This window comes from Oncorhynchus mykiss, chromosome 17, assembly GCF_057628025.1.
Source record: "Oncorhynchus mykiss isolate SJ-2025 chromosome 17, ASM5762802v1, whole genome shotgun sequence".
Lineage (NCBI taxonomy): Eukaryota > Metazoa > Chordata > Actinopteri > Salmoniformes > Salmonidae > Oncorhynchus > Oncorhynchus mykiss.
This window is the reverse complement of record NC_143038.1, coordinates 47,102,716-47,246,894: the sequence shown is the minus strand read 5'-3', so window position 1 is coordinate 47,246,894 and position 144,179 is coordinate 47,102,716. Positions and strand designations below refer to the sequence as shown.

General features: G+C 43.3%; 5 protein-coding genes across 13 annotated transcripts; 3 read left to right on the top strand and 2 right to left on the bottom strand.

The window, feature by feature from the left end:
- Window positions 1–16,812: 16,812 nt before the first annotated feature.
- cdkn1a (cyclin dependent kinase inhibitor 1A) lies at window positions 16,813–21,813 on the bottom strand. 4 transcript variants are annotated; one of them, XM_090205741.1, is made up of 4 exons: window positions 21,730–21,813; window positions 21,195–21,196; window positions 17,748–18,196; window positions 16,813–17,584 (listed from the first exon to the last, which is right to left on the bottom strand). In XM_090205741.1, exons 1-4 carry the CDS (start codon window positions 21,796–21,798, stop codon window positions 17,529–17,531), a joined length of 576 nt encoding a protein of 191 aa, XP_090061867.1. In that variant the 5' UTR covers window positions 21,799–21,813; the 3' UTR covers window positions 16,813–17,528. The 4 variants fall into 4 exon arrangements, with proteins under 4 accessions (XP_090061867.1, XP_021425006.2, XP_021425004.2 ...); XM_021569331.3 differs by lacking the exon at window positions 21,730–21,813 and having other exon boundaries at window positions 20,524–21,688; XM_021569329.3 differs by lacking the exons at window positions 21,195–21,196; window positions 21,730–21,813 and adding an exon at window positions 18,673–18,816.
- Window positions 21,814–24,419: 2,606 nt separating this feature from the next.
- On the bottom strand, window positions 24,420–29,418 carry srsf3b (serine and arginine rich splicing factor 3b). Of its 2 annotated transcripts, XR_016487990.1 has the most exons (8): window positions 29,140–29,354; window positions 28,323–28,387; window positions 27,877–28,087; window positions 27,320–27,460; window positions 26,312–26,754; window positions 25,563–25,601; window positions 25,205–25,291; window positions 24,420–25,020 (listed from the first exon to the last, which is right to left on the bottom strand). XR_016487990.1 is itself a non-coding variant. In XM_021569327.3 (7 exons), exons 2-7 carry the CDS (start codon window positions 28,327–28,329, stop codon window positions 24,993–24,995), a joined length of 513 nt encoding a protein of 170 aa, XP_021425002.1. In that variant the 5' UTR covers window positions 28,330–28,387; window positions 29,140–29,418; the 3' UTR covers window positions 24,420–24,992. The 2 variants fall into 2 exon arrangements, 1 of the variants encoding a protein (XP_021425002.1); XM_021569327.3 differs by lacking the exon at window positions 26,312–26,754 and having other exon boundaries at window positions 29,140–29,418.
- An 11,297-nt stretch (window positions 29,419–40,715) lies between these two features.
- Window positions 40,716–102,800, top strand: LOC110494352 (S-adenosylhomocysteine hydrolase-like protein 1). Of its 4 annotated transcripts, XM_021569325.3 has the most exons (17): window positions 40,716–41,676; window positions 76,444–76,555; window positions 76,641–76,784; window positions 78,731–78,831; window positions 81,469–81,571; window positions 86,144–86,238; window positions 86,380–86,486; window positions 86,590–86,706; window positions 89,423–89,486; window positions 90,280–90,368; window positions 90,728–90,798; window positions 91,026–91,120; window positions 91,300–91,398; window positions 91,486–91,554; window positions 99,160–99,238; window positions 99,621–99,741; window positions 99,962–102,800. In XM_021569325.3, the coding sequence occupies exons 1-17, from the start codon at window positions 41,488–41,490 to the stop codon at window positions 99,966–99,968; spliced, it is 1,662 nt and encodes a 553-aa protein (XP_021425000.3). In that variant the 5' UTR covers window positions 40,716–41,487; the 3' UTR covers window positions 99,969–102,800. The 4 variants fall into 4 exon arrangements, with proteins under 4 accessions (XP_021425000.3, XP_090061864.1, XP_090061866.1 ...); XM_090205738.1 differs by lacking the exon at window positions 99,962–102,800 and having other exon boundaries at window positions 99,621–99,859; XM_090205740.1 differs by lacking the exon at window positions 78,731–78,831 and having other exon boundaries at window positions 41,170–41,676.
- Window positions 102,801–115,457: 12,657 nt separating this feature from the next.
- LOC110494350 (striatin-interacting protein 1 homolog) lies at window positions 115,458–129,056 on the top strand. The gene is made up of 21 exons (XM_021569323.3): window positions 115,458–115,616; window positions 119,622–119,691; window positions 119,792–119,866; window positions 119,961–120,095; window positions 120,238–120,358; window positions 120,489–120,557; window positions 120,655–120,761; window positions 120,849–120,976; window positions 121,078–121,260; window positions 121,377–121,597; window positions 121,736–121,801; window positions 121,933–121,996; window positions 123,960–124,031; window positions 124,145–124,219; window positions 124,322–124,419; window positions 124,507–124,633; window positions 124,804–124,904; window positions 124,988–125,054; window positions 125,237–125,341; window positions 125,455–125,659; window positions 125,860–129,056. The coding sequence occupies exons 1-21, from the start codon at window positions 115,509–115,511 to the stop codon at window positions 126,105–126,107; spliced, it is 2,445 nt and encodes an 814-aa protein (XP_021424998.3). The 5' UTR covers window positions 115,458–115,508; the 3' UTR covers window positions 126,108–129,056.
- On the top strand, window positions 128,686–134,408 carry LOC110494351 (tripartite motif-containing protein 16-like protein). Of its 2 annotated transcripts, none has more exons than XM_021569324.3 (7): window positions 128,686–129,756; window positions 129,955–130,050; window positions 130,601–130,834; window positions 132,461–132,620; window positions 132,723–132,782; window positions 132,915–132,968; window positions 133,394–134,408. In XM_021569324.3, the coding sequence occupies exons 1-7, from the start codon at window positions 129,220–129,222 to the stop codon at window positions 133,942–133,944; spliced, it is 1,692 nt and encodes a 563-aa protein (XP_021424999.2). In that variant the 5' UTR covers window positions 128,686–129,219; the 3' UTR covers window positions 133,945–134,408. The 2 variants fall into 2 exon arrangements, 1 of the variants encoding a protein (XP_021424999.2); XR_016487989.1 differs by having other exon boundaries at window positions 129,157–129,756; window positions 132,489–132,620.
- The last annotated feature ends 9,771 nt before the right edge of the window (window positions 134,409–144,179 follow it).

The following is a 144,179-nucleotide window of genomic DNA, read 5'->3' as shown; positions in this document are numbered from 1 at the left end:
GCCTTGTTATTGTTATGTTTTTGTGTTACTTTTTATAATGTTTTACTTTAGCTTATTTGGTAAATATTTTCTTAACCAGCAGTGCAGTTCAAGAAGAGTTAAGGGCTTGGAAGTAAGTCTTTCACAGTTGTATTCGGCGCATATGACAAATAAGGCATTCAGTTGTAAAACTGACTAGGTTACCCCCTTTCCTTTCCCGTTCCCTGTTATTCATTCATCAGAAGTGAGGAGCAGAGCAGAGGCATAAGAGCACCTCACACAACAAGAAGAGACAGCATCAGAAACATGATCAACACAAAGTAGGTCATTGCTCTTGCTCTCTTTCTTCCCCTCTTCCTCCCCCTTAGTCAAGTCCTTGCAGCTCCAATGGATGAAATGAACAGCTGCCCCACCAACATCTGGACTGAACTCCTGGCTGTCAGAGACATGGTAGTGGAGCAATACATAGTGCTGAGAGACACAGATGTCAAGTTGAGCGCCATAGAGGGTGTGGTGGACAAACTCAGCATATACTGTATAATGAAGGTACAGTCAGATACAGTGCCTTGCGAAAGTATTCGGCCCCCTTGAACTTTGCGACCTTTTGCCACATTTCAGGCTTCAAACATAAAGATATAAAACTGTATTTTTTTGTGAAGAATCAACAACAAGTGGGACACAATCATGAAGTGGAACGACATTTATTGGATATTTCAAACTTTTTTAACAAATCAAAAACTGAAAAATTGGGCGTGCAAAATTATTCAGCCCCCTTAAGTTAATACTTTGTAGCGCCACCTTTTGCTGTGATTACAGCTGTAAGTCGCTTGGGGTATGTCTCTATCAGTTTTGCACATCGAGAGACTGAAATTTTTTCCCATTCCTCCTTGCAAAACAGCTCGAGCTCAGTGAGGTTGGATGGAGAGCATTTGTGAACAGCAGTTTTCAGTTCTTTCCACAGATTCTCGATTGGATTCAGGTCTGGACTTTGACTTCATTCTAACACCTGGATATGTTTATTTTGAACCATTCCATTGTAGATTTTGCTTTATGTTTTGGATCATTGTCTTGTTGGAAGACAAATCTCCGTCCCAGTCTCAGGTCTTTTGCAGACTCCATCAGGTTTTCTTCCAGAATGGTCCTGTATTTGGCTCCATCCATCTTCCCATCAATTTTAACCATCTTCCCTGTCCCTGCTGAAGAAAAGCAGGCCCAAACCATGATGCTGCCACCACCATGTTTGACAGTGGGGATGGTGTGTTCAGGGTGATGAGCTGTGTTGCTTTTACGCCAAACATAACGTTTTGCATTGTTGCCAAAAAGTTCAATTTTGGTTTCATCTGACCAGAGCACCTTCTTCCACATGTTTGGTGTGTCTCCCAGGTGGCTTGTGGCAAACTTTAAACAACACTTTTTATGGATATATTTAATAAATGGCTTTCTTCTTGCCACTCTTCCATAAAGGCCAGATTTGTGCAATATACGACTGATTGTTGTCCTATGGACAGAGTCTCCCACCTCAGCTGTAGATCTCTGCAGTTCATCCAGAGTGATCATGGGCCTCTTGGCTGCATCTCTGATCAGTCTTCTCCTTGTATGAGCTGAAAGTTTAGAGGGACGGCCAGGTCTTGGTAGATTTGCAGTGGTCTGATACTCCTTCCATTTCAATATTATCGCTTGCACAGTGCTCCTTGGGATGTTTAAAGCTTGGGAAATCTTTTTGTATCCAAATCCGGCTTTAAACTTCTTCACAACAGTATCTCGGACCTGCCTGGTGTGTTCCTTGTTCTTCATGATGCTCTCTGCGCTTTTGACGGACCTCTGAGACTATCACAGTGTAGGTGCATTTATACGGAGACTTGATTACACACAGGTGGATTGTATTTATCATCATTAGTCATTTAGGTCAACATTGGATCATTCAGAGATCCTCACTGAACTTCTGGAGAGAGTTTGCTGCACTGAAAGTAAAGGGGCTGAATAATTTTGCACGCCCAATTTTTCAGTTTTTGATTTGTTAAAAAAGTTTGAAATATCCAATAAATGTCGTTCCACTTCATGATTGTGTCCCACTTGTTGTTGATTCTTCACAAAAAAATACAGTTTTATATCTTTATGTTTGAAGCCTGAAATGTGGCAAAAGGTCGCAAAGTTCAAGGGGGCCGAATACTTTCGCAAGGCACTGTATATATAGACGAGTCAACTACTGTTGTTTTATTTGATAAATATCCTTCAATTATTTATGTCATTATAGCCATGGAGGCCAGGCTGAAAGTGAGTGGGGGCTTGGTAGCTGAACTGGAGAAAGAAATACCAGGTACTGTAATGCACAAATCTAGATTTGGATAACTATTCACTGTTTTTTGTCTGCTAGATGGAAGTAACTAACATTTCTTGCTATTGTCACGTTCTGACCATCGTTCGTGTGTGTTTTCCTTGTTTTAGTGTTGGTCAGGACGTGAACTGGGTGGGCATTCTATGTTGGATGTCTTGTTTGTCTATTTCTATGTCCGGCCTGATATGGTTCTCAATCAGAGGCAGGTGTTAGTCATTGTCTCTGATTGGGAACCATATTTAGGTAGCCTGGGTTTCACTGTGTGTTTGTGGGTGATTGTCCTTAGTGTTAGTTTGCACCAGTTTAGGCTGTTTCGGTTTTCATTACGTTTATTATTTTGCACTGTTTGTATTTAGATTCATGTTGCTATAGTCACAATAAACATGGATCGCAATCTACACGCCGCATTTTGGTCCGACTCTCCTTCACACCTAGAAAACCGTTACAGAATCACCCACCACAAAAGGACCAAGCAGCGTGTCAACAGGCAGGAGCAGCGCGAGGAGACGCGCAATAAGGATTTCTGGACATGGGAGGAAATCCTCGACGGGAGAGGACCCTGGGCTAAACCAGGGGAGTGTAGCCGCCCAAAGGAGCAGCCCAAAGAGGAGGTATGGACATGGGAGGACGAATTAGAAGGAAGAGGACCCTGGGCTCAGCCAGGAGAATATCGCCGCCCCAAAGAAGAACTGGAGGCGGCGAAAGCGGAGAGGCGCAGATATGAGGAGGCAGCACGACGTAGCGGATGGAAGCCTGAGAAGCAGCCCCAAAAATTTCTTGGGGGGGGGCTAACAGGGAGTATGGCTACGCCAGGTAGGAGACCTGGGCAGACTCCCTGTGCTTACCGGGGGGCTAGAGAGACCGGACAGGCACCGTGTTATGCAGTGGTGCGCACGGTGTCTCCAGTGCGGGTGCATAGCCCGGTGCGGTATATTCCAGCTCCGCGTGTTGGCCGGGCTAGATTGAGCGTCGAGCCTAATGCCATGAAGCCGGCTCTACGCAGCTGGTCCCCAGTGCGTCTCCTTGGGCCGGCTTACATGGCACCAGCCTTGCGCTCGGTGTCTCCGGTTCGCCTGCATAGCCCAGTGCGGGCTATTCCACCTCGCCGCACTGGCAGGGCGACCGTGAGCATTCAACCAGGTAAGGTTGGGCAGGCTCGGTGCTCAAGAGCTCCAGTGCGCCTGCACGGTCCGGTTTTTCCAGTACCACCTCCACACCCCAGCCCTCCGGTAGCAGCTCCCCGCACCAGGCTTCCTGTGCGTGTCCTCGGCCCAGTACCACCAGTGCCAGCACCACGCATCAGGCCTACAGTGCGCCTCGCCTGTCCAGCGCTGTCGGAGCCCTCCTCCTCTCCAGCGCTGCCGGAGTCTCCCGCCTGTTCAGAACTGCCAGTCTGCAAGGAGCTGCCAGTCTGCAAGGAGCTGCCAGTCTGCAAGGAGCTGCCAGTCTGCAAGGAGCTGCCAGTCTGCAAGGAGCTGCCAGTCTGCAAGGAGCTGCCAGTCTGCATAGAGCTGCCAGTCTGCAAGGAGCTGCCAGTCTGCAAGGAGCCGCCAGAGCTGCCTGTCTGCAGGATGCCGCCAAAGCTGCCAGTCTGCAAGGAGCCGCCAGAGCTGCTAGTCTGCAAGGAGCCGCCAGAGCTGCCAGTTAGCATGGAGCAGCCAGGGCCGCCAGTCAGCATGGAGCAGCCAGGGCCGCCAGTCAGCATGGAGCAGCCAGGGCCGCCAGTCAGCATGGAGCAGCCAGGGCCGCCAGTCAGCATGGAGCAGCCAGGGCCGCCAGTCAGCATGGAGCAGCCAGTCAGCATGGAGCAGCCAGAGCTGCCAGTCAGCATGGAGCAGCCAGTCAGCATGGAGCAGCCAGAGCTGCCAGTCAGCATGGAGCAGCCAGTCAGCATGGAGCAGCCAGAGCTGCCAGTCATCATGGAGCAGCCAGTCAGCATGGAGCAGCCAGATCTGCCAGTCGACCAGACTCTTCCAGCTCTGCCAGTCGACCAGACTCTTCCAGATCTGCCAGTCGACCAGACTCTTCCAGATCTGCCAGTCGACCAGACTCTTCCAGATCTGCCAGTCGACCAGACTCTTCCAGATCTGCCAGTCGACCAGACTCTTCCAGATCTGCCAGTCGACCAGACTCTTCCAGATCTGCCAGTCGACCAGACTCTTCCAGATCTGCCAGTCGACCAGACTCTTCCAGATCTGCCAGTCGACCAGACTCTTCCAGATCTGCCAGTCGACCAGACTCTTCCAGATCTGCCAGTCGACCAGACTCTTCCAGATCTGCCAGTCGGCCAGACTCTTCCAGATCTGCCAGTCGGCCAGGATCTGCCAGAACCGCCAGCCAGCCAGGATCTGCCGGATCTAACTACCTGCCTGAGCTTCCTCTCAGTGCTGTGCTACCCATCAGTCCCGAGCTACTTCTGTCCCGAGCTGCCCCTCTGTCTCGAGCTGACCCTCTGTCCCGAGCTGTCATTAAGAAGGGTCACCTATCTAGGGACGCTAAGGAGGTGGACTAAAACTGTTATGGAGTGGGGTCCACGTCCAGCGCCAGAGCCGCCACCGCGGACAGATGCCCACCCACACCCTCCCCCATAGGTTTAAGTTGTGCGTCCGGAGTCCGCACCTTGGAGGGGGGGTACTGTCACGTTCTGACCATCGTTCGTGTGTGTTTTCCTTGTTTTAGTGTTGGTCAGGACGTGAACTGGGTGGGCATTCTATGTTGGATGTCTTGTTTGTCTATTTCTATGTCCGGCCTGATATGGTTCTCAATCAGAGGCAGGTGTTAGTCATTGTCTCTGATTGGGAACCATATTTAGGTAGCCTGGGTTTCACTGTGTGTTTGTGGGTGATTGTCCTTAGTGTTAGTTTGCACCAGTTTAGGCTGTTTCGGTTTTCATTACGTTTATTATTTTGCACTGTTTGTATTTAGATTCATGTTGCTATAGTCACAATAAACATGGATCGCAATCTACACGCCGCATTTTGGTCCGACTCTCCTTCACACCTAGAAAACCGTTACAGCTATTTTGTAAAAAATAAGTGTTGCCATCAGTACAGCACTTTTTGGTAAGGGTCCTTGCCCTGAGTCCACAGAGAGGTCAGCAGTTGTGTTCTCTGCTGCACTGGGTAGCACCATAGGGCCTTCTGACCAAGATGGACCTTGAACAGAGAGATGACCAAGAACCCAATGACCACTCTGACAGAACAGAGTTCCTTGGTTGAGATGGGAGAACAGTTTCTACAGCACTTCACCAATCTGGGCTTTATGGGAGAGTGGCCAAATGGAAGCCACTCGCAAGAAAAAGGCACATGACAGCACACCTGGAGTTTGCAAGAAGGCATGTGAAAGACTGAGGTCATAAGGCAAAAGATTTTGTGGTCTGATGTGACAAAAAAATTGAACTCTTTGGCCTGAATACAAATCACTATGTCTGGAGAAAACAAGGCACAGCTCATCACCCATCTAACACCATCCCTACCATGAAGCATGGTGGTGGCAGCATCATGTTATGGGGATACTTTTCAGAGGCAGGGACTGGGAGACTGGTAAGGATAGAGGGGAAATATTAATGGAGCCAAATACAGGCAAATCCTTGATGGGAACCTGCTTCAGAGTGCAATTTACTGTAGACTGGGGCGAAAAATGATGCTCCAACAGGAAAATGACCTCAAGCATACAGCCAAAGCAATGCTGAAATGGCTTAAGAACAAGAATGTGAAAGTTCTTGAGTGGCCCAGCCAAAGCCCAGGTTGAATCTGTGGAAAGACTTAAAGATTGCTCTTCACCGCCACTCCCCATCCCGAACTTAACAGAGCTTGAGAAAAGGAATGGGAGAAAATCCCCAAATCCAGATGTGCGAAGACACAAGATGACTCAGTTGTAATCGCAGCCAAAGGTGCTTCCACAAAGTATTTACTCAGGGGTGTGAATAAATATGTAAATAGGATATTTCTGTATATATTCAATACATTTGCAAAGATTTCTACAAAAAAAAATGCACTTTGTCATTATGGGGTACAGTGTGTTATGTCAAGTTGAGGAATAAGTCAAGGTGTATGAATACTTTCTGATTTACAATCGCCATTTTACAGGTTTTACTTTATCATGTCTTATACAGTATATAGTCAAATTTCCTCATCTGTTTGTATGCCCTTGTATACCCTTTTTACGTGCACATACAATACCACAGGTATAGTCAACTGTCTGTCCTGCGCTCTATCTATAATGACAATAATGGTAGTTGGATCACTTGTCCAGATCTACAATAGGTTAAATAGCAGTCATACCACACATACAATCATTCATATCTGCACCAATGTTCAACAGTATATCCACAAGATAGAGAGGTATTATCTGATAGGCAGGTGAGAGGCCAGGTGTGTCATTGCTCTTGAAAGAACAGTGAAGAAATGCAGGTCAAAAAGCTCCCCCATTGATCTTGTTAAGGAACAATAAAAGTATCTTACCTAGAATATCTACAACACCACAATCCCAATGAATAATTGTATTGTTTTCAAGTGAGTGCAAATGAGAACAATTCTACTCTAAGCTGTAAACTGCCATGGAAATTTCATTTGAATAATGGCGCTAAAGCCCTGTTATTTGAACGTTTCGTTCCATTCATTCCATTTAGATCAGTGGTGGGTCTACTCTCAACAGATTATACAAAGGCACAGTAGCAGGCCAGTTGGCTGTATTTTTACTTCTGATACTGTTGTAGATCATCATTCCCCGAAGTCTGCCTATAGTGTGGCAAAATATTAACCAAAATATTAACCCAAGATAAACCACAGCCTGTCGTTTCTATTCGGGACAAATTAGTCATGTTGGACAGAACAAGCAAGGAGGTGGGCAGAGCCAAGCACAAGCTAGCGAGATCCTATTGGCGTGTTCGAGCAAATATTTGTGTATTTCCATTAGGGAACGCCTACTCTGTGAAGTACGCGTGTACAGTAACTCGATTTGCCTTTGCACCCCTTTGAAACAACAACATTTTTGAACACTTTGACAAAGTTCTACAAAACTTTGTCCACTCTGTTCATAACATATTCGTTTTAGGAACAGAAAACTGTATTGAGAGAAATGTTTGATCAATGAGAAAAGTTGCAGGATGTTGGCAAAAATCAATTCTCCCACTGCCAACCACAGGGCTTCCTCTCACTACCATAATTGGTAGTGAGTGTAAACGGCAAGCGTTTGCTTCACTTTTATACATCCGGTAAAATATCTGTCTCATTGTTCTATGTGTGGTGTGGCCACACAGGCCAATGCCAGTGGAAGGGGAGGACCCTCCTCCTCAGTGAATTTCATCATCAACAAAAAAAAATTTAAACACTTTAAAAGTTATCCTTTTTAGATAAAACTTTACTTAATATATTCACGTCACCAAATAATTTATTAAAACACACTGTTTTGAAATGAAGGTCTACAGTAGCCTCAAAAGCACTGTGGGATAGCACCATGGTGTAGCCGGAGGACAGCTAGCTTCCGTCCTCCTCTGGGAACATTGACTTCAATACAAAATCTAGGAAGCTCATGGTTCTCACCACTTTCTATAGACTTACACAGTAATTATGACAACTTCCAGAGGATGTCCTCCAACTTATCAGAGCTCTTGCAGCATGAACTGACATGATGTCCACCCAATCAAAGGATCAGAGAATGAATCTAGATCTGAAAGCATAAGCTACAGCTAGCTAGCAAGAGAGAGACATTTAGTCATTTTTTTCCACTTTCAGTTTCACTTACTTAGCTAGCAAATGCAGCTAGCTAGTTTAGCCTACTCAAACACCCTGTTCAAACAGAGTGATGCTATGTTAGCTAGCTGGCTATGACTATCCAACACAACACTGGATTCTTCCAAGTCAAGGTAAGCTGTTGGTTTTACAAATTTATTGCCACCGGGACCTGCCGGTGTAAGTGCTAAACTGCTTACTGACTGTACACTGTAATGTTACTGCATGATTGTATCAGGTTTACTAACTTAGTAGTTGTATTAGTTATGTTGACTATGATGTTACTTTAGCTAATACGGTGACAACAATGTAGGCTGTGTGTAGCGGTTATCATATGGTTTGGCTTAGAAACGTTTTTTCACCTGGACACATACAGGCGATGTGTTGTGCATTGAAGTCCACAAGCGATTTTTATTTTATTTAACCTTTATTTAAAATAGGAAAGTCAGTTAGGAACAAATTCTTATTCACAATGACGGCCTAGGAATAGTGGGTTAACTGCCTTGTTCAAGGGCAGAATGACAGATCTTTACCTTGTCCGTGCTGGGATTTGACCTAGCAACCTTTCGGTTACTGATCCAATGCTCTAACCACTAGGCTACCTGCCGCCACAAAATGGGAAAAAGTGAGAGGAGGAGAGCGCATAGATGCAAGAAGGAACACAACGTGGCTGCTATGAAAGGGAACTGTTTATGTGTGCATTCATTACGCCGATTCTGTTGAAAAAAATTCTTAAACTGAAGCAAACGGAACGAAGCGGGGATAAACAGACCTGAATTTGTCCAATAGAAACTCTCGTTTGCAACTGTTGGACTAATGATTACGCCCTAGATCAGCTAGATGCAGGCAAGAGTGTGCAAGGAGGTATGGAATGTGTCACTGTCTGTCCATGTGGCACTGTCTGTCACATTGTAAACTATCATTCATAGGCTAGGTTGTAGCAACCTCATGATGGGTATAGGGAAAATGTTAATATGATGTAGTAGCAGTGCTGTAAAGTACTTAAGTAAAAATATACTTTAAAGCACTACTTAAGTAGTTTTTTGGGGTATCTGTACTTTGCTATTCATATTTTTGACGTTTACTTTTACTTCACTACATTCGTAAAGACAATTATGTATTTTTTACTACATACATTTTCCCTGACACCCAAAAGTACTCGTTACATTTTGAATGCTTAGTAGGACAGTAAAATGGTCTAATTCACAAAAATGCAGCCCTGGTCATCCTGTCACGTTCTGACCATAGTTCTTTTGTGTTTTCCTTGTTTTAGTGTTGGTCAGGACATGAGCTGGGTGGGTATTCTATGTTGTGTGTCTGGTTTGTCTATTTCTATGTTTGGCCTGATATGGTTCTCAATCAGAGGCAGGTGTTAGTCATTGTCTCTAATTGGGAACCATATTTAGGTAGCCTGTTTTGTGTTGGGTTTTGTGGGTGATTGTTTCTTGTCGTTGTGTCTATGCACCAGATAAGACTGTGTTCGGTTTTCACATTTACTGTTTTGTAGTTAGTTCATGTTAAGTGTCTCTTATTAAAGAACATGAACTCTAACCATGCTGCGTTTTGGTCCGCCTCTCCTTCCCAGGAAGAAAGCTGTTACAGAATCTCTCCAGCGCCGTCAGAGCCGCCAGTCAGCATGGAGCCGCCAGAGCCGCCAGTCAGCAAGGATCCGCCAGTCAGCCAGGATCCGCCAGTCAGCCAGGATCCGCCAGATCCGCCAGTCAGCCAGGATCCGCCAGTCAGCCAGGATCCGCCAGAGCCGCCCGTCTGCCCAGCGCCGCCTGAGCCTCCCGTCTGTCAGGAGCCGCCAGTCAGCCAGGAGCCGCCAGAGCCGTCTGTCAGCCAAGAGCCGCCAGAGCCGTCTGTCAGCCAGGAGCCGCCAGAGCCGTCTGTCAGCCAGGAGCCGCCAGTGCCGTCTGTCAGCCAGGAGCCGCCAGAGCCGTCTGTCAGCCAGGAGCCGCCAGAGCCATATGTCAGCCAGGAGCCGCCAGAGCCGTCTGTCATCCAGGAGCCGTCAGTCAGCCAGGAGCTGCCAGAGCCGTCAACCAGCCTGAGCTACCTCTCAGGCCTGAGCTACCTCTCAGTCCTGAGCTACCCCTCAGTCCTGAGCTACCTCAGTCCTTAGCTACCTCAGTCCCGAGCCGCCCCTCAGTCCGGAGCTGCCCTCGGCGGCGAGGGTCGCCACTCAAAGGACGCTAATGAGGTGGACTAAGACAATGATGGAGTGGGGTCCACGTCCAGCGCCGCCACCGCCACCGCGGACAGATGCCCACCCAGACCCTCCCCTCCGCCTCTCCTTCCCAGGAAGAAAGCCGTTACACATCCCTACTGCATCTGATCTGGCAGACTTCATTTGTAAATTATATTTGAGTGTTGGAGTGTGCCCCTGGCTATCTGTAAATTAAAAAAAACTAGAATATGTGGCCATCTGCTTAATATAAGGAATTTGAAATTATTTATACTTGTACTTTTACTTTTGATATTTAAGTATATTTTATTGATCCCCATTAGCTGCTGCCAAGGCATCAGCTATTCTTCCTGGGGTCAGGCAAAATTAAGGCAGTTTTACAATACATTCTTAACCAATTTCAAAACACACTTGAGTGTGTGCCCTCAGGCCCCTACTCCACTACCACATATCTACAGCACAAAATCCATGTTTACGTGTGTATGGTGCATATGTTATCATGCGTGTGTTATCATTGGAATTTAACGCTTCAATATAGCCTGAATACTTGTCATTTCACATTTTCTATGTATTACCTTTAATGTGTGGCATAAACACAACTAGTCACAATGTATATTTTTGTTCAGTATAATTCCAGCATCCAAACTGCGCAACAGCCATTCGATTAATGGTATCTGTTACAAAATACCGAAAAATGTAATGACATTCGGAGATTGTCAAACCAGGCCTTCGATATGGAGTATGGAGGGATGTATTTTCTGTTCGTCAAGATTGACATACTCAACTTGATTGTGGTGTTGACAACTCAAACCATGAAGATATACGCTCGAAGTTGTGAATCGGTAAGCAGTTATGCATTGCTTATTGGTTGTGTGTGGTGCATTGGCACAGAAACCTGTTGGTGGAAAATTCGTTGAATATATTTTTATTTAATTATAAATATAGCATACAAATGTTGAATATCTGCTTTTCCACAACTGATCATTGTCTGCAGCCAGCTATGATAGTAGTGTAATGTGGCAGGCAGGGAAAGTAAACTCGTCCATTGTGGTCGGCGCACCCTCAAGCTTCTGGCCCGGTAGCCCTGTGTGGCGTCGAATGTGCTACAAAACCATGCTGAAGTGTTGACTTCGATATCCACGTTTATAAACAGGGTTGCTACAGCTTTCATTTATGGTGGTAATAATTATTTGTGTAGTTAATTTTACGAGGCGGGAGTGTGTGCAAATTATTTTACAGCACAATAGGACGGTCATGTGAGGGGGGTGCTTTTTTTTAATGACACCTGGAGTTCAACCAGCTATCAATGCTATCAATACAAAAATACCATTAATTTATTTTAATGATCTCTCTAGAGGTAAATAAATAGTCTACAATTGATTAGTATGTTGTTGTTTTTTTTCAAACTAGTGGAGGTGCATAAGCTGCACCCATGCACTTACCACAAGTTCCTTATTTCGGTAAGTTCGCCATATTGTATGTACATTGCTCTCCATTACTCCTTTTTTGTATGGTCATTTGCAAAGTGCATTCGGAAACTATTCAGACCCCTTGACTTTTTCCACATTTTGTTACATTACAGCCTTATTATAAAAATATTTTAATTGTTTTTTCCCCCCCTCATTAATCTACACACACACACAAGTGTGTGCCTCTCCAAATCATGTCCAGTCAATTTAATATTCCACAGGTTGGAGTCTACCTGATAGTTTTCAGTCTGGTGTTTTCTGTAACGACCTTAGTGATCACAGTTTTACAGCCTGTGTTCGTAATGGCTGCTCAGTCAAACGACCTGTCCTGATTTATAGTCGCTTGCTAAAAAACTTTAATGAGCAATCCTTCCTTCATGTCCTGGCCTCATGGCAATATTTTCAATGATATTGTTAACAAACACGCCACCATAAAGGAAATGAGAATTAAAAACAGATTTATCCCCTGCTTTGACCGTGATCTTGCAGAGTTACTCAACCTCAAGAATTGCATTTGGCGAAAGGCTCGGCACACATACTTAGGCTGACTGGCTCGCATTCAGGCAAATGAGAAATAAGTGCACTCAGGCTTTCCGGAAGGCCAAAGTTAGTTACTTTAAGGAGCAGTTATCTCTCTTTGTGGGGCTAACCCCAAGAAGTTCTGGAAAACGGTTAAAGACCTAGAGAGTAACCATCCTCCTCACAGCTGCCCATGTCCCTTAAAGTTGATGATGTGGTTTTTACTGACAAGAAAGCTTTTTAATCACCACTTCATTAAATTCCTATTTGACTCAGCTATGCCTCCTTGCCCGTCCAACATTTCCTCATCTCCCACCCCCTTCTTATTCTAATAATCGCGAAGCCTATCTCTGACCTTTTTAACATGTCTCTCCTCTTTGGGGAGGTTCCCATTGCTTGGAAGGCAGTAACGGTTTGTCCTTTATTTAAAGGGGAGATCAAGCTGATCCTAACTGTTATAGGCCTATTTCTATTTTTCCCTGTTTATCAAAAGTGTTGGAAAAACTGACTGGCTTTCTTGATGTCTATAGTATTCTCTCTGGTATACAATCTGGTTTACATGCAGGTTATGGATGTGTCACTGCAACCTTAAAGGTCCTCACTGATGTCACCATTGCCCTTGATTCATACAATGTTGTGCTGCTGTTTTTATTGACTTGGCCAAAGCTTTTGATACGGTAGACCATTCCATTCTTGTGGGCCGGCTAAGGAGTATTGGTGTCTCTAAGGGGTCTTTGGCCTGGTTTGCTAACTACCTCTCAAAGAGTGCAGTGTATAAAGTCAGAACATCTGCTGTCTCAGCCACTGCCTGTTACCAAGGGTATACCACAATGGCTTGATCCTAGGCCCCACTCTCTTCACAATTTACATCAACAACATAGCTCAGGCAGTAGGAAGCTCTCTCATCCATTTATATGCAGATTATACAGTCGTATACTCAGTTGGCCCCTCCCCAGATTTTGTGTTAAACGCTCTACAACAAAGCTTTCTTAGTGTCCAACAAGCTTTCTCTACCATTAACCTTGTTCTGAACACCTCCAAAACAAAGGTCATGTGGTTTGGTAAGAAGAGCTTGAATAGTCACCTCATATAAGTACTTGAGAGTATGGCTAGACGGTACACTGCCCTTCTCTCCCTCCTCTTTCACCCCAGCTGCCAAACTAACCCTGATTCAGATGACCATCCTACACATGCTAGATTATGGAGACATAATTTATAGATCGGCAGGTAAGGGTGCTCTCGAGCAGCTAGATGTCCTTTACCATTCGGCCATCAGATTTGCCACCAATGCTTCTTATAGGACACATCTCTGCACTCTATACACTTGTGCAAAACTGGTAATCTCTGTATACCCGTCGCAAGACCCACTGGTTGATGCTTATTTATAAAACCCTCCTAGGTCTCACTCCCCCCTATCTGAGATACCTACTGCAGCCCTCATCCTCCACATACAACACCCGTTCTGCCAGTCACATTCTGTTAAAGGTCCCCAAAGCACAAACATCCGTGGGTAGCTCATCTTTTCATTTTGCTGCAGCTAGTGACTGGAACAAGCTGCAACAAACACTCAAACTGGACAGTTTCATCTCAATCTCTTCATTCAAAGACTCAATCATGGACACTCTTACTGACAGTTGTGGCTGCTTTGCGTGATGTATTGTTGTCTCTACCTTCTTGCCCTTTGTGCTGTTATCTCTGCCCAATACTGTTTGTACCCTGTTTTGTGCTGCTACCATGTTGTTTTCACGTTGTGTTGCTGCCATGCTATCGTCTTAGGTCTTTATGTAGTGTTGTGTTGTCTCTCGTCTTGATGTGTGTTTTGTTCTATATTTTAAAATCCCAGCCTGTCCCTGCAGAAGGCCTTTTGGTAGGCAGTCACTGTAAATAATAATTTGTTCTTAACTGACTTGCCTAGTTATTAAAAATTAAATAAAAGGTTGTAGAAACATCAAGGATGATCAATGGAAACCTGTTTTCGCCTAAAAACCTGTTTTCGCTTTGTCATTGATGAGGGAAAACACTTAAAAAATCAAAATAAATTTTTAGAATAAGGCTGTAACGTAACAAAATGTGGAAAAAGTCAAGGGGTCTGAATACTTTCCAATTGCACTGTATGTATTTATTGTCAATTAACCAATTACACATATCTACTTTGTTTTACAATAAATAAGAATGTCTTAGTTGTAGCTATGAAAACACTATGTAAGCCTGTGCACCAACATCTATAAAAATAGGTGCACTTTTGGGGTAATGTATGCTGATATTTGCATAGCAGTGCATAAGGTGCTGTGAACATTAAGCAAAGCTATTAGGTAAGTTCAGAATGTTGCCATACAGTGATGTTGTCTAACCACCATTCAAATTACCCATAGCAGCAGGATCAGCCATCATAACAATAAATAACCGTTATGCACCAATAGCTTACAGTTTGAGGCAGATAAAAACTTCAAATAGAATAGAGGCTGTAGCTCAGTCAAAAATAGCTATGTTTTTGAGGACACAATTTCTCTCTGTTTAGATTCAAATACCATACAGGCACTTGTATCTGCTGTTGGCTACATGAAAAAAAAATTGTGCAATACTGCAAGAAAACTTGAAATGTTTCACTGCTTAACAGTGATATTAACATCAAGATAAAGCTGATACTTACAGTGAGGGGAAAAAGTATTTAATCCCCTGCTGATTTTGTACATTTGCCCACTGACAAAGAAATGATCAGTCTATAATTTTAATGGTAGGTTTATTTGAACAGTGAGAGACAGAATAACAACAAAAATCAAGAAAAACACATGTCAAAAATGTTATAAATGTATTTGCATTTTAATGAGGGAAATAAGTATTTGATACCCTCCGCAAAACATGACTTAGTACTTGGTGGCAAAACCCTTGTTTGCAATCACAGAGGTTAGACGTTTCTTGTAGTTGGCCACCAGATTTGCACACATCTCAGGAGGGATTTTGTCCCACTCCTCTTTGCAGATCTTCTCCAAGTCATTAAGATTTCGAGGCTGATGTTTGGCAACTCGAACCTTCAGCTCCCTCCACAGATTTTCTATGGGATTAAGGTCTGGAGACTGGCTAGGCCACTCCAGGACCTTAATGTGCTTCTTCTTGAGGAACTCCTTTGTTGCCTTGGCCGTGTGTTTTGGGTCATTGTCATGCTGGAATACCCATCCACGACCCATTTTCAATGCCCTGGCTGAGGGAAGGATGTTCTCCCCCAAGATTTGACGGTACATGGCCCATCCATCGTCCCTTTGATGCGGTGAAGTTGTCCTGTCCCCTTAGCAGAAAAACACCCCCAAAGCATAATGTTTTCACCTCCATGTTTGATGGTGGCGATGGTGTTCTTGGGGTCATAGGCAGCATTCCTCCTCCTCCAAACACAGCAAGTTGAGTTGATGCCAAATAGCTCCATTTTGGTCTCATCTGACTACAACACCTTCACCCAGTTGTCCTCTGAATCATTCAGATGTTCATTGGCAAACTTCAGACGTGCATGTATATGTGCTTTCTTGAGCAGGGGGACCTTGCAGAAACTCCTTCACGGTGTAGTGTGTTACCAATTGTTTTCTTGGTGACTATGGTCCCAGCTGCCTTGAGATCATTGACAAGATCCTCCCGTGTAGTTCTGGGCTGATTCCTCACCGTTCTCATGATCATTGCAAATCCACGAGGTGAGATCTTGAACGGAGCCCCAGGCCGAGGGAGATTGACAGTTCTTTTGTGTTTCTTCCATTTGCGAAAACTCGCACCAACTGTTGTCACCTTCTCACCAAGCTGCTTGGCGATGGTATTGTAGCCCATTCCAGCCTTATGTAGGTCTACAATCTTGTCCCTGACATCCTTGGAGAGCCCTTTGGTCTTGGCCATGGTGGAGAGTTTGTAATCTGATTGATTGATTGCATCTGTGGACAGGTGTATTTTATACAGGTAACAAACTGAGATTAGGAGCACTCCCTTTAAGAGTGTGCTCCTAATCTCAGCTCGTTACCTGTATAAAAGACACCTGGGAGCCAGAAATCTTTCTGATTGAGAGGGTGTCAAATACTTATTTCCCTCATTAAAATGCAAATCAATTCATAACATTTTTGACATGCGTTTTTCTGGATTTTGTTGTTGTTATTCTGTCTCTCACTGTTCAAATAAACCTACCATTAAAATTATAGACTGATCATTTCTTTGTCAGTGGGCAAACGAACAAAATCAGTAGGGGATCAAATACTTTTTCCCCCTCACTGTATCTAAGGAAACGTGAATGTCTGGCTTTGTGTTCAGATGCTAAATAGACTTTGTAAAAATACTTGAAAAGCTTGAAAGAACATAGCAGAGGTCCCTATCAACAAATTCCCAAGAGTATTATAGCAAGAAGCCCTAGTTAGGTAGAAAGGGGGACATTGGGTGGCAGGTAGCCTAGTGTTTAGAGCATTGGACTAGTAACCGGAAGTTTGCAAGATCAAAACCCCGAGCTGACAAGGTAAAAATCTGTAATTCTGCCCCTGAACAAGGCAGTTTTAACCCAATGTTCCTAACCGTCATTGAAAATAAGAATTTGTTCTTAAATAAAAGGTGAGAAAAAAAAGAGTGCCATTTCTATACAGGAGTTTGCATAATTTTATGCAGAGCAGTACCCTTCAAGTAGATTCCTATGAGTACATGTTGAGACACATATTTAAATTGTGAAATCTCATGTACAACAATACATACATTGGAAAGGAAGTGCTTGCAAATGACAGACAATAACATGATTCCTGGCCCTCTTCATGAGAGACACAGCATAATGAAAAAAACACCGTAAACAGTATGGTTTCATAATTTCAACATGTCATCAAAACAAGACGATTTATGCGTAGACCCAGAGGCATGGTTTCGATTGGTCTATATCAGTGCTGTGGAATGCAGGACCTTAACTGTCCAGACTTAGATGTTCAAGTCTTCCTTACACTAAACGGTCATAAAGGTGCAGAGGATGTTCTTTCATGACTCACAAATGGTCATGGATGCACCATTAGAATGTCCCTCCCTTACCACAGGGAGAACACAAGCCCCCTTACATTGAAATCAATTGTACATCGGTTAACCTACATGGATAAAAAAATAAAACAGTATGCATCGGTAATGGATGCAATAAAATAGGTTGTTTCATTTTTCACTGCGTTTGTTTAGAGGATTGGTTATGTATTCCTCCTGGTAAGTGTACTGTATGTACTCAGTCTATTCAGCGTGTGGGTTCCTGAGAGAAGTAGTGCTTGCTGTGATTTTGTCCGACTGTTGGCTCCCTGGCAGCTGTGACTGTGTCTCTGAAATCACCGGCCTGACTTAAGCGACGTACCCACCACTCTCTTCTTGGCTTGGTAGAAATCTGCAGACACCAATAGTTGTTTTATTAGCATTGGACTCGGTGTTCAAAACTTAATTGAAGTAAACCAGCAGTTCAACCCTAACAACTTATAAACCCTCCCCAAAAAATATCCCCTACCCAAAAAACATCAACCTACATCCACCCACCACACCAATCCTTCTACCTGTGAGGTTGGTCTGTTTCCTCTTCAGTTTGTTCTCGTTCTTGTCTTGCGGTTTCTCCAGGTTCTGGAGGTTGGCTCTGTACTTCTCAGGGGTGCAAGGGATGTTTTCCTTGCCACGGTGCCATGGCCCCGCCCTGACCCTCCCTGTGGATGCTGCCGGCCCTCTGATCTTCTGTGCCTCCCCCTGACTCAACAGGTAGGGCAGGTAGAGGAGAGGCACCTTGGTGCCCGGTACCTCTTCCCACTGGAAGTCTCCCCCAGCCAGAGGCTTATCTGACAGGAAGTCGAAGCCCCAGCGGCGACAGGCGTCCTCCAGGTCTCTGCGCAGGGTGTCCTGGTACTCCTGCTGCAGCTGCTCACGGTCAACTGGGCCAAACAGGTTCTGCCTGGCAGGACTTTTCCCCAGAGAGCTCAGGATGTGCTTACGACTGGCCATGGTTGTTCTGGTTCTAGATTGCAGGGGACACAGGGAGAGGATAGCATGGTTAGTTGACTGGGCACATAGAGCACAGCAAGAGGATAGTAGTCTGAGCCGCTGTCCAGGAAACAGTGACGTCATCAGTAAGATCATGTGAAAAGAAGTCATATCAAATGTATACACCGGATGTACTTTGAGTATGTCACACTATTGAGTCCCCTTCTTGAGTCTTCTACAGAATAGCAAAACTATCTAAAAGCACTAAAGTGGTAAAAAAAATAATATATATGATCTTAATCACCCTATCACCAAAAAACATCAAACCGAAACAAATTAGTAAATGGCATCCTATAATTTGATATTCCAATATAATTTAAAAACCAACTATCAAACCATAATCACTTAAACAATACTAAATGTAACAAGTTGTATAGCCTACCACAACCAATAAAGTACTTACCATTTATGCACAAGTAAACCTCTCTCAAAATCTTAATTGTAACTTACTTCATATGTGTAACGGAGGAACTGGACTGTGTATTGAGAACGCTGCAGTTGTATTTAACAGCCATCAGACAGTGATTCACAAAGCCTTCCTACTTTCCTGATCTAGTACATGTCTGGACAAAGCTCTATGGACATGTAGAGACAAGTCCTGAACATCAACCCTTATGACTGTAGTACAGTAACTACTAGGCACCAGTGTTCATCCATAATTTAAGAAAAACATATTTCATGTAATTACATAAGTAGTCTGAATGTACCACTACTATCAACTGACACTATTGTCATGTTTCACAATTTTTTTTATCTATTTCCCTGTCAGACAATGGTTAAATAGGGGTTCAGGTGTGTTGAGTGTCAAATCCCAGGCCTCATATTCTTGCTCTATGACCACAGAGCACTCTCATGGTAAATAACCTTCCCTTGCAATAACAAAGTTTACCCTAAGGGAAGCAGAGGCTTCTATTACTCCCTTAGGAGATAATTACGCAAGCTATATTTATGTAACTGTAAGCTAAATGTATACATTTTTGACAAGGAACCACATTCTTTACCATTCATTGCCATGCAAGAAAAATCAGTTATATTATAATTTTTACACATATAGAGTTGCAAATGTATTATTTCCTTGAAGTGCATAAGTAGGAGGTGGGGGAAGATGGGATTCCGTTTACTAAATTGTAGGAGATATCCAGGATGGGGCCCTTTGAGACATGCAGGGGGAACTTTGCCAGATCAAACTGGAAGTTATTTACACAAAATTCCACTCAAAGCAAACTCAACCACATCCCACAACATCCTCATGAGTTGGACTTTCTCATTCTCATGTTCTCATTTTGTTTTTAAAAAACCTGGGAGAGAAAATCATATCCCAAGGAGCTCCAAACGGCTGTGAATTTATCTACTCTAGCCTACTTCTCCGTGTCTCTCTTTCCCTGTCTGTCTGCTGAGAGAAATCACCTGACAGGGTGGGCAGTCACACATGGGCAAGGCTGCAGAACAGACTGGCCTGAAGTCATTACATGAGACATGTCTGAGAATTTGAAGGCATGCCCCATGACTAAGACATCAGTATAGTTAGAAGTTACATTACAAATCATATTTAAGGCCTCAACCTGTTTTTACATAACTAGACTCTGAGGGAGACATTAAAATCCCTGTATTAGCCATTATCACATTACTGGGTATTTCTGTTATAAGTACTCAAAAATAACCTTTTCAAAATGTTAACTTATGTGAAGTGAACATATCAAACTGAGAGTTGAGTATGGGGTCGATGTGGGTCTAATCTTACAGTATCTTCATGATACCATGGCTGATGTCATTCAAAACAATACAACCCGAGTTAACTAGCTACAGTAAACGAATAGTCTACAAAAAATATATATATTGGAGAAACCCTTATTTCCTCTTTCCACTCAAAGAGCTCTCCATTGCCATCACTGAAAGGGGCGGATTCGAGTAAGTGGCGGGAGAAATACAGCAGACGCACATGACTTCAGAACCTGCCCACTTACTACTACACCCCACGTGAATCTGAAAATCGTTTGAACCGGTAACTGAGGAAATCAATACACACGGTTTCCAGTGGACAGATGTTGTTGACCCAGTGAAAAATGACAAAAATGTATGACTAATAAGCAAATACATTGTATCATTGACAAAAACGTATCTTATCAAACCATAGCCACCAACAGCAAGGTTAACTGTGAGGATGATTACAACTTGCCTTCGTTCAGTTGTATGAAATAATACATTTCCATCGGTCTATAGCCTACACATCGACAGGCCTTTACATTTTACATACATTTACATAAAACATAGCATGCATAGATATTTTAAGATTTTACTTACATTTAAACTAGCCTAATGTAAACGTCAGGCAAAGGTCCCGTTTTAGGTTTATGCGGGTTACTCTTTGAAGATCAAATTAAACAAACGACGTTAGCCAACGTTAAGTAAACTTTTTCTTAGCATACCAATTTTCTCAAAACGAAATCCTTGTGACACAACTAAATAAACTCAAACCCTCACTGAGGGCTGCTTCTCTTTGCTCGATACCTTTCTCAGTGTTCTAGTGATGCAGAAGTGGGGTTTTATAGTAGAGAATGATAGAGGCCTCTAGTGGCCAAATGGCAATTTTAACATCGGCAGCACCTTCCCCCATGCTTCAGCCATTTTAAAGTAGTCAAAGGCTGCGGTTCAGACTTATAAAAGACACACCCTCGTCCACTTTATTTATTTAATTTAACTATGCAAGTCAGTTAAGAACAAATTCTTATTTACAATGACGGCCTACAAAAAGGCCTCCTGCGGGACTGGGCTGGGATTAAAATATAAATATAGGACAAAAGAGGCAACACAACACTACATAAAGAGAGACCTAAGACAACATAGCAAGGCAGCAACACAACATTACAATAACATGGTAGCGGCACAAAACATTGTACAAACATTATTGGGCACATACAACAGCACAAAGGGCAAGAAGGTAGAGACAACAATTCATCACGCAAAGCAGCCACAACTGTCAGTAAGAGTGTCCATGATTGAGTCTTTGAATGAAGAGATTGAGATGAAACTGTCCAGTTTTTATGCCCTTGGGGGAATCCCCTTCACCATCTTGGCGGGCGGTTCAAATGATGAGACAAGCATGGTAAATTTGCAACGTAAGCCGCTAATTTGCAATCTTTAGTCGAATTTGTGAGTGTACTGTACAATTATGTTCACTTCGGGGCCTGAAACTCCCCATAATTCAATTCGCGACGATTGTACAACCGCTAAGAAAAGTCAATGTCAACATACAAGTGTAAGTAAAAACGAATGTAAATAAATTAGAAATCTGCTACCAATGCACATTACGGCACAAACACGTCTCGTAAAAGTAATGATGTTTTTGTTTGGTTAGCTTTTGGAAATTGTATAAATAAAACATGTTCCAGCTAGGCAGGCTAACGTTATTTAGCTAGCTATCATACAGTGGGCGAATATTAATAATGATATATTTAATGTAAGTAGACATGCAATCATAATTGACTGTAGCGCATATAAAGCACTCACGCTACCGGTGGCTGAAAACACAATCATCGCGTTGAACGATTGACGAATTTCTGGGAATGGGCGGTCCATTTAAAAATCTGTCCTTCCGTCCTTTTTTTAAATATTTATTTTTATTTTTTTAATGTTTTTTATTAATAACAAATCAATACATAAAACACATGAGGGAACACAAGCATACATAGATGACAAACAATAGACAATCGAGCTAGGGGGTACAATATCACATTACAATTACACAAGGACCTTAAGGGACATGCATATACTTACAATTCTAACAGCTTCTTTTGTTAGTAGAGCATTTAACCGTCTTAAAATACAGTTCAATTTATTTTTGTAGGGTACGAAAATGTGGTTTTCTGTTTGTAAATTTACATTTGTGTATATGAAATTTGGCCAAAAGAATAATGAAATGAATTATATAAAAATGATTCCGCTTATTTCTATTGTATGTAAAGAATTCAAACAGTACATCTCTCCACAATAGTGTAAAATCTTCATAAATGTGTTTGATGCCATTCCATTCGCGCCGTGTCAGCCGTTATTATGAGCCGTCCTCCTCTTAGCTGCCTCCATTGACAGAGAGGTCCATCTGTAACGGCTGTCGTCGGTGGAAGAAGGTGAGGACCAAGGTGCAGCGTGGTAAGTGTTCATGATTTTTAGTAATAATCAAAACTGATCACTGAATAACAAATCAACAAAGAAACAACCAGACCCCCCCCCCCCCCCCCAAAGGTGCGGACTCCGGCCGCTAAACCTGAACCTATAGGGGAGGGTCTGGGTGGGCGTCTGTCCGCGGTGGAGGCTCTGGCGCGGGACGTGGACCCCACTTCACCATAGTTTTTCTCTGCCTCTTTATTCACCTCCGTGGCCTCTTAAGAGAGGCGACCCTCGCCGCCGACCTCGGACTGGGGACCCTAGCCACGGGTCCTGAATGGACGGGAGATTCTGGCAGCACCAGATGGACGGGAGACTCCGGCAGCTCCGTAGTGAAGGTAGATTCTGGCATCGCTGGCATGACAGGCGATTCTGGCAGCTCCTGGCTGACTGACGGCTCTGGCAGCTCCTGGCTGACTGGCGGCTCTGGCAGCTCCTGGCTGACCGGCGGCTCTGGCAGCTCCTGGCTGACCGGCGGCTCTGGCAGCTCCTGGCTGACCGGCGGCTCTGGCAGCTCCTGACTGGCGGGCGGCTCTGGAAGCTCCTGAGTGGCGGGCGGCTCTGGCAGCTCCTGACTGGCGGGCGACTCTGGCAGCTCCTGACTGGCGGGCGACTCTGGCAGCTCAGGACAGACGGGAGACTCTGGCAGCTCAGGACAGACGGGAGACTCTTGGCATCTCAGGACAGATGGGATACTCTGGCAGCGCTGGGCAGGAGGAAGGCTCTGGCAGCGCTGGACAGGCAGGAGCACCTGTAGGGAGGAGATGGAGAGACAGCCTGGTGCGGGGGGCTGCCACCGGAGGGCTGGTGCGTGGAGGCGGCACCAGATAGACCAGACCTTGGAGGCGCACTGGAGGTCTCAAGTACCGAGCCTGCCCAACCCTACCTGGCTGAATGCGCCCCGTAGCCAGGCCAGTGCGGCGAGGTGGAATAGCCCGCACTGGGCTGTGCTGGCGAACCGGGGACACCATGCGTAGGGCTGGTGCCATGTATACCGGCCCGAGGAGACGCACTGGAGACCAGATGCAGTTCTATCCATTTTGTTATGGGGTTTTGTACTGTGTATTTACAGTAAACTGTATTCTCAACATAGTTCATTCTAATATGCAGTATATGAATGGTGTGTTTAGACGGTATGTGAATAGACAAGGTGTATATAGCAGTAGTTATATAGGATGAGCCATGACTAGAATACAGCATTAAGAACACCTTCCTATTGAGTTGCGCACCCCCCCCCTAACAGCCTCAATCGGGGAATGGACTCTACAAGGTATCTAGTGTTCCACAGTGATACTGGCCCATGTTGACACCAATGCTTCCCACAGCTGTCAAGTTGGTTAGATGTCCTTTGGGTGGTGGACCATTCTTGATACACAGAGGAAACTGTTGAGCGTGAAAAACCCATCAGCGTTGCAGTTCTTGACACACAAACTAGTGCGCCTGGAACCTAATACCATACCCTGTTCAAAGGCCCTTAAATCTGGTCTTGCCCATTTACCCTCTAAATGACACACAAGCAATCCTCGTCTCAAGGCTTAAAATATATATATTTTACCTGTCTCCACCCCTTCATCTACACCGTTTGAAGTGGACTTTACAACTGACATCAATAAGGGATCATAGCGTTCACCATTATTCACCTGGTCAGTATTTCATGGAAAGAGCATGTTTTGTACAATCAGTGTATGTGCAACTAGAGGCCATAAAGGTGAGCTGTTAAGAGCATAAATGTATGCAATACAACAGTAACCTATTGTGGTGCATACAAAGAGCAACGGTTGTTCTAACGATGTTTGCTCAATCGTTTCATGTTTTCAGACCTCAAATTAAGGTTCACATAGCACATCAAATATACAGTAAGCACTGCCTAATGTCATGATGATGCTCAGCATTTCCCATTGATTTGTGATTGAGTAGTAGTCAGCGTTTTTCTTCTCTCTAGTTGCTTCAGGATGTCAACATGAGACCGACCACCTTTGAGTTCTGTTTCATATTTTAGAATGAATCATTAATGAAAAAACTGCCACACCAAGAAATGTAAGAAGCCTTTTTACAACTAGTTTAATTCAGAGAACATAAGTAGTACAAATATCAAGGAAAAGAAAAACAGTGGGCTATTGTAGACAAAATAAGGGTGCCGTTATTTGCAAAGACAAACCTTTACCAACAGGAACTGGAAGAATAGTGGAAGTCCTAGAGGTCAATAGAAAACATATCGGTATATTAACCGACAATAGGATAGCTGACCATAGCCTTCCACCACATCCAGACACACTAATCTTGCAGACATGGAACATGACTTGAGCACTAGACTATTTAGAATGGTGTGTTTCTGTGAGCTGGTACTCATGGACAAATAGAGAACGCTTATAATGATTGATGAAATGGAATACTGCTTGGGGACAACTACGGTATGTCTTGGCATTAACAGGACTAACAACCATTTTAGTCATGCGTTACACCTGCATACCAACTTATTTACAAAATACAGAGGAATTGGTTACCTTACATGTCACAGAGAAGCAAAAATGAAACCGCTAAAATATCCGTAAAAAAAAAGAAAGTTCATTCATCTTCTTTGCCGTCAAACTCGACTGCCATGCATTTCCTTACTTTCTCTCCGTAGACCTGGAGCGGCTGCGAGGGGAAAAATAGTTAAGCCAGAATGTTAATATAAACTTCCCCTGGAGCATTCATGCACTCCCTCAGAAAGATGTTACACCATTGGCCTGTTAGTGTTCCTTAGAAGCCACAACTAAAGTGGTTTCACTGTTGCTAAGATAAGAAATTCTTGCTGTCTGTTAAAACCCCCCCTGCTTACCTCCTTGATCGGGAAAATGATCTTGAGGGTTTGTGGTTCCTGTCCCGGGACAAAGATCTCTCCCTCTTCCTGTCTCTGGAGAGAGACCTGCATACAGAAGGAAAAAGAGAATGAACCAAATCAACCTGAATTTTACAGAGGCCCCTGTTGACAATGACAAGAGGATCTAATCATTGACAAGTTTGGAAAGCTGTGCTGGGGTGTGGTGTGTTAAGAGATCAAATACTTGTCAGAACCATACACAAGGTTCAAAATTGGGTCCCTCAGTCCATGCTTCCATGAAAAATAATCTGCCGTAATCTTACTTGCCCACAGTACGGCTGTTAACTTTTACAATCTCTTATGGCTGTCAACATACCTGCTTCGGCTGCGGCTGAAGCTCCTCCTACGTGGGGATCTGGGGAGGGGGGAATAAGAGGATGTTAAAAGCAGAGCATGATACATTGGTGGCCCATTGATTCCAAACCCATCCAACCCCCAAATTACCCTGAAGTAAACCCTACAGTCCCAGTCCCCACCAAAAACTGCCCCTCTGGGGGAACCAAGTTAATGTCTATTACACCCCCCCCCCCCCCCAAAGGGATGGGAATGGGTGACTGCAGATAAGGCATTTGTAATCTGAAATTCAGTCATCGCCTCCCATAAAAGGCCATGGTTAGTTAATACTGCCAGCTGAGTGAATGACAAAAAAATGCTTCGGAAAGAGAAGTGCAATTATACCAAATGGGAAGGGGTAAGAAAATGGAGGGTTGTAACATAATTAATGGTCAAAAATTGGGTAAGAATGCTCTCAATGCTGCAGTAAATTCAAGGCTACATATTGAGCACAAGTGCAAAGCACACACAAGATGGGACCACTGCGACCTAAACCAGGGAAAGCACTGATCAGAAAAGCTCCTTTGAACAATTAGAAAGACCGTCACAGATTAATAATTAATGTTTCTCAAAAATGTCCATTCCCCTTTAAATCAACGGATTACAGTAATGAGGGAGAAATATCAATCCTGTTTGATTCAAATAAAAAAGGATAACCTTTTTTAAAGCAGCTTTCTCTTCACTTTTAAATTTGTAATCAGCAGTGTACTGTATGAAGCAGGTAAAACTTACTAGTCGTTTGGTTTTCAACAAGCTAGAAATGACGAAGGGGAGGTAGACTGTAGGCCGGGTAGGCAGATTTGGCTGAAAAGGACTGGCCAGATGCTGCGAGGTGATTAGTTGGCTGGTGGATGGGGGCTGGCTGTGGATTTTTCCTGCTTTTATTGGTTAGCCGAGGGCTGCTGCTGGTAGGTTGCAGTGTAGACATTTGGGGACGTAAAACGCTGATTGGTCGGGAATGTGAGGAGGGCCGCTGCCGATTGGGTTAAAGTTGGAGGAGGAAGAGGCTGAGAACTGCATGCGCAGGAACCAATGGGCTGGTGCAACCTGACGACTGGCCATGTGACACGACATCAGCCAAGCTGATTGGGGCACGCTGGTCAATGGTCACATGATGCTGAAAGAGGACTAGTTGACTGACTCAGAGGGTGGTGAGAAGAGGCATGGTGATGACTCTGTAACGGGGTTCATTTTTATTAATATAAATGGTCAATAAAAAAAGCAACCTCAAATTGTAACAAAAACAACCAACCTAGCATCATTAAGCTTCCCTCCCACCCGGTTCATAGTGAGGTACTGGTCTGAAATATGAATCACCTACTTCCAAAACACGTTCAGTGCTTCAGGTAACAGTGAAAAGCTTGCAAGCCAAATTTAGAGAAAATGTGGTAGAGAAAACGCAAATGTACTTATCACTTAAACTTGGCATACAAATCAGCACACTTAATTTCACATTGTACCCACCCCCTGGATCTAAAGTACCCCGGAAGTCATTAAACAATGATAATGAAGATGAAAACTGCATGCCTTCAGCACCACATTACACTAACCACTGTAGACTACCATGGAAAAGGGGTTATCAAACACTAAACTATCACTACGGTGCAGCGAAACAGGAGATGCAGTTTGGAAAGAGGACACGGGAACAAAACAAGTAGATTAACTAGTAAAAGGGACAGAAAGGGATTAGTAGTCTGTTGGGCATTGCTATCATAAAGCCCTGTATGGGAGATGAGTTACCTGCGCCTGGCGGGCGGGCTACCACGACGCCCACGATGGTCATCTCGAGGACGTCGGCTCCACGATGGAGGAGGACCCCGGTTGCGGGTGCGTTTCTCCCCATTGGACAGCTCCACTCGCACACGGGAACCACTTAATGTCCTGTGCAGAGCAATACAGTGTTACCGCAGAGCATGCTGTTAAATAGTCACCAAAACATTATGGCATGCATGGCCTTGTTTCACCCCCTTTCAGGAAGTTAAATGGAGGCAAGTGGCAACAAAAATGAATAGGCAGTCCTTCCAAATATCTCCAAGCAAACTAGGCTCTGTCATTAAGTTATTTTATACCAGAGTATAAAGCACATGTGGATCATTTGAATTCATATGGACAAACCAGAAAAGCTATTTCAAACAGTTCTGGAACACTCCTGAGATTATCTGCATTTATTTTGTCAAACTACCAAGTGTATTGGCATGCAAATGATGCAAGGAACAAAAACTTGAAAAATGACCTCGATTTCCTGATTCTATCATTCAGTTATTTTTACACCAGAGGAACTTGTTCTTAGGTTTTACCTTCCATCAAGTTCTCTCACTGCGTCGGTTGCATCCCTTGGATCTTCAAATTCCACAAAAGCAAAGCCTGGGGGGTTCCTAGCTACCCAGACACTGCGAAGTGGTCCATAATAGCCGAATGACCGCTCCAGCTCTGTCTTATTGCCATTGTTCCCCAGGTTTCCCACGTAGACCTTGCAGTCGAGAGGGCAATCTCGGTGCATGGCTGGATCTTTAAAAAATATTAAACAACATGTATGTTTTGCTTTCTAGGAATCATTATTCAAAAGGCAGCCTATCAGCAAATGTACTTAACTTTAAAGGCATGCACCTGTAAAAAGAACCTGGGGCTCAATTGCATTCAGATAGACGTGAACCAGAAAAGCTACTTCAAGCAGTTCTGGAACACACACCTCTAATTATGTGAATTGTATTGGCATGCAAGGAACAAAAATGTAAGTAATTACCTCCCATTTCAACAGGCCTCAATTTTCAAAACAAAAAATGATACTCCACAAACGTCAATGAGAAACTGAAAGAAGATTTGTCCATTTAGATTTTCATGTCTTACACATTTTCCACTCAACAACAATGTATATTCAAGTAGGCCAATAGTCTGTTCATAACACTTAGATAAAAATGGTCCTCCACATACAATTAAACCCACATTCAAACAGCCAGGTGTGTTTATAACAATCAAGCAGATGTGTATGATTATGGTTGAATTTGAGGTAGGCAACAATAGGGCATAAAGCCAGTGGTGTGGAAATGCATTGCACATGGAAATGCATTGCGGGATTTCTTATTACCGTGAAATCGCTAATTGGTTCTGCTATACTGCAATAACAAACTATAATAACAGGGTAAAACAACTAACTAACGTTAGTAAAACGACAATCACACCTCCAGCCTTTGTTCACATACGTTACTACGCAAAATGGAAGAAGGGGCCTTGCTGAGATAACCATAACCCTCAACATTTGCTGGCTCCCTCCCCAGTCCCTGTACTGACTAGTTCACCATTTGCACATGCCATGGCTACGTGTGAGAGAGTACAATTGCAAATGAACTGCAACATAATCAGTTACTTGCTGCGATACAGTTGGGTCTAGCCATTTCAGCTACTCGTTAGCTAACGTTAGCTACCTGAGAAACAAATGGCTAACTAGGGCCAGCTAGCTAATATGAATACAAGAGAAAGTTCGAATACATATCAAAGAAACAATATTAACTGCTAAATAGAAATACGTGTCACATTTTGTATTATTTAGAGGGGTTATTTACCGTAACGTATTTTAAAACAAACACTGATAGTCGATTCGTTTCCTGTCCTTCGTCGAACCGCCTGTCTGTATCTGCAAGCTACAATAAAATGGAGACCGGAAATCTTTATGGATCGTGTGTACCATCTATCCGTCTTACGTAACAGACGGATATGACCTACTGATCAACTTTTTGACCTCAATCCCTCTGCCTCCCTTCACATTTTCTTTAATATCGTCTCTGGATATTGGGACGATGGGATATGTTGACTGACGGTATTGGTTCCACCCTGAGCTGTATGGGGTTTCCACTAGTTATCACAGCGTTTTAGTCTTTATTTAAGGTTAGGCATAATGTTAGTAGTTTGGTAAACGTTAAGGTTAGGTTTAAATTAACATTTTAAGAAGATCAATTGTAGAAATATGCAGGGTTTATGACTTTGTGGCTGTGGTAACTAGTGATTACCCCTGCATGGCCTTCTCCCCCATTGTTTCGTTCGCTTTCTCTGGTGAGATACATCCAGCCTCTTGCGAATTGAAGGACATTTACGAACCCAGAGAGACTAAATAAATTATTTTGCATTGCGGTAACCTCTCATGGTTCTTTATCAATAGTTGTTTAGTAGCTCGAAAATGTTGGAAACATTAACTTACTTGAACATGCTGTAGGTCATGTAACTGTTTGTTACATGCAATGTTTTGTGGACTCCACCTGACAGATGTTGCTCTCCGGTTTTGTGATGAAACCAAGTTGTTAAATTTATTCTGCCACTCTTCTTACTATTTCGGCCTTAGGCCTATACAGTGGGGCAAAAAAAGTATTTAGTCAGCCACCAATTGTGCAAGTTCTCCCACTTAAAAAGATGAGAGGCCTGTAATTTTCATCATAGGTACACTTCAACTATGACAGACAAAATGAGAAAAAAATCCAGAAAATCACATTGTAGGATTTTTAATGAATTTATTTGCAAATTTTGGTGGAAAATAAGTATTTGGTCAATAACAAACAAGCAAGATTTCTGGCTCTCACAGACCTGTAACTTCTTCTTTAAGAGGCTCCTCTGTCCTCCACTCGTTACCTGTATTAATGGCACCTGTTTGAAGTTGTTATCAGTATAAAAGACACCTGTCCACAACCTCAAACAGTCACACTCCAAACTTCACTATGGCCAAGACCAAAGAGCTGTCAAAGGACACCAGAAAATTGTAGACCTGCACCAGGCTGGGAAGACTGAATCTGGAATAGGTAAGCAGCTTGGTTTGAAGAAATCAACTGTGGGAGCAATTATTAGGAAATGGAAGACATACAAGACCACTGATAATCTCCCTCGATCTGGGGCTCCACGCAAGATCTCACCCCGTGGGGTCAAAATGATCACAAGAACGGTGAGCAAAAATCCCAGAACCACACGGGGGGACCTAGTGAATGACCTGCAGAGAGCTGGGACCAAAGTAACAAAGCCTACCATCAGTAACACACTACGCCGCCAGGGACTCAAATCCTGCAGTGCCAGATGTGTCCCCCTGCTTAAGCCAGTACATGTCCAGGCCCGTCTGAAGTTTGCTAGAGAGCATTTGGATGATCCTGAAGAAGATTGGGAGAATGTCATATGGTCAGATGAAACCAAAACCATTTTAGAACTTTTTGGTAAAAACTCAACTCGTTGTGTTTGGAGGACAAAGAATGCTGAGTTGCATCCAAAGAACACCATACCTACTGTGAAGCATGGGGGTGGAAACATCATGCTTTGGGGCTGTTTTTCTGCAAAGGGACCAGAACGACTGATCCGTGGAAAGGAAAGAATGAATGGGGCCATGTATCGTGAGATTTTGACTGAAAACCTCCTTCCATCAGCAAGGGCATTGAAGATGAAACGTGGCTGGGTCTTTCAGCATGACAATGATCCCAAACACACCGCCCGGGCAACGAAGGAGTGGCTTCGTAAGAAGCATTTCAAGGTCCTGGAGTGGCCTAGCCAGTCTCCAGATCTCAACTCCATAAAAAATCTTTGGAGGGAGTTGAAAGTCCGTGTTGCCCAGCAACAGCCCCAAAACATCACTGCTCTAGAGGAGATCTGCATGGAGGAATGGGCCAAAATACCAGCAACATTGTGTGAAAACCTTGTGAAGACTTACAGAAAACGTTTGACCTCTGTCATTGCCAACAAAGGGTATATAACAAAGTATTGAGATAAACTTTTGTTATTGACCAAATACTTATTTTCCACCATAATTTGCAAATAAATTCATTAGAAATCCTACAATGTGATTTTCTGGATTTTTTCTCTCTCATTTTGTCTGTCATAGTTGAAGTGTACCTATGATGAAAATTACAGGCCTCTCATCTTTTTAAGTGGGAGAACTTGCACAATTGGTGGCTGACTAAATACTTTTTTGCCCCACTGTATATCACGTTGTCAAGGCATATGAACTAACAACAGGTTATAGAGCAAACAACATAATTATCACAACACATAGGTTGTAATATGGCTTGTTTTTCCTGGCTTGGCTTCCCTGGAGGTTTTACCCACACACCACTACTGAAGATCAGCCAAATTATCATCCTACCTGACTCCCAAAGGAATATAAAGAAACATGTACAGTAGGATGTGATCTGCAGGACTTTTTGTCACATTCAAGAATAAAAAAAACTTCACCCACAGGTCAATTACACATTAGAAAGATCAAAAGGCAAGTCTGTTTGTGACAGCCCTTTCACATTCCAGTTAGTCAATTGGTCTCTTTAGTATGCAAGCTGCATCTGCTGACTGCCTATACTAAACTGTAGGAATGGAAACTGATCCGCACTGCTTCTTGACACACTCCTCGCTTAACCTGGAAGCCAGCCACACCAATGTGTTGGAGGACACACTGTCGAACTGACGACCGTAGTCAGCTTGCCGGCGCCCGGCCCAACACATGGAGTTACTTGAGCACGATGAGACAAGGACATCCTGGCCGGGCAATCCCTCCTCTAACCTGGACGACGCTGGGTCAATTGTGAACCATATGGGTCTCTTGGTCACAGCCGAGCTCAGACGGATGATATTCCTATTTGTTCAGCACTTTTGAAATGGACAAAGACAAAATTCAGAACATGGGCCGTTCTTACAGTTTTCTCCCTGTACACCAAGTCAGAAACATAGGATAAATAACTGGGGCATATAAGCAAACAATGAAAGCTTTTACAATATTTGCTGATGACATCTCTCTAAATCTGGCTATAGGCTACATGTGCACCACCAAGTCAGAACAGTAGACCTATAGTCTAAGTTCTGAGGGGGAGAGGGAACTAATTCTTAGGGTGAGACACATGGGCTACTAACAGCTTACTACACAACATACACTAATTATTACTTTCTTAGCTACAGTATACATATATCCCTGGCATATTACATCATTTATGTAGCAGCATACAAGACATGGGCCTATTTTTGGACTTGTTGTGCTGTGCTCACTTGTGGGCAAACTTTGTCATCATCTAGATTTATGGTGCTTTCAAGACAACGAGGAACTCTGAAAAAAAAAACGAGGTTGAATCACAAGAAAAAGACCCGAGTTCCTGACTTGGAAATCCAAGTTGGATGACCGTTCAAAACTTATTTTCCCAGTTGGAGCTAGTTTTTTCCTCCATGTTCCCAGATATCTTGAACGCACTGAAGTCTGAGATTTCCCAGTTGTTTTGAACCTGGCAGAAGTCATGCTGTATTGATAGCATGGCCAATGTATTCAACCTTTTCTGGCCCATGGTGTTTTGTGTGAATGTGTATCCTTTCAAGCTTGGAAAACAGACCCCTTCAGACAGATATTTTAAATCGTTAAACCCAGACTTGGACCACACACCCTCTCCACTGAATAGCAGGCAGGGAAAGCAAAATAGTGATTGCTTTGCATCGCAGTTAGCCACTGATTCCTTCCAAACCACTCATTGTTGAATTTGCCATTTCCGACTGGTTGTGTAATGTCCAATGGCCTATTATTAGCACTAATACGTTTTATCTATAATTTCTCTTCATATGACAAGGATGGAAAATAATTTGCCAGTAGATTGTCAAAGTGATTCATGATGACTGCTTGTCTAGCTAGCTAGCTAAGATTTTGATATAAGTGATTTGACATCATTTTATCTGTGGCCAATGACCTTGAGCCTTCTTGGACGGGCACTTCTAGTGTAAATCTATGGCAGGACCCAAGGGGACTTGAATTGCCTAGCTCTCCCTGAAGATTCTGTGGTGACAAAGTGTCCCCATGAGTGATAGAACACTGAGCCAATCACGGCGCAACTAGAGAAAATTACCAAAGCCTATGCTCCAGTCTTTTGCCGGCTTCCCCACCTACACAGAAAGATTGAGCTAGGCTGAAACGCCTGCATTTTGTAGCTCAAGAGCCATATTTGTATGCTTCTTCATTAACTCAAGGATTGTATAGATTTTTTGTCATTGTTTACATTGTAACACAAATGAATGCCAAAAATAACTTGCAAAATAGGCAATTTTTTGCTAAACAGTTAGGGCTCAAAACAGGTAGAGGTCTGACTGGTCGCCACTGCTGCTGAGTTTGCAAGATAACTTTTCTTTAATTTTGATTTTCAGGCACAAATTAAAAGGAGGTACTGACTCCCCCATGGATTGATGTTTCAGCATTGTCTCGTTTTCTTCCTCTTTGGGATTGGGTTGGCGGATCGCATCCGACTTTAAGGTGCATACACTGCCACCTATTGTACTTAAGTGTGAGGCCAGTCACAGCCTATCTACATTATTCCTGTTGCTAAAAGGAAAAAATTGGACCAGGAACTAACCCTTCACCTATATACCTCTATTTCATTTATTTTTTAAAACACCATCACACTCACTCTTCTGCAGTAAAATCTCATACACCCAGGCCCTTCTCTGCAGCTGCCACCTATATTCCCACAACCCCATTAAACTACTTTGACCCTATCTGCTCCTGCACCATGACAACGGGCTGGGAGGATGGGATTAAGGCCGGTCCGCTCATTAGGTGGCAGATTGATGAGGACTGCTTTTCCTGAGCTAAACGGTCTAAGACACATCTCCAACAACACATAAAACCTCACATAATTCTGCCCCAAAACAATTACAATTTCTCTCAATCAGTGGCATATGGGTTTTTTAGGTGAGCTCTGATGTTGCCCTATGATAAGCAGTGCCCACTTTGTCAATGGCAGGGGTGCAAAATATTTATCTTGTCCATTCCCAGCGCGCCTCTCCAGGGTGCTGTTGGAGAGACATCACTGTGGCGCTCCACCAAAACTCAGTCCAAAAATGATCTAACATAAATCATGTAGCAGATATAGCATATGGTAGAAATAGTATGTGGCCTTTTCTGTAGCCTAAAGGTTGGAGATAAAATGTATGACAATACGGAAACTTTTTACATCATGCAGGTTTCTCCGATCAAATGGCCTAACCTAAATGGCGCCCAATCAAAAAAAAAATGTTAACAGACAACATATCCTAAAAACAGGACAGATCAAAGTAAAATGGATAATATGGAATGGACAATCAGGCTACTCACAACTGCTGTCCAGGAGTTTCATCCGGTGGGCGAAATTGACATGATCAAGGTTTCAAGTTTGTATCTGTCAATTTTTTCAGAGCTGATCATAGCAACAAATGAAATACTTCTTCTTCATTACCCGCTGTGTAAACACATTGTAAATAGGCTCAGGATAACTCTTTCTGATAAAGTTGGGTATCTGATATTCAGAGCTCAGAGTCACAGGAAGCAGGACTAATAAAGCCAATGAAACGGCCTGTTTGCAAATGGTGGGCCTACAACATGGATGGACATTCATGAAATTCCATTGCGGGCGATATGGCAGGCCGTCTTTCCTTGTGTGTTTTACAAACGGTAGGCATACCACATAAAATTAAATTGCAAAACTATAGGCCAGAGATAGGGAGCTCCAGTCTTCTGGGACCAGGTTGGTGTCAAACTTTTGCCCCAGCCCTAGCGAACACATCTGACTCCAATAATCAACTAATCATAATCTTCAGTTTAGAATGCAATTCGTTTCAGCAGCAGTGTTTGACTAGGGATGGGGAAAAAGTGTGACACCACTGCAAACCCCGAGGACTGAAGTTGCTCAACCCTGCTGTAAGCTATAACTCCGTAAGCACGAACCGACGCTGACACATTTATGACGTCTTTTTTTGGTGCAGTCCAGACTGCACGGATGTTGGTTTTTGGTCTGGTCCAAACCAAATCTGCACCAATCATAGACATCGATGTTTGGTTCAGATTTGTCCGGTATGGACCAGCCTTGATTTGGCTCAAATATAGATGTCTATAAATTACATATTTTCAACTTTCATTCTGAACTGAAAATGGATCTAAATTCAATGACTGGAAAAATACGTATTGTAGACGTTTTTTCAACGTCATTTTGCTTACTGGGACTATTCCTCTAGGGGTGGCATTTTTTAGTTTTTGTTGCCTAGGGTGGCATAATGGCCAGGGCTGGCCCTTAGGGGACACCACCACTCAACACACCCTGTAACACTACTTAAGACAAATCTCGTATACCCAAATAATTCTCTGCAGCTGCCACCAGAACATCTATTTTCCTTGATTTACGTCCAATGTAATATCCACTGTGGTAGTACAGATGAAGACTGAGCTGGAATATCGCAAACTATTGAATAAAATTCCATATTGTATTCTGTCTCTGTTGTCATTCCTGTACTTGATTGAACCTGGTAACCTTACCATATGCAAACATTTGGTGGCAACGAAAAAAGGGATGGCGAACAACTTATTGACTAAGTTTTCCTCTTGCCACCACAGGTTTTTTTTTTTATTAGGTTAATGTGGACCCAGTGACTCAGACTTGAGCACTTATACCAGAACTTGAGCACTGGGACTTGGACTTCAGTTACAGTGACTCGTTTCTTGACCATTGGTGACTTGGACTTGGACTTGGACTGGAGCACAAGAGACTTGGGGCTCAACTCTGGACCCAAGGTATAGTCACTTGACTACATCACTGGTGGAGTGTACCTCCGGCTACATTGAGCCGGTATCAGTTGATGCATGTAAAAATGTTAAATGTTTTTATGTGTACCTTGTACCTGTATTTGGGTGCTTCAATCTGTAGTTTTTGTTAACTTCAATCCTCTGTTTTCCAATGGAGTATGAAGTTAGGGACTTCAAACATACACTACCACTCAAAACATGCACTACCACTCAATACTTTTATAAATATCAATTATTTAACGTTTACTGTATACCTGTGCTTGTCCTGATTACTATAGTTGTCCGTGGGAGTTGGAATCCAAAAAATAAATTGCATTCTATGCATCACTACCAAAATAATAACAAATATGCCGTGCAATGACGGGACTGCTCCGTTAACAAACAACGGCTCCCTTGGCAGGGGTGGCGTAAAATGATATTTCTATCAAAAACTACAGATTGCAGTAGAAAAGAACAGAGTTACACAGGACAAACAAAGGTACAAGGTATGTATTAAATAATAGACATTTTTACAAGTATCGACTGATGCCGACTAAGGCTGGGAATTGCCAGGGCCCTCAAGACATGATATTACCACGATACTTAGGTGTTGATACGATATGTATTGCGATTCGTTACACCGATGTTATTGCGTTCCAAACATATTGCTCACTATGTCAGCTGCAGGAGAGAGCATTAGAAAATTAGTTTTGATCAGTCATGGAAATAAAAGTGCTAAAGATATGTTGACTCGCTATTTAAAAAGAAGATGGAGAACAAGTTATAGGATGAAAAAACATGTTGGGAGACTATTTAAAAAGAAAAAGCTATAGGATAAAAAATACCAGAGCTTGGGCGCAGGTACAGCCGACTAGCGCTAGCAAAAGCTACCTTGCAAATGGATACTTGGAGTTAGGTCTGTGGCAGTCATGAAATTTTGTCGGCCGGTTATTGTCAAGCAAATAACTGCCTATCTCACGTAATTGACTGTTAATTAACATAAACTCGTTGAGCATCTCCTGGCTTCCATGCATAGACTACAAGCCACTGTTGCTGTAATGGGTGCGTGTCGGTGGCAGGGAAGTCAGGCGCAGGAAAACGAACTTGGTAAAAACGGAGTCATTTATTAAGTGCTCATACAACTCCAAAAAACAAAATATACAAAAACAACATAAGCGGGTACAAAACCCGTCGCACACCGACACATGACTTGCACAAACATACAATAAAACAATCTCCAACAAAACATGAGGGGAAACAGGGGGTTAAATACACAACATGTAATTGATGGGATTGGAACCAGGTGTGAAGGAAGACAAGACAAAACCAATGGAAAATGAAAAATGGATCAATGATGGCTAGAAGGTTGGTGACGTCGACTGCCGAACACCGCCCGAACAAGGAGAGGGACCGACTTCGGCGGAAGTCGTGACAGTACCCCACCCCACCCCCCCTTGCCGCGCGTCGGCACCGACCTCGGGGACGACCCGGAGGGCGAGGCGCAGGGCGATACGGATGGAGACGGTGGAAATGTCGCAGCATAGACGGATCCAACACGTCCTCCACTGGAACCCAGCATCTCTCCTCACTGAAGGCCCCTCGCCCGACGTCTCGAATCCAGTATGGAACGAACGGAGTACGCCGGGGGCCCCTCGATGTCCAGAGGGGGTGGAGGAACCTGGCCGGAGGAGAGACACATGGAACAGGGGGTTAATGCGGTAATCGGGGGAAAGCATACCTAGTAACATACCTAGTTCACTCGCCTCAGGACTTTAAATGGCCCCACAAACCGCGGACCCAGCTTCCGACAGGGCAGGCAGAAGGGCAAGTTTCGGGTCGAGAGCCAGACCCGGGCCCGCTTTCTGGCGCAGTACGGCGTGCTGTAGGTGGACATGGGCGGCCTCCCATGTTTCCTCCGTGTGCCGGAACAAGTCGTCCACCGCAGGAGCCTCGGTCTGACTCTGATGCCAAGGAGCCAGAACTGGCTGATACCCAATACACACTGGAAGGGAGAAAGGTTAGTGGAGGAGTGGAAGAGCGAGTTCTGGGCCATCTCTGCCCAGGGCACGAACGCTGCCCACTCCCCCGGCCGGTCCTGACAATAAGACCTCAGAAACCTACCCACATTCTGATTAACTCTCCACCTGCCAGTTACTCTTGAGGTGAAAACGTGAGGTAAGGCTGACCGAGACCCCCAGACGTTCCATGAACGCCCTCCAGACCCTCAACGTGAACTGGGGACCCCGATCAGACACTATATCCTCAGGCACCCCGTAGTGCCAGAAGACGTGTGTAAATAGAGCCTCCGCAGTCTGTAGGGCCGCAGGGAGACCGGGCAACGGGAGGAGACGACAGGACTTAGAAAAACGATCCACGGGCCTCCCGGGTGGCGCTGTACTGCAGCGCCAGCTGTGCCATCAGAGACTTTGGGTTCGCGCCCAGGCTCTGTCGTAACCGGCCGCGACCGGGAGGTCCGTGGGGCGACGCACAATTGGCCTAGCGTCGTCCGGGTTAGGGAGGGCTTGGCCGGTAGGGATATCCTTGTCTCATCGCGCACCAGCGACTCCTGTGGCGGGCCAGGCGCAGTGCGCGCTAACCAAGGTTGACAGGTGCACGGTGTTTCCTCCGACACATTGGTGCGGCGGGCTTCCGGGTTGGATGCGTGCTATGTTAAGAAGCAGTGCAGCTTGGTTGGGTTGTGTATCGGAGGACGCATGACTTTCAACCTTCGTCTCTCCCGAGCCCGTACGGGAGTTGTAGCGATGAGACAAGATAAGTAGCTACTAAAAACAATTGGATACCACGAAATTGGGGAGAAAAAAGGGATAAAAAAAATAATAATAAAAACGATCCACAACGACCAGGATGGTGTTACCCTGTGAAGGAGGAAGATCAGTCAGGAAATCCACCAACAGGTGCGACCATGGCTGTTGTGGAACAGGTAAGGGTTGTAACTAACCTCTGGGCAGGTGTCTAGGAGCCTTGCACTAGGCGCACACCGAGCAGGAGGAAACATAACCCTCACGTCCTTAGCTAAAGTGGGCCACCAGTACTTCCCACTAAGACAGCGCACCGTCCGACTGATACCAGGATGACCAGAGGAAGGTGATGTATGGGCCCAATAGATCAGCCGGTCTCGGACAGCAGACGGAACGCACAGATGCCCAGTCGGACACTGGAGGGGAGCGGGCTCTGCTCAATGTCCGTGTCCAGCTCCCACACTACCGGTGCCACCAGGCTAGAGACCGGGAGTATGGGAGTGGGATCCATGGGCCGCTCCTCTGTGTCATACAGCCAGGACAATGCGTCTGCCTTAACGTTCTGAAAACCTGGTCGGTAGGAAAGGGTAAACACAAAACGGGTGAAAAACATGGCCCACCATGCCTGGCGAGGGTTCAGTTTCCTCGCCGCCCAGGTGTACTCCAGATTGCGGTGGTCAGTCCAGATGAGAAAAGGGTGTTTAGCCCCCTCAAGCCAATGTCTCCACGCCTTCAAGACTTTGATGACAGCCAACAGCTCCCGGTCCCCCACATCATAGATTTGCTCCGCCAGGCTGAGTTTCTTCGAGAAGAAGGCACAGGGGCGGAGCTTAGGTGGCTTACCCGAGCGCTGAGAGAGCACCGCTCCTATCCCAGCCTCGGACGCGTCCACCTCCACTATGAACGCCAAAGAGGGATCCGGATGGGCCAACACGGGAGCCGAGGTAAACAGAGCCCTCAGGTGACTAAAAGCCCTGTCCGCCTCAGCTGTCCACTGCAAGCGCCCCGGTTCCCCCTTCAGCAGTGAGGTAATGGGAGCAGCCACCTGACCAAAACCCCGGATAAACCTCCTGTAGTAGTTGGCAAACCCTAAGAACCGCTGCACCTCCTGTACCGTGGTGGGAGTCGGCCAATTACGCAAGGCTGCAATGCGATCACTCTCCATCTCCACCCCCGAAGTGGAAATGTGATAGCCTAGGAAAGGAGACGGACTGTTGGAAGAACAGGCATTTCTCAGCCTTGACGTACAGGCAAATCCCGGATGCTGGGTACTATTTAATCATGCGCCAACAGGCGACCAAGCACTCTGCGCACCAGGGACACATGCTCAGCGAATGTAGTGGAGATCAAAATGTCATCAATATACACCACTACACCCTGCCCGTGCAGATCCCTGAAAATCTTGTCTACAAAGGCTTGGAAGACTGATGGCGCATTCATCAAACCGTACGGCATGACGGGGCGGCAGGGTAGCCTAGTGGTTAGAGTGTTGGACTAGTAACCGAAAGGTTGCAAGTTCAAATCCCCGAGCTGACAAAATCTGTCGTTATAGGCCGTCATTGAAAATAAGAATTTGTTCTTAACTGACTTGCCTAGTTAAATAAAGGTAAAATAAAAATATAAAATGACAAGGTACTCATAGTGCCCAGAGGTGGTACTGAAAGTCGTCTTCCACTCGTCTCCCTCTCGGATACACACCAGGTTGTAAGCGCTCCTGAGATCTAGTTTAGTGAAGAAGCGCTCCCCGTGCATTGACTCTATCGCTGTGGCTGTGAGCGGTAGCGGGTAGCTATACCTCACAGTGATCTGATTCAGATCCCAATAGTCAATACACAGGCGTAGAACTTCCTCCTTCTTCTTCACAAAAAAGAAACTCGAGGAGGCGGGTGAAGTGGAAGACCGAATGACGCAGTGATTCGGAGACATATGTTTCCATAGCATCCGTCGCCTCCTGTGAGAGGGGATACACGTGACTCCTGGGAAGTGCAGCGTCTACCAGGAGATCTATCGCACAATCACCCCGTCAATGAGGTGGTATTTGAGACGCCTTCTTTTTGGAGAAGGCGAGAGCCAAGTCAGCATATTCAGGGGGAATGCGCACGGTGGAGACCTGGTCTGGACTTTCCAACGTAGTAACACCTACGGAAACCCCTAAATACCTACCTGAGCACTGTCGTGACCACCCCGTGAGAGCCCTCTGTGGCCAAGAAACAGGGTGGTACTGTTGCCTAGGTTTATTAACACGCAGACGTTAGCAAGGCGTTGGTCTCATGTCATGCCAGTTAGACTTTCAATGGCAGGCTACAGCCACACGGTGGTACGGTTGCCTAGGCTTAATTTAGGCTCATATCACTCCCCATAGCGCACATTTTCAGGTGACTGCTATGCAAAAAGACTGCAGCTTGGTGTACGCGACGGAACTGCGCAGACAACCAACCGTTTTATGACAGCAATTGCTACACTAGTTTGTAAAGATAAAATGGCCAACTAATATACCAAATGGTTTCTTCAGCTGCACAAATAATTCACTCTTCCTCAAAATACCGAACAGTTGGCAGCAACACTAATTCTGCAGCTAACTAGCTACTACCACGTTCTAACTCATTTGTTGCACGTTTTCATTATTTATCGGAATGTCGGACACTCTAGGGGACGGAAAGTTGGAGCTGAAACAAGCCAGCAAAGAAGTAAAGGAGAGCGAGAACGTGGCGGAAAAATACTCAGCCATGACAGTGAGCAAGAACAGCGAAATTGTCATGGGTGAACTGTCAGTGTCGTCCGCTGCGTTTAGTGCGGTCCCTACTCACAAACCTGTCAAAAAGGTAAGAAACATTAGCTATGTACGTATGTGTTTATTTTGCTACTTTTCTTATCTTCACATCATGTCCCATTCAGGATGTCCCATCTAAACATAACGTAATTCAATTATATTATTGACTTCGTTAGTAGCTTCTGCAATCCAACCATTTATTCCCAATGTATTTATAGTATTATTGCAGGTGTACACTTGGTGCAGTAACTTACGGTCTATGTCTGTCACCCACCCCCATAACCAGTGTTGATTTTAGCATGTATATATTGGTGGGGCAAACACATTTTTTAGATGCATGCCAGCAGAGCCACTACACACGACACTAAACAATACATTAATTGCACTATAACGGTGACAAACGGTGCCCATAATTTCGATTAAGACATTAATGATTGAGCAAGGACGAATGTAGTCAATATAACTTTAAGTTCAGCACTTTTGAAATGAGCAGTGACAGAATTCAGTACATGGGCCGTTCTTACGGTATTCTACCTGTACACCAAGTCAGAACCATAGGATAAATAAAGGGGGTATATAAACAGACAATGAAAGCTCTTACAATATTCAATGTTTACATTTATCTATAACAGGATATAGGCCATGCACCACCAACAGTAGGCTAAGTTATGAGGGGTTAAAGGGACCAAATTATTAGAGTGAGGCACATGGGCTTCTAACAACATACTAGAGGTCGACCGAATATGATTTTTCAACGCCGATACCAATTATTGGAGGACCAAAAAAAGTTCATACCGATTAATTAGCTGATTTATATCTTTATTTATTTATTTGTAATAATGACAATTACAACAATACTGAATGAACACTTTTATTTGAACTTAATATAATACTTCAATAAAATAAATGTATCTTCAAATAAATAATGAAACATGTTCAATTTGGTTTAAATAATGCAAAAACAAAGTGTTGGAGAAGAAAGTAAAAGTGCAATATGTGCCATGTAAAAAAGCTAACGTTTAAGTTCCTTGCTCAGAACATGAGAACATATTAAAGCTGGTGGTTCCTTTTAACATGAGTCTTCAATATTCCCAGGTAAGAAGTTTTTGGTTGTAGTTATTATAGGAATTATAGGACTATTTCTCTCTATACCATTTGTATTTCATCAGCCTTTGACTATTGGATGTTTTTATAGGCACTATAGTATTGCCAGTGTAACAGTATAGCTCCCGTCCCTCTCCTCGCCCCTACCTGGGCTTGAACCAGGGACACATCGACAACAACCACCCTCGAAGCATCGTTACCTTTCGCTCCACAAAAGCCGCGGCCCTTGCAGAGCAAAGGGAACAACTACTTCAAGGTCTCAGAGTGAGTGACGTCACGATTGAAACGTTATTAGTGCGCACCCCGCTAACTAGCTAGCCATTTCACATCGGTTACACTAGCCTAATCTCGGGAGTTGATAGGCTTGAAGTCATAAACAGCTCAATGCTTGAAGCACAGCGAAGAGCTGCTGGCAAATAAATGAAAATGCTGTTTGAATGAATGCGTATGAGCCTGCTGCTGCCTACCACCACTCAGTCAGACTGCTCTATCAAATATCAAATCATATACTTAATTATAACATAATAACACACAGAAATACGAGCCTTAGGTCATTAATATGGTAAAATCTGGAAACTATCATTTTGAAAACAAGACGTTTATTCTTTCAGTGAATCTAACGAGTGGCATCCTTTAGTCTAAATATTGCCGTTACATTGCACAACCTTCAATGTTATGTCATAATTATGTACAATTCTGGCAAATGAATTACGGTCTTTGTAAGGAAGAAATGGTCTTCACACAGTTCGCAATGAGCCAGGCGGCCCAAAATGCTGCATATACCTTGACTCTGCTTGCACGAAAAGCAAGAGAAATGACACAATTTCCCTAGTTAAAATAAATTTATGTTAGCAGGCAATATTAACTAAAGATCCAGGTTTCAAAATATATACTTATGTATTGATTTTAATGAAAGGCATTGATGTTTATGGTTAGGTACACATTGGTGCAACGACAGTGCTTTTTTTGTGAATGCGCTTGTTAAATCATAACCCATTTGATGAGGTAGGCTGTGATTCGATGAGAAATTAACTGGCACCGCATCGATTATACGCAACGCAGGACAAGCTAGATAAACTAGTAATATCATCAACTCACCTTGTTGTGCTGTGCTCACTTGAACAGGAAGGTGGTGCGGCGGTCCTTTCTGTGGGCAAATGTTGTCATCAAACTTTGTCATCAGTCTGGCATTTCTGGGTTTATGGTGCTTTCAAGACAACTGGGAACTCTGGGGGGGGGGGGGGGGGGGACAAGGTCGAATCATGACGTCAGTGATCTTCAAGTTAGAGCTCTAGAAAGAGGCTTGAGTTCCCGACTTGGAATTCCGAGTTGGATGACCGTTCAAAGCGTATTTTACCAGTCGGACTAGAGAACTAGACTAGAGAACATTACCAACGTCTACGCTTGTATTTTCCACTGGCTGCCCCACCATCACAGAAAGCATTGAGGTAGGCTGAAACACCTGTATTTTGGAGCTGCCTTACCCAAGAATGCAAAAAAGAGACCATGTTTGTATGCGGCTTTATTAACTCAATGTTTATTTATAAATGTTTTTTATTTATTTTTTACATTGTTTGCAAACTGATGTGACACCTGCCCTGAATAATGCGACGCCACTGCCCATAACCAGACTTGGGCACAGTGTTAATGGAATTTGATTTATTGGCCACAAGCTGTCAGCTACAGTAAGGCCTAGTATGCATTTAAAGTTGGAATATGTAACTTTTTGGGCAACCCGACCAAATTCACATATAAATGTAAGTTGTAGATCTGTTCTATGTGCACAATTTCTATGCTTCCTGTTAAGTTTTAGTGTATTTTACTCAATAGTGTGCAACTGCAGTCTGCAATTTGTGGCGTTCCTGCAGGTACCCCCCCCCCCCAACACCCCATTGGTTCCTTCATGAAACCCCTCCCCTAAGCACCCCATTGGTTCCTGCATAAAATCAGTTAGCTAGCCAGCACACAGTGTCACTCCTCCTCCCGTCAAGTGGGGTGAAGGACATCCAGCTAGCTGGTTTCATGAAGGAATCAGTGGGATGCTTGAGGGGGGAACACCTGCAAATTGCTGGCCGCAATTGCACCCTTCTTTTTCCTTTCGGTTTTATACACCAGCTTCAAACTGCTGAAAATACAATATTTTTGGTTAATTAAAATATATTTCAGATGTTTAGATAATTACAGTGATTCTCAAAACTGCTTGTTTTGTCACAAAACTGAAATTAGGCGAACTATTCGAATTTTAGCACCCAGGAATAGGCAAAGTGGAGAAACTTCACACACATACAAACACACCTTGAAAAAAACACAATTAAAGGGGAATTTCACCCTGGTTCTGCCACGGCATATAGTCATTACTTTAATAACAACCTTACTTTTTTATCATTAACAAATACATTTATGCATATCTGGTCTGGGTGGGAAAGCCCCATGCCCATTTCATATCGGGTCCTACCTGCAACATCAGTAACACATGCTGCAACATCACTGTACAGCTCTAAGACTATATGGTCAGCAAGTGTGCAGGTGCCATGTCCTGTGTCACTAGTAACTTATTAAACAAGTGCCCTTTTTTATGTAGCTACTAAAACCTACTGACTTAGGTGTTTATCATCCATGGAAAGCATAGGAAATATGGTAACAATAGTATTATATGAACTCAGAAAATCAGCTTGGATAGCATTAGAAAGACTACCCTGTACAATCTCACCTTCTCATGCTCTGAATAAACATTAGCTTGGAGCGCTTTCCTGCGTTAGCACCCAGAAGCAGCCTGGCATATTATGCAAGCCAGAGGTGCAATGTTACACTCAATGAATGCACACACACACGCACACTTGGTGGTTGTTATGCAACACTGGTTCAAATCAATGATTTATGTGTGCACTAGATGACTGACAGGGTTTTATGTATAAAAACCTTTAAGTACCTTTTTTAAATGTTGATTGTTTTTTTTAGAAAGTATTAATGTCAATATCCCCACCAAAACAAAAAATACTTAAATGCATGTGATTTTGTCCTTTAAACATTTAAATTAAATACTGCAGAATTCCATTCATTCCTATGGACGTCTGCTTTTCTGAGTGCCAGTATGGCTTCAACGCCTCTCCATGGCCAAAACATAGCATCAGCAATCCAGAGTTTATACACATCATTGGTTGGAGTCCAGCAGGAAGTGAGTCTGAGAGCAATAGAAGTGGACATACAGTTTCAGAGTGAGAGCGAAAGGTTTTTGTTACATTTCAGTTTGTTCACACAGATTTATGGGCCTATTTGACATGATAATTCCAATACAGTGTAGGCTTATTATTCTTTTGTAGAGAAAATGTAAGGACAGATACAGACAAGGAGCTATAGGTGAGCAGTTATGCTGGGACTTGACCTTAGCTATGTGTGGGTGGTATTTGATATTTTATTAGGCTCCCCATTAGCTGTTGCAAAAGCAGCAGCTACTCTTCCTGGGGTCCACACAAAACATGAAACATAATACAGAATGACATAATACAGAACATCAATAGACAATAACAGCTCAAGGACAGAACTACATAAAAACATTTTAAAGGCACATGTAACCTACATATCAATGCATGCACCAAACTATCTAGGTCAAATAGGGGAGAAGTGTTTAGAGGTGTTTATCTGTTTTTTAAAAACCAGGTTGGCTGTTTATTTGAGCAATATGAGATGGAAGGAAGTAACATGCAAGGGCTCTATATAATATTGTACACTTTCTTGAATTTGTTCTGGATTTGGGGACTGTGAAAAGGCGGCATGTCTGGTGGGATAAATGTTTTTTGCTAGTGTTCAGTGGGCAGTTATACAACACAACAGAGCCACTGTTGCACTTTTTAAAAAGAGCATACATCCACAAACTACTCCTCTTGAAACTAGGGGGCACTATTTTTTATTTTTGGAAAAATAATGTTCCCAAAGTAAACCGCCTATTTCTCAGGACCAGATGCTAGAATATGCATATAATTGACAGATTAGGATAGAAAACACTCCAAAGTTTCCAAAACGGTCAAAATATTGTCTGTGAGTATAACAGAACTGATATTGCAGGCAAAACCCTGAGAAAAATCAAACCAGGAAGTGGCTTTTATTTTGAAAACTCCATGTTCCATAGCCTCCCATTGCTCCATTTAAAGGGATATCAACCAGATTCCTTTTCCCATCGCTTCTTCAAGGTTTCAACAGTCTTCAGACATAGTTTCAGGCTTTTATTTAGAAGAATGAGCGTGAACGACCACATTGCGTAAGTGGATAGGTGGGGGCTCTCAGTGAGTTGTATGCAAAAGAGAAAGGCGGCCATTGTTACTCCCGGTCCTAGTGAAAAGCCAACTGTCCCGGTTGATATATTATCGAATAGATATTTGAAAAACACCCTGAGGATTGATTATAAAAAACGTCTGACATGTTTCTGTGGACATTATGGATATAATTTGGAATTTTTGTCTGCGTTTTCGTGACCGCTCTTTCCGGTGGATTCCTGGGCATAACACACCAAACTAACTGAGGTATTTGGATATAAAAAATATCTTTATGGAACAAAAGGGACATTTGTTGTCTAACTGGGAATCTCATGAGTGAAAACATCCGATGATCATCAAAGGTAAACGATTAATTTGATTGCTTTTCTGATTTTCGTGACCAAGTTACCTGATGCTAAGTGTACTTATTGTTTTGTTGAGCGATCGATAAACTTACACAAACGCTTGTATTGCTTTCGCTGTAAAGCATCATTTCACAACAGGTGGATTAACAAAAGGCTAAGCTGTGTTTTGCAATATTGCACTTGTGATTTCATGAATATGAATATTTTCTAGTAATATTATTTGACTGTGGCGCTATGCTATTCAGCATTGCTGATGACAATTATCCCGGATCCAGTATGGGTGGTTCAGAGAGGTTAAAAGCGATACACTACTCTTGACACTTTGTCAGCCCATCTGTTTTTTCTCTCTGCTGTTTTTTCTCTTTTTCTCTCTCCCCTTAACCTATTTTCTCCAATCTTTCCATTCCCCTCTGCCCAAATCTCTCTGGTCTGTAGTTGTATCCACTATGACCGCTTAGTTGTTGATTTTCCCTGCTGTAGTACCATTGGGAGAAATACATTCCACCTACCTGTAAATTGTTTCCATTCCTGAAAGCAGCAGTCTTTTTTTTTGTTGTTGTTGAATTTTTACCCCCTTTTTCTCCCCAATTTCGTGGTATCTAATTGTTAGTAGCTACTATCTTGTCTCATCGCTACTACTCCCGTACGGGCTCGGGAGAGACGAAGGTTGAAAGTCATGCGTCCTCCGATACACAACCCAACCAAGCCGCACTGCTTCTTAACACAGCGCGCATCCAACCTGGAGGAAACACCATGCACCTGGCAAACTTGGTTAGCGTGCACTGCGCCCTGCCCGCCACAGGAGTCGCTGGTGCACGATGAGACAAGGATATCCCTACCGGCCAAACCCTCCCTAACCCGGACGACGCTATGCCAATTGTGCGTCGCCCCATGGACCTCCCGGTCACAGCCGGTTACGACAGAGCTTGGGCGCGAACCCAGAGTCTCTGGTGGCACAGCTGGCGCTTCAGTACAGCGCCCTTAACCACTGCGCCACCCGGGAGGCACGAAAGCAGCAGTCTTGTCATACATACCATTGGATATATGTCAAAACTCCCCAAGGAGATGTGGGTGTGGAGTCAGGCGCAGGAGAAACAAGTTCAGAATGAAAAGGGCGTTTAATAAACCAGTTCAAAAATCAAAAAAAGGATTGGTGGCAGCTAGTAGACCGGCGACGATGAACGCCGAGTGCCGCCCGAATAGGGAGAGGAGCCACAGTACATGACAGTACCCCCCCACCGTGACGCCGGCCTCGAGGACGACCCGGAGGGCGAGGCGCAGGGCGTTCAGAATGGAGGCGGTGGAACTCACCCAGCAGAGATGGGTCCAAGATGTCCCCCACCGGCACCCAGCACCTCTCCTCTGGACGTACCCCTCCCAATCCACGAGGTACTGCAGGCCCCGCACCCGAAGTCTAGAGTCCAGGCTGGACCGTACAGTGTACGCCAGACCCCCCTCGATGTCCAGGGGGGGCGGAGGGACCTCCCGTACCTCAATGTCCTATAGTGGACCAGCCACCACCGGCCTGAGGAGAGACACATGAAACGAGGGGTTAAGTGGGGAGCTGTAACCTATAACACACCTCGTTTATTCTCCTCAGGACTTTAAATGGCCCCACAAACCACAGACCCAGCTTCTGGCAGGGCAGGCGGAGAGGCAGGTTTCGGGTCACGAGCCAGACCCTGTCCCCTGGTGCGAACATGGGGGGCCTCACTACGGTGGCGAACAGCGCTCAGCTTCTGTCGCCCACCGGCCTGTTTAAGGGATTCCTGGATGGCTCTCCAGGTCTCCTTTGAGCGCTGCACCCAATCCTCCACCGCAGGAGCCTCTGACTTTGATGCCACGGTACCAGGACCGGCTGATAACCCAACACGCACTGAAACGGCGACAGGAGTGGCAAAGTGAATTCTGGGCCATCTCGGGCCATGGGACGAACCTCGCCCAATCTCCAGGCCGGTCCTGGCAATAAAACAGCAGAAACCTGCCCACATCTTGATTCACTCTCCACCTGCCCATTACTCTTGGGTTGAAAACCAGAGGTCAGGCTGATCGAGACCCTCCATGAACACCTTCCAAACCAGGAAAGTGAACTGGGGACCCCGATCAGAAATTATATCCTCAGGCACCCCGTAGTGCCAGAAGACGTGTGTAAACAGGGCCTTCACAGTCTGTAGGGCCGTAGGGAGACCCGGCAAAGGGAGGAGACGGCAGTACTTAGAGAACCGATCCACAACGACCAGGATTGTGTGTTCCCCTGTGACGGAGGAAGATCGGTAAGAAAGTCAACAGACAGGTGTGACCAAGGCCGCTGTGGAATGGGGAGGGGCTGTAACTTCCCTCTATGCAGGTGTCTAGGAGCCTTCCACTGAGCGCACACTGAACAGGAGGAAACATAAACCCTCACATCCTTAGCCAAGGTGGGCCACCAGTACTTCCCCCTAAGAGCCCGCACTGTCCTCTCAATCCACGGATGACCAGAGGAGGGTAGCGTGTGGGCCCACCTGATCAATCTATCACGAACACCAAGCGGGACGTACTTCCGGCCTGCTGGACACTGTGGTGGAGGAGGTTCTAACCGAGACGCCCGCTCGATGTCCGCGTCCACCTCCCATAACACCGGTGCCACCAGACAAGAGGCCGAAAGTATGGGGGTGGGATCTATGGGCCTCTCCTCGGTATCATAGAAACGGGACAGTGCGTCGGCCTTCGCATTACGGGAACCTGGTCTGTAAGAGATAGTAAGGCGAAACCTGGTAAAAAACATTGCTCACCTTGCCTGGCGAGGACTCAGTCTCCTCGCCGCACGGATGAACTCCAGATTACGGTGGTCAGTCCAGATGAGAAAAGAGTGTTTCGCCCCCTCAAGCCAATGTCTCCACACCTTCAGAGCTTTTACCACAGCCAGCAACTCCCAATCCCCCACATCATAGTTTCGCTCCGCCGGACTGAGCTTCCTTGAAAAGAAAGTGCAGGGGTGAAGCTACGGGGGCGCGCCTGAGCGCTGCGATAGCACGGCTCCAACCCCAGCCTCGGATGCGTCCACCTCCACTATAAATGGCAAAGAGGGGTCCGGATGCGCCAATACGGGAGCGTCGGTAAACAACGGTTTCAGACGACCAAAAGCTCTGTACGCCTCCGCCGACCACCGCAAACGCGCCGGCCCTCCCTTCAGCAGGGAGGTAATGGGAGCAGCCACCTGCCCAAAACCCCGGATAAACCTCTGGTAGTAATTGGCAAACCCTAAAAACCGCTGCACCTCCTTTACGTGGTCGGAGTCAGCCAATTACGCACGGCCGCAATGCGGTTACACTCCATCACCACCCCAGATGTGGAAATGCGATACCCCAGGAAAGAGACGGCTTGTTTGGAGAACACACATTTCTTGGCATTGACGTACAGGTCATGCTCCAACACTCGCCCAAGTACCTTGTGCACCAGAGACACATATGCGGCGCGTGTAGCAGAATAGATCAGAATGTCATCGATGTAAACCACTACACTCTGCCCGTGCAGGTCCCTGAGAATCTCTTCAACAAAGGATTGGAAAACTGCTGGAGCATTTTTCAACCCATAAGGCATGACGAGGTACTCATAATGGCCAAATGTGATACTGAACGCGGTTTTCCACTCATGTCCATCCCGGATTCGCTCCAAGTTATACGTGCTCCTAAGATCCAGTTTTGTGAATAAGCGTGCTCCGTGGAATGACTCCACCGCCGTGGCGATGAGAGGTAGCGGGTAACCCCTTCCATCACCACTGTGATGGAATTTAGACCTCTATAGTCAATGCACGGATGCAGGCCTATCTCCTTCTTCACAAAAAAGAAACTTGAGGAGACAGGTGATGTGGAGGGAATGTACCCCTTTCCCAGAGATTCGATGACATGTCTCCATAGCCACCGTCTCCTCCTGTGACAGGGGATACACGTGACTCCTGGGAAGTGCGGCGTTTACCTGGATGTTTACAGAAGGCGATTGCCAAATCGGCATATTCGGGGGGAATGCGCACAGTGGAGAATTGGTCTGGACTCTCCACCGTCGTTGCACCGATGGAAACTCCTACACACCTACCTGAGCACTCCTCTGACCTACCCTTAAGAGCCCCCTGTTTCCATTAAATTTTAGGATTGTGATAAGCCAACCAGGGAATACCCAGCCCCACTGGAAACGCAGGAGAATCAATTAGGAAGAGACTAATCCGCTCCTCATGACCGCCCCTGTGTCACCATGTCCAGTGGAACCGTGGCCTCCCTGATCAGCCCTGACCCTAACGGTCGACTATCTAGGGTGTGCACAGGGAAGGGTTGGTCTATCTGAACCAAGGGAATCCCTAACTTACACGTGAAACCGCGGTCCATAAAACTCCCTGCTGCGCCTGAATCGACTAGCGCCTTAAGCTGGGAATTAGGGGAAAAATCAGGAAAGGAAATCAACACATATATATGACCAACAGGGGCCTCTGGGTGAGCTGGGTGCTGACTCACCTGAGGTGTTCGAGTCGTGCTCTGCCTGCTCTCTCGACTCCCAGACGAGCTCCTCCACAACTGGTGCAGGAAGAGGCTCCTCCTCGGTTGCCCTAGCAGCAGCACCCACTAACTCCATGGGTGTCGGGGCAGGAGCGCTGGGGGGTGGAACGAACAGACCCTGATCAGGACGCCTGCGAGCAACCAGCAAGTTGACCAGCCTGATGGACATGTCTATTAGCTGGGCCATTGTGAGAGTAGTGTAACGACAGGCTAGCTCCCTGCGGACGTCCTCCCGCAGACTACACCTATAATTGTCCATCAGGGCCCTGTCATTCCACCCCGCGCCGGTGGCCAGGTTCCGGAACCCCAGCGCGAAATCCTGCGCGCTCCTTGTCTCCTGCCGTTAAGTGAAACAGCCGTTCACGCCCCGCTCTGCCCTCGGGTGGGTGATCGAACACTGCCCGGAAGCGGCAGGTGAACTCTGAGTAATGGTCCCTCGCTGAGTCCGGGCCCTCCCAGACCTCGTTGGCCCACTCCAGGGCTTTACCTGAAAGGCAGGAGACGAGGACGTTGACACTCTCCTCTCCCGAGGGAGTCGGGTGAACGGTCGCCAGATACAGCTGGAGCAGGAACCCCTTACACCCGGCAGCCGTCCCATCGTAGTCCCTCGGGAGAGCAAGTCGAATCCCGCTGGGGCCGGACGCCGCCAGAGAGGGTGGTGGTGCAGGATGGAGAGTGGCTGGAGACGGGGTAGGGAGGCCGCTCCTCTCCCATCTCTCCATTCTCGCCAACACCTGATCCATAGCTGTCCCCAAACGGTGTAATACCGCTGTATGTTGTTGCATGGACGGGGTGGGCGTGTCAGCTCCTGCTGACTCCATGATATCCGGTGCGGGATTCTGTCAAAACTCCCCAAGGAGATGTGGGTGTGGAGTCAGGCGCAGGAGAAACAAGTACAGAATGAATAGGGCGTTTAATAAACCAGCTCAAAAATCACAGGACACCTGACTACAACAGTAGCCATGAAACACACTCAGACACAGTCCAGGGAAAAACCATGTGTAAAACATGAACTAGCGAAAAACGCAACCCAAACTGACAGTAAACGAAAACAATCCCGCACAAAAACCCAAAGGAAATGTCGAGATAAATTCCCTCCTTAATTAACCAAAATGAAACCAGGTGAAAACACAAAACAGACATAACCAAAAGAAAAGGAAAAAGGATCAGTGGATCGGTGGCAGCTAGTAGACCGGCGACGACGACCGCCAAGCGCCGCCCGGACAGAGAGAGGAGCCACCTTCGGTGGAAGTCGTGACAATATAATGCCTTGGATGACTAACAATGGAGAGACTATCAGAAACTGGGATTTCCTTGACTTTATATGCGCTGATGAAGTCACTATCTTGACCCTGTGACTTCCTTAGCTTCTCAACTCTTACCCTCTGGTGACTTATTGGTGCTGTCAGTGACAGACATATCATTACTCATCCATGAAAGAGTTGATACTGACTTCATCTGTTTTCTGTTAATATAGCATTTCTTTCAAGAAACAGTTGTTTTGTTGTTATTGGACCTTCATTTGTTTCTGTTACTCAGTATGCTGGTCAGAGTAATACACCAACTGAACCGTGTTACTAGCTTTTGTGGGAGAGTTTTTATGTGTGTGTGTCTGTGTGGTGTTCACATGTAGTGAGAGCAGCATAAGCTTGTTTCCCACAAATCAAATCAAATTTTATTTGTCACATACGCTGAATAGAACAGGTGTAGTAGACCTTACAGTGAAATTCTTATTTACAAGCCTTTAACCAACAATGCAGTAGCTAAATACCTAACAAAAGTAAGAGTTAAGCATAACAAATAATTAGACAACACAGTAAATCACAATAGCGGGGCTATATACAGGGGGTACCGGTACAGAGTCATTGTGCGGGGGCACTGGTGTCGAGGTAATTATGTACATGTAGGTAGAGTTATCAAGGTGGCTATGTGTAGATCATAACAGAGTAGCGGCAGCGTGGGGGTGGGGGCGCAATGCAAATAGTCTGGGTAGTGCCGTGTCTTTGGCATCATTAAAAGTGAAGGCTGTTATTTTATCAAATCAATTCTCTGTAATTATTATTACGTGATTAAACTAATCATGTAAATGTAATTAACTAGGAAGTCGGGGCACCAAGGAAAATCTTCAGATTACAAAGTTATAATTTTCCTAATATACAGTGCCTTGCGAAAGTATTCGGCCCCCTTGAACTTTGCAACCTTTTGCCACATTTCAGGCTTCAAACATAAAGATATAAAACTGTATTTTTTGTGAAGAATCAACAACAAGTGGGACACAATCATGAAGTGGAACGACATTTATTGGATATTTCAAACTTTTTTAACAAATCAAAAACTGAAAAATTGGGCGTGCAAAATAGTTTGTTGGTTATGTGGACACCAGGGAACTTGAAGCTCTCAACCTGCTCCACTACAGCCCCGTCGAAGAGAATGGGAGTGTGCTCGGTCCTCCTTTTCCTGTAGTCCACAATCATCTCCTTTGTCTTTGTTGTTGTCGTCCTTGCACAACACGGTCAGGTCTCTGATATCCTCCCTATAGGCTGTCTCATCATTGTCAGTGATCTGGCCTACCACTGTTGTGTCATCAAATTTAATGATGGTGTTGGAGTTGTGCCTGGTCATGCAGCCATGAGTGAACAGGGAGTACAGGAGGGGACTGAGTACACACCCCTGAGGGGCCCCTGTGTTGAGGATCAGCGTGGCGTCTGTGTTGTTACCTACCCTTACCACCTGGGGGCGGCCCGTCAGGAAGTCCAGGATCCAGTTGCAGAGTGAGGTGTTTAGTCCCGGGGTCCTTAGCTTAGTCATGAGCTTTGAGGGCACTATGGTGTTGAACGCTGAGATGCAGTCAATGAATAGCATTCTCACATAGGTGTTCCTTTTCTCCAGGTGGGAAAGGGCAGTGTGGAGTGCAATAGAGATTGCATCATCTGTAGGTCTGTTGGGGCGGTATATGAATTTGAATGGGTCAAGGGTTTCTGGGATAATGGTGTTGATGTGAGCCATGACCAGCCTTTCAAAGCACTCATGGCTAAAGATGAGTGCTATGGGTTGGTAGTCATTTAGGCAGGTTATCTTAGTGTTCTTGGGCACAGGGACTATGTTGGTATTACAGAGTCAGACAGGGAGAGGTTGAAAATGTCTGTGAGTATAACAGAACTGATATGGCAGGCAATCCATCCAGATTTTTTTTCCCAGCTCACCACTGATTACAATATCTGTGGCTTTTTACAATGGCAATGGCGTTTTACAATTGCAATGGCTTTTTTGGGATATAAAGTAAACTTTATCAAACAAAAGGACTATTTGTTATGTAGCTGGGAACATTGTGATTGCAACCAGATGAAGATCTTCAAAGGTAAGTGATTTATTTTCTCGCTATTTCTGACTTTCGTGACGCCTCTGCTTGGTTGGAAATGTATGTAATGCTTTTGTGTGCGGGGCTCTATCCTCAGATAATCACATGGTGTGCTTTTGCCGTAAAGCCTTTTTGAAATCTGACAAAGCGGCTGGATTAACAAGAAGTTATGCTTTTAACTGATGTATAACACTTGTATTTTCATGAATGTTTAATATTACGATTTCTGTATTCTGAATTTCGCGCTCTGCAATTTCACCGGATGTTGTCGATGTGGGACGCTAGCGTCCCAATGAGCCCTAAGAAGTTAATACATGTCTGACAGACAAGTTCCTTACTTTCTCCCCCTTCCTCTTGCCTCTTCCATTTTTGCAGTAATGCTGCAATTAGTTGGTTGTAATTTTGAGTAGAGCAGACATTTTCATATATTTTTGTTAGCTCCATGTGTGACAACACAGTAATGTAAAAGTTGTGTTTTTTTTAATGATCCAATACAAAATATAATACACTTGTCATAATTTGGTTGTAATCCAGAGAGGTTAGAACAATTATCTAGATCCTCTGAGGCTGTGGAGGGTTCCTGAAACCTTTACTCTTCAGTTGTAACACACACACACTCCCTCCCTCACACGCACACACTCTCCATTTTCTCATATAAACACACACACACCACTCTCTCTCCCACAAAGCCTACACACACTACTGCCAACTTTAAAAACATTAGCCACCAATAAGAATGTAAGGAGTACCAGAAAGATGGATTCTTTAATATAGTTTAGGATGACATTTTTAGGCCTATATTAATCCTACTTTTTGAAGCGCATCTCGTGACTAGCAGACATGACAGTAAAACAATTAGGTTTTTAAAGAGAAGTGTATCAAAACCAGAGGTCGACTGATTAATCAGCATGGCCGATTAATTAGGGCCGATTTTCAAGTTTTCATAACAATCAGTAATCTACCTTTTTGGATGCTGATTATGGCCGATTACATTGCAATCCATGAGGAAACTGTGTGGCAGGCTGACCACCTGTTACGTGAGTGTAGCGTCAAAAGGACCTTGTGGCAGCAAGGAGCCAAGGTAAGTTGCTAGCTAGCATTAAACTTATCTTATAAAAAACAATCGATCTTCACATAATTACTAGTTAACTACACATGGTTGATGATATTACTAGGTTAACTAGCTTGTCCTACGCATATAATTAATTCAGTGCCTGTTAATTTATCATCGAATGACAGCCTATTTCAACTTGATGAAACGGGTGATGATTTAACAAAAGCGCATTTGCGAAAAAGCAAATTTGTTCCACAAATGTACCTAACCATAAACATCAATGCTTTTCTTAAAATCATTACACAGAGGTATATATTTTTAAACCTGGATATTTAGTTAAAATAAATACATGTTAGCAGGCAATATTAACTAGGGAAATTATGTCACTTCTCTTGCGTTCAGTGCAAGCAGAGTCAGGATATATGCAACAGTTTGGGCCGCCTGGATCATTGCGAACTGTTTCTTCCTAACAAAGACCATAATTAATTTGCTAGAAATGTACAGAAATATGACATAACATTGAAGATTGTGAAATGTAACAGCAATATTTAGACTTAGGGTTGCCACCCGTTTGACAAAATACGGAATGGTTCCGTATTTCACTAAAATAATAAACATTTTGTTTTCGAAATGATAGTTTTTCGTATTTCTGTGTGTTTATTATAAGTCTATGATTTGATATTTGATAGAGCAGTCTGACTTAGTGGTGGTAGGCAGCAGCAGGCTCGTAAGCATTCATTCAAACAGCTCTTTACTGCGTTTGCCAGCAGCTCTTCGCAATGCTTGAAGCACAGCGCTGTTTATGACTTCAAGCCTATCAACTCCCGAGATTAGGCTGGCAATACTAAAGTGCCTATAAGAACATACAATAGTCAAAGGTATATGAAATACAAATGGTATAGAGAGAAATAGTCGACGCATCATAATTCCTGTAATTACTACAACCTAAAACTTCTTAGCTGGGAATATTGAACCACCAGCTTTCATATGTTCTCATGTTCTGAGCAAGGAACTTAAATGTTAGCTTTTTTACATGGCACATATTGCACTTTTACTTTTTTCTCCAACACTGAATTTTTGCTTTATTTAAACCAAATTGAACATGTTTCATTATTTATTTGAGACTAAATAGATGTTATTTATGTATTATGTTAAGTTAAAATAAGAGTTAATTGTTCCTTCAGTATTGATGTAATTGTCATTATTACAAATATATATATAAAAATCGGCCGATTAACCGGTATGGCTTTTTTTGGGTCCTTCAATAATCGGTATCATAATCGGTCTAATCAAAACACCAATAGTGCTAGGCTGTGAGAAATATCACTGATATAATTATTCTGAAAGAAAGCTTCTAAGAACTAGTGTTGCACGGTATACTGGTAATAATCATGTTACTAAGATGTCATGATACTTATGGTCCCAACATTTTAGGATACCGTAGTATTTCATATGATATTACCACATTTTCCGGCCCGACTGATCTAAAGAACCTGTTTATAAGTGTCTGTTAGAAAATGTTCATAAATTCAGTTACATTTTTTAAGCAACAGACACTTACATGGCAGTTGGATATTCCCCAGTGAAGCATGAAGTGTGCTTAAATAAAAGTTCCCTTTGGTATGGTAGTACGTTTTATTATGGTTTATATTGTAATGAGGTCACTGGGGTCACTGCTGATCCTCATCATAGAGGAGCATGGTTTGGCGGCCAGGTGCGGGTACTATTGGCTAATGGAATTAAATGGCTAATGACTGACTGCTCACTCTAAAACCACACTGGTGGTGGTGGTGGTGGAGGTGAACAATTTGGTGTAAGTAGGATGGGTCAGAATAGTGGGTATTTTTAGGCTGGACCATATCTGTGGGCCTGGTCAGATCTGCTGCAGTGCTTTTAGGCTTATGGAAATAGGCTTTAATTCCCTTTCAATCCTTTTTATTAGCCAATGACCTCAGGCTCAATTAGCAAGCAGCCACTGCCGGGATTTCACAGGATGGAAAGGGGCACGAAACTTACAAAATCGAAGGGAATGGAACATTAGCAGAGAGACTGTGAGAGGGAACAGATCCAGACTGAGACAATACTGCAAACAGGGAAACGACTCAAGTTAAGAACAGAAGGAGAGAGGAGGGAAGTGGATTGGTCAGGTGGCTGATGGTGGGGGCTACGGTACGGCCCTCTTTTGCCCTCCTGGAGTGGATATTGCTATGATAACAGATGCTGAACGTAACAGCCAGGAGAAGAGCTTGAGCACTGGTGAGGGATGAACGTGGAGCCTGTACTGCAAGTGGGGGGTATGGAGCTACAAGCGGGAGCCATGGCTCAGGCACACAGACACAGGGTGAGTGAGTGGGTGAGGAGTAGTTCTATGCACTGCTCCATAAAAACCCTCTATGACTGAGCCATGCAGCCTGACCGTGTCTCACTTAGGAAGATAAAATAATCAGTAATTTTATATTTGCCTTTTTTTCAGCTCAGTTTATTTTTTTTCAAAAGGTTGTGAACTTTCAACACCCTTAAGGTGATATGAGTCACATTGTAGCAAAGTTACAATGCAAACATTTTAATGCTAACTTGCTCAGTTATATTGGTAAGGTAGATAGGGAATCTCCCCTCTAAGCATATGCTGTCAAATGTTTTTCTTTGCAATTGATAGAGGTCAGCTTTCTGAAAGAGGATTATGGATGTGTACTGAATTTTGCTGTTGTGCGGTCCCGGTTCTCTACAAAAATGAATTAGACTAAAATTCAGCTAAATATTTTTTTATGTATTTGTTTGGGGTCCCCGAAAAAGTCACTTGTGGGCCATTATTGGTCCACGGGCCGCCTATTGCCGACCCCCTGTGATAGAGAGTATTATGGTGGAAACAGTTCTTATAGCCGACAATAACTTTCGAACGTCAGATTGGCAGTTACCTCAATTCCGGCTTCAATTTAGACTCCTCTGCCCTGGGCTATTTCTGTACAACCCAATTTTCGGGGTATCAAGAGGAAACGCCTGCGTTAGAGGCAAGAGAGGGGGAGTTCTGGTGAGATTTAAGCAAAGGTAAAACTGGCCACCTCTTCCCTCTAGTCTATTGGCCAATGTACAGTCACTTGATCATAATATGATTGACCTCCAATTGCGCATTTTCTACCAATGGAACTTGCGTAACAGCAAGTATTTCTGCTTTTCTGAAACATGGCTTTTGAACAAGATATCCACCATGGCAATCCAACTCGATGGATTCTCCATTCTCCGAGCGGACACGACAGTGAAGTCAGGGAAATCGAGAGAGGAAGAGGGGTTTGCCTCTTCATCAACAACAACATGGTGTGCTGACTCGAGCACAGTGGGCCCATTGTTCACTCATCTTGGAGTACCTGATGGTCAAATGCCGACCCTTCTACCTCCCGAGGGAATTTTAAGCTGTTATTGACTGTTGTATACATTCCACATTCCATTCCATTTAACAAACTGTACAAGGCTATAAACAAGCAGGAAAATTTCACCCAGAGGCTGCTTTCCTTGTTGCCAGCGATTTTAGTTATGCATCATTAAGACACGTGATGCCCAACTTCCATCAACATGCTTTCTTTGCCACTAGGGGTGATAAAGTCAGAGACCACTGTTACTCTACCCACAAGCAAGCATACAAGGCACTCCCTCGTCCCCCATTCTGCGAATCGGATCATGACTCCGTACTCCTGCTTCCTGGTTACAAGCAGAAGCTCAAACAGGAAGTACCCATAACTCTCGCCTTTGAGAAATGGTCATCAGAATCAGAGATTATGCTACAGGACTGCTTTTGCTAGCTCTGACTGAAATATGTTCTGAGGTGCCGCCGATAGCATCGACCAGCTAACAACCTCCGTCACTGGCGACATTAGGAAATGCATCGTCGACGTTGTCCCCACTGTGATGGTTTACTGCTTCCTCAATCAAAGCCCTGGATTAAAGATGCACTGCATAAATCTCTCCACCATTTCCTGGTTGCTAAGGTTGCTAAAATTCTAATAGTTCGCCTAATTTCAGTTTGTGACAAAGGCAAGCATAGTGTAGAGAATCATTGTTCATTCTAAACCGCTGTGAAATATATATTTTCCATAACCAACAATATTGTATTTTCAGCTGTTTGAAGCTGATGTCCAAACCAAAAGTAAAAGATGCAAAAACTAAACTTAAGAACAGGAAGTATAGAAATAATGCGCATAGAACAGATTTACCGCTTCTTGCTTTCAATGAGAATGAAAGATCTGTCACATCCTGACCCTAGTTCTTGTGTTATTTGTTTGTTTTAGTTGGTCAGGACGTTAGTTGGGTGGGCATTCTATGTTTTGTGTTTCTAGGTTGGTTTTCTGTGTTCGGCCTAGTATGGTTCTCAATCATACTATGAGAATCATACTTAGGTAGCCTTCACTGTTGTTTTGGTGTTTGATTGTTTCCATGTCTGTGTTTGTTCGCCACATGGTACTGTTTCGGTTTTGTTCACGTTTATTGTTTTGTATTCATTGAGTGTTCAGTTTATGTTTTAAATAAACAACCATGGACACTTACCATGCCGCATCCTGGTCCGATCCTTGCTACACCTCCTCTTCAGACGAAGAGGAGGAAAACCATTACAAGATCTATAACTCACATTTCTATGTGATCTATTAACTCACAACAAAAAGTTACAAATTGCAGCTTTAACACAGAGGTTGATGCTAAACTAAAGGACAGGGATAACGCACATAAGGCTATCGCAGACAACCCTGTGGCTACAGCTGAGGACTACGACCTCCACAGAGTCCTCAAACGAGCAAAGGGACAGCACAGAACCTAGGAGGCTCATGGTTCTCACCCCCTTCCATAGACATACACAGTAATTATGACGTCCTCCAGCCTATCGGAGCTCTTGCAGCATGAACAGACATATGTTGCCCACCCAATCAAAGGATCAGAGAATGAATATAGTACTGAAAGCCTAAGATGCAGCTAGCTAGTACTGCAGTGCAAAACTTTTTTGTGAATGGTTGACTGCGAGAGAAGACAATAGTTGAACAGTTTTTGAACAAATTAATATCTTCCAAAATGAAGAAGCAAGACATCTCGTAATATTATTTCAGTTTCACTTGCTTAGCTAGCAAATGCAGCTAGCTAGTTTAGCCTACTCAAACACCCTGCTCAAACAGAGGGATGCTATGTTAGCTAGCTGGCTATGACTATCCAACACAACACTGGAACTCTTCCAAGTCAAGGTAAGCTTTTGGTTTTACTCATCTATTGCCACCGCGGCCCGCCAGTGTAACTGCTTACTTGACTGTACACTAACTTTACTGCATGATTGTAGCGGGTTGACTAAAGCATTAGTTCTATTAGCTATGTTGACTATGATGTTACTTTAGCTAATATAGTGACAAAGATGTAGGCTATGTGTAGCAGTTATGATATGATTTGGCTTGGAAAGGTTTTTTCGTCTGGTCACTTACAGCTAATGTGTTGTGCATTGAAGTCCACACGCGATGGGACAAGGTGAGTGGAGGAGAGTGCATAACGTTAGATGTGGGAAGGAATACAACGTGGCTGCTATGAAATTGAACTGTGTTTACGCGTGATCAGGGGTGTATTTTTTTAGCCGATAATGTTGAAAAAAACATTCTTAAAAGAAAGCAAACTGAACAAAACAGGGATGAACATACCTGAATTTGTCCAATAGAAACTCCTTTGCAACTGTTGGACTAATGATTGCACCCTGTATCAGCTAGATGGAGGTAAGAGTGTGCAATCCGGTATTGAATGTTTTACTGTTTGTCCATGTGTCACTGTCACCTCATATTTTTCTCTCAACCTGTTTGCACCAACGTTTGTAACTTTCATTCATAGGCTAGGTTGTAGCAACCTCATGATGGGTATAGGGAAAATGTGAGTATCATGTAGTAGCCTAAACCTATCGCTGTTACTTTGAACTGATTGAATGGGAAATGAATGAGCCATCCAATAAACGGGCCATGCTCATGAAGAAACAATTATCGCCCTCCCTCATCTTAAACGGCACTGACCGCCACTGGTATAGGAATATGGTGGAATGATATTACACAGGCTCTGCCGCATGTGGCAGGGGCTCCAGTCCATTACGGATTACAAAGGAAGAACCAGGCATGATCTGCCCAATGATGCCTTCTACCAAACGAACTCAATGCATTTTATGCATGCGTCGACAATAAACACTGTGGTGTGTGTGAAGGCCCCACCGACCCAGAGGGCTGGGTGATCTTGCTCTCCAAGGCCGACTTGAGTAAGGGCTTTAATCAGGTCAACACTCGCAAGGCCACAGGGCCCGACTGTATTCCGGAGCACGTTCTCAGAGCATGCACAGAACAGCTGGCAGGCATATTACCAGCCATTTTCATCCTCTCCTTGTCCCAGTCTGTAATCCCCACATGTTTTAAACTGACCACCATCATTCTTGTTCCAAAGAACTTGTAAGGCTTCATGCCACAATGACTCCCGCCCTGTAGGACTCACATCTGTAATCAGGCACACATCAACTCCATCATCCCAGACACCCTAGACCCACAATTTGCATTCCCACCCAACAGATTGATAGACGACACAATCTCAATTGCACTCCACATTGCCCTCACCCAACTAGATAAGAGGAATAGCTATGCGAGTATGCTGTTCGTTGACTACAGCTCAGCGTTCAACACCATTATCCCCTCCAAGGTTGTCACCAAGCTTAGGACCCTGGGACTGAACACCTCCCTCTGCAACTGGATCCTGGACTGTCGGACCGTCTCCAAATGGTGAGGGTAAGCAACATCACCCCTGCCATGTTGGCCCTCAACACGGGGGCCCAACAGGGATGTGTGCTTAGTTCCCTCCTATACTCCCTGTTCACCCACGACTGTGTGACCACGCACGACTCCAACAACTCCAACAACAACCTCTCCATCAACATCACTAATGCAAAGGAGCTGATCGTGGACGACAGGAAATGGTGGGGGGTGGCACGCCCCCATCCACATTGCTGAGGCTGTAGTGGAGTGTGTCGAGAGCTTCAAGTTCCTTGGTGTCCAAATCAAAAAGGACTTAAAATGGTTCACATACATGCACAAAGTAGTGACGAAGGCGCTGGTTCTACAGCTGCACCATTGAGAGAATCTTGACTTGCTGCATCACTGCTCGGTGTATGGTAACAGTACTGTCCTCGATCACATGGTGATACAGAGGGTGGTGTGGACAGCCAGGTACATCACTAGGGCCGAGCTCCCTGACATCCAGGACCCCTTTCAGGCAGTGTGAAAGGAAGCCCTGGAAAATTGTTAGACTAAAGCCATAAACTCTTTGGGCAAGGGGTACCGGTGACTCCACACACACTCGCACACTCTGAAATACAATCATCATATACGTTATGCTGCTACTACTCTATCAGATATCCCGATGCCTAGTCACCATACTCCTATACATATCTACCTCTATCACTCCAGTATCCTTGCACATTGTCATTATGGTATTGGAACCCACCCTGTATATAGCTTCTTACTTTCTCTTGTTTTTCTTATTTTTATTTGTGTGTTTTTGTTGTACCTTGTTATTTTTTGTACGATATTGATTACTCCATTGTTGGGTTTTGAGCTTGCAAGAAAGGCATTTTACTGTACTTGTGCACGTGACATAAAAAATGTGTTAACATGACTTGAAATTAAAGCAACTCTAGGGGACGGAGGTAGCAAGTCTTGTGTATGCCAAGTAGTAAAACGGACACATAGTCACCTCAGCATCACACGCTTACACATACTGTATACCTTTACAACAACGCACGGACCAAGAAAACAATCAATCTCTTTGTACACAGTGCTCTGGCAGAGTGCCTCTGTACTTTGAGCCCGGGTTCTTTTCAATGCTGAGACTGTGTTCTGTTTCAGTTGTGGCTTAATTTAAGAAAGGATTGAGCTTGTGCACAGCGTTCCAAAGTAAATGCAAAAACCTCCCAATCCATCCCTCTAAGGACTCACATTGGAGGAGGATAGAGTTATAGCTACTGCTGTTTGCAAGGAATTGATCTCAAATCTCAGTTTCTGAGCATGCAAGCTCCCTGGTTCTTGGTTAAAACAGAAAGAAAAAGCTTTTGGTTTGGGAATCAGTGTCCTGCAGGCACAAAATGTGATACGAGCACAAAATGTGCTGACAGTGGTAGATACAATCAAAGCAAACATTTCCATTGGTGATTCTGTATAACCTGTCACTATCCACCCAGGTCCTCACCTGCATGACATGTGGAGGTATGTGCATTCAACCAGAACTGTGTGACCCAGACTCAACCTTCAGGAATAGGTTGCTACCGCTGGAATTTATGGGAACACTGCCAACTTGGCACTTGTCCTGCCTCTAGACAGCAAAACCAAAACTAAACTTAAGAAATCAATGCTCACTATTATACTGTTTGTGTCAGACACCCTAAGTAATGTGTGGGCTGCAAATATTAAGGATGTCCTTTGTTTGCAGGTGTCTGTGGCTCGGTGTATGTCTGTTTGTAGTCTCTAAAAAGGTCCATCTGAGACAAGGGACCAAAGACAATTACATTAGCGGGGCGGCAGGTAGACTAGTGGTTAAAGTGTTGGACTTGTAACTGAAAGGTTGCAAGATCAAATCCCTGAGCTGACAAGGTAAACATCTGTCATTCTGCCCCTGAACAAGGCAGTTAACCCACTATTCCTAGGCTGTCATTGAAAATAAGAATTTGTTCTTAACTGACTTGCCTAGTTAAATGAAGGTAACATTTTAAATAATGCATAATGGACTAAATACCACTACAGTTTCCACCACTGTCAACTGAGTGTTAACCTTGAATAGAGATTTATCGATTGGATTTACATGTTTGCGCTTTGTCATGCCCTGTAGAATCCATGTTGCGGAAAACGTGTGCGGAATCATGAAGAAAAACGGAATTCAACAGTGTAAAAAAGTGGATGGAACCTAGTAGGAAATCAACTAAAAGTGTTGAACTTAATAGAAAATGCATTAATTTGCCCAAGTTAATCATAAGACATATGAACTAAATGCATTAGTGATTTGTATTTTCCAACAACCTTCTGAAAATGTGTTCTTAACTGACTTGCCTAGATAAATAAATAAAAAATGTAAAACATTTCGGAAAGTATTCAGACCCCTTCCCCTTTTCCACATTTTGTTACGTTACAGCCTTATTTTAAAATAGATTAAATAAAAATAGTTCCTCAACAATCTACACACAATCCCATAATGACAAAGTTTTTGGAAATGTTAGTACATTTTATAATACGAAATGTAAAAAACGTATTTACATAAGTATTCAGCCCCTTTGCTATGAGACTCGAAATTGAGCTCCGGTGCATCCTGTTTCTATTGATCATCCTTGATGTTTCTACAACTTGATTTGAGTCCACCTGTGGGAAATTCAATTGATTGGACATGATTTTGAAAGGTACACACCTGTCTATATAAAGTCCCACAGTTGACAGTGCATGTCCGAGCAAAAACCAAGCCATGAGGTCAAAGAAATTGTCCGTAGAGCTCAGAGACAGGATTATGTCGAGGCACAGATCTGGGGAAGGGTACCAAAGTTCCACTGTGGGGTTGGGAGAACCTTCCAGAAGGACAGAGAAACATCTCTGCACTACTCCACCAATCGGGCCTTTATGGTAGAGTGACCAGACGGAATTCACTCCTCAGTAAAGGGCACATGACAGCCTGCTTGAAGTTTGCAAAACGCCACCTAAATAATTCCCGAAACCATGATAAACAAATTATCTAGTCTGATGAAACCAAGATTGAACTATTTGGCCTGAATGCCAAGTGTCATGTCTGGAGGAAACCAGGCACCGCTCATCACCTGGTCAATACCATCCCTACGGTGAAGCATGGTGGTGGCAGAATCATGCTGTGGGGATGCTTTTCAGGGCCTGGGAGACTATTCAGGATCAAGGGGAAACATGAATGGAGCAAAGTACAGAGATCCTTGATAAACCTGCTCCAGAGCGCACAGGATCTCAGACTGGGTGCGAAGGTTCACCTTCCAACAGGACAACGACCCTAAGCACACAGCCAAGACAACACAGGCTTTGGGACAAGTCTCTGAATGTCCATGAGTGGCCCAGCCAGACCCCGGACTTGAACCCGATCTAACATCTCTGGAGAGACCTGCAAATAGCTGTGCAGTGACGCTCCCCATCCAACCTGACATAGCTTGAGAGGATCTGCAGAGAAGAATGGGAGAAACTCCCCAAATACAGGTGTGCCACGCTTATGGCGTCATACCCAAGAAGACTTAAGGCTGTAATCGCTGCCAAAAGTGCTTCAACAAAGTACTGAGTAAAGGGTCTGAATACTTAGGTAAATGTGATATTTTTATTTGATTTTTAATACATTTGCAAAAATGTCTAAACCTGTTCTTGCTTTGTCATTATGGGGTATTGTGTGTAGATTGATGCGGGGAAACTATTTAATCTAGTTTGGAATAAGGCTGTAACGAAAACTAAATGTGGGAAAAGTGAATGGGTCTGAATAGATTCTAAATGCGCTGTAGATGGTAAGTAACACTTTCCCAAAAACCTTCTCAAATAAATGTTAACTACAAAGTAACCTATTCCTAGCTGGCAGAATTATAGCATGATTCTTTGCGTCAAGCCATTGGCCATTTGGTTAGCAAACTCTGCAATCACATGAGTGCTACAGGAACACCGCTAACCAAACAACAGACTCTGGCTGGTGTACACTTGCATTAAAGGGTCATTTTTCCCCAGAACTCAAGTGGTCTCCTGGTGTGTTTTAGGCATTGTTGTGGACTTAGAATGTCCAATTTGGTTGTTTTTCTATTTAAAAAGTCAGATTTTTTGAGAGTGAAATCCTAAAAACCAGAAATGGAAACCTGGAAAACTAAATGAAGAAAATGGAATTTGGGGAAAATGTTTTTATTTTCTAGGCCCTACCTATTGGTACTTTATCCTCTATACCGACACAATTGTTTGGGGAATGTTTTTGTGCAAAATGGTTAGAGCAATTTGCCATTGATGAGTGAAAATCAAACAAGACCTTGGTCTGAAGTTCATTAATGGTCCCACTGCCCTCAATCCATGTAAAGACCCTCTGGCATGCTAACATTCAGTACATATCCAGCGTCCCTCTCTGGCCTCCAGCCGCCCTCTCCCTCTCGTCCCTCTCTGGCCTCCAGCCGCCCTCTCCCCTCCAGCTGCAGTTTAACATGCTAATGTTCTCACTGGATTCTTCAAATACTGGGGAGATTATCCCACATTAACCTCTGGCTCTGTTTAGACTTCCCCAGTAACTGCATGTAGAATGAAGAGTGGGTCAGCCAAGCATGTCTTGGCTATGAGAGGGGTCACTGCCAATGAGAGATCTATTAGGTCAAATCACTGCACTCTATATTCTTCTGTAAACTGGTAATCTCTGTATTTCCATCACAAGACCCACTGGTTGATGATTATTTATAAAACCCTCTTAGGTCTCACTTCCCCCCTTTCTGAGATATCTACTGCAGCCCTCATCCTCTACAAACAACACCCGTTCTGCCAGTCACACTCTGTTAAAGGTCCCCAAAGCACACACATCCCTGGGTCACTCGTCTTTTCATTTTGCTGCAGCTAGCGACTGGAACGAGCTGCAACAAACACTCAAACTGGACAGTTTCATCTCAATCTCTTCATTCAAAGATTCAATCATGGACACTCTTACTGACAGTTGTGGCTGCTTTGCGTGATGTATTGTTGCCTCTACCTTCTTGCCCTTTGTGCTGTTGTCTGTGCCCAATAATGTTCGTACCATGTTGTTGTGTTGCTAACTTGCTTCCATGCTGTGTTGTCATGTGTTGCTGCCATGCTATGTTGTTGTCTTTAGGTCTCTCTTTATGTTGTTGTCTCTCTTGTCGTGATGTGTGTTTTTGTCCTATATTTTTATTTTTAATCCCAGCCCCTGTCCCCGCAGGAGGCCTTTTGGTAGGTAGGCCGTCATTATAAAATTAGAATTTGTTCTTAACTGACTTTCCTAGTTAAATAAAGGTTAAAATAATACAAATATCAAAATATTAAGGTTGTAGTTTTCTAAACACTGGGAGCTATCAAAGACCCAAGAAGCTATAGGACCTTTTTTGCTAAGCATAGGCTATTTGTGTTCATCCTGAGCAGAAAGAGGTTTATATCTTAGCATTGTTGTGTTGTGTGACATGGGTGATGTTTTATTTTGTCATGATTCATAACACATTACCTGGAATTGTGACACCACCAGCACACATGCACAATCCCTGTGATGAACCAGGTGTTTCTCATGTGAATCTGGGTTTTGTAATTTAAATATTTGTTGTTTTTTTTCTTCCGTTTTTTCTTCAACTTTAGTTTCAATTAGTTTTCAGACTTGATTTACTAGTTTTTATTTATACTGAACAACAATATAAATGCAACATGCAACAATTTCAATGATTTTACAGAGATACCATTCATATAAGGAAATTGGTCAATTTAAATAAATACATTAGGCCCTAATCTATGTATTTCACATGACTGGGCAGGGGCGCGGCAATGGGTGTGCCTGGGAAGGCATAGGCCCACCCACTTGGGATCCAGGCCCACCCACTGGGGCTCAAGTACCCGGCCAATCAGAACAAGTTTTTCCCCACAAGGGCTTTATTACAGATAGAAATACTCCTCAGTTTCATCAGCTGTCCAGGTGGCCGGTCTCAGACGATCCCGCAAGTAAAGAAGCCGGATGTGGAGGTCCTGGTCTGGTGTGGTTACATGTGGTCTACTGCCAAATTCTCTAAAATGACATTGTAGGCAGCTTATGGTAGAGAAATTAACATTCAATTACCTGGCAACAGCTCTGGTGGACATTGCTGCAGTCGGCATGTCAATTGCACTCTCCCTCAGCTTGAGACATCTGTGGAATTGTGTTGTGTGACAAAACTGCACATTTTAGAGTGGCCTTTTTACTGTCCCCAGCACAAGGTGCACCTGTGTAATGATCATGCTGTTTAATCAGCTTCTTGTTATGCTGCGGCTGTCAGGTGGATGGATTATATTGGCAAAATGTTCACTAACAGGGATGTAAACACATTTGTGCACAAAATGTGAGCGAAATAATCTTTTTGTGCATATGGAACATTTCGGGGATATTTTATTTCAGCTCATGAAACAGGGGTCAAACACTCTACCTGTTGCTTATATATTTTTGTTTAGTATACTTTGTTTGATTTAAAAACATTTAATTACATTTTTTTATTTAGTTTTAGTGTTGGGGACAGAAAGTAGCCATGCGTGGGAGGCTAAGAGCCATTTGTAGGCCTATGTTTTGTTTTTTGTGGGGTGGGTGTCACTTCGTGCCACTGGGGAGCAGTAATATATAAGGTGATGGACCATATACTTGGATAGACAGAACATCTGTATCTGTGTCATGATGGCGTCTGTGAGAGCATGGGCAGCGCCATTGAGACCATCTCCATCTTGAAATAGCCAATTTCCTTCTTCACAAGTAAAACTCATTGGCTGATGACCCTGCTGTCATAAATACAACCGGGTCATCAGTTCATGCCAAACGGGTCAGGAGGGATTAGCCAATGAAGTTGGAGGTCCCGCCCAGTTGACTAAATCAAAATGGTGACAGTTCTCAATGCTGCTGACCATGCTAGCACAGGCTTTTGGACACTAATGGTTTCCTAACCCTCTTCTAGGCCCCCCCAGACGTTTCACATTTTTGTTTTAACCTTAAACTGGCACACCTGACTCAATTAGTCCTCAAGCCTTTGACTAATTGAAGTGTGCAAGTTTAGGGTGAAAACAAAAATGTGCAACGTCTGCGGGGGGCCTGAGGAGAGGGTTGTTGAAACCCTGCTAGAGGACTCCATATATCTTCATGGCCAGGACATACAGCACCAGTCAAAAGTTTGGACATACCTACTCATTCAAGGGTTTTTCTTTATTTTGACTTTTTTCTACATTGTAGAATAATAGTGAAGTCATCAAACTATGAAATAGCGCACATGGAATCATGTAGTTACCTAAAAAGTGTTTAATAAATCAAAAGATATTTTAGAATCTTCAAGTAGCCACCCTTTTGCCTTAATGACAGCTTTGCACACTCTTGGCATTCTCTCAATCAGCTTCATGAGGTAATCACCTGGAATGCATTTCAATTAACAGGTGTGCCTTGTTAAAAGTTAATTTGTAGAATTTCTTCTTAATGCGTTTGAGCCCATCACTTGTGTTGTGACAAGGTAGAGGTGGTATACAGAAGAGGGCCCTATTTGATAGAAGACCAAGTCCATATTATGGCAAGAACAGCTCAAATAAGCAAAGAGAAACATTCCATCATAACTTTAAGACATGATGGTCAGTCAATAGGGAACATTTTCAATAACTTTTACATTTTCTTCAAGTGCAGTTGCAAAAACCATCAAGCGCTATGATGACTGGCTCTCATGAGGACCGTCATAGGAAAGGAAGACCCAGTTACCTCTGCTGCAGAGGATAAGTTCATTAGAATTACCAGCCTCAGAAATTGCAGCCTCTGTGGTGCCCCGATCCCGCAGCTGAATCAACTTTAGGAGGCGGTCCTGGTGCTTGCTGGACTTTCTTGGGTGCCCTGAATCCTTCTTCACAACAATTGAACCCCTCTCCTTGAAGTTCTTGATGATCCGATAAATGGTTGATGGCTGGTCCTTTTGTGGCAGGGCTGAAATGCAGTGGAAATGTTTTTGGGGGATTCAGTTCATTTGCAAGGCAAAGTGGGACTTTGCAATTAATTGCAATCCATCTGATCACTCTTCATAAAATTCTGGAATATATGCAAATTTCCGTCAAACAAACTGAAGCAGCAGACTTTGTGAAAAATGTATATTTGTGTCATTCTCAAAACTTTTGGCCACGACTGTACATCCCTTAAGAAAATATTGTAATTTTTACTCCATACATTTTCCTTGATGCCCAAAAGTACTCTTTACATTTTGAATGCTTAGCAGGACAGGAAAATAGTCAAATTCATGCACTTATCAACCGAACATCCCTGGTCATCCCTACTGCCTCTGATCTGGCGGACTCACTAAACACACATGCTTCATGTGTAAATTATGTCTGAATATTGGGAGTGTGCACGTGGCTTTCTGTAAATAAAATAAAAAAACAAGAAAATGCCATCTGGTTTGCTTAATATAAGGAATTTGAAATTATTTAGACTTACTTTTGATACGTTAGTATATTTTAAACCAAATACTTTTAGACTTTTACTCAAGTAGAATTTTGCTGGGTGACTTTTACATGAGTCATTTTCTATTAAGGTATCTTTACTTTTCCTCAAGTATGATAGTTGGGTACTTTTTCCACCACTCTCAGTATAAACTGACCATCCTACCGATCCTCGACTTCGGTGATGTCATCTATAAAATAGCCTCCAACACTCTACTCAACAAACTGGATGCAGTCTATCACAGTGCCATCCGTTTTGTCACCAAAGCTCCATACACTACCCACCATTGCGACCTGTACGCTCTCGTTGGTTGGCCCTCGCTTCATACTCGTTGCCAAACCCACTGGCTACAGGTTATCTACAAGTCTCTGCTAGGTAAAGCCCCGCCTTATCTCAGCTCACTGGTCACCATAGCAGCACCCACTCGTAGCACGCGCTCCAGCAGGTATACCTCACTGGTCACCCCCAAAGCCAATTCCTCCTTTGGTCGTCTTTCGTTCCAGTTCTCTGCTGCCCATGACTGGAACGAAAAAATCTCTGAAGCTGGAGACGCACATCTCCCTCACTAGCTTTAAGCACCAGCTGTCAGAGCATTTTACAGATCACTGCACCTGTACTTAGCCTATCTGTAAACAGCCCATCTAGCTACCTACCTCATCCCCATACTGGTATTTGTTTATTTATTTTGCTCCTTTGCACCCCAGTATCTCTACCTGCACATTCATCTTCTGCCGATCTACCATTCCAGTGTTTAATTGTTATATTGTAAATACTTCGCCACCATGGCCTATTTATTTCCTTAACTTACCTCATTTGCACTCACTGTAATATAGACTTTTTGTTTTCTTTTGTTCTACTGTATTATTGACTGTATGTTTTGTTTATTCCATGTGTAACTCTGTGTTGTTGTATATGTCGAATTGCTACGCTTTAACTTGGCCAGGTAGAAGTTGCAAATGAGAACTTGTTCTCAACTAGCCTACCTGGTTAAATAAAGGTGAAATAAATAATTTATTTTTTAAAATACATGCGCAGCGCTTACGCAGTGACTTCAGTAGGACCTGTGCCAACTGTTTTGCAACACTAGTTCACTGCAAGTGTTCCTCAAGTTTAAAAATGCACAGCACCACATAAGACAGCAACTAGCTGTCAGTTTGAAGTTGGTCGTTGAGGACTTCGAACGACTCCAACAACTTCAGAAGCTGCTCTAGCTTGGCCCAGTCACGCTCCGTGCTTGCCCTCAGATTTCTTCCCTTTTATCTAGTGATAGTGATGCACAAGCTAGACCTATTTGAAACCTCGGCATCTACTGGCAATATTTACCCGTCATATTCAGAAGCTTGAAAACCCCATTCGAAATAAAGCTTAAACCCCATTTTTAGATTTTTTTTATGTTTAAAAGGAAAAAAATAAACAATTTGATGGTTTTATTTTAGTTTGTTTTACAGACGACGATAATCGTTTCGGCATAGTTTGTTTTTTATTTCTATTTCAGTTTACTAACATTTTTCCAGTTTTTTTTTCAGTTTCAGTTTTTGTTAACTACAATAACCTTGAAGAATTACTTCTTACCTCAGTGAGCCACGAAATTCCTAGTTTTGAAGAACTTTACTGGAAGCTGTGCCACGACATTTTCCACCGCATGGGCCAGCCCCCTAGCAATTCGAGTTCTTGCTAATGAGTTTCAACCCCTTGTCATTTGAGTGACTGCTAGTAAGATGCATACACAGCAGAGCAAGAGAGCGCAATGATGTGGTGCACATATGTAGTACACCATTATCGGGTACCACTTTTGGCTCGTGAGTGCTACTTTCATAACTACTGGCTAAAAAGTATACAAAAGCACCAGAGAATCTCTGAATCTCACCAGATAATCTCTTTAACCCATTTTTATTTCTAGTGTATAGCAGGGCTCTCCAACCCTGTTTCTGGGTTTTTGTTTCAACACCAGTTGTAACCAACTTCATTCGGTTTATCAACCATCTGATTATTTTAATCCGGTGCGCAAGATTAGGATTGGAACAAAAACCTACGGGATGGTAGCTCTCCAGGAAAAAGGTTGGAGAGTCCTGCTTTATAGGCCTATTTCTTGTTCCTCAAAAACTATAAAACTGGCCAACTGGACACACCATGGAAATTGTACTTGGAATAATAGCCTTGCCAGTTCAGTGGAACTCTTATTTCTATGCTAAGCCTCTTCTAAGGTGCAAGATGTCACACACCACTAAAGATGGCTTTTGAACTTTTGAAGTTCCTCTGATCTGGCAAGGTGTAACGATCTGGGTGTAGTGGGTGCAAAGTCAGGAGCAGGAAACAGAGAGTTCAAGGAAGTGCTCTTTAATGCACACACGGCGAACATAGGCCACCCCACAAAACACTGGGCGCTCACAAAAACAAATGCCCCAAACACAGGGACTAAAACAGTCCAGCAAAACCCGCGAACAGGAAAAAACATGTTAGTCTCAAACATGCACAAATGTCACACAAACAATCCCGCACAAAGAACAGGCGGGCCGGCTGGCTAATAAAGCCCAACTAATCACCACAGTACATAACAGGTGTAACCAATGAACAGGCAAGGAGGGGGAGGAAAGAATCAGTGGCAGCTAGTAGGCCGGCGACGACGACCCGAACGGGAAGGAGTCGTGACGCGGTGTCAGCGCGCGGCTCCAGCAGCGCGCTGACACCGGCCTCGAGGTTGACCCGGAGGGCGAGGCGCAGGGCGATCCGGATGGAGGCGATGGAAATCCCTCAACATTGACGGATCCAAAATGTCCCCCACCGGTACCCAGCACCTCTCCTCCGGACCGTACCCCTCCCAGTCCACGAGGTACTGCAGGCCCCTCACCCGGTGTCTCGAGTCCAGAATGACCCGTACTGTGTATGCCGGGGACCCCTCAATGTCCAGAGGGGGAGGAGGCAGGTCCGGCACCTCACCTTCCTTTAGGGGACCAGCTACCACCGGCCTGAGGAGAGACACATGAAACGAGGGGTTAATGCGATAATAGGAAGGGAGTTGTAATCGATAACACACCTCGTTTATTCTCCTCAGGACTTTGAAGGGCCCTGCACACTGCGGCCCCAGTTTCCGGCAGGGCAAGCGGAGGGGTAGGTTTCGGGTCGAGAGCCAGACCCTGTCCCCCGGTATAAACACGGGCGCCTCACTGCGGTGGCGGTCAGCACTCCTTTTCTGCCGTCCACTGGCTTGTTGGAGGGATTCCTGGATGTCCCTCCTGGTCTCCTTGGAGCGCTGCACCCATTCCTCCACCGCAGGAGCCTCGGTCTGGCTCGGATGCCATGGTGCCAGGACCGGCTGGTACCCCAACACACACTGAAATGGGGACACGTTAGTAGAGGAGTGGCGTAGTGAGTTCTGGGCCACCTCAGCCCAGGTGATGTATCTCGCCCACTCCCCTGGCTGGTCCTGGCAATACGACCGCAGAAACCTACCCACCTCCTGGTTCACTCTCTCCACCTGCCCATTACTCTCGGGGTGATAACTGGAGGTCAGGCTGACCGAGACCCCCAGACGCTCCATGAACGCCCTCCATACCCGGGACGTGAATTGGGGACCCCGATCAGAGACGATGTCCTCCAGCACCCCGTAGTGCCGGAAGACGTGGGTGAATAATGCCTCCACAGTCTGTAGGGCTGTAGGGAGACCGGGCAACGAGAGGAGACGGCAGGACTTAGAGAACCGATCCACAATCACCAAACCGTAGTGTTCCCCTGAGACGGGGGGAGATCGCTGGAATGAGCTTCCTCGAGAAGAAAGCGCAGGGGCGGAGTTTTGGTGGCGTACCCGAGCGCTGTGATAGCACGGCACCCACCCCAGCCTCGGACACGTCCACCTCCACTATGAATGCTAGAGAGGGGTCCGGGTGCGCCAACACGGGTGCATCCGTAAACAGTGCCTTCAACCTGTTGAAAGCTCTGTCCGCCTCTGCTGACCACCGCAAACGCACCAGGCCCCCCTTCAGCAGTGAGGTAATGGGAGCCGCTACTTGGCCAAAACCCCGGATAAACCTCCGGTAGTAGTTGGCAAAACCCCAAAACTGCTGCACCTCCTTTACCGTGGTCGGCCAATTACGCACGGCCTTAGTGTGGTCACATTCCATCACCACCCCCGAGGTGGAAATGCAATAACCCAGGAAGGAGACGGCTCGTTTGGAGAACACACACTTCTCAGCCTTGACCTATAGATCATGCTCCAGCAGTATACCAAGCACCTTGCATACCAGAGACACATGCGCGGCGCTGGTGGCTGAGTAGATCAGAATGTCATCGATATAAACAACCACTCCCTGCCCGTGCAGGTCCCTGAGAATCTCGTCTACAAAGGACCGCCGAGCGCCACCCAAACGGGAAGGGGAACCACCTTTGGTAGGAGTCGTGACACAACGCTATTATTCCAAGTACAATTTCCATGGTTTTTCCAGTTGGACAGTTTTATAGTTAGAAGTGACTTCACTTTTCAATTAACAGCAATATTTTGGGTTACATAACACGTTTATTTTGGATTCCATGCAATAAATATAGAAGCTCACCTTTTCAAGATAGAACACTGACACATATCAAGGTAATCCTAAGTAACTATCACACTTCACTCTCTCCTCTCCACTTTAAGACAAGGCTGCATGTAAACAAACTAGGCCACAAGCACATACCCAATTCAGCTCCAAAAGCACACCACAGTGGTTTATCTGTGAAAGCATTCAAAATTCTAGTGCTCTCTCAGAATAAGGAATCTGTTCATGTCTATCTCAAGGCTGACATACATATATACTACACCCCTGATGTACATATCTATTAGCAATGGAATACCTTTAGGCTACTGTTACATGGAAAGTATTGTTATTCTTATAGGTGTAGGGTGATTTCTTGAGACCAGATCTTCTAATCTTTTGATCCATGTTTCAAGTGAATTGAAGTTAGGGATGTATAAATTGTACTCTCTTATGCTCCTTCAGCAAATCCAGTTTGTGGAAGACAAGCAAGAGTTCAGCAGGTTTCCTACCAAGGCAGGACGACGCTCCCTGTCTCGATCGATCTCTCAGTCATCCACCGACAGCTACAGTTCAGGTACTATACACACACAAGCACACAGCTATGAATGGATTGCTTGACCCCTTTCTTGCTGACCTTTCCTATTGGTCTGATTTCTCAGCTGCGTCCTACACGGACAGCTCTGACGATGAAACTTCACCACGGGACAAAATACAGGTCAATTCCAAGGGCACCAACGACTTCTGTGTGAAGAACATCAAACATGCCGAATTTGGTCGCCGCGAGATTGAGATTGCAGAACAAGGTAGGAAAACATGGTTCTGTGACCTGTCACCTCTCACACAAAGAACAATACAAGACAATCAGTGACCAGTGATAAACGTCAACATCCCAAGGGTGCTCCCAGGTATAAGTACTGGTTGTTGGTTATTTAAAGCATGTTCTTGAAATTTGCTGTCTTATGGCATGAATCTCTTAGGCGACTCAATGGATAAGGGTCTTTGATCCTAGGTAATATCGGGAAATGTCAATTAAACCACTACTGGCGTCAATCAGGTTGCAATGAGCAACAAATACATTTCTGTGAACAAGGGACAGTAAAGTATATTTACATCTAAATATTGCTCTTGCCAGGACTTTGGGTCTGTTGCGCGGAAATGTACTAGAATCTCACGCTCCAAGGCAAGGATTGGCCAAGTCAGATTGACAGAGACACTGATTGGAGGGGAGAGTGTGTCATAAGAAAGAACAGCATCGCTCAGTTCTGTGCATAACTGAAATACTCCAGCAGCTAGAGTCTAGCTTGTTATCTGTATTAAGATTGTTATGTATATTTAGATTGGTTGAGGTCAATCTGTCTGCAGATATGGCTTCTGCTCTTAAGGGATTCAGAAACGACTGCTGTGTCATATTATTAGGCTTTTCTCTGGTTTCGCTGATCAGTCATTCGAAGTGCAACTACATCACATCAGAGAGAGAGAGAAACATAGTGAGCTCCAAAAGTGTTGGGACAGTGACACATTTTTTGTTGTTTTGGCTCTGTACTCCAGACTTTGGATTTGAAATTATACAACAACTATAAGGTTAAAGTGTAGACTGTCAGCTTTAAGTTGGGTATTTTCAACTATTTAGAAATTACAGCACTTTTTGTCATTGGCCCCATTTTAGGGAACCAAAAGTATTGGGACAAATTCATGTGTATTAAAGTAGTAACATTTTTATTAGTTGGCCCCATATTCCTAGCACGTAATGATTACATCAAGCTTGTGACTCAAACTTGTTGGATGCATGATGAGTGAGAAAGTTAGGGGGGGGGGGGGGGTGTAGGATATTTATACCTCTAACTTTCTCCCTTATCATTATTCACAATTCATTCAGGATGGTCAGTAATCATGGTAGCATCCCACATTAATGGAGAAGTGTTTAGAAACATTATATTCTTAATTACAATAAAAGTGACTCCAGAATTATTATTCTTTACCATTCATTTCTATTGGGCACATAATAATCTGAAACACAACCAAAACAAATAGCGGAGTAGAGTCACAAACTTGATGTAGCATGCAATGACTATGAGTATGTGGACCAAATACTTACCTATTAACTACTTTAATAGACATATAAGTAAATTTACTTTTGAACCCCTAAAATGGGGTGGGGGGGGGGGAGCAAGAGACTATGTACAAAAAGTGCTGTAATTTCTAAATGGTTCACCCGGTATGGATGAAAATAACCTAAAATGAAAGCTGACAGTCAGCACTTTAACCCCATAGTCATTGTATAATTTCAAATCCATCCTTTGCTGGAAACGGGACATAATAAATTGAGCACTGGGATCAATTGTTACAGTGTAAGGATGAGTAAGTGTATTTTATTGGTGTCGCGTTGCAGCTTAATCTACACCCATAACACTGTCAGCACAACCCCAGAGCTTGATATGGAGTGTTCATCCTCTAATGAATTGGCAGGTTGCAGATGGCATTGCTTAGTTTAGGACATTTGATTTTATGGAGCTAAGAAGGTTCTGATGCAGGAAATTCTTTGAGACCCTCAATTATGAGAGATATTTGTGGGAAGGTCTTTATAGTCAGACCACTTTTCTGGTGTCTACTCTGAATGTGGCTATCACGTTTTGGGATCTCTTTCTCTCCCTCTCTCTCGCTCCATCTCCTTTGCTCTCTTTATCACCCCACTTTCTCACTCCCTTCTCTCTCTCTCTCTCTTGGTCGCTTGCTCGCTCTCTCCTCACAGATATGTCAGCATTAATCTCCCTCAGGAAGAGAGCCCAGGGAGAGAAGCCACTTGCTGGGGCTAAAATCGTTGGCTGCACTCACATCACTGCCCAGACTGCAGTAAGATAACTATCCCTGTCTTACCTATCATAATGCCAAGGCTACACGGGGGCATCTTTCTCCTAATGAAGTAGGATTTGAAGGTCACAGAGGCTTCTTCAGTAACCAAGTTCGCCCTGTTGTTTACACTAACTTACACTGTTTCCATTACCCAAGCTTTGCTGCAGTGAAATATGTCTCCCTTACTTAGGCTACAAACTCAAATATCAGTGCCATGACTGCAGTATGATCTTTCTTCCAACAGTATCTCTACTGTACCTAACCACCACTGCTCTGCTACATTTTGCTCTGTGACTAAAAATGATAGCTGGCTCATCTCATGACAGTCCATAAATAATGTACAGCGTCTCTAAAGCCTTGTTCACATTGGCGGTTTGAAGTGACTCGAATTCTATTTATTTGCATATCTGATTTGAATCTGTTCTTTTTCCTGAAGTCTGAACAGCCAAAAAGCACATGTAATCAGATATTTCAAGCCACATTTCAAACCACCTTCGTATCTGATTCCTGGCCATGTGACTTGTCTGAACAGTCAAATCTGATTTATTTGTCCTGAAGTGGTTTTTAGACTGTTATTCAGCATATCTTTTCGCTTGCTAGCTACTCTGACAATTTGACAAGAACATGTGGTAGCTAACTAACTAGCTAACTAGCTTAATTGTTTTCAAACAAATTAGTGAATGTGCTAGAAGCTTAACAGCTACCTAGTTGGCCGACTGCTGTGGCTTGCCAAAAATCTTATCCTTTGAGGCTTTAAAAGTGTTCTTTCCCTAGGATTTTGAACATTCAAAACAACTGGGAAATGTCCATGGCAGGCATTGTTGTCACCTTAGCCTGCTATATAACTTCTGAGTGATAGGAAGCACAAGCGCAACCACCAATCAGCCTACACCCAGCACACTCACACATGTTGTTACTATGACAACTAGTGTAGCCTTGTTCACAAATGACTGCTCTCTGGACTCGCATCCGATTTGGTCACTTGTAACTTACTGTTTGGACAGTCAGTAGTCCAAAACATATTTGAAAAATAAAACTGATTTGAGCATTAAGTCCTGCAGCGTGAACAAGGCTTTATAACCTGTTAGTGTCTAAGATTTAATATATTGGTGCTGTTAATTTGCTATTATATATTTACAGTGTTAGTCAAAAGTTTGGACACAGCTACTCATTCAAGGGTTTTTAATCATTTTTTACTATTTTCTACATTACATGTAGAATAATAGTAAAGACATCAAAACTATGAAATAACACATGGAATTATGTAGTAAGCAGAAAAGTGTTAAACATATCAAAATATATTTTCTATTTTAGATTCTTCAAAGTAGCCACTCTTTACCTTTGAACACAGCTTTGCACACGCTTGACATTTTCCCAACCAGCTTCACCTGGAATGCTTTTCCAACAGTCTTGAAGGAGTTCCCACATATGTTGAGCACTTGTTGACTGCTTTTCTTTAACTCTGCAGTCCAACTCATCCCAAACCAACTAAATTGGGTCGAGGTTGGGCGATTGTGGAGGTCAGGTCATCTGATGCAGTACTCCATCACTCTCCTTGGTCAAATAGGCCTTACACAGCCTGGAGGTGTGTTGGGTCGTTGTCCTGTTTAGAAACAAATGATAGTTCCAGTAAGCGCAAACCAGATGGGATGGTAAGGCAATAAATAGGCCACAGTGGTGAAGTAATGACAATTTAGCATTAGCACTGGAGTGATAGATGTGCAGATGGAAGGAGTGTTGTATGGCATTGAAGCTTGTTTGGAGGTTTGTTAAGACAGTGTCCAAAGAAGGGCCAGATGTATACAGAATGGTGTCGTCTGCGTAGAGGTGAATCAAATAATTACCTGGAGCAAGAGCGACATCATTGATATATATACAGAGAAAAGAGTCGTCCCGAGAATTGAACCCTGTGGCACCCTCATAGAGACTGCCACAGGTCCGGACAACAGGCCCTCCTATTTGACACACTGAACTCTATCTGAGAGGTAGTTAATGAACCAGGCGAGGCAGTCATTAGAGAAATCAAGGCTGTTGAGTATGCCGATAAGAATACGGTGATTGACAGAGTCGAAAGCCTTGGCCTGATCGTTGAAGACGGCTGCACAGTACTGTTTTTTTATCGATGGTGGTTATGATATCGTTTAGGACCTTGGCATCCTGAGCGTGGCTGAGGTGCACCCGTGACCAGCTCGGTAAGGTCTACAACAAGTTTAGACCTTACCTTGAAATATTTATTTACAAGTCCTTAACGAACAATGCAGTTCAAGCAATAAACAAAAGGGGAAAAAATCTAATCAATCAAAAAAGAACACAAAACATTTACATAACAATAACAAGGCTATAAACAGGGGGTACCGGTACATGATTCCATGTGATTTATTTCATCGTTTTGATGTCTTCACTATTATTCTACAATCTAGAAAATTGTAAAAAAAAAAAAAAAAACCCTTGAATGAGTAGGTGTCCGAACTTTTGACTGGTACTGTATATACAGTAGGCTAAATATATTGAATGGTCTGCTCTCTTTTGTGTTCTGTATTGCCCATTAGCTATTTATGATACAAAATATTACCTGTACATCTCTGTATTGTTCTTGTTCCTTGTTCCTCTCATTCAACCTCCTCGCTCTGCACTCAGGTGTTGATTGAGACTCTGGTGGCACTGGGGGCCCAGTGTCGCTGGACAGCCTGTAACATCTACTCCACACAGAACGAGGTGGCAGCTGCCCTCTCAGAGATCGGTAAGTAGAAGCTTTCCACATGACTACTTTACAGCTTTGTTACAGTAATGGCTTCTATGTGGAACAGAATGAGAGACTGACTGTACTTCATAAGAGGTTTTTGAAAGTTGTGTTTCATCACATTCATATTAATTAGTACTATTTCTGCATAATATACATTAACTCGTATTAATATGTAATTAATTACATGAGCGGGCTAAATGTTAGGGGTGATTTGCTTCCCTGTGCCGTTTGAAACTAAAGAGACATTTCGGAGATGTTCTCAATAAAGTCCTGGAAAACACAGAGAACATCAGACTTGCCTTCTAGTCAATGAACTACAGCACCAAGACACGCATATCTCTTAGGTTTCTGGGTGTTTGTTAAGTATATGTGTTTTCGTAGCGGGATCTTTTTGCTTTTCACAGCCTGTTAGCCTGAGCAGTTCACAACAGATTCAGACTGCATTACAGTAAATATCACCAGTCACACAGCTCAAGCTGGGAGAAGAACTGGTGCATAGGCTGTGGGCTGATTAACTTGTCCTACAAACACAGTATCCTCTGACCATTTACAACCCACTCTCAGCAGTGTTGATATTTTCTACGTGTGAGTTATGCCAGCAATCTTCATACCGTACATACAGCAAGCCTGCCAGAAACCTACTGACTTGACCAGATGAAGGGAGTAGATAGATAGTTGTACGTAGGTATATACAGTGCATTTGTAAAGTATTCAGACCCCTTGACTTTTTCCACATTTTTTTCCGTTACAGACTTATTCTATGGATGAAATAGTTTTTTTCTCCTCATCGATCTACACACAATACCACATAATAACAAAGTGAAATAAAAAACTGAAGTATTACATTTACATAAGTTATATCACAACCAGGCTGTATCACAACAAGCCGTGATTGGGAGTTCAATACGGCGGTGCACAGTAGTCGTCTGAGTTTGGCCGTTGTAGGCCGTCATTGTAAATAAGAATTTGTTCTTAACTGACTTGCCCAGATAAATAAAAAATAAATAAATAAAGGTATTTACTCAGTACTTTGTTGAAGCACCTTTGGGAGTGATTACAGCCTCGTGTCTTCTTGGGTATGACGCTACAAGCTTAGCACCTGTATTTAGGGAGTTTCTCCCATTTCTTCTCTGCAGATCTTATCAAGCTCTGTCAGGTTGGATGGGGAGCATCACTACACAGCTATTTTCAGGTCTCTCCAGAGATGTTCGATCGGGTTCAAGTCTGGGCGCTGGCGGGGCCACTCAAGGACATTCAGAGACTTGTCCCGAAGCCACTCCTGCGTTGTCTTTGCTGTGTCGTGGTCCTGTTTGAAGGTTAACCTTCGCCCCAGTCTGAGGACCTGAGCCCTCTGGAGCAGGTTTTCACCAATGACTTCTCTACTTTGATCTATTCATCTTTCCCTCGATCCTGACTTGTCTCCCAGTCCCTGCCGCTGAAAAACATCCCCACAGCATGATGCTGCCACCACCATGCTTCACCGTAGGGATGGTGCCAGGTTTCCTCCAGATGTGACACTTGGCATTCAGGCCAAAGGGTTCAATCTTGGCTTCATCAGACCAGAAAATCTTGTTTCTCATGGTCTGAGAGTCCTTTATGTGCCTTTTGGCATACCACGTGGGCTGTCATGTGCATTTTACTGAGGAGTGGCTTTTGTCTGGCCATAAAGGCCTGATTGGTGGAATGCTGCAGAGATGGTTGTCCTTCTGGAAAGCTCTCCCATCAATCCTGTCTCGAAGCTCTACGGACAATTCCTTAAAGGCCTGATTGGTGGAATGCTGCAGAGATGGTTGTCCTTCTGGAAAGTTCTCCCATCAATCCTGTCTCGAAGCTCTACGGACAATTCCTTAAAGGCCTGATTGGTGGAATGCTGCAGAGATGGTTGTCCTTCTGGAAAGTTCTCCCATCAATCCTGTCTCGAAGCTCTAGAGACAATTCCTTTGACCTCATGTCTTGGTTTTTGCTCTGACATGCACTGTCAACTGTAGGACCTTTATATAGACAGGTGTGTGACTTTCCAAATCATGTCCAATCAATTGAATTTACCACAGGTGGACTCCAAACAAGTTGTAGAAACATCAAGGAAGATCAATGGAAACAGGATGCAGCTAAGCTCAATTTCGAGTCTCATAGCAAAAGGTCTGAATAGTTATGTAAATAAGGTATTTCTGTTTGAAAATATTCTAAACCTGTGTTCGCTTTGTCATTATGGGGTACTGTGTGTTGTTTTACAATAAGGCTGTAATGTAACAAAGTGGAAAAATACTTTTCAAATGCACTGTACACACAGAGAAAGATGCAGGGATTTGAGGACTAGATAGGAGGTTAACTAAGAAAAAACTGTCAGTGGAATAGAGGTAAGCCCAGGTACTGTATAACATGTTTCTAGCTGTATGGTCATATGGGACGAGTAGCATGGCAGAATAATCATAGAGCTTTCAAAATCTCCCCACTCCTCCAATTCATTAGCAGGGCTTAGGATAGTTTTTTTTTTCTGTACCACTTTATTTTCTGGTAATTATATTTTTACGTAAGCCCTCCCTTTCCCACATCATTGTGTAAAGCGACATCTGTCACAGTATCTATTTCTAATAAACAGTTGGTCTTTATGGAGCTGTCCTCTGGCAGCTTCTGTTTCGGCCTGCCTGCTCTGCTCTCTCTGGGGTGGAAATTACCAGAAGGCCTTCTGTCCTGCTGCAGTTATTACCTGATGTCTGGTCCTCTCCTAAAAATCACTGGATAACAGCTTTAGAGACAAGAGACCTAGCTTATTATCCCCTCTTGGTTTAAAGAACAGACATCCTTGTATATCTACAGAAAATACAGGAATGCCTATGGGGTGTTGTATATATTCAGAGCCATATTCCCGTAAAGCTTAGAGAGGATCTCATGTCAGATGTTGTTGAACTGTTTTAGTTGCAAATTCACTTGCCTCATCTAAAGCCTCTTCTTTTGGGGTGCTGCTGTTGGAAACCAAGTAGGGATTAACATGGGTAACCGGGATCACTTCACATTTCCAGAAAAAATTTAATGACGACCTGGAAATTACTGACATTTTCCCCAATGTCGGCACTAATGCAATGCCACAAAATACACAACATGCACAGCAACAGATTAGCAAAAAATAAAATGGCTCATTATCCAAACAGGTTTTCACATGGAAGCATTTAGCCCAGCGTATTTACTTCACACAAAGTCACCATAGATTCAAAGCAGACGCATAATTGACACAAGTTAACATTTTAGTCATTTAGCAGACGCTCTTATCCAGAGAGACTGACAGTTAGTGCATTCATCTTAAGATGGCATGGTGTCAAAACCACATTTTACTGTCATAGTAAAAGTACATTTTACCTCAAAGTAGCTATCAGCACTCCCATCTCCATTTACTCAAGCAAACAACAAAATTACCATTTTAAAAAACGTATTAAACAACATCTTATTGAACGACAGGGACTATAAGTGGAGACAAACACACATTTTTGTTGTTGTATTGTTTGTATATCTTTATATTTTAAATTTGTGACTGTCCGGATCTATCAGTATTTTGTTACTTGTTCTTTTTTTTGTGGACCCCAGGAAAAGTAGCTGCTGTTTCTGCTGAAGCTAATCCACATAAATAAATAAATAAATAAATAAACATATTTACTCAGGCCCTCTGTTTCTGCCATGCTTATAACATCATAATGCAGGCTTTATAACACAATGTTAAATATTCAAAGGTTAGGTCAGTTCACGACAATTGGTCATGACACAAATAGCAGTATAGTGACACACATACCAGTATAGGTGAATAGGCCTACAGTGAAGCTAACCCCGATAAACTAGTGTAGCTTAAATCCTACATGATTGTTCAATACTGATGTCAATACTGGTAGTTCTGGCTGCTATTGACACCCGTTTCCTGAGTGATTTATGAGGGTGTGAAGTGGGCTTTAATGGTAGAGAGCTGAAGTGTTTAGTAGGGCCGGGACGATACCAGTATTGCAATATTCTTTCCATGGAAAAAATGAAAACACGAAGCAGACATTACTCTTTGATCATTAAAAACCTGCTGTAAGTAAATTATTGTGTGCTATAGCTTGGAAAATAAATACATATGACTCTGTTTGTTTCCAACATTAAGGCTGTTTTCCTAAAGAAGTTGAATCCACTTTGTGTTTTGTTTCCTTGCCACGATACCAACGAGTATCGTCCCGGCCCTGGTGTTTAGTGAGCAGGGTTATGTAAGTCTACCTGGAGGAGCCTACAGAGGCAGGGGCTGTTCTAGGCTCTTTGGTGTTGTGGTTGGACCGTTGTGCAGGTCCAGATGTCTAGAGTTAAACTGCAGGTCGTTATATTAATGACTTTACAACAGATTATACGGACATCAAGCATTGTGTGTTCAAACGTCATCGGTTCTGCTCTCTCTAGAATGAAGGGTCTTAACTTGTTAATGGCTCAGGACCATGTGCTGCTGTTTAAAAAGGGCCTTAGCTTCTATATTTGTTGCGACATATGTCTGATCTGGAGAAATATTGTAATTTCTAAACCCATTTTATTCGCCCAACTACCTTGTCATTTCTGCAGGTGTGGCTGTTTTTGCCTGGAAGGGGGAATCGGAGGATGACTTCTGGTGGTGTATCAACAAGTGCATCAACATGGAGGGGTGGCAGCCTAACATGGTACCCATAGAACTCTTGTCAATTACCCTCCTTTAACAGCAAGACAAACGCCCTTGTTGACCATTTTGTGTTACTGATATGTGTTTGCGTGTTGTCACTGTTTGTTGAGAATGTTATCTCTTCTTGCTGTGTCTGTGGTAGATTCTTGATGACGGAGGGGACTTGACTCACTGGGTGTATAAGAAATACCCCAACGGCTTCAAGAAGATCAGGGGCATTGTGGAGGAGAGTGTGACCGGGGTCCACAGGTGGTTTATTTCTGATTATAATACTTTCTCAATCATACATGTTCATAAGACCAACAGGTAACTCTGAGCTTAGTTACTTAGTTACTTTCTCTTTGCCTTAAAGGTTGTACCAGCTGTCCAAAGCAGGCAAGCTGTGTGTGCCAGCCATGAATGTAAATGACTCTGTGACAAAGCAGAAGTTTGACAACCTCTACTGCTGCAGAGAGTCTATCTTGGATGGGTAGGTGTTAAATGTACCTTTCAAGCATACAAGTGAATGTTCCCTCGCTTCGACACCTCACTGCTCTTTGTGCATACACTTGAAGTCAGAAGTTTACATACACCTTAGCCAAATACATTTAAACTCAGTTTTTCACAATTCCTGACATTTAATCCTAGTAAAAATCCCCTGTCTTAGGTCAGTTGGGATCACCACTTTATTTTAAGTTGAAATGTCAGAATAATAGTAGAGAGAGTGATTTATTTCAGCTTTTATTTATTTCATCACATTCCCAGTGGGCCAGACGTTTACATACACTCAATTAGTATTTGGTAGCATTGCCTTTAAATTGTTTAACTTGGGTCAAACATTTCGGGTAGCCTTCCACAAGCTTCCCACAATAAGTTGGGTGGATTTTGTCCCATTCCTCCTGACAGAGCTGGTGTAACTGAGTCAGGTTTGTAGGCCTCCTTGCTCGCACACGCTTTTTTAGTTCTGCCCACAAATGTTCTTTGGAAGTATGCTTGGGGTCCTTGTCCATTTGGAAGACCCATTTGCGACCAAGCTTTAACTTCCTGACTGATGTCTTGAGATGTTGCTTCAACATAATTTTCCTTCCAAATGATGCCATCTATTTTGTGAAGTGCACCAGTCCCTCCTTCAGCAAAGCACCCCCACAACATGATGCTACCAACCCCGTGCTTCACGGATGGGATGGTGTTCTTTGGCTTGCAAGCCTCCCCCTTTTTCCTCCAAGCATAACGATGGTCATTATGGCCAAACAGTTATATTTTTGTTTTATCAGACCAGAGGACATTTCTCCAAAAAGTACAATCTATGTCCCCATGTGCAGTTGCAAACCGTAGTCTGGCTTTTTTATGGTGGTTTTGGAGCAGTGGCTTCTTTCTTGCTAAGCAGCCTTTCAGGTTATATCGATATAGGACTCGTTTTACTGTAGATATAGATACTTTTGTACCTGTTTCCTCCAGCATCTTCAAAAGGTCCTTTGCTGTTGTTCTGGGATTGATTTGCACTATTCACACCAAAGTACGTTCATCTATAGGAGACAGAACGCGTTTCATTCCAGAGCGGAATTACGGCTACATGGTCCCATGGTGTTTATACTATACTTGTACAGATGAACGTAGTACCTTCAGCCATTTGGAAATTGCTCCCAAGGATGAACCAGACTTATGGAGGTCAACAATTAATTTATTTTCCCATGATGTCAAGCAAAGAGGCAGTGAGTACCTGTTTCCTCCAGCATCTTCACAATGTCCTTTGCTGTTGTTCTGGGATTGATTGGCCCTTTTCACACCAAAGTACGTTCATCTTTAGGAGACAGAATGCATCATCTTCCTGAGCAGTACGACGGCTGCGCGGTCCCATGGTGTTTATACTTGTATACTATTGTTTGTACAGATGAACGTAGTACCTTCAGGCATTTGGAAATTGCTCCCAAGGATGAACCAGACTTGTGGAGGTCTACAATTGATTTCCCCATGATGTCAGTGAGTTTGAAGGTAGGCCTTGCAATACATCCACAGGTACACCTCCAATTGACTCAAATTATGTCAATTAGCCTATCAGAAGTTTCTAAAGCAATTTTCTGGAATTTTTCAAGCTGTTTAAAGGCACAGTCAACTTACTGTATGTAAACTTCTGACCCACTGGAATTGTGATACAGTGAATTATAAGTGAAATAATCTGTATGTAAACAATTGTTGGAAAAATGCCTTGTGTCACGCACAAAGTAGATGTCCTAACCGACTTGCCAAAACTATAGTTTGTTAACAAGACATTTGTGGAGTGGTTGAAAAATGAGTTTTAATGACCCCAACCTAAGTGTATGTAAACTTCTGACTTCAACTGTATATATAATATTTAACTATGTATCTGATTTTTTTGTGGATCAAATACTGTAAATATATATCTCAAATATAGTACCTGTCAAAAGTTTGAACGCTCTCATTCAAGGGTTTTAATTTTTACTATTTTCTACATTGTAGAATAATAGTGAAGACATCACAATTATGAAATGACACATATGGAATCATGTAGTAACCAAGAAAGTGTTAAACAAATCAAAATATGTTTTCTATTTTAGATTCTTCAAAGTAGCCACCCTTTGCCTTGATGACAAAATTGCACACTTGGCATTCTCTCAACCAGCTTCAACTGGAATGCTTTTCTAACCGTCTTGAAGGACTTCCCACATATTCTGAGCACTTGTTGGCTGCTTTTCCTTCACGCTGCGGTCCAACCCATCCCAAACCATCTCAAGGCAAAGGGTGGCTACTTTGAAGAATCTCAAATATAAAATCTATTTTGATTAACACTTTTTTTGGTTACTACATGATTCCATAAGTGTTATTCAATAGCCTTGATGTCTTCACTATTATTTTGCAATATAGAAAATAGTATAAATTAAGAAAAACCCTGGATTGAGTAGGTGTGTCCAAACTTTTGACTGGTACTGTATGTGTATATATATATATGTGTGTGTGTGAGTTATTTATTTATATATATATATATATACACACACACACACACACACACAATAGGCCAATACATCAGGCTAACAACATGGCGTGTGTGATCCAGTGGCCTGGGAAATTGCTTTTATAGACTGCTACTGCCCACTTCACTCTTTCTGGAGTTTCAACTTAACATAGAAAGGCCAACTTCCTGTATCTTAATGTTTCCCCTGTCTCTATCTCCATGTTTCTGTCTGCAGCCTGAAGAGGACCACAGACGTGATGTTTGGAGGAAAGCAGGTGGTTGTCTGTGGTTATGGCGAGGTAAGGGGGTGTCGTGGAAATTCTACACAGGGACATTCGGAAGTCAATCCAAAATGCATTATTCTTTATTATCAGCGTGCTGGAGAGGTTCCAACTAACTCAATGCAAAGTACACATGTCGTTCAGTTGCTCCCCCCGGGGCAGTTCCGTTAGTTCTGTTATATACAGACAAGTTATATTTGCATGATTTAGCTTATTTATAATTAATTAATCATTAACATTTGCTTCATTCATGTTATCGACCAATACTGGGTCATGCATGTGACATACCAATACCTCATAATGCTTCTTCTCTCTAAGCTGAGACCTTAAAACTGAGATATCCCTTTCTCTAAAAAAGGTTTTGGGCGTACTGCCAAATTGCAGATACTGTTAGTGAGGATTCGTTCAATCAGCCACTTGAATGAACACAGAAATTGGTTATTAGAATAGCACACATTTTTTATTTCCATCACAGGGTTTTCATATTGTATATGTAGTTATGTTTGAAGAGACTGTGTTTGTGCTGGCTACGCTAAACCTGCTATAAAAAATATGTGCACTCTGTATAATGATAATCACCTATACAGTACATACTTGTACATTTATATACTGAAGAGTTCAATGCCATGTCATGCTAAGTTATTGTATATTTAGTCTAAAGTAATCGGCCTCTATAGAGCTTTTAATGTGGACGTCAATGTTTACTGATATGCATGTTCTTTTGTGGGTCCATTGTGGCCTGTTCTGTTGATTGAGGTCAATGTGATGTGATCATATTATGTAATTCTAATGCGATATGCTCTCCCTGCAGGTTGGGAAAGGTTGCACTGCCGCACTGAAAGCCATGGGATCCATCGTCTACGTCACAGAGATTGATCCCATTTGCTCCCTGCAGGCCTGGTGAGGGACAGGAAACTGGAAGCAGAAAGTGTCAAATGTAGAGCACTGCTGACCCAGAGAAATGACACCATGAATTAGAGCACAAAACCCTCTGGACAGAGGAGTCTCTCTGTCCTGCTCTAAGATTAACCTTTGAAACAGAAATTCTCCATCAAAATATAAACCCGAAAACCTGAACTGGTTTTCATCATTAGGATAACATGATAGAAACTAGATGGCAGCGTATTAAATCTTTTAAATAAAACAATAGAGCCTTATTAGTTGAATGGTAGACCAGTACTAAGCAACTCTACTGTAGGCAGAGCACCTGTCTACCCCCATCTGTTCTTACTAACCCGTCTCTCCCCATGTTTGAACAGCATGGATGGCTTCAGGGTGGTCAAGCTTAATGAGGTCATCCGTCAGGTGGACATCATCATCACATGCACTGGTAAACAACATCAAAATACCTTACTTATGTAATCAACTTTCTGTACAGGGGACTGCTTTTATATGGAAATACATTAATCTATGGGCTTCCAGTACATGCCTGTCACGATCAATATATGCATTGACATACATACATGGCCCTCTGTATCATCTAATCAAGAGAATTTGTGCTGCTAAGCTCTATGTAGATGGTAGTTTTAGACTGGTGTTTTTCCTGTGGTCTCCTAGGGAATAAGAACGTGGTGACCAGGGACCAGCTGGACCGTATGAAGAACGGCTCCATCGTGTGCAACATGGGACACTCCAACACTGAGATCGACGTGGTGAGGAACTTTAACACAACACAATTCGTGACTACAGTAGAACGTAAAAATCAACGGAGCCTTTCCAGGGAAAATGAAGTTCATGATTGTTTAAAATGTACTGCATATTAAAACTTTTAGTAGTGTGCTTGAGAGCGCATAGTGTGTTAGTCTGCTGATATGTGTGACCTGCTCCCCAGGCGAGCCTGCGGACCCCAGAGCTGACCTGGGAGAGAGTGCGCTCTCAGGTGGACCATGTCATCTGGCCTGATGGCAAGAGGGTCATCCTGCTGGCCGAGGTGGACACACACACACACACACACACACACACACATACACATACACATATACTCCCACATAGCAAATAAAATGTTTCTCTCCCTCAGGGTCGTCTTCTGAACCTCAGCTGCTCCACAGTTCCTACCTTCGTCCTGTCAATCACTGCCACGACCCAGGTAATACAGACACTCCCCACAGTAGCTAACAAGCAGCTAGAGTAGTGCTGCAGATAGCAGTCTGTGGGTTTACACTGCCTTCAGAAATTATTCATACCCCTAGAATTGATCCACATTTTGTTATTACAGCCTGAATTTAGAAGCTGTTTTTCAGTCTCGGTCCCAGCTTTGATGCACCTGTACTGACCTCGCCTTCTGGATGATAGCGGGGTGAACAGGCAGTGGCTTGGGTGGTTGTTGTCCTTGATGATATTTTTGGCCTTTCTGTGGCATCGGTGGTGTAGGTGTCCTGGAGGGGTAGAGGTAGTTTCCCCCCGTGATGCGTTATGCAGACCTCACTACCCTCTGGAGAGCCTTACGGTTGTGGGCGGAGCAGTTGCCGTACCAGGCGGTGATACAGCCCGACAGGATGCTCACGATTGTGCATCTGTAAAAGTTTGTGTGTGTTTTTGGTGACCAGCCAAATTTATTCAGCCTCCTGAGGTTGAAGAGGCGCTGTTGCGCCTTCTTCACCACTCTGTCTGTGTGGGTGGACCATTTCAGTTTGTCCATAATGTGTACGCAGAGGAACTTAAAACTTTCCTGAAGTCCACGATCATCTCCTTTGTTTTGTTGACGTTGAGTGTGAGGTTATTTTCCTGACACCACATTCCAAGGGCCCTCACTTCCTCCCTGTAGGCCGTCACGTCATGTTGGTAATCAAGCCTAGCACTGTAGTGTCGTCTGCAAACTTGATGATTGAGTTGGAAGCGTGCATGGCCACGCCTTTACCTTCTAAACCACTGTGAAATATATTTTCCATAACCAAAAATATATATTTTTATTTTCAGCTGTTTGAAGCTGGTGTACAAACCGAATGTTATGGTGAGTGAATGAGGACCCAAAAGCGAACTAACTTAAACAGAGCTTCTTTAATAACCAAACATAGGTAGGCTCAGATAGACCGGCAGATTCCGACAGGACAGGACAAGGTTACAGCAAACATGACGATAGTCTGGCTCAGGCATGAAACACAACAAACAAGAATCCGACAAGGACAGGAACAGAAACAGAGAGAGATATAGGGACCTAATCAGAGGGAAAAAGGGAACAGGTGGGAAACGGGGTGAATGGGTAGTTAGAGGAGACAAGGAACAGCTGGGGGAAAGCGGGGGAGAAAAGGTAACCTAACAACGACCAGCAGAGGGAGACAGGGTGAAGGGAAAGGACAGAGACAAGACACAACATGACAGTACATGACAGTACCCCCCACTCACCGAGCGCCTCCTGGCGCACTCGAGGAGGAAACCTGGCGGCAACGGAGGAAATCCTCGATCAGCGCACGGTCCAGCACGTCCCGAGAGGGAACCCAACTCCTCTCCTCAGGACCGTACCCCTCCCAATCTACGAGGTACTGGTGACCACGGCCCCGAGGACGCATGTCCAAAATTCTACGGACCCTGTAGATGGGTGCGCCCTCGACAAGGATGGGGGGGGGGGGGGGGGAGACGAGCGGGGGCGCGAAGGACGGGCTTGATGCAGGAGACATGGAAGACCGGGTGGACGCGACGAAGGTATCGCGGAAGAAGAAGTCGAACTGCGACAGGATTAATGACCCGAGAAATACGGAACGGACCAATGAACCGCGGGGTCAACTTGCGAGAAACCGTCTTAAGGGGAAGGTTCTGAGTGGAGAGCCAAACTCTCTGACCGCGACAATATCTAGGACTCTTAGTTCTACGCTTATTAGCAGCCCTCACAGTCTGCGTCCTATAACGGCAAAGTGCAGACCTGACCCTCTTCCAGGTGCGCTCACAACGTTGGACAAAAGCCTGAGCGGAGGGGACGCTGGACTCGGCGAACTGAGATGAGAACAGCGGAGGCTGGTACCCGAGGCTACTCTGAAAAGGAGATAGCCCGGTCGCAGACGAAGGAAGCGAGTTGTGGGCGTATTCTGCCCAGGGGAGCTGTTCTGACCAAGACGCAGGGTTACGAAAAGAAAGACTGCGTAAGATGCGACCAATAGTCTGATTGGCCCGTTCTGCTTGACCGTTAGACTGGGGGTGAAAGCCGGAAGAGAGACTGACGGAAGCCCCAATCAAACGGCAAAACTCCCTCCAAAATTGAGACGTGAATTGCGGACCTCTGTCCGAAACGACGTCTGACGGAAGGCCATGAATTCTGAAAACATTCTCGATGATGATTTGTGCCGTCTCTTTAGCAGAAGGAAGCTTAGCAAGCGCTGCAGCTCGACGCGTGACTTAGGGACGGGCCAATCAATGACAGCTTGGACCTTAGCGGGATCCATCTTAATGCCTTCAGCGGAAATAACAGAACCGAGAAATGTGACGGAGGAGGCATGAAAAGTGCACTTCTCAGCCTTCACAAAAAGACAATTCTCTAAAAGGCGCTGGAGGACACGTCGAACGTGCTGAACATGAATCTGGAGTGACGGTGAAAAAATCAGGATATCGTCAAGGTAAACGAAAACAAAGATGTTCAGCATGTCTCTCAGGACATCATTGACTAATGCCTGAAAGACAGCTGGAGCGTTAGCGAGGCCGAAAGGAAGAACCCGGTATTCAAAGTGCCCTAACGGAGTGTTAAACGCCGTCTTCCACTCGTCCCCCTCCCTGATGCGCACGAGATGGTAAGCGTTACGAAGGTCCAACTTAGTGAAAAACCTGGCTCCCTGCAGGATCTCGAAGGCTGAAGACATAAGAGGAAGCGGATAACGATTCTTCACTGTTATGTCATTCAGCCCTCGATAATCTATGCAGGGGCGCAGAGACCCGTCCTTCTTCTTGACAAAAAAAAACCCCGCTCCGGCGGGAGAGGAGGAGGGGACTATGGTACCGGCGTCAAGAGCTACAGACAAATAATCTTCGAGAGCCTTACGTTCGGGAGCCGACAGAGAGTATAGTCTACCCCGGGGGGGGGTGGTTCCCGGAAGGAGATCAATACTACAATCATACGACCGGTGTGGAGGAAGAGAGGTGGCCCTGGACCGACTGAACACCGTGCGCAGATCGTGATATTCCTCCGGCACCCCTGTCAAATCACCAGGCTCCTCCTGTGAAGAAGAGACAGAGGAAACAGGAGGGATAGCAGACATTAAACATTTCACATGACAAGAGACGTTCCAGGAGAGGATAGAATTACTAGACCAATTAATGGAAGGATTATGACAAACTAGCCAGGGATGGCCCAAAACAACAGGTGTAAAAGGTGAACGAAAAATTAAAAAAGAAATGGTTTCACTATGATTACCAGAAACAGTGAGGGTTAAAGGTAGCGTCTCACGCTGAATCCTGGGGAGAGGACTACCATCCAGGGCGAACAAGGCCGTGGGCTCCTTTAACTGTCTGAGAGGAATGTCATGTTCCCGAGCCCAGGTCTCGTCCATAAAACAGCCCTCCGCCCCAGAGTCTATTAAGGCACTGCAGGAAGCTGACGAACCGGTCCAGCGTAGATGGACCGACAAGGTAGTGCAGGATCTTGAAGGAGAGACAGGAGTAGTAGCGCTCACCAGTAGCCCTCCGCTTACTGACGAGCTCTGGCCTTTTACTGGACATGAAGTGACAAAATGACCAGCGGAACCGCAATAGAGACAGAGGCGGTTGGTGATTCTCCGTTCCCTCTCCTTAGTCGAGATGCGGATACCTCCCAGCTGCATGGGCTCAGCACCCGAGCCGGCAGAGGAAGATGGTAGTGATGCGGAGAGGGAGGCGACGGAGAGCGCGAGCTCCTTTCCACGAGCTCGGTGACGAAGATCAACCCGTCGCTCAATGCGAATAGCGAGTTCAATCAAGGAATCCACGCTGGAAGGAACCTCCCGGGAGAGAATCTCATCCTTTACCTCTGCGCGGAAACCCTCCAGAAGACGAGCGAGCAAGGCCGGCTCGTTCCAGCCACTGGAGACAGCAAGAGTGCGAAACTCAATAGAGTAGTCTGTTATGGATCGATTGCCTTGACATAGGGAAGACAGGGCCCTGGAAGCCTCCTCCCCAAAAACAGATCGATCAAAAACCCGTATCATCTCCTCCTTAAAGTCTTGATACTGGTTAGTACACTCAGCCCTTGCCTCCCAGATTGCCGTGCCCCACTCACGAGCCCGTCCAATAAGGAGAGATATGACGTAGGCGACACGAGCAGTGCTCCTGGAGTTAGTGTTGGGCTGGAGAGAAAACACAATATCACACTGGGTGAGGAACGAGCGGCATTCAGTGGGCTCCCCAGAGTAACACGGCGGGTTATTGATTCTGGGCTCCGGAGATTCGAAAGCCCTGGAAGTGGCCGGTGGATCGAGGCGGAGATGGTGAACCTGTTCTGTGAGGTTGGAGACTTGGGTGGCCAGGGTCTCAACGGCATGTCGAGCAGCAGACACTTCCTGCTCGTGTCTGCCTAGCATCGCTCCCTGGATCCCGACGGCTGAGTGGAGAGGATCCGAAGTCGCTGGGTCCATTCTTGGTCGGATTCTTCTGTTATGGTGAGTGAATGAGGACCCAAAAGCGAACTAACTTAAACAGAGCTTCTTTAATAACCAAACATAGGTAGGCTCAGATAGACCGGCAGATTCCGACAGGACAGGACAAGGTTACAGCAAACATGACGATAGTCTGGCTCAGGCATGAAACACAACAAACAAGAATCCGACAAGGACAGGAACAGAAACAGAGAGAGATATAGGGACCTAATCAGAGGGAAAAAGGGAACAAGTGGGAAACGGGGTGAATGGGTAGTTAGAGGAGACAAGGAACAGCTGGGGGAAAGCGGGGGAGAAAAGGTAACCTAACAACGACCAGCAGAGGGAGACAGGGTGAAGGGAAAGGACAGAGACAAGACACAACATGACAGTACATGACACCGAAAGTAAAATACTTAAGAACGGGAAGCATATAAATAACGCACATGTAAACCCTTCTTAGACTTGCTTTCAATGAGAATGACAGATCTATAACTCACTTTTCGACGTGAATTTGGTCAGGTATCCCAAAAAGTTACATATTGCAGCTGTATATAGCATCTTCGGGGACTTCTAGGAAGTTTTTAACCCACTCAATCCCAACGTTATTCACCATCATTGTAAAGCCCTAATTATTTTGTGGCTCTGACAAGGTCATTTCTGAAGATAAAAAAAAATAATGTGATTAGGGATTCATTTTAAGGTAAAAAAAACAACAACAACCCTGTCCCTCATTTTAAGGTAAACCCTGTTACGTGCACAGAACTCTCGTTTTAATATGGTGAAACTGTTCCTTTAAAAAGGTATTTCAAAAATAAACATTGAACATGTAATAATGGATCATAGTGTAAAAGCAAGTGAGCTGGTTCTACTCTTTATGGCCATTTTCTGATGTTTATTGGTGGAGCATAACACATCAACCCTGTTACCCCAGGTATCTCCCTTTCCCTTTGCCAAATAGAGAGGCTAGACATGTTTTTGCAATAAAAACAAAAATTGTGATGCTTGCATTTAATTGCCCCTCCCTTTTGCATACAACAAGCTTCCATTCCCCCTGTAACAAGGGGATTCATGGCTGATTTAAGATTAAGTCGTCAACCCTGTTACTTTATTTGACACTTACTGTAGTAATTTTTTCATGTAGCCCTGTACACTCATACCCGTATACAGTTTGAAAATGGCAAATTTGGACACTGATAAGCACTTAAATTGGAATGCAGTGGCTGTACAGTAACATGCTATACATGATGTCAGAGTTCAGGGTCTCTGCTTCAAAACATTGTATGGGTTTTGACTGAGAGCCATTCTGAACTTAAGCACCTTGTGCAACAACAAGTTACCCCCATCCAGGGGCATTATGTGTAACAATTGCTTAACGCTATGTTCAAGATTAAACTCTATTGGACCAGTTGGGTTCGGGTGAATTGAAAACCACACAACTGAATCAACTAGGAAAAGAATGCCGGCTTGTATTTGTAAATCAAAAATACTTACAAAAAAATGTATCACCTTGAGTAAATATTGATATGTGAAATTTGTACAATGGCAGAGTGCGTAATTGGCGGCAAAGAAGTCAGGCGCAGGAGAGCAGAACTGGGTGATAACCGGAGATGTATTAAGCAAAACCAACGGCAACAAGATAAACGGGCACAAAATAACTTGTTGTGCGCTCACGGGGAACGTGCACAAGCACTACAATAAACAATTCGGCGTAAGTCGTGACAGAGTTCCATATGATTGAAATACTTCAATAGTACCATAGACTTAGATATCGGCCATATATCCTGCCTATAATTTGCTAGGGTGCACCCAACTCTATCTTAATCTGAGAATCTCTGATGTCAATGTTCAATAGCAATACAATAAACATGAATCCACAGAAAAACACAAACCAATTCCCAAATACTGACTTGTAAATCACTACGATGGAATCAATGTGAGTGACTGTGCCTATCAATAAACACTGTAAGGTGCTTATAACAATCCCACTGCAATGTCTTGCAAGAACAATCCTATCACACCGTAGTATGGCAGTGCAAATTTAGTGTTCTCCAAGGAAAATAAATCTTTGCATGCAAATCTTCTCATTGATGTCCTGGGTTCGGCGGCTCGCCATCCTTGGTGGAACTGAATCCATACTCAAAAAACCTGACCAAATCCTGGCGTCAATCTTTCCCTCAATCACTTCACAGTACGTTTGTATAGATGAGTGTTAATATCCAGTTCTCTCTTTTTAGTTCAGTTTCATACAACTTGATTTTTAACTTAGTTTTTCTTCCATGGAAAGGCAGTAGCTCTTTTTTTCAGCATGTTGGCGCCGACTGGTGTATAACGTGAGGTTAGGAGAGGGACTAAGAGAATATTGAGTTTTGATTGGCTCAAAATAAACTGCCTGTCATGCAACTTCTGACAGCTGATTTGTAATAGCTGTCAACTTAAATATCAATATCAATATAGTATAATATGATTGGTTACTGGAATCTCACTAGTAACGATAAGTGTTCAACATTAGTTGGAAAGGGCACAAGGTACGTTAGGATGTCGGTGTGTGGTCAGGAGAGGGGCTCGACCCTCATCTGGAAGTTATAGCTTTTTTCTGCAATCTAAAGCCATAATCATATATAAATATATATATATAAAAACTTTTTATTTTCTGTATATCTAAGCATACCTCTTGAGCTGTCTGTATCCTCCTGCCTAATGGTAATTTGTTTAAATAAACAATATACGCTTCTCTGCATCTCTGGTAAATGATGGGTAAAAGATTGAAAGTTATGTGAGTCTTCAGTACATGTAGTAATTGCTTACTTTTCTAAACTCTACCAACCTTGCCAGCAGGCATGCCAGCTAAGATAGTTAGACAAGCTAGTTACTCTAACTTGATTGATAACTAGCTACATTTCAGGCTATCTGGGCTAAAGCCAACTTCATAAAATTGCTAGGTGACTAGTAGTATTACAGAGAAACGACTACAAAAACATTTAATAAAATAACGTGTTTTTTTATGACGTTGAACATGTTTCTTTATGACACGGTTTAAATAACATGAAGTCAAAAGTAGTTACACAAATCAAAAGGCACCTAATTGTTGTAACGACCCATCTATTCTTGAGTTTGTGTGTATACTAATGATTGTGTATTGTGCTTCATTTCTCCAACAGGCTCTGGCTCTTATTGAGCTGTACAATGCTCCAGAGGGCCGCTACAAACAGGATGTCTACTTGCTTCCCAAGAAGATGGGTGAGTAATGGACATCCCTTATACCCTGCCATGTTGGGCGCGTTACAAGGAAATACAGATAAATAATGTCTGTAGTGGTAGTTATAATTATGTTATGGTCTAGCTAGCTACACAACACAATTCCTGCTTTAGCTGTTTTATCCCTGTCTCTGTGGACATAATACTGTTTCACAAATGCCTGTTTTGGACAAGCTATGCAAACCACTTTCACTAGTCTCTGAGGCCCTACTTATGCCATCTGGTGATGGGAATGAGACATTACAAATCAATTCTGTAACTTTTATTTGGTATTCAAGCATACAGACACAAATATTTGTTGAATACAATTATAAAAACATTGCTTATTACTTCTATAATTGTATGTGTGTTGTAATTGTCTCAGATGAGTATGTTGCCAGCCTGCACCTGCCCACCTTTGATGCCCACCTAACAGAGCTCTCAGATGAGCAGGCCAAGTACCTGGGCCTCAACAAGAATGGCCCATTCAAACCCAACTACTACAGGTACACATTTCCCTGCTAGCATCCCTTTAAATGTCACCAAAATATCAGATTTATGTCAGATTTATCTTCATGTTTGCATTTCATCCCCACAGCCACAACACAACAACATCATCCCCCACAGCCACAACAAATGTTCTTATTGGTACAATCAAGTTAAGTGAAGGTTTTTATAACTTCAGTACATACATTTGACTAATATTTTCATTTGTGGTATTCATAGGTATTAGCTTGCATGAACGGACCACAACTCTGCACTCCTTGACTTGGACAAGGCCTGGATAAGATAATGAAATATATATATATATATATTAAGCTCCTATTCCTTCATCTTCTACAGTAGGTGTTACCCTGTTTCACTTGCTGTTTTGTGTGTTTAGTATCACCATTAGTTCTGTAAATACACACTCTAACAAACCAACATACAGGACCCCACTGGCCATCAATGACCAATTGAAAGTACAGCACCTAAACTCAGCTGTCTGCTTGAGATATTTATATACACGTCTGATTTCATTCCCACTCTCCAGTAGAATAGACATTTTTCTGATGTTTTATTTGTAGTTTGATAGATCTTTATTTTTGTGCCAATTGATTGTGTAGGGAAGGGGATTGTTGTAATTGAGATTTATATTTTCTGTCTGCATTGATGTCGCTCTTCTCAAATAATTACATTCCAGCCAAGGGAACGGAGAAATGGCCTCCACACTAGAAAGACTCAACCTCAATGTCCCATTTAAAGGCATTGTCACATTTCCTGCTGGACCATGTGTATACCCATATAGATGTTTACTACCAGCTTGTCATTTTACTGATCTCTATCTCTCTTCCTCTGAAACAGAACTGAGGTTTTATTGAAAATATGAGTACCTGTACTGACTGTACTGTATTGGGGCGGCAGGTGGTTAAAGCGTTGGGCCAGTAACCGAACGGTTGATAGATCGAATCCCCGAGCTGACACGGTAAAAATCTGTCGTTCTGCCCCTGAACAAGGCAGTTAACCCACTGTTCCTAGGCCGAATGAACTTGTTCTTAACTGTCTTGCCTAGTTAAATAAAGGTTCATTAAAAATGTTTTTTTTTTTAAATAGACTAAAGGGCAGACATACAGTATATGATTTTCTTTGAATAGTACGTGTGCATGTACAGTACAGAAATGCAATTATCTTCACTAAAAACATTTATAAGTGTAAGATACAGAAAGGTATGTGCAACCAGAAGAGTGACTATCCAATCTGGCACTGGTTTTGATTGAGTCTCACATGGTAATATGGTAATAACACTGGAATGTTTTGCATTGTAGGAGTCTTATCAGACTTACAAGGACAATAGTGCATTGCTATTTCTCCATTCCTGGTCTAAACAATGTGGAATTAAGTTTATTGAAGTGATTTTTTTTTAATACAGTAGTTGGCTGATTTTAGTATTGTTAATACTAGTAGTAACTAGTGTCCCTGTTTGTGTGACGTGAATCTGTTTTTCACTTAACGTTCCTGATCACCATGTTGTCCTTCTGTCTGTTCTCTGCATCCATACTTGCCTGTTTTCATGTCACCATCACATTGAAAGGTCTACTCCATAAGGAGAGTTGTTATTCAGTTGAGTAATGTTGTTTTTTAGTTCCACCTGCCGATGAATATTACACAGGGTAAATAATCTGTATGTATTACCGGTGCATTTAAAATGACATGCACTGTCACTCTGGTCTGGTAACATGGGACACTGAGTCGGTTGAATACAGACCACATCTGTGTGTACAATTTTCAGTGTTTTCTGTCCTTCCATTTTAGCTGTGTGAAACAACAGATACTGTTTTATTTGTATATATATTAGCTGATGCAACTGTGAGATAAAGTGCTTTCTTCTTTGCACTACTTAAAGCTGTTGAGCATTACAACCAAGGACATATGCGTGAGAAGGACATTGTTGGAGGGGTATTGGCGTCGTAACTTTGGTTACTGGTCAAGTGACAGTGCCTTGTGACCCATCTGCTACTGCACATATTCATCAGTTGTAGGATTATGTCTGTCCACTCTATTCCTCTTTGAAAGCTGTCCAACAGTGTTCTGATTTTGCAGTATTCTGCAGCATCACTGTAGTGGTCTCATATAAATATTTGTACTTATTGGGGGTACCCAAACTGCTTAATGTGTCAGCATTTAGTTACTTCAATTGTAAGAGAACATAGTAGTTTGAATTTACTTGTTTTTGAAGTTACAGTGAATCTTTATTTCTTCCCTTGGATATTGTCTGTATAGCACTACCAAAAGCATGCCATGAAGTAAAACCAGAATGCCTTTACATGCACTGTGTTGTTTACAAGGCCTCTGAATTCAAATTCTGTTTTAGTTAATTGAATCTCCCATACTTTAGATTTGTTTATACTGTCAGAACCATAACGACTAGCAGGATGTCGTAATAACTGACAAATATAGTCAGTTTATGAAACCCTGTCTAGCAGTTAAGTGTTATCTGACCAGCTCACAAGTCCCGGGTCATTTGGATGTTGTATGCAACAGTGTTCTGCAATTTGGGCTAATTGAGTGACTGTCGGTGACTGACATAACAACAGAAACTGATGCACACTACCAAATTTCAAAATTGCACCTTGTGTATTCTACTATTCCAACTATCAAAAATGAGTTGAGATTTTAGATTTTAGAGTTGAGATTTTTTTCCTAAAATGTTTTTATTTATTTTTTGGGTGAAATTGATCTGCAGGCCTACAAAAGGGGGGCCGTGGGGCGCCAGAGCACATCACTGATGTAAAGCAAGGAGCACTGTGATGTACATGATGCGAGAATCGCTTATGTATCTCTGGTTGTGACAAAACTACCTTTTTTATTTGAGCTTTGCAAATTAAATTATATTGTTAAATTATACAGTACTATGTATTATTTTTCTGTGTATTATCTGAGTGGTTGATGTATAATCTGGCTGAGTCAACTCAAGTTGTTTTACTTTAATCTGACTGCTCTCTGATGCTGCTATTTATTTTTCTGCTTTCTGTTGGTTGATGTGTACCGATCCCTTTAATAAACTTTTCGGTGTTTGAATTAAAAACTGCTAGTGCACCATTGTTTAACAAGTGATTATTTACCTAATGTGATCAAGGTCCAATTCTGGAACTAACTGTATGAGGGTTTTTCACTTAAGCAACTATTTTTTTATACAAATTCACAGTATAGACATTTTGTGTTATGGTGAGTGAATGAGGACCCAAAAGCGAACTAACTTAAACAGAGCTTCTTTAATAACCAAACATAGGTAGGCTCAGATAGACCGGCAGATTCCGACAGGACAGGACAAGGTTACAGCAAACATGACGATAGTCTGGCTCAGGCATGAAACACAACAAACAAGAATCCGACAAGGACAGGAACAGAAACAGAGAGAGATATAGGGACCTAATCAGAGGGAAAAAGGGAACAGGTGGGAAACGGGGTGAATGGGTAGTTAGAGGAGACAAGGAACAGCTGGGGGAAAGCGGGGGAGAAAAGGTAACCTAACAACGACCAGCAGAGGGAGACAGGGTGAAGGGAAAGGACAGAAACAAGACACAACATGACAGTACATGACAGTACCCCCCCACTCACCGAGCGCCTCCTGGCGCACTCGAGGAGGAAACCTGGCGGCAACGGAGGAAATCCTCGATCAGCGCACGGTCCAGCACGTCCCGAGAGGGAACCCAACTCCTCTCCTCAGGACCGTACCCCTCCCAATCTACGAGGTACTGGTGACCACGGCCCCGAGGACGCATGTCCAAAATTCTACGGACCCTGTAGATGGGTGCGCCCTCGACAAGGATGGGGGGGGGGGGGGGGAAGACGAGCGGGGGCGCGAAGGACGGGCTTGATGCAGGAGACATGGAAGACCGGGTGGACGCGACGAAGGTATCGCGGAAGAAGAAGTCGAACTGCGACAGGATTAATGACCCGAGAAATACGGAACGGACCAATGAACCGCGGGGTCAACTTGCGAGAAGCCGTCTTAAGGGGAAGGTTCTGAGTGGAGAGCCAAACTCTCTGACCGCAACAATATCTAGGACTCTTAGTTCTACGCTTATTAGCAGCCCTCACAGTCTGCGTCCTATAACGGCAAAGTGCAGACCTGACCCTCTTCCAGGTGCGCTCGCAACGTTGGACAAAAGCCTGAGCGGAGGGGACGCTGGACTCGGCGAACTGAGATGAGAACAGCGGAGGCTGGTACCCGAGGCTACTCTGAAAAGGAGATAGCCCGGTCGCAGACGAAGGAAGCGAGTTGTGGGCGTATTCTGCCCAGGGGAGCTGTTCTGACCAAGACGCAGGGTTACGAAAAGAAAGACTGCGTAAGATGCGACCAATAGTCTGATTGGCCCGTTCTGCTTGACCGTTAGACTGGGGGTGAAAGCCGGAAGAGAGACTGACGGAAGCCCCAATCAAACGGCAAAACTCCCTCCAAAATTGAGACGTGAATTGCGGACCTCTGTCCGAAACGACGTCTGACGGAAGGCCATGAATTCTGAAAACATTCTCGATGATGATTTGTGCCGTCTCTTTAGCAGAAGGAAGCTTAGCAAGGGGAATGAAATGAGCCGCCTTAGAGAACCTATCGACAACCGTAAGAATAACAGTCTTCCCCGCTGACGAAGGCAGTCCGGTGACAAAATCTAAGGCGATGTGAGACCACGGTCGAGAGGGAATAGGAAGCGGCCTGAGACGGCCGGCAGGAGGAGAGTTACCGGACTTAGTCTGCGCGCAGACCGAACAAGCAGCCACGAAACGACGCGTGTCATGCTCCCGGGTGGGCCACCAAAAACGCTGGCGAATGGAAGCAAGCGTACCCCGAACGCCAGGGTGGCCGGCTAACTTGGCAGAGTGAGCCCACTGAAGAACGGCCAGACGAGTAGGAACGGGAACGAAAAGAAGGTTCCTAGGACAAGCGCGCGGCGACGGAGTGTGAGTGAGCGCTTGTTTTACCTGCCTCTCAATTCCCCAGACAGTCAACCCGACAACACGCCCCTCAGGGAGAATCCCCTCGGGGTCAGTGGAGGCTACTGAAGAACTGAAGAGACGAGACAAAGCATCAGGCTTGGTGTTCTTAGAGCCCGGACGATAAGAAATCACGAACTCGAAACGAGCGAAAAACAGCGCCCAACGCGCCTGACGCGCATTAAGTCGTTTGGCAGAACGGATGTACTCAAGGTTCCTATGGTCAGTCCAAACGACAAAAGGAACGGTCGCCCCCTCCAACCACTGTCGCCATTCGCCTAGGGATAACCGGATGGCGAGCAGTTCGCGGTTACCCACATCATAGTTACGTTCCGACGGCGACAGGCGATGAGAAAAATACGCGCATGGGTGGACCTTGTCGTCAGAGAGGGAGCGCTGAGAAAGGATGGCTCCCACGCCCACCTCTGACGCGTCAACCTCGACAACGAACTGTCTAGAGACGTCAGGTGTAACAAGGATAGGAGCGGATGTAAAACGATTCTTGAGGAGATCAAAAGCTCCCTGGGCGGAAACGGACCACTTAAAGCACGTCTTGACAGAAGTAAGGGCTGTGAGAGGAGCTGCCACCTGACCGAAATTACGGATGAAACGACGATAGAAGTTCGCGAAGCCGAGAAAGCGCTGCAGCTCGACGCGTGACTTAGGGACGGGCCAATCAATGACAGCTTGGACCTTAGCGGGATCCATCTTAATGCCTTCAGCGGAAATAACAGAACCGAGAAATGTGACGGAGGAGGCATGAAAAGTGCACTTCTCAGCCTTCACAAAAAGACAATTCTCTAAAAGGCGCTGGAGGACACGTCGAACGTGCTGAACATGAATCTGGAGTGACGGTGAAAAAATCAGGATATCGTCAAGGTAAACGAAAACAAAGATGTTCAGCATGTCTCTCAGGACATCATTGACTAATGCCTGAAAGACAGCTGGAGCGTTAGCGAGGCCGAAAGGAAGAACCCGGTATTCAAAGTGCCCTAACGGAGTGTTAAACGCCGTCTTCCACTCGTCCCCCTCCCTGATGCGCACGAGATGGTAAGCGTTACGAAGGTCCAACTTAGTGAAAAACCTGGCTCCCTGCAGGATCTCGAAGGCTGAAGACATAAGAGGAAGCGGATAACGATTCTTCACTGTTATGTCATTCAGCCCTCGATAATCTATGCAGGGGCGCAGAGACCCGTCCTTCTTCTTGACAAAAAAAAACCCCGCTCCGGCGGGAGAGGAGGAGGGGACTATGGTACCGGCGTCAAGAGCTACAGACAAATAATCTTCGAGAGCCTTACGTTCGGGAGCCGACAGAGAGTATAGTCTACCCCGGGGGGGGGGTGGTTCCCGGAAGGAGATCAATACTACAATCATACGACCGGTGTGGAGGAAGAGAGGTGGCCCTGGACCGACTGAACACCGTGCGCAGATCGTGATATTCCTCCGGCACCCCTGTCAAATCACCAGGCTCCTCCTGTGAAGAAGAGACAGAGGAAACAGGAGGGATAGCAGACATTAAACATTTCACATGACAAGAGACGTTCCAGGAGAGGATAGAATTACTAGACCAATTAATGGAAGGATTATGACAAACTAGCCAGGGATGGCCCAAAACAACAGGTGTAAAAGGTGAACGAAAAATTAAAAAAGAAATGGTTTCACTATGATTACCAGAAACAGTGAGGGTTAAAGGTAGCGTCTCACGCTGAATCCTGGGGAGAGGACTACCATCCAGGGCGAACAAGGCCGTGGGCTCCTTTAACTGTCTGAGAGGAATGTCATGTTCCCGAGCCCAGGTCTCGTCCATAAAACAGCCCTCCGCCCCAGAGTCTATTAAGGCACTGCAGGAAGCTGACGAACCGGTCCAGCGTAGATGGACCGACAAGGTAGTGCAGGATCTTGAAGGAGAGACAGGAGTAGTAGCGCTCACCAGTAGCCCTCCGCTTACTGACGAGCTCTGGCCTTTTACTGGACATGAAGTGACAAAATGACCAGCGGAACCGCAATAGAGACAGAGGCGGTTGGTGATTCTCCGTTCCCTCTCCTTAGTCGAGATGCGGATACCTCCCAGCTGCATGGGCTCAGCACCCGAGCCGGCAGAGGAAGATGGTAGTGATGCGGAGAGGGAGGCGACGGAGAGCGCGAGCTCCTTTCCACGAGCTCGGTGACGAAGATCAACCCGTCGCTCAATGCGAATAGCGAGTTCAATCAAGGAATCCACGCTGGAAGGAACCTCCCGGGAGAGAATCTCATCCTTTACCTCTGCGCGGAAACCCTCCAGAAGACGAGCGAGCAAGGCCGGCTCGTTCCAGCCACTGGAGACAGCAAGAGTGCGAAACTCAATAGAGTAGTCTGTTATGGATCGATTGCCTTGACATAGGGAAGACAGGGCCCTGGAAGCCTCCTCCCCAAAAACAGATCGATCAAAAACCCGTATCATCTCCTCCTTAAAGTCCTGATACTGGTTAGTACACTCAGCCCTTGCCTCCCAGATTGCCGTGCCCCACTCACGAGCCCATCCAATAAAGAGAGATATGACGTAGGCGACACGAGCAGTGCTCCTGGAGTAAGTGTTGGGCTGGAGAGAAAACACAATATCACACTGGGTGAGGAACGAGCGGCATTCAGTGGGCTCCCCAGAGTAACACGGCGGGTTATTGATTCTGGGCTCCGGAGATTCGAAAGCCCTGGAAGTGGCCGGTGGATCGAGGCGGAGATGGTGAACCTGTTCTGTGAGGTTGGAGACTTGGGTGGCCAGGGTCTCAACGGCATGTCGAGCAGCAGACACTTCCTGCTCGTGTCTGCCTAGCATCGCTCCCTGGATCCCGACGGCTGAGTGGAGAGGATCCGAAGTCGCTGGGTCCATTCTTGGTCGGATTCTTCTGTTATGGTGAGTGAATGAGGACCCAAAAGCGAACTAACTTAAACAGAGCTTCTTTAATAACCAAACATAGGTAGGCTCAGATAGACCGGCAGATTCCGACAGGACAGGACAAGGTTACAGCAAACATGACGATAGTCTGGCTCAGGCATGAAACACAACAAACAAGAATCCGACAAGGACAGGAACAGAAACAGAGAGAGATATAGGGACCTAATCAGAGGGAAAAAGGGAACAGGTGGGAAACGGGGTGAATGGGTAGTTAGAGGAGACAAGGAACAGCTGGGGGAAAGCGGGGGAGAAAAGGTAACCTAACAACGACCAGCAGAGGGAGACAGGGTGAAGGGAAAGGACAGAAACAAGACACAACATGACAGTACATGACATTTTGAAAAACAACTAAGTAAATAGAATGAATAAACGATTTATTCATGTGAACAGTGCTGTAAATGACAAAATATAGATTCAAGTATAAACAATATTTTATTTGGCTGATTACATTTTTTTAAGACTGGGCCAAGAATGACTGTATTTTAGTCCAGGCGCTAGGATGTCTACAGCTGCCATAGGTGACACAGGCTACACTGCCCTCCAAACAGCGGAGGAAACTTCCTTTCATGGGTGATTTCATGATCACCTGAAATAAGTATTTTAAGTATTCACCTCCAAATCCATTATATTCTGTTGGCTCACATGGTTTCTCCTCCAGTGTCAATCTTCCAAGTGCATACGAGGCTGAAAAGTTTCCTCAACTGTAAACCGACAAAATAGCACCACAGTTGTGACTCACTAAATAGCATGTCTGACTAACAAACTGTATTCATAGAGCGTCTTCTGATCGTACAACGACTGCAGGGATGTTGTTGATGGCAGACGGGCTCTAGAAATACAGCAACTTTTCAGCAGACCATTTGGGAGACATTAAAGCACGGCTCCTTGTCCTCCATGAAGGCATCAATATTCAGTTGGTTTGCAGAGAATGCTGCAACGTATCCAGAGTAGGGCATGTCTCCCAGGTCAGAGTCAATCTGTCCAGGTTCTCTTCACAAACAGGTCATTTCTTCAAGGCTCATAGGAGAGCTTTGCTCTTTGGCGCTTTGGTGAACAACCCAAAGCTGCTGTGCCAAGCAGAAGTGCTTCTTCACATCCTCACCATTCACTGGAATTGTAGGGTCAATTGCAAAGATGCCATACACATGTGTCAATAATGTGTAGAAAGAGGGCATTTGGAACAGTTCCAAGTTACATTATGGTCCAGTAGTTCACCGTTTTGTGCTCCTCCACTCTGCAGTGCTCCCCAGTCACCAGGTCTCACAGGGTTTCTCCCAGTGGTCTAAGGCACTGCATCTCAGTGCAAGACGTGTCCCTGCTTCGAATTCAGCCTGCATCACATCCGGCCGTGATTGGGAGTCCCATATGGCGGCGCACAATTGGCCCAGCGTCGTCCGGTGTAGGCTGTCATGGTAAATAAGAATTTGTTCTTAATTAACTGACTTGCCTAGTTAAATTTAAAGAATAAACATTGGGTAGTCATTTTACTTGAAATGCACAATGTCCTCTACTCTGACAATTAATCCACAGATAAAAGGGTAAACCGAGTTAGTTTCTAGTAACCTCACCTCTTTCAGTCTTCTTTCTTTGGACTTTATATGTCGGCAACCAACTTTAAGGTGCATTACCACCACCAACTGGACTGGAGTATGGACCTCAGTTCATTGTTCAATCACCCATGTAGGTATCTGCTCCTAAAAACCAATGAAGAGATGGGAGAGGTGGGACTTGCAGCACGTCAAGCGTCACAAATAGAACCAAGTTCTATTTTAGCGCCTGGCTATGCAGACACGCGCGAGCAGTGTGTATGCAATGATTGAATAATATGTACGTGTACATTTATTTTGCAACGTTCGCGCACGTAAAGCGAGCGGTGTGGTCAGCATGTTCGACTGACAGCTGTCATGATAGTTCCTGTAACCTCTATCTCCAGCACTCAGGATTTTCTCAGGACAGTGGGGCCACCAGCCACACTCATCATGTCATCAAGTATGGAGCGCACAATCCTGACCCCAGAAGAAGATATGTAGCTGCTTCGTATGATTGGAAGCATCTGTGAAGTGCAGAGTACCAGCAAGTTCCTAAAGCAAAGATATCACCACCCAAATCATCAGGTCGACAAGTGCCTTGCTGGCGGATCCCTCTCCCTCAGGGGAGTCTCTATCTGCAGGGTTGGCTCTAACGCTGGGAATAAGACTGGTGACAATTTCCACCACCACCCAAGATTCACTCTGTAGACAGGAAGCTGTGAGGCAGGTCAAGTCACTGCTGATGTGATGTCCTCAATTACCTTTTGGAGTAATGCCGCGTTCACATGCTAGTTGGAACTAGGAAACTCTGAAATGTACAACTTGCTGATTTCGTTGAACGTGGCACGTGTGTAACAACAACCAGTTTGCAAGTTGGAAATGTCAGAGTTTCCTTGTTCCGACTAGTACTTGAACGCGGCATAAGCTTCTGGACGCAAACCGGGTGGGTCCCTTTGAGCCACGGTCTACACTTCAATTGCAGCTTTTATGCTACAGGAAGACAGAAAATAAAGGCCACAAGTTGAGAGATCATGAACACTACAGGAAATAATGGAATTGATAGCTAATAAACACCTGCATCAAGGGGAGTGACAGACTCTCACAGGTTAGGACTGGAAAGGGAGAGACACAGTGAACCTCCAAAGCCATTCGACTGGGAGCCCCCCAGTGAGTAGGCCTAAAGAGAGATTGAGAGAGGATGAGTTTTAGTAAGGTAGGATTTCTTGCATTTACTGCTAAGGTTATCAACTAGCTGTTAGCCAGCCTGCCAGCTTAGTGGTGTCATTAGCACAGTCAGTGTAGTCAGCTCAGCTATCCCCATTGAGACCGTGTCTATGCCATGTTTAGCAAAACTAAACATGGCGGTGTTCGCCTTAGCAATCTCACTGGAATAAAGACCTCCTCCATTCCTGCCATTATTGAAAGAGATTGTGATATTTCACATCTCAAAATAGGGTTACTTAATGTTAGATCCCTCACTTCCAAGGCAGTTATAGTCAATTAACGAATCACTCATCATAATCTTGATGTGATTGGCCTGACTGAAACATGGCTTGAGCCTGATGAATTTACTGTGCTAAATGAGGCCTCTCCTCCTGGTTACATTAGTGACCATATCCCCTGCACATCCTACAAAGGCGGATGTGTTGCTAACATTTACGATAGCAAATTTCAATTTTCACAAAAAATAACGACTGTGTTTTCATATTTTGAGCTTCTAGTTATGACATCCATGCAGCCTACTCAATCACTTTTTATAGCTACTGTTTACAGGCCTCCTGGGCCGTATACAGCGTTCATCACTGAGTTCCCTGAATTCCTATCGGATCTTGTAGTCATGGCAGATAATATTCAAATTTTTGGTGACTTTAATATTCACATGGAAAAGTCCACAGACACACTCCAAAAGGCTTTTGGATCCATCATCGACTCAGTGGGAGCAGCAGGTAGCCTCGTGGTTAGATTGTTGGACTTGTAACCAAAAGGTTGCAAGATCGAATCCCCGAGCTGACATGGTAAAAATCTGTTGTTCTGCCCCTGAACAAAGCAGTTAACCCACTGTCCCTAGGCCATCATTGAAAAAATAATTTGTTCTTAACTGACTTGCCTAGTTAAATAAAGGTAAAAATAAGAAACTAGCTCCCTGGTATACAGAAAATACCTGAGCCCTGAAGCAAGCTTCCAGAGAATTGGAACGGAAATGGTGCTACACCAAACCGGATATCTTCCGACTAGCTTGGAAAGGCAGGAAGAGCCCTTGCTGATCCATCATCTTATTTTTCCAACTTAATTAAGGAAAATAAGAACAATACAAAATGTATTTTTGATACTGTTGCAAAGTTAACTAAAAAGCAGCATTCCCCGAGAGAGGATGGCTTTCACTTCAACAGTGATAAATTCATTAACTTCTTTGACGAAAAGATCATGATCATTAGAAAGCAAATTACGGACTCCTCTTTAAATCTGCGTATTTCTCCAAAGCTCAGTTGTCCTGTGTCTCCTATGTTTAACATAATAAATGTGTACCAAACTCACTAAAAGTGGCAGTAATAAAGCCTCTCTTGAAAAAGCCAAACCTTGACCCAGAATATATAAAAAAAACTATCGGCCTATATCGAATCTCCCATTCCTCTCAAAGAATGTTGAAAAGCTGTTGCGCAGCAACTCACTGCCTTCCTGAATACAAACAATGTATACGAAACGCTTCAGTCTTGTTTTAGACCAATCATAGCACTGAGACTGCACTTGTGAAGGTGGTAAATTACCTTTTAATGGAGTCAGACCGAGGCTCTGCATCTGTCCTTGTGCTCCTAGACCTTAATGCTGCTTTTGATACCATCGATCACCACATTCTTTTGGAGAGATTGGAAACCAAAATTGGTCTACACGGACAAGTTATGGCCTGGTTTAGATCTTATCTGTCAGAAAGATATCAGTTTGTCTCTGTTGATGGTTTGTCCTCTGACAAATCAACTGTACATTTCGGTGTTCCTCAAGGCTCCATTTTAGGACCACTATTGTTTTCACTATATATTTAGTGAACAACAGCCGCTGCAAACGCGGGCTAGGAAACAACAGACAGAGTATCCCGTCTACCACACAACGACGTTACTACAACGTATTCAATTGACCACCAGAGACATTCTTCAAAGGACTAAGGACTCGGTTTGGCAACACGGCCTTCCATCTACCACCAATCTACCGAAGCGCAGCTCAGAGTAAATATTTATTGCATTTTCCTTTTCCAAATGGGCGGTAATTTAGAATGCATAAGATACTATATTTATGATAGCACAGCTTCTCCCTTTTGTTCCTCAGTCTTCCCGCTCTTTCACTGAAACCCAGACCCTTTTCTTTTGTGTAACCAGCTGTCATATCTGTTCCGCCCGCTAGGGACGTTTTCCTTTATGATGTAATTTGTAATCAAGGTATAATTCATTCTGTGTATATGTAATTCTGTGTGATTAGTTAGGTATTTAGTAAATAAATAATTAAACCCAATTTTGTATTGCTGATTCAACTTGTTAGCCAGGGTTCGTGAAGATAACCAAGAATTTACAACTTTCAGATGAGACTGAATTAAGGTGACGATTAATATTGACTGCTATTGATGTAAAATATGACTAGGTCTTTAAGAGTTTATTCGGAAGATAACAGCTCTATAAATATTATTTTGTGGTGCCCCGACTATCTAGTTAATTACATTTACATGATTAGCTCAATCAGGTAATATTAAGGATTTTATAGAATTGCATGTCATATCACTTAATCCGGCATAGCCAAAGACACAACAGGTCTCATGAGTCTTCAAGTACCAGTACCCCAAGGGGACAGGCCCAGTGAACCAAGGGGTCCTAGTCAGTGAAAAATGTTAAATTAAGTGGAATGCATGCCAGGAAAGCCACTACACAACACTAAACAATACATTAATTGTACTATAACGGTGACAAACAGTTCCCCCAAACTGTTAGGGCCTACATAAAGCTGTCCTAACATCTTACCACTGCTACACCTGGCTATCAGCGGAGCCTTGTCTGGCAGCAAAACAGTTCATTCAGCCTCATTTACTGCTTTCTAAAAAAACATAGCTGATATGGCTGACTTGCTTTAACAAATGTGGTTTCTAATGACAATTGAGATGTACAAACTATGGCATAAAGACACGACAAGCGGACAAGAGGCAATCCAGTAATTTCGATTAAGACATTGAGCGAGCTAGGACGAACTTTAGTCAATATAACTATTTGTTTAGCACTTTTGAAATGTACAGCGACAGAATTCAGAACATGGGCCATTCTTACAGTGCTCTCCCTGTACACCAAGTTAGAACCATAGGATACATATAGGGGGCATACAAGCAGACAATGAAAGCTCTTACAATATTCAATGATTACATTTCTCTAAAACAGGTTATAGGCTACAGAAGAACAGTCAGAACAAGAGGCGAAATTAAGAGGGGTAAATAGACCATTTTTAGGGTGAGGAAAATGGGCTACTAACATGTTACTACACAACATACACTTAATATTACTTTCTTAGCTACAGTATACATTTCTCCCTGGCATATTACATAATTTATGAAGCAGCATACAATACATTTTTGGACTCACATTGTTGTGCAGGAAGGTGGCGCGGCGGTCTTCCAAGTCAACAGTTGTTTTGACCTCGGCACAAATCTTGCTTCATTGACAGCATGGCCAATGTTGAATGTTTATCATTTTCAACTGGGAAAAGAGCCCCTTAAACCCAGATTTGGGAACACACAGCCACTGTCATTGATTCCTTCGAAACCACTTGAGTGTAATGTTTATGTCCAATGGCCGATGAGCACCGATATGTTATCTATAATTTCTCTTGATGATGACTGCTAGCTAAGATTTTGAAGGTATGACGTTGACATGATCAGTCCAATCAAAGCTACTGTACATATAACGTGATTTGAAGTCATTTTATCTGTGGCCAATGACCTTGAGCCTTCTTGGATGGGCACTTCTATGGCAGCAGCTGTCTCCTCTTACACTTGGCAGTGACGTAGAGTTCCCATGAGTGACAGAACACTGGGCCAATCATGGCACAATGCTCTGTATTTTCTGCTGGCTGCCCCACCACCACAGAAAGCGCTGAGCTAGTCTGAAACACCTGCATTTTGGAGCTGCCTTACTCAAGAAAACAAAAAAGAGACCATGTTTGTATGCAGGTTTACTAACTCAATTATATATATATTATTATTTTTTACATTGTTTGCAAACTGATATGTGGCACGTATTAATGCCAAAATAACATGCAACTAGGCAATATATTATTTTGGGGGGCTAAAAATGTGTGTCTGCCTCACCTGCACTGAATGACGGGTCGCAAGAGGTCCTAGTACCGCTGGTTGGGAACCTCTGGGTTCGATGGTGGTGCGATTTATTCTTCTTGTTTTCCCTTTATTGGTGACAAATGTACAATTCACACTCCGACCTGTGAAAGGCAGAAACACTAAAGAACGCGTCTAGTCTGCCGGAAAGCCATACGAAGAAGAAGAACTTTGTCAAAGACAGTATGAAGATACAGTAAATCTGCCCTTCCAATAGCAATCGCCAATCACGCTTGTAGAAGTTGTAGGCGATGTCATGGCGACGTTGGCTAGCTAAACTTATTATTTTCGTTTTGTTTGTTATTAAGAACAAATCAATACAGAAAGTACATGAGGGAACACAAGTATATATAGATTATATACAATGGACAATTGAGCTAGGGGGTACAATATCACATTACACAATGACCTTAAGGGACATACATACACTTATAATTCTAACAGCTTTTTTGTTAGTATTTAATTGTCTTAAAATAGAGTTCAATTTATTTTTGTAGGGTAAGAAAATGTGTTTTTTTTGTTTGCAAATTTACATTTGTGAATATGAAATTTGGCCAAAATAATAAATAAATTAATGACATAAAAATGTTTCAGCGTATTCCTATCGTAGGTAAAGAATCCAAGCAGTACATCTCTCCACAATCGTTGGCTAGCTAAACTCATGCGTAGAAACACAATGAAATGCTCAAGTGCAGGCCGTCAAATCAAAGCCACTCCTTCGATATAAAGTTGTTTTTGACGAAAATAAAACGTGTGAGTTTGTCACTTTCACGGGGTTGGAGTAATAAAATGTTCGACTACTTAGGACATTGTCTCGAATCTAGGTTGTGCCTTTAGATTTGGAAAAAAATAACAACTAAGGAAGAATGTTTCCTTCTCAAACCCCAAACACCAGTCTGGTCTGTTTCTAAAGCGTTCCTGGAAGTCTCGCGATGTTGCGCCTCTGGGTTTCGAAACTGTGATTTTGTTATTGAATCAGAGATGGACGTTGGTGGTAATGGTGGTGGATTGATTATCAACAAACAGAGGGCTATGTTACCCAACAAAAGTAGGGGTGAATTTGTCCGTAATCAGAGAAAAGACTCGGAGGTAAGGAAGGAAAGTGATGGTTTATTGAAGTACGTTCTGCATCGTGTTTGTGCTGTCAACAATCTTAGCTAGAACTAGCTAAGTTAGCAAATTTACTAGCCGATACCTGCTGCTAGCTAACGTTAATTTAATTATTGAGCCCCCCAGTCCGTTTTTACCCATTACAACTGTTCTGAAGTATAGCGACCTCTCTGTAACAAAAATACGATATTAGAATGGTTATCCCTGAATTTGAAACTGCCACTTGTCCAACGTTAACCAGCTAACGTTAGTTTACTTTACCGACTAGTAACTACAATAGCTAGTTAGGTGGCTAGTTTAATAATGGACTAAATGAGCCTAACGTTACTCCTTTATAATCCAAGGATTTAACACGTTCTATTTAAATTAGAATGATCTCTGGAAGCCAATACAGCAAAATAACCTATGTGTGTCGAGTCTCACATAGCTAAATCCCTGCTCTCTACATAATCACATCAAAATAATTTCACAATTGCAACATACACACTTACTGTAAAATTAAATGTTATTTGTCACATACACCGAATACAATTTGTGTAGACTTTACCGTGTACATGTACCGTGTACTTCCCAACAATGTAGATTTTTAAAATTAAAATGGTAACGCTGTGTGCCAGCCACCCTCTTGAATTTACTCATATTACACTACTAGAACATTGAGTAAACACGAGGAATGAAACAAAATACACACAAACATTTAGCAATATACAGGGAGTACCAGTACCAGATTAATGTGCTGGTAGATATAGATGTACGAGGTACAGCGCTTTAGGCAAGTATTGAGGTCAAACACTTCAGTGAGCAGGCCTTTCTAATTGACCTGGCCCGGGTATCCTGGAAGGATATTGACCTCAACCTGTCAGTAGAGGATGTCTGGTTCTTTAAAAATGCTTTCCTCACCATCTTAAATAAGCACGCCCCATTTCAAAAAAAGGTAGAACTAAGAACAGATATAGCCCTTGGTTCACTCCAGCTTTGACCTCCCTTGACCACCACAAAAACATCCTGTGGCGTACTGCATTAGCATCGAATGGACCCCGTGATATGCAACTTTTCAGGGAAGTCAGGAGCCAATATACACAGTCAGTTAGGAAAGCAAAGGCTAGCATTTTCAAACAAAAATTTGCATCCTGTAGCACTAATTCCAAAAGGTTTTGGGACACTAAAGTCTATGGAGAATAAGAGCACCTCCTCCCAGCTGCCCACTTCACTGCGGCTAGGAAACACTGTCACCTCCGATAAATCTGCGATAATTGAGAATTTCAATAAGCATTTTTCTACGGCTGGCCATGCTTTCCACCTGGCTACCCCTACCCCTGGCCAACAGCTCTGCACCCCCCGCAGAAACTTGCTCAAGTCCCCCGCTTCACCCAAATCCAGATAGCTGATGTTCTGAAAGAGCAACAAAATCTTGACCCCTACAAATCAGCTGCGCTAGACAATCTGGACCCTCTCTTTCTAAAATTATCTGCCAAAATTGTAGCAACCCCTATTACTAGCCTGTTCAACCTCTTTCTTATCGTCTGAGATCCCTAAAGATTGGAAAGCTGCCGCGGTCATCCCCCTCTTCAAAGGGGGAGACACTAGACCCAAACTGCTACAGACCTATATTCATCCTGCCCTGCCTTTCTAAAGTCTTTGAAAGCCAAGTTAACAAACAGATCACCGACCATTTTGAATCCCACCGTACCTTCTCCACTACGCAATCTGGTTTCGAGCTGGTCATGGGTACACCTCAGCCACACTCAAGGTCCTAAACGATATCATAACCGCCATGGATAAAAGACAGTACTGTGCAGCCGTCTTCATCGGCCTGGCTAAGGATTTCGACTCTGTCTATCACCAAATTCTTATCGGCGGACTCAATAGCATTGGTTTCTCAAATGACTGCCTTGCCTGGTTTACCAACTACTTCTCAGATAGAGTTCAGTGTGTCAAATCGTAGGGCCTGTTGTCCGGATCTCTGGCAGCCTCTATGGGGGTGCCACAGGGTTCAATTCTCGGGACGACTCTTTTCTCTGTATATATATCAATGATGTCGCTCTTGCTGCTGGTGTTTCTCGGATCCACCTCTACGCAGACAACACCATTTTGTATACATCTGGCCCTTCTTTGGACACTGTGTTAACAAACCTCCAAACAAGCTTCAATGTACAATACTTATTCCGTGGCCTCCAACTGCTCTTAAATGCTAGTAAAACTAAATGCATGCTCTTCAACCGATCGCTGCCCTCCCGCCAAGCATCACTACTCTGGACGATTCTGACTTAGAATATGTGGACAACTACAAATACCTAGGTGTCTGTTTAGACTAAACTCTCCTTCCATACTCACATTAAGCATCTCCAATCCAAAATTAAATCTAGAATTGGCTTCCTATTTCGCAACAAAGCCTCCTTCCCTCATGCTGCCAAACACCCTCGTAAGACTGATTATTCTACTGATCCTTGACTTCGGCGATGTCATTTACAAAATAACCTCCAACACTCTACTCAGCAAGTTGGATGTAGTCTATCACAGTGCCATCTGTTTTATCTACAATGCCCCATATACTACCCACCACTGCGACCTGTATGCTCTCGTTGGCTGGTCCTCGCTACGTATTCGTCGCCAAACCCACTGACTCCAGGTCATCTACAAGTCTGATCGGTAAAGCCCCGCCTTATCTCAGCTCACTGGTCACCATAGCAACACCCACCCGTAGCACGTGCTCCAACAGGTATATTTCACTGGTCATCCCCAAAGCCAACACGTCCTTTGGCCACCTTTCTTTCCAGTTCTCTGCTGCCAATGACTGGAACGAATTGCAAAAATCACTGAAGTTGGAGACCCTGTCAGAGCAGCTTACCGATCGATTTAGCTGTACACAGCCCATCTGTAAATAGCCCACCCAACTACCTCATCCCCATATAGTTTTTTTGTTGCTCTTTTGCACCCCAGTATCTCTACTTGCACATTATCATCTGCACATCTATCACTCCAGTGTTAATGCTAAATTGTAATTATTTTGCCACTATGGCCTATTTATTGTGGTACCTCCCTAATCTTAATACATTTGCCACACTGTATATAGATTTTTCTATTGTGTTATTGGCTGTACGTTTGTTTATCCCATGTGTAACTGTTGTTTTTGTCGCACTGCTTTGCTTTATCTTGGCCAGGTCACAGTTGTAAATGAGAACTTGTTTCCAACTGGCCTCCCTGGTTAAATAAAGTTGAAATAAAAATCACGTTACGTTACAGCCTTATTCTAAAATTGATTATGTTTATTTTTTTCCTCTTCAAATTACACACAATACCCCATAATGACAAAGATAAAACAGGTTTTTAGAAGTGTTTGCACATTTATTAAAAATAAAATAACAAATACCTTATTTACGTAAGTATTCAGACCCTTTGCTATGAGTCTCAAAATTGAGCTCAGGTGCATCCTGTTTCCATTGATCACCCTTGAGATGTTTCTACAACTTGATTGTCCACTTGTGGTAAATTCAATTGATTGGACATGATTTGGAAAGGCACACACTGGTCTATTCCCACGGTTGGCAGTGCATGTCAGAGCAAAAACCAAGCCATGAGGTCAAAGGAATTGTCCTTAGAGCTCTGAGACAGGATTGTGTCAAGGCACAGATCTGTAGAAAGGTACCAAAATGTTTTTGCAGCCTTAAGGTCCCCAAAAACACTGTGGCCTCCATCATTCTTAAATGGAACAAGTTTGGGACCACCAACAGTCCAAGGGATCTGCTAAGAAGAATGTGAGAAACTCCCCAAATACAGGTGTGCTATACTCACTGCCAAATTTGCTTCAACAAAGTACTGAGCCAAGGGTCTGAATACTTTTTTATATTTAATAAATTTGCTAAAATTTCTATTAACCTGTTTTTGCTTTGTCATTATGTAGTATTGTGTGCAAATTGAGGAGAAAAAAACGAACAATTTAATCCTTTCAGAATGCACTGTATTTGTGTCTGTGCTCCAACACAGGGCTTCTCCGAGTCTCCAGACCTTGAGTTTGAGTATGCAGATACAGACAAGTGGTCTGCTGAACTGTCAGGTGAGGTATTACTGGACACTCCTTATTGCTTTAAATACTGACCTCTGTGACAGGTTATCTTGTGAATTTGGTACCAGCTATGCCTACATCTCTTCTCCAGAGCTATACAGTTACACTGAAGGACCAGAATTTCTTCTCAACAGAAAATGCTTTGAGGAGGAATTCCGAACTCATGGTATGCCCCTTTTCGACTTGAATGCATTGTCTTCCTCAAGTGTGGTTATTACAGTACCTCTTACTGAGAGTGTTTTGCTCCTGCCCTGTCTCAGTGTCTGACAAGAAATGGACCGAGCTGGATGTGGCTCAACACAGAGCTCACGCCATGCGTCTACTTGATGGCCTGGAGGTGATCACCAGGGAGAAGAGGCTGAAGGTGTCCAGGGCAATTCTCTACATGGTTCAGGGTAAGTCCTCAGCAGGTTTAGTAGCCTGCTGTGACTAAAGAAGCCTGGGAAGAGACGGCTGTTTCCGTATGTTTTTATAGTGATGCAGTAAGCAAACAGTGTTTCAGCACTAAAGTCATGTTTCCCACCTGTGGCTCTACAGGGACATTTGCGGAGTGCAGCTCTGAGGCAGAAGTGCAGCACTGGATGAGGTATAACATCTTCCTGCTGATGGATGTTGGCACCTTCACGGCCCTTGTGGAGCTGCTCAACATGGAGGTTGAGTAAGTTGGAACTACAAATCAGTGAGATGTCATTGTTTTTGGGAGGAGTTTCTATGCTACACAAAATGTGGTAAAAATCAGGTTGCCGATTCTTTCTTTCCTCTTTTCAACCCCTCTCTCTCTCTCACAGTAACAGTGCTGCCTGTAGCAGTGCAGTCAGAAAGCCAGCAATCTCCTTGGCTGACAGCACAGACCTCAGGTAAGATTAGACACTGACTTTCCTGCAGCTCTATATAGTTATACACCAGTGTATGGGAGTCCCCCTCTGATGCTGGGGTGTTTTTCTGGTTCCCCAGGGTGCTGCTCAACATCATGTATCTGATGGTGGTGACCATCCAGCAGGAGGACCCAGCCGACTCACCTGAGTGGAGGGCCACCAGGGAGACCTTTAAAACAGAGCTGGGTAGGAGTGTGTGTTTCTATTAGATAGAAGGGTTTTGTCAAGGAGTAGTTTATAACTAGTCTTTTCTATTTCCCCTCTCTCTCCCAGGTTCTCCTCTGTACAACAACGAGCCCATCTCTGTCATGCTCTTTGGCATGGTGACGAAGTTCTGCAGTGGTCACGCCCCCCACTTCCCCATGAAGAAGGTTCTGATGCTGCTGTGGAAGAGCATACTGGTGAGAGAGATTTTATCATATTTCGTGGATTTAGGCTATTCTTAGCCAGGTACTTTTGGCTTGCATATCAAATTTACAACATGTCCTCTCCTCTGCCCCAGTTCACCCTCGGGGGGTTTGAGCAGCTCCAGAACATTAAGGTGCGTAAGCGGGAAGAGCTTCGCCTGCCCCCCCTCCCAGAGGACAGCATCCGGGTCATCAGGAGCATGAGGGCAGCCTCGCCCCCCGCATCTGCCTCTGACCTCATCGAACAGCAGCAGAAAAGGGCACGCCGTGAACACAAGGTAACCTCTACCACGTCTCAATGCGGCACACAAAAGTTACGCCTCCCCCTGTTTAACACCTGCTCAATGTACTATTGTGTAAGGCTTATTTGAAAAATACTCCTCCTCTCTTACAGTCCCTAATAAAACAGGACAACCTGGACGCCTTCAATGAGAAGGACCCCTACAAGTCAGATGAACCTCGTGAAGATGAGGACGACAACGATGACAATGACAACTCCATGGATGCGGAGCCTTTTCCCATGGAACGGGATGAGGTCATGCCCCCACCCCTCCTACACCCCCCCTCAGAGAGGGTGAACTTCCCCAAGGGCCTGCCTTGGGCCCCCAAAGTCAGGTACAGTCCGGGGCTGAGTGAGACATCAGGGAGACATTTGCTACAGATTAGTGCTGTTTCTATAGATGTGCTTTGTTATTTTATGTATTGTATGGTGTTCCTAAAGTTTGACTAGAGTTTTGTTTAATGCTTTTACAGGGAAAAGGACATAGAACATTTCCTGGAATCAAGTAGAAGCAAATTTATCGGCTATACGCTTGGAAAGTAAGTTCAGTTGGTGTCTTTTTTTCATTAATAGAGATTAAATCTTCTAGAGATTTAATCCATTTTAATGTTGTTTCTTTTCGAGGATCCTTGACCTAGATTTCATGGTTATTTCTGTATTTGTATTGCAGTGACACAGATACAGTTGTCGGCCTACCCAGACCCATCCATGAAAGCATCAGAACCTTGAAGCAGGTTATATTATACAGTACTCAACAAGTCTCAAACATTGTGAAACATGGATACATTTTCTAGATATTGCATAATATTGCTGTATTATGCCTGAAAGAGAGCCATTCTCCAGTTGGGCTGGTCTCTGACGCACTATCACCTTTCCCAGTCAGATGGATAAGCAGTGGTGAAAGTACTCTATGTAAGATGGCCGACTATTACTAATGTGATAATTAGATTGGAAAGCCATAATTTAGGCTAATAATACAACTCAATCATTGTTTGCAGAAAATACTGTTCAATGCAGCACGTTGAGGCTATAGGCCTCTTGTTGGCCTTTTCTAAACACATTTCATGCAATTCTACTATACTTTATATGAATGGAGACATTAGCAGAATTGTTCTTTAATACTACAAAAATGACACGGTATCCTACTCTGCTGACACTGACAAACAGATCAATGAAAACGTTGTTTCATCCATATAATCGGCCAATGATAAGGGGAGACACATAAAATATGACGTCCATCGAACCTGGAGGAGGAAATTATTGTCCAAAAACAAACAAAAGTGGCACTGACCCAATGATAAAGACAGTGAATATGCACACTCTCTGGGGATATGGCCGATGTTCTCAGCTAGTGCCAATAAGATACGAGGCTACTTACTGGTCGCTCAATTAAGTTGAGAATTTTTTAACTAAAAGACAGATTGAAGTCTTTATTGTCATCTCTTTACAGCGATAGCTATTTGCTTCCCAAACTCTTTTTCCGCAATTGTATTTTTTAATGTTGCGATATGCTTGGCTAAATCTCTCTGCTTTTCACTGACAGTCGCAACTCAACAGTCATCTCTATTTGATACTTGCCTTCCGCGTTGCCCAAATTGCGGGCCTTCCGACTGTAGTCTATGTATTTTAAAATAATCCACACTCCATCACACGTGTCCACTTGGACAGAGACTGAGGAAGCCGAAGGGCTGTCTGGTGTCCTGCCATCTAGCAACCTGACCCTAGCAACCGATCAGTGGCCTGGTCACAGATGTCACTGGGATTTTGAGGGGCAGGTTTATTAACACTAGAACCACTGGGTCTCAAGGGGCCCTCCTTCAAGCTACTAATAACGTTATAACAGTGTAATTAATACATTCTATTTATGCTATCGTAAAAATACGGATTTGGTTGTGTTTATGAATGTCTTATGTAACATTTGAAAACCTTTTATTTTATTTTTTTTAAACAAGACTATAGTATTTTCATTAGTTTATCTCAGTGGTGGGGAGTTTTAAAAAATGTAAAGACTCCAATCTGTGTTTTTTTTAGTTATCAAAATTCTCAACTAAATTGTGAATTTTACCAGTAGGCCTATGGTCTCCATGATTCTTCTAAAGTATCCCTAGTGGTCTTAGTACCCCTGTTTGGGACCACTGGTTTATCTTACTGTAGGCTATATGTAAAAACACAAATTCAAGTGTTCATTTTATTTGTGAATTGCGTTTGTTACAACTATGAAATAGAATGCGTTGAAAAGCGCTAACAGCTTTGTTTTATAACAACAAAATAAGAAAATCCTACCCCAACCATCAAGGTGCACGGTCTAATGGAAAGCATCAGTAGCCTAAACATCATTATAAGTGCTAAGTGTGCTTGATAAATAGTGATCATCACAAAAGCAATAACGGGGGGGAAACCGTTAAAGACATGCACTAAAACTGGTTATAAGTCCAGTTCTGTTTGTGAATTAAGATTTAAACAACTGTGTTATAGATTTATTTTAGGAAAAGTCAAGGACGGATGGGGCATGACTTAAAAAATGTCAGAAATAAAATAATGAAAGTCATGAGCAGTCTAAATGACCGCTATAGCAATTCTATAGTGTTACCCCCAGGCTCTCTGGCAGCATCGGGGGATGGGTGGAGTGAGCTGTGATAAGAGCACCACTGGCAGTGGGAATTCTTTACAATGACAGTTGTTTCTATTTCCTTGCAGCATAAGTACATCTCTATAGCTGAGATTCAGATTGCCAAGGAGGATGAGTTTCAGAAAACTCCACTGTCAGGGGTGAGTGCCATTGCATATCACTGACATGTATGTTGGAATATCACTGTCCTAGAGAAAGGGCGATGTGTTTAATTTTAAAAACATTATTTTGCATGTTTTGTGTTTGTTTATAGGGGGAAGAGGATGTGGAGATGTGCTCCACTGAGCTGCTATACCAGGGCATTCTTCCCAGCTTGCCTCAGTACATGGTGAGTGTTCTGCTCCTCTTGTATACTGAATCTAGGTCTCCAGTGCATTTCTATGACCTCTAACCCTTGGCAGAATTGACCTGTGACTCTTCTCCCTCTCAGATTGCCCTGCTGAAGATCCTGCTAGCTGCTGCCCCCACCTCCAAGGCCAAGACCGACTCCATCAACATCCTGGCAGATGTGCTGCCTGAAGAGATGCCGTGAGTCAACTGTTTGATTTGAAAGGGGGCTGTATTCTGTTGAGTTCCAACTGAAAGGGTTTTATTATTTGAATACTGTATCTGCAGGACCACGGTGCTCCAGAGCATGAAGCTTGGTGTGGATGTTAACCGCCACAAGGAGATCATTGTTAAGGCCATCTCTGCCATCCTGCTGCTGCTTCTCAAACACTTCAAACTCAATCACGTCTACCAGGTACTGGCAACCGACACTCAACCACTACCACCACATACAGGCAAACTCTCAAAACCCTGAATTAGCCTCATCTACCAAGTATTAGGAGTGGTCATTTCTCACAAGCACCATACACTTGTGAGTGGCCTTCCCTTACCCTTCTGTTTCTTTTTATTTATTTAATTTGACAGTTTGAGTACATGGCTCAGCACCTGGTGTTTGCCAACTGTATTCCTCTCATTCTCAAGTTCTTCAACCAGAACATAATTTCTTACATCACAGCCAAGAACAGGTATGTTGGGGAATTTGAGCCATTCCAAGATTCTGATTATCTGAGACCCTTTTAGTAGTCACCTCTCATTCTCTTTCCTGCAGTATTTCTGTGCTGGACTTCTCTTACTGTGTGGTGCATGAGCTCCCTGAACTTACTGCAGAGAGTTTGGTAAGTTTCACACTCCATCCCTCACAGAAATAAAATACTGATTGTAATATCTGAACTCAAACGCCTGGGCAATGTTTTTGTAGAAGGGGGACACACCATTGTACCTAATGGAAATGTTACAGCAGTCAAAGGTTGGAGGTGAGGTGTTGTTACCCAGTGGTTGGTTTGTCTGTGTTCTACAGGAGGCTGGCGACAACAACCAGTTCTGCTGGAGGAACCTGTTCTCCTGTATCAACCTGTTGAGGATCCTCAACAAGCTGACCAAGTGGAAGCACTCCAGAACCATGGTGAGGGCGAGACCCACCCAACCAAAACAATACAGTTACTCTTATTCACTAGGACAGACATCAATCTGGGATTATTTTAGATCATAATTGCATACCTTGCACTTCTCTGTCAGATGCTGGTGGTGTTCAAATCTGCTCCCATATTGAAGAGGGCGTTGAAGGTTAAACAGGCCATGATGCAGCTGTACGTCCTCAAGCTGCTCAAAGTGCAAACCAAGTACCTGGGCCGCCAGTGGAGGAAGAGCAACATGAAGACCATGTCTGCCATATACCAGAAGGTCCGCCATCGCCTCAATGATGACTGGGCCTACGGTAACGGTGAGTCACTGTCAACACCAAAATCAACCCACAAAGTGTCCATTGTGTTTTTCAGTCAGTGATTGATATGATGATTGATAGCCTCATATTTCCCCACAGTGACTGTGAACTGTTAAGTGTAAGCACCCTATGTAGCTTGGGGTATGTCAAGTTTTAAAGAGAACCCCAAGTAATGAGCTTCTATGTTTCTTTGATGGCAGACCTGGATGCGCGGCCCTGGGACTTCCAGGCAGAGGAGTGTGCTCTGCGCGCCAACATTGAGCGCTTCAACAGCCGCCGCTACGACAACAACCAGAGGAACCCTGACTTCCTGCCCGTGGACAACTGCCTGCAGAGCGTTCTTGGACAGCGCGTCGACCTGCCGGAGGATTTCCAGATGAACTATGACCTCTGGCTGGAGCGAGAAGTCTTCTCCAAGCCCATATCCTGGGAGGAGCTTCTGCAATGATAACAGGGCAGGGTGGTGGGAGGTGGTGCTATAGGAAGGTTTTCTGAACACACCTCCCCAAGGTGGCAACACTAGTCTACATCTCCACATCGTTTAGTGCTGAAAAAGCATACGTGTTTCAGCATTCATAGAGCACTGCATTTGTTTCTGAAAATTACGCAGACAAGAGTCCCCATAACAAACATGATCCTTGTGATGTCACCTCATGCAGAGAAAATAACAGTCAGTAAGGGATATTCAAGAGTTAGAGGGTCAGCTAAAAGTGGACCTTGCGCGTTAGCATTACCCCTTCACAGTTGGATCAATCATTTATAATGTCTGAATCCAGGCACTAGACAACTTGTAAAAAAAAAAAAATGCAAATGGGGGGTGCTTATATTTGGCCTGTTTCACACATGTACAAGTGTGTAACCTGTACAAGCGTGTGGTGAAATGGAAATGTGTTTTTTTGCATATCCCATTTGGAGAGTGGTGTCACGCATGGCCAAGGTGAACCAGGTCTTGATTTACCCCATGTAGAGCCTTTTCTAGTTTTCAACTGGACCTTTACAGAGTGATATAGGTTTTATCAGCCTTGTCCAACCTCCATGGTTGGGGATGTAACCCTTTGTATTCTGTTACTTACACACAACTCCACACATCCAACCTGCCATGATGCCACTCTCCTGGCTGTCGGAGCAGTACTCTGCCCTTCAAGCACTATAGTACACTATTATAACCCTTAGGAAGTACAAAATAAAGTGTTTGTGTGTGTGGAAGAGAGATTGTGAGGGAAGGGTTGCTTGAGTGTGTTTGTGTGAGTGTGTGTACAGTATGTTTTATGGTTACTGATATAACCCCCTGTTGACCAGGCTTTTGATGTTCCATTAGTACTCTTCTCACTGAGTGACCGTTGGCTTGTATGAATCACACACCTCTATCAACCATGGTGGAGACAATTTAGATTGGTATTAAGACATTTTAATGGAATTTACAGCCTAATGTTTTAACCTAAAGAAACAGGAACACATGCTGGCCACTACACAACCGTATTGGCTGAGAACTTGGGAAACAAATCTTCATTTTGTGTGTGTGCGCATGTGTGTGTGTGTGCACAGTATGTTTGAGAGAGTGAGGCAAGAAAGTGGTTCTCACTCACTCTTCACTAGCTAATGTTTTTTTTTTACTCAAGGGAACCATTATGCCCACCTGCTAATTCCTCAGTTCTAAGATAATTGTATAGTTGCGTTGTGCTTATACTAATTTACCACCGCTATTACTTTTTTTGTGTTAGGTTTTATTTATTTGCACCAAAGATGAAACAGTACAGATAAAACAAAGAATGGTAGAAACTGTGTGCAGGTGAGGTTGGAAGCCCAAAAGGGCTTTTATGAAAAATATAAGTACGTAAAATAAAGTATGTTCCATCAGTTAAACAAAGCATATGAATTATAATTCAACATGACATACTCATTATACAAGACTATGTGTGTGTGCATCTGTGTGAGAGTTAGACATGGAGGGGATTATTGGGTAGTTTGGTTCATCAGGCCCCAGTCTTCGCTTGAACTTATTGATGGATGATGAGGTTTGGCAATGTGAACATAAGAATTCCAGAGTATGGTACCTCTGTATCTGATAGAGAATTCTCTATGTGAGGCAGTGGGGAGGGTGAAGGTTATCGCAGTGTCTTGCGTTATGTAGATGGATTTCAGAATTTCCAGGGAGAATCCGTTAACGGGTTTAGGTAAACTGTCTGGGAGGTAGATGAAGTGCATAATTGGCGTATCTTAATGTTGTAAATAGACAAGATATTGAGTTTCTTAAACAAAGGTGCAGATGGAGCCAGGTATTTAGAGGAGGTGGCTAGTCTTGCAAATGTATTTTATATGATGAGTAATTTCTGTAGGTACGAGGCATATGTATCGGCCCAGAAGTTTTTACCGTAATGAGATATATGGGTCAATTAAGCTATAGTATAACCAAACCATGTTTCTTTTTCAACATTCTCTTATACACCAATTTTTCTACGATTTCTGAAAAACAGTAGTACAGATATTGGGTGATGAATTGTAAAAGATCTTGGATCCCCAGATTTTATAGAGGGGGGATAACTTTGGCAATTACATTTTTTTTAGGAACAATACCAGTTTGCATTGATTTGGTGAAGATCTACCTTAGAGGCTCAGTAATCAAGGAAGACACTGATTTCACCAGAGAGGCACCAATCTCATGACCTGCTGCTGATATCTTTGTTACCAATTACCTCCATTACAGCAGAAGGATCAAACTGGAGCATAGAAGGGAAAGGCCACTTCATGTAATCTAAGTGGTTTTTATAAATTGTATTTGACAGAGAGGAACCCACATTCACAAAAACATATTAAATTCACATGAAATAACATCAGAATCACTCTAGGTATTATTTACAACAATACATTGAGATGGAATAGTTCTAGATGCCATTTTCTTATTCAATAGTTGATTGATTTTCCAAGTTGACTTTATTTTATTTAAGTATTCTTGTACTTTTTGTAATTTGCAGAATTTAGGGGAGAGGGATTTGTGAGAAACCTTTTTATACAACTTCTTTTTAACTGAAGATGTTTTGAGACCGGTTGTAAACAAAGGTTTCCAGAACCCTTCTGCTGCTCTTTTACGTGGTTTAACTAAGGTAGTGAATTACAGAATTAAAAGATGTGCGAAAAGTCTGGCAAGCAGACTCCACATCAGCCTGATTTATTATAATGGTTATTGAAGAGAGAATCTAAAATGGAGAAATGTAATTATGACATCGTATGACATTAGGATGTTGGAAAAACCCTTATTTATCATGTCAATATGTTTAGCATTGTATGACTTTATACATACTGTATATATTACTCTTTTTTCTTTGCTTTATTTATACCCAGTGATAACAGAATAAGACTAAGCTTTTTGTCAATAAACCTTGATTTACTTGCTCTTTCAGTACTCCCTTGAAGGTTTTGAAATCCTCCCCTTTGGCTTCAGTCCAGACTCACCACTCCGTCTCAGCTCTCAAACATGAAACCACAAGGCGTGCCTTTTCACAGAATCGAAACTGTTCTCTTCCTGGCGGAAAAGAAAGACCAACATGTTATAGTTCTCAGATATGGCTGTGTCTCGCATATCTGTCAGGAAGGACCACCTCAGCTGTCCACTCTGCCAGGAGGTGCTCAGTAATCCAGCTGCTATTCCCTGTGGACACAGTTTCTGCATGATCTGTATCCAGGACTTCTGGGACAATGAAGAAATGGGTGATCGTTTCTGCAGCTGCCCTGAATGCCAAGACTCCTTTCAGCCGAGGCCTATCCTGATCAAGAACATTGTTCTGGCTGAAATGGTGGAAGGAATGAAGAAGTCCAAGTGTGGAAATAATGTGGGTGCTGGAGGTAAGCGCAGACCTGTTGAAGACGGTCAGGAGGCAGGCCCTTCGCCCAGTCATGCTCTGGGTTGGGCCAGACCCACGAAGATACCCAAAACCACTAGAGTCTCAGAGGTACCGAAGAGCAGAGTATGTCCTATACATGGCAGACTGCTGGAGATTTACTGCTGTGATGATGATCAATGCATCTGCCCTCTATGCGCCCTGGTTGAGCATAAAGCACATAACAATTTGTTGGCGAAAGAGGGACGGAAAAGGAAGCAGGTACTGACCTTTATCTCAAAGCTGGCGCTTCGAGTATCCCAAAGGTTATGTGTATAATTCTCAGTTGATCCCTTAGTGATTCAATTCAAATAAGTACGTAAATAACACTTCATTACCGTGTGCATTCCAAGATTTATGAGGTTATTATTGGTTTGACCTTGTAAATATTTAATCTGCAGATAAATTTGCCCTCCACAGGAACAGCTCCAGGACATTAAGAAGGAATCCAAGCAGAGGATCAAAATGAGGGAACAGGAGCAGAAGGACCTAAGAGAGAACATAAAGAGGGTTAAGGTGGGTATACAGTAGATCTGACAAGGAAGTTAATATAGTTATTTACAATGCTCTCTGGACAAACCCAACTATAATAGTAACATAGCAGCAAGGCCACAGTCTCCTTCCTAACTCATGGGTGTGTACTGCCCCAGGTGGCCCACACTGACAGATTTTAATGCCCAATGTGTTTCAAAATTCTAAAGGCACATTTGAGCTACAGTGTCTTTTGATGCAGGTGTATGGTAACAATTGAATAACATGAGGGAAAAAAAGGAGAATTCTGCATGCTGCTCTTGCTAGTGTCACTGCTCTTTATTAAGCTTTACGTATCGGCCTGCAAGGCCTTCGTCAGACATTGCTCCACCTACATCCATTCAATGCACTGAAAGGGGTTGGAGTAATGTCAACATAAGGGTGCACATTAAAAACCCTCCCAAAAGCTCTGACGAAGGCCTTGAGGCTGATATGTAATGCCAATGTGTTAACTTTATATGGCCTATTTAAAAACGTCCTGAAATTAAAAACAAACGTAAATCACTAAGTCTGTCCCTGACTGTATGTGTAACAGGAAGGTGGTAGGGCTGCTGAGGAGCACTGCGAGGGCGTCCTCTCTGGGCTGATCGACTCCCTCCAGAGGCACTACTCCACAGTGAGAGAGTTGATCTTGGCCCACGAGACAGCTGCAGTGGCTCAGGCTGAGAGCTCCCTGTACAGCATGGAGAAAGACATGGCTGCCCTGAAGAGGAGAGACGCTGAGCTGGGGCAGCTCTCACAGACAGATGATGATATCCACTTCCTCCAGGTATGGTTAGTTGTATCACAGGCAGTGGTGTGTATTCATGGATGCCAAGGTAAGCCAGGCTTCCTAAAAGAAATTGACCAATAAAAAACATAACATAATTTATCTTTCATCTCAGTGTTTCATAATGTTCCTTCAATTCGCCAGAGGCTGAATGTATCTCACAGGAGAAAGCATCCGAGCGAGCGAAACAGCGCCCCTCTGTGTCTTTATCTGATCTTGCTATCTGGTCCAATAGCCAATCAGCACTGAGCTCAACTGTGAATAGTCCTGGCACACACAAAAAAAAGTGTCACGGGAACCTAGCTAGCTATCGAAAATTGATTGGCCCTTTCCTAAATTAGCCATTTATGGAGATAGGGATTTGGACTTGTAGTTTTACTTAATTCTCCCTATTGGCCAATGATAATAACATCCAACCATTCATTAATGAATGTTGTGCCCCTGGCCTGAGAGGATGGAAGTTCAATATGTAGCTTCATGTGGAAGGCTAAGATTATAGCTAACGTTGCCCATGAATGGAAGTTAGGCTAGCAAGCAAACGTTTTAGCCAGGTAGCCTAGGACAACAAAAAATAAAAGCGTTTATTGTATGCCAGAATGACCGTTTCATCAACATGAAAGAGAGGAGGATGGCATTGGCTTTTCTCTACAAGTAGGCTGAGTCAACATGTTTTTCTACTTACACGAAGGTGCACACACACACACAGAAATAAGAACCATGGACAGCCACATCGTATGTAGCTTGATGGACTAAATTATTTTTGGTATATTTTAGTTGTCACTGTATTAGACTAAGCTAAATTGATTGGATTATGTTGAAATGGCGCTGGAACAATGGAGGCTCCTGTTTTCTGTGTGACTTGCGGTAACTCTGTGGTTCTAAATCAATAGTTATTTAGTGGTCCGAAAATTTCGGAAACATTAACTTGCTTGGCCATGCTGTAGGTCAAGTAACTTTCTTACATGCGATATGCTTTGTGGACGTCACTGGACAGATGTTGCTCTCCAATTTTGTGATAAAACAAAGGTGTGGTTGAATTAATTCTGCTACTGTCTTCTTATTGTCTCTGCTTTTTTATTATATATATATTTTTTTAATGACCTTTATTTAACTAGGCAAGTCAGTTAAGAACAAATTCTTATTTACAATGACGGCCTACACCTGCCAAAAACCGGACGACGCTGGGCCAATTGTGCGCCGCCCTATGGGACTCCCAATCAATGCCTGTTGCGATACAACCTGGATTCGAACCAGGGTGTCTGTAGTGTCGCCTCAAGCAATGAGATGCAGTGCCTGAGATCGCTGAGCCACTTTGGAGCCCTTTTAGGCCTATACAGTATATCACGGTTGCAAGGCATATGAATTAACAAGTTATAGAGCAAACAACACAATTATCACAACACATAGGTTGCAATATGGCTCGTTTTGTTTTGGAGGGGGCATGGCTTCCCCAGTGATTTTACCCCCACACTGCTACTGATCACAGGCTGTAGTAGATAGATGTAGGATCTGGTTCTGAGGTTCACAAGTGTGTGCATGATGACATGGTGAATTTTCACAACTAATAATGATAACTCTATCATTTTCAAGTCTCTCTCTCTATCTCCCTCTCTATCATGAAAAAAGAGATTGCCCTCTCTCTCTAACCTCCCAGAACCCCGTTACTTGTCCAGTGTCTCGACGGATCCACACCTCCCCTTTGAGGCCATAAGGAGTGCTGTCTCAGAGTTTGGGAATCGACTGGAGGCTTTCGCTGAGGAGGAAATCAGTACAGTGTCTCAAACTGGTCAGTTGAGGGGAGGTATACCGCAGACAGACGTACACATAGGCAGACAGACAGACCAATATACAATACATTTATAAAGGATTTTATGATCTGTCTCAACAGTGGCTGGAAATGGAGGTTCCCAGTTTCCAGACCATAGAGTCATACCTGAGCAGCTTCCAGGTGAATCTTATCCTTGTGTGTTATCCCAAGTGTTTCAGAAAATCAGTCACATTTTACTTGACCCTTAGTAATGAGAGTTTGAAATTAACAAGAACTTTAACCACAACTGAGCCTTTCTCCTGACCTACACAGTTATCAGTGCTGCACAGACCCCAGAGCCTACGACCAGAACAGAATTTCTACAGTGTGAGTCCTATGTTCTTTGTGTAACACATCGAATCTTCACTCAACCTTTACAACAGAAACATAGTAATAAAGAGATTTATTTTTAAATGGATCTGAACCAACCTCATGATAATGCTGTTTGAACATGATCATGTAGAGTTCAAAAAGTACTCGCACACAAAACCATGAGAGGAATAATATCCCAAGGAGACCGAGATGCAAAAATAATAGAATTAATTTAGACCATGTTCAAAAGAATACAAAAAGTGAAAGTGTAAGGTGCTAATACATTTTTTTTTTAAAGAAACCGAGCATACATTTCGGCTTTATGCCTTCATCAAGGACTAAACGTATGCTTTTCATTCTAGCCTGAGCGCTAACCCTCATACTGGCTTTCTATGAACATGGTCATGAACTTCATTTTACCATCGTCTTTGATCCTTCAGATGCTTGTGAGCTTACCTTGGACCCTAACACTGCCCACAAGGACCTCTCCCTCTCAGAGGACGGCAGAATGGTGAGGTGGGATGCTAAAAAGCAGAAGGAACCGGTCCAACCTCACTCTGAGAGGTTTAACTACCGTCGCCAGGTGCTGTGCAAGAAGGGGCTTGAAGCTGAGCGCTGCTACTGGGAGGTGGAAGTGGTGGGGAACAAGGCTGAGATTGCCCTGGCCTATTGGGGCATAGACAGAAAATCAGTCTCTAAGAGATCCGCTTTTGGGGCCAGTGACCAATCCTGGAGCCTTGACCGTTCTAAAGGCTATTCTGTGTGCCACAACAGTGAAGGTGTTGCACTCTGTGCAACCCCCAGCCAGTGCAGATTAGGGGTTTACCTGCAATTTAAGGAGGGCACCATAACATTTTATGAAGTCTCAGATAAGATGGAGTTACTCTACAGAACCAAGAAGTTCACATTCACTGAACCCCTCTACCCAGGGTTCTGGCTTGGGGAGGAGAGTTGTATCACACTATGTAATCTGAGGCATGAAAGATTCTAACCATGAGAGTAAAACTAGGACATAGAGATCGGGTTGCAAAAATCTGGTAACTTTCCCGAAATTCCCTGTTTGCTAGAAATCCAGGTTGGATAATTCCCAGAATCAGGAGGGAATAAGCAGGAAATCCACAATCCTCCAAACAGGATTTCTGGGAATCTTGGGAAAGTTACCAGATTTTTGCAACCCTATATAGAAAATAATACACTAGAAAGTGTAGACTGTGGATAGAAGTTCAAAATAAAGTTATATACATGGTATACATATTGGATAACAGTTAAAAGGCTTTAGAATGCTGTTAGGCTTTGGGGGATCATATCTTGGTTTTATTAGCTTGTAAACCTCTAAAATCAGCTTGTACCCTCTTTACATTTGTAATATCGACGTATTTGTAATATCTACTGAAACATTTTTACATTTTTCATACAATTTTTATAAAAATAAAATTGCGCAAATTAAATGCTAAAGTGTTGTTTTATACAACTTTTATGACCTACTTTTTCTGACTATTTCACACTAGTGTCATGTCCCTTATACAGCAGGATGACATGAGAGGATGGGGTCATTAGTCCAGTAGTTACTGCTTTACACTTGCACTTTTCAAAGATTTAAAGTTTAGTCAATGTTAAAGATCAAGGAACTTGAAAAGTTTTTTCAACCATTTGTACTTTAATTTAATTTAAATATTAATGTTCCTATTATTATATACTGTTAATGCTTAAAGTGAAGGTGGAAGTGACGGGTTATTCACTGATGGAAGAATTGCCTTAAAACTGTCTTCCAAAGGTTGTTCTTTGCCGCAGATTTGTGTTTGGATGTCCTACTTATTTTGAAATCAAATCAAGTTGAATAGAAACTTGGTAATAGGCAAAAATGTGGCTGTACCCCTAACTGTCAGAAGGAGTGGCACTTTGGAATGCAGACAGGGGCTACTGATAAATAAAAGGAAGGTTCATGATTTCTACCCAAACTGAACTACCAAAAGAGAGAGAGGATAGCCCGCCCCAATGTGTTTTTTCTTTACCCCTGGGCCTAAAAAACGTTTTGAATCTTAAAAGTTTTGGTGCAAACGAGGACCATAGGCTAAACAACATTCCTGGACGTGCTATTGTCTCCACTCCAAGTCCTGATCTGCTCAATGTGTGTGTCCTCTCAGGGCCATACTTTGACCCACGCCATGACCTCATCCAAAACATGTCTACGGGAAGACTGGGACGGAAAACAGGATGTCAGGAAAAAGGTGGTGATCAATGTTGGTGGCATACGTCATGAAACTTACATGGCCACTCAAGAGCTTGCCTGGTACCCGTTTAGCTAAACTGATGGACCATTTTTTAAAAACCTTTATTTTACTAGGCAAGTCAGTTAAGAACAAATTCTTATTTTCAATGACGGCCCTGGAATGGTGGGCTAACTAACGGTCTAACCACTAGGCTACCCTGACGACCATGACCTCACTGAATTATTATTCGACAGACATCCAGGTGTTTTCTCCAATGTTCTGAATTATTACAGAACCGGCGGTCTCCTTTTTGAAGAGGAGGTGGCTTTTTGGGAGGTCGACGAGGCAGCTGTGGAACCTTGTTGCTGGATAACATTCTGCCAACATAGGGATGCTGAAGAGGCCCTTGCAGCGTTCGGGCCATCTGATTCAAATGTGCGCCACAATGAAGAGTTTCCAGATCGATTCGATGTTGAAGACAACACAACAAATTCTCAGAGCTGCTTCAAAAGGTGGAAACCAAAAATATGGGCTCTATTTGACAACCCATTCACATCTATGGTTGTCAAGGTATTTATTCTCTCCTAATTAAAAAAAAATCCACTGACCTCTTGATCCCCAATTCAAGAACAGACTATGGGAGGTGCACAGTACTACATAGAGCCATGGCTACAGGTAACTATTCCACATCAGGTAACTGATGCAAGCAGTAGAATCAGATTTTCTTTTTTAAATACACCTTACGGAACAGCGGGGACTGGGAAAAGACACACACACACACACAGGCACAGACACACATACACATGATAAGATGTGCACGTGCACATGTATGAAGGCAATTCTTAATCCAATTCTAAACTTGCCTTGAGGCCACAGGTGTGAGATACCGCAGTCAGACGCGCTTCCAAGCGGCAGGGTAGCCTAGTGGTTAGAGCATTGGACTAGTAACCGGAAGGTTGCAAGTTCAAACCCCCAAGGTGACAAGGTACAAATCTGTCGTTCTGCCCCTGAACAGGCAGTTATCCCACTGTTCCTAGGCCGTCATTGAAAATAAGAATTTGTTCTTAACTGACTTGCCTAGTTAAATAAAGGTAAAATTAAAAAATCATAAAATAAAATAAAACCACAGAACAGGAAATCCAAAACTCCAATAGTGTAAAAACAAACACAGGGTAATTTCATAGGCTGTATTCCATCGATGAACAAAGTCAAAGCGATCACATTTAAACTGTAAACAAAATATATAGACTAGCAGCAGGTTTCTTAGTTCCAAAATATATAGACTAGCAGCAGGTTTCTTCGTTCCAAAATATATAGACTAGCAGCAGGTTTCTTAGTTCCAAAATATATAGACTAACAGCAGGTTTCTTAGTTCCAAAATATATAGACTAGCAGCAGGTTTCTTAGTTCCAAAATATATAGACTAGCAGCAGGTTTCTTAGTTCCAAAATATATAGACTAGCAGCAGGTTTCTTAGTTCCAAAATATATAGACTAGCAGCAGGTTTCTTAGTTCCAAAATATATAGACTAGCAGCAGGTTTCTTAGTTCCAAAATATATAGACTAGCAGCAGGTTTCTTAGTTCCAAAATATATAGACTAACAGCAGTTCCAAAATATATAGACTAGCAGCAGGTTTCTTAGTTCCAAAATATATAGACTAGCAGCAGGTTTCTTAGTTCCAAAATATATAGACTAACAGCAGGTTTCTTAGTTCCAAAATATATAGACTAGCAGCAGGTTTCTTAGTTCCAAAATATATAGACTAGCAGCAGGTTTCTTAGTTCCAAAATATATAGACTAGCAGCAGGTTTCTTAGTTCCAAAATATATAGACTAGCAGCAGGTTTCTTAGTTCCAAAATATATAGACTAGCAGCAGGTTTCTTAGTTCCAAAATATATAGACTAGCAGCAGGTTTCTTAGTTCCAAAATATATAGACTAACAGCAGTTCCAAAATATATAGACTAGCAGCAGGTTTCTTAGTTCCAAAATATATAGACTAGCAGCAGGTTTCTTAGTTCCAAAATATATAGACTAGCAGCAGGTTTCTTAGTTCCAAAATATATAGACTAGCAGCAGGTTTCTTAGTTCCAAAATATATAGACTAGCAGCAGGTTTCTTAGTTCCAAAATAAATAGACTAGCAGCAGGTTTCTTAGTTCCAAAATATATAGACTAGCAGCAGGTTTCTTAGTTCCAAAATATATAGACTAGCAGCAGGTTTCTTAGTTCCAAAATATATAGACTAGCAGCAGGTTTCTTAGTTCCAAAATATATAGACTAACAGCAGGTTTCTTAGTTCCAAAATATATAGACTAGCAGCAGGTTTCTTAGTTCCAAAATATATAGACTAGCAGCAGGTTTCTTAGTTCCAAAATATATAGACTAGCAGCAGGTTTCTTAGTTCCAAAATATATAGACTAGCAGCAGGTTTCTTAGTTCCAAAATATATAGACTAACAGCAGGTTTCTTAGTTCCAAAATATATAGACTAGCAGCAGGTTTCTTAGTTCCAAAATATATAGACTAGCAGCAGGTTTCTTAGTTCCAAAATATATAGACTAGCAGCAGGTTTCTTAGTTCCAAAATATATAGACTAGCAGCAGGTTTCTTAGTTCCAAAATATATAGACTAGCAGCAGGTTTCTTAGTTCCAAAATATATAGACTAGCAGCAGGTTTCTTAGTTCCAAAATATATAGACTAACAGCAGGTTTCTTAGTTCCAAAATATATAGACTAACAGCAGGTTTCTTAGTTCCAAAATATATAGACTAACAGCAGGTTTCTTAGTTCCAAAATATATAGACTAACAGCAGGTTTCTTAGTTCCAAAATATATAGACTAGCAGCAGGTTTCTTAGTTCCAAAATATATAGACTAGCAGCAGGTTTCTTAGTTCCAAAATATATAGACTAACAGCAGGTTTCTTAGTTCCAAAATAAATAGACTAGCAGCAGGTTTCTTAGTTCCAAAATATATAGACTAGCAGCAGGTTTCTTAGTTCCAAAATATATAGACTAGCAGCAGGTTTCTTAGTTCCAAGTCATAGCGTAGCTGTCAAAAAACTCTCCATACCTAAGGCCTAGTGGACCCATACTGCAAAAAAACAAAATAGGTAAAGGGAAGGGGAACATGGGGAAAAAAGGGGGGTGTCCAGGAAAGGCTCCATAATACTTTTAAATACCCAAGATAATCATAATAGAAAACCAAAAACATGTTCAAATATCTATAGAAAAGACAGAAATGCCAATGGTGGAGGAGTTGCTGTTTATAATCAGAACCAGATTCCTGTAAAGCTTAGTGAGGCTCTCGTGTTAAATACTGTCGAAGTAATATGGCTATAGGTTCATCTTCCTCACCTAAAGCCCATTCTTGGTGGAAGCTTCTATAGATCACCAAGTGATAAGTCAGTATCTGGGTAATATGTGTGCAATGCTTGATAATGTATGTGATATCAACAGTATAACTGATCAAATTATGAAAGACAAGCATTGTAATTTTGAAATCTGTAAAGCAAATGTGGAAGAGTTGAAAAAATTATTGTTGTCTATCAACAATGACAAGCCACCGGGGTCTGACAACTTGGATGGAGGATTATAGTGGACAATATTGCCACTCCTATTTGCCATATTTTCAATCTAAGCCTACTAGAAAGTGTGTGCCCTCAGGCCTGGAGGTCATTCCCCTACCTAAGAATAAAAAGCCCTCTTATCTGGCTCAAATAGCTGACCAATCAGCCTGTTACCAACCCTAAGTAAACTTTTGGAAAAAACAAGCATGGCACTTACACAAATGACTAATGATTGGCTGAGAGAAATTGATCATAAAAAAATTGTGGGAGCTGTTCTGTTAGACTTCAGTGAGGCTTTTGACATTATCGATCATACTCTGCTGCTGGAAAAACGTATGTGTTATGGCCATACACCCCCTGCTATATTGTGGATGAAGAGTTACCAGTCTAACAGAACACAGAGGGTGTTCTTCAATGGAAGCCTCTCCAACATAATGGTATCCAGTGTGTCTACGTATGCGGAACACTATACACGTCAGCTACTACAGCAAGTGAAATCACAGCAACACTTAACAAAGAGCTGCAGTTAGTTTTAGAATAGGTGGCAAGGAATACGCTAGTCCTAAATATTTCAAAAAGTATTGTATTTGGGACAAATCAGTCACTAAACCCTAAACCCTGAACCTCAACTAAATCTTGTAATAAATAATGTGGAAATTGAGTAAGTTGAGGTGACTAAACTGCTTGGAGTAACACTAGATTGTAAACTGTCATGGTCAAAACATATTGATACAACAGTAGCTAAGATGGGGAGAAGTCTGTCTATAACAAAGCGCTGCTCTGCCTTCATAACAACACTATCAACATGGCAGGTCAACATGCCTTTAAACAGCTTGGAAAATCAACATGGCAGGTCCTACAGGCTTTAGTTTTTTCTCACCTAGACTACTGTTCAGTCGTGGTCAACTGTCACAAAGAGGGACCTCGGAAAATTACAATTGGCTCAGAACGGGTCAGCACGGCTGGCCCCTGAATGTACACGGAGAGCTAACATTAATAATGTAAATCTCATGTAAATCTCTCATGGCTCAAAGTGGAGGGGAGATTGACTTCATCACTACTTGTTTTATAAGAAGTGTTGAGAAGCTGAATGCACAGAGGTGTCTTTTTAAACTACTAGCACACAGCTCGGACACCAATGCATACCCCACAAGACATGTCACCAGAGGTCTCTTCACAATCCCCAAGTCAAGAACAGGCTAAGGGAGGCGCACAGTACTACATAGAACCATGAGTGCATGGAACTCTATTTCACATCAGGTAACTGATGCAAGCAGTAGAATCACTTTTTTTTTTAAAGATAAAAATACACCTTGTGGTACAGACGGGACTGTGAAGAGACACACTAGCACATGCACGTACATTGCAATATTGTTGTATGGTGGTACTATACATTTTGTACTGTAGATATGTCGTGGTATAAAAATGTTAGATGATGTACTGTTTTATCTTTTGTTTTATGTGTGATGTAAGTGCCTTAATGTGTTTGGACCCCAGGAAGAGTAGCTGCTGCCTAGGGGTTCCCTAATAAATACAAATACAACTCTAAATAAATGTTTATACCACATTTCATTGCTGCCTTGCAGCAACACCATTCACTTCACAAGTAATTAAAACATACAAATGAAATAATAATTGGAGACAGTGAAGGACAATAATAACAACTAATACAAAAGTAGTTGCATGAACCAACATTTTAAAGTGAGGAAAAGCAAGGAGAGGAGAGGTCGTGTTTAGGTATTTCATATCATCAGTAGTATTTGTATATTTATATTATTTTATTATGTTAATATCCCTATTTTTGTTGCTCAGAAAACAAGCTCAACATTTATCTCTCTTTCCCTCTTAGAGTCCAATGTGCCTTTGATTGAATCCCAGGCTTAGTCTGGTTATGAGACCCTGGAGGTAAAGACTGAGTCCTGATATTTCCATTATACCGGATTTGGACATTATAGCTATATTATAACATATTTAACATCATAAAATTTTACATTTTATCATCTTTAAGCAAACATGGGAAAGGACTACTTGACTATTCAAGGTCCTATGTATTAAAGTTTCAGTCAAGTCATTTTCTTACACACATTATATGTCACATTTGTGTGAGAGCGTGATATCACCACACTATCTGTCTGTAATAATCATACACAACTCAAAAAGTTGTCTCATAAAATGTCTAATGCCTGTGTTCTGATGTGTGAAGCCTGAATGTGTTCAGATATTTGCCCTCTTGTATCTAATTCAATGGTCATTCATGGGCTTCCAATAAGTCCTTTAACTGTTCTCTGCCAAAACATCTGTTGAGGCCAGGTTTTATACAGATGTGTGTCATCTGTTGCCCATCTGTTGCCCTATCCAAGGTATTTCGTTACAGATCTGTACAAAGGGAGTATTTATAATGAATTTAAACGTGAATAAGTGATCCTTGTGAACCATGACATTTTCCCATTTCCTGTGTGTACAATACGTTCCTCTGTGTACAGTACTAAATGAGAGTGAGAACATGTGTGATGGGCTTCCACTGTGGCCATGGTTATGTCCTAGGTTATTAGTTTTAGGTAACTCTATCCTCCCATGTTCTATTTATTATTTATACACTAAACACAGTGTTCCAGGACAAGGTCCAGCCAAATCTAGCTAGCTACAGTTGAAGTCAGTTTACATGCACTTAGGTTGGAGTCATTAAATTCGTTTTTCAACCACTCCACAAATTTCTTGTTAACCAACTATGGTTTTGGCAAGTCGGTTAGGACATCTACTTTGTGCATGACACAAGTTATTTTTCCAACAATTGTTTACAGACAGATTATTTCACTTATAATTCACTGTATCACAATTCAAGTGGGTCAGAAGTTTACATACACTAAGTTGACTGTGCCTTTAAACAGCTTGGAAAATTCCTAGAAAATCATGCCATGGCATTAGAAGCTTCTGGTAGGCTAATTGACATCATTTGAGTAAATTTGAGGTGTACCTGTGGATGTATTTCAAGACCTACCTTCAAACTCAGTGCCGCTTTGCTTGACATCATGGGAAAATCCAAAGAAATCAGCCAAGAAAAAAAATTGTAGACCTCCACAAGTCTGGTTCATCCTTGGGAGCAATTTCCAAACGCCTGAAGGTACCACGTTCATCTGTACGAACAATAGTACGTAAGTATAAACACAATGGGACCACGCAGCCATCAATAAACCACTGCTCCAAAACCCACCATTAAAAAGTCAGACTACAGTTTGCAACTGCAAATGGGGACAAATATCAAACTTTTTGAGGAAATGTCCTCTGGACTGATGAAACAACAATAGAACTGTTTGGCCATAATGACCATCGTTATGTTTGGAGGAAAAAGCATGCTTCCAAAGTTGTAGCAAAATGGCTTAAGGTTAACAAAGCCAAGGTATTGGAGTTGCCATCACATCCCATAGAAAGTTTGTGGGCAGAACTGAAAAAGCGTGGGCGAGCAAGGAGGCCTACAAATCTGACTCAGTTACACCAGCTTTGTCAGGAGGAATGGGCCAAAATCCACCCAACTTATTGTGGGAAGCTTGTGGAAGGCTACCCGAAACGTTTGACCCAAGTTAAACAATTTAAAGGCAATGCTACCAAATACTAATTGAGTGTATGTCAACTTTTGACCCACTGGGAATGTGATGAAAGAAATAAAAGCTGAAATAAATAACTCTCTACCATTATTCTGACATTTCACATTCTTAAAATAAAGTAGTGATCCTAGCTGACCTAAGACAGACCATTTTTACTAGGATTAAATGTCAGGAATTGTGAAAAACTGAGTTTAAATGTATTTGGCTAAGGTGTATGTAGACAACTGTATATCTTGTCCTAAAAGTTCCACACAAATCACTTCCAGGTTGTTTATTCTTTATTGATATGTGCAGTTATAACCACAGATCATTATTACACATGTAGCTTCAATACTGTACAATCATCATGGCTGAAGAGAGAGTGCTTGGTAAGGCCCTGCACCCACTTATTATCAGAAGAAAACTACATTAACACAGATTCAGACACACAAATCCACAAATCCACACACTCATATATTATGTTGAGATTCACTATAACACTTTAGCTACAAAGGGGCAGTTTCTGACCACTATTTATTTTCCCTATAGAGGTTTTAGCCTCCCATCCCGTAGCTCCAGCATTATAATATATATAATAAGATATTGCTTTAACACAGACTGTACCCAAGCTAGGGCAAACATTGAGCGTACCAATACGCAGACAAAACAAAAACAAAACAATACTTATTTTAGATGAAGTGAAAAAGTGCTTTCATATTCACATTCAATAGTATTTTATTTCACATGAGCTGTTAAAACAGTTCTGCAGTGATAAGACATTTAAATATTTCACAAGTTTTGTTCTATCTTTATAATTAATTAGATTGTTATTGGTTGTAGAATCCTACAGACACTAATATTTACAGACTTTTAATGTGAGCGATTTCGACATGGTACAATTACAAGAGCGACTGGCTCCAGGCCAATGACTAAAACAAAGCTTGACTAGAACTTAAACCAAAGACTGGTGGGATAGTGCAGTAACCTACTGTTCTTATCTGGAGGGCTACGCCTCTTTATAAGCAGCTGAGAGAGGAACACATGAGAACCAGAGCTCGCCAGAGTTCGACAATATACCATCATAAAGTCTACATTGGGATCCCACAAGGTAAACGTACTGTACCCCCCCCAAACCATCATCCCACTCATTTTACACTCCCATAATCACAGATAAGGTATACCAGCTACAAAATTGAGAAATATTCAAATATACAATGAAATGTACACCAACATACACAGAATATTATATAGTAAAATAAATATAGTCAATTTAATCATCAACACCATGGCTTTGAACATTGTGCTAAAAAAATAAATAAAGGAATCCTCTGTAAAAAATAAAGTTAGCTAAAATGGAATCATTTTGTAAATCAATTAAGAAGAGTGACAAGTCAAGTATAGTTTTATGAAATTGGGCTATGTTGTGGGGAAAATGTGCTTCCTTATTTAGCCTGTACTTTTGAGTTATGTCAACAGCATGTTTAAAATCTTTGCTGAGTGTGTAATGAAGGTAAGTAAATGGTTACGGAAAAAGGTCTTGGCAGATTATAATAATACTGTGTGATTGTATGAGTTCTCTATCTGGCTTGATTAGTTGAAATAGTCCAATGGAAAATGTATCTTGGTTTAAATTCAGACATTATTAAAGCAGGAAGCACTGCCATTCTGTTTTATGAGTATAAATAAATAGAGACTGCCTTACAATCCGACTTTGATCTGATTTGGTCCAATAGCGATTGCCACATTGTTTGGTCCATTAATGTAGAAGACAAGAGAAGGTGAAGTGGGGAGTTTTATTTGTGCTTAAAGGGATCAATTCATGTTGCTTTTTGTTTGTACTGTACATTCAGCTCCAGTTCTATTGGT

What these genes read in the sequence shown, in the direction of transcription:
- cdkn1a (XM_090205741.1), bottom strand. Translation starts at nt 21,798, where the DNA reads ATGGACCGCCCATTCCCAGAAATTCGTCAATCGTTCAACGCGATGATT. An exon ending in GAAACAGACCAACCTCACAG is followed by an intron (nt 17,585 to 17,747) that starts GTAGAAGGATTG and finishes TGGTGTCTGCAG; the next exon opens with ATTTCTACCAAGCCAAGAAG.
- srsf3b (XM_021569327.3), bottom strand. An exon ending in TTCAGCCGCAGCCGAAGCAG is followed by an intron (nt 25,292 to 25,562) that starts GTATGTTGACAG and finishes TTCTGTATGCAG; the next exon opens with GTCTCTCTCCAGAGACAGGA. An exon ending in TCATTTTCCCGATCAAGGAG is followed by an intron (nt 25,021 to 25,204) that starts GTAAGCAGGGGG and finishes TTCCCCTCGCAG; the next exon opens with CCGCTCCAGGTCTACGGAGA.
- LOC110494352 (XM_090205738.1), top strand. Translation starts at nt 41,488, where the DNA reads ATGTCGGACACTCTAGGGGACGGAAAGTTGGAGCTGAAACAAGCCAGC. An exon ending in AGCTGCCCTCTCAGAGATCG is followed by an intron (nt 81,572 to 86,143) that starts GTAAGTAGAAGC and finishes TCATTTCTGCAG; the next exon opens with GTGTGGCTGTTTTTGCCTGG. An exon ending in CATCATCATCACATGCACTG is followed by an intron (nt 90,799 to 91,025) that starts GTAAACAACATC and finishes GTGGTCTCCTAG; the next exon opens with GGAATAAGAACGTGGTGACC.
- LOC110494350 (XM_021569323.3), top strand. Translation starts at nt 115,509, where the DNA reads ATGGACGTTGGTGGTAATGGTGGTGGATTGATTATCAACAAACAGAGG. An exon ending in GCTGACAGCACAGACCTCAG is followed by an intron (nt 120,558 to 120,654) that starts GTAAGATTAGAC and finishes CTGGTTCCCCAG; the next exon opens with GGTGCTGCTCAACATCATGT. An exon ending in AACTCAATCACGTCTACCAG is followed by an intron (nt 124,634 to 124,803) that starts GTACTGGCAACC and finishes TTAATTTGACAG; the next exon opens with TTTGAGTACATGGCTCAGCA.
- LOC110494351 (XM_021569324.3), top strand. Translation starts at nt 129,220, where the DNA reads ATGGCTGTGTCTCGCATATCTGTCAGGAAGGACCACCTCAGCTGTCCA. An exon ending in CAGTACAGTGTCTCAAACTG is followed by an intron (nt 132,621 to 132,722) that starts GTCAGTTGAGGG and finishes CTGTCTCAACAG; the next exon opens with TGGCTGGAAATGGAGGTTCC. An exon ending in CAGAACAGAATTTCTACAGT is followed by an intron (nt 132,969 to 133,393) that starts GTGAGTCCTATG and finishes TTGATCCTTCAG; the next exon opens with ATGCTTGTGAGCTTACCTTG.